The sequence below is a fragment of the Equus przewalskii genome, chromosome 19 (genome assembly GCF_037783145.1).
Source record: "Equus przewalskii isolate Varuska chromosome 19, EquPr2, whole genome shotgun sequence".
NCBI lineage: Eukaryota > Metazoa > Chordata > Mammalia > Perissodactyla > Equidae > Equus > Equus przewalskii.
In genome coordinates, this window is record NC_091849.1 from 18,546,029 (window position 1) to 18,661,217 (window position 115,189).

Below are 115,189 nucleotides of genomic sequence, written 5' to 3' on the forward strand. Positions count from 1 at the left end.
TGGGCATTTGGAATATATATCCGGACCACTAAAATGCGGCTTTGAAAAGTCTTAGACATCTTCTGCTAATCATAAGCAGTAATTTATAGGGGATGTATACGTAAGAATGGAATTACTGGGTCATAGGGTATATGAATGTTTAGTATTACTAGATACTGGCAAAAAGTTTCCAAAGTTTCCATCTCACCAGCAATGCATGAGAGTTCTTGTTGTTTCACCTTCCCAACAACACTTCGTTGTCGTTTTGTTTTTGTTTTTGTTTTCTGCTGGTCTGGTTGGCACCTTTTTCCTTTCTAAATACAACAGTTTGAGAGAGAAGCCCTCACTGGACTTTCTGAACCTCTTACAATCCATAATCACTGACCCTTTCTCAAAGTCATCAAAACTTCCTCTCTCTTGTCAGCGTGCACTACTAGAGAGCCCCTTAATTTAGGACTTACTGAAGTGATAAACTACATTAGTTCTAAAGGAGCTATTACACTTTAAGAAATCTGGAGAAAAGTCCAGAGAAAAGAGATTAAATTTATCAAAGATCCAGTAGACCTATAACGAAGATGAGAGAACAAAGCAGTTCTGCATTATGTGTAAATCAAATAAATAAACACGAGATTCTGTATTTAAAAATCAGATCTTATTAATGTATCTGAGAAAGTTAATTACAAAGAAAAATAAATCTGAGAAAAGTGGTGTGGGAATATGGGAATTAAATAAAGGAAAAGCCTACTTTTCCTTATTTTTTGTCCCTTCCCACACACACTCATACACACACACATACACACACATTATTTCACTCACCACCTTCAGCACTAATTAGTGAGTGACTTCTTTCCCTTGAAATGCTGACAAGTTCCAGCTGAATACATTTAAAAACATTGAAAATTATTTCAACATGAGTTAATGTTTTTCCAAAAACGTATTGCTCTTATACCTGAGTCCCACATATACAGAGCTGTACCCAAAATGGACATTTTCTTTACAAGGTTCCTGTTGAACGGGGCTCCATATGAAGATCTCCAATATGTTTTCTGAACAACTCTTTTGTTTTCTATTTAGAAAACTGACAAGAACAATAAATTTTTACATAAAGGGATAGAAACTTGATAGCGTCAATGGATACTTCTTACTCTTTGATGAAGCATTTGCTTTGCAGGCTTTCAAAATCAGGACAATGACTTTCCTCACCTAGATCTATCTAGACATCAGATTTAACAAAAAATTCAATTTATTCTTTATTTTGGAGGTTACTAATTATTGCGTATTTCCTCTCTCTGGCAAGATCCTACAATGTGTAGTTTAGATCAACAGTTACCTGGGAGATGGAATATCATGAATTGATTGCTCTTCTGACATGAACTCATTTATAAACACAACTAAGAGATTTTAGGTGGTATTAATAGGAAATGGGCCTGTGGTTCATAATTATATTTATCTGGGGGAGCTTCTAAAAATATAGATGTCCTAAAAATTCTGATTAAATAGTACTGGAGTCTCATTTATTTTTAAAAATTACCCTAGTCATTCTGAAACCTAGACAATGTTAAAAACCAATGAAATAAAGAGAAAGAGGAAGAAGAAAAATGGAAAAACCAAATGCGAAAAGAGCAATCTCTTAAGTTTGAGACTTCTTAAGGGTTATTTGGAGTTAGTATTTCAAATTTATGGTGTGATATGCTCATAATACTCCTCTCACCTTCTCCCTTCCCCCTCCCAGACACTATAATAAAGAAATATGATCATGAGTTTGTCAGTCCAAACCATATTCCTGTTTACAAGGGCTATATTTCAGTTGAGCTCATTTTCCCCTTTTCCACAATACATAGGGCTTTATTTCTGAGGGATTATTAAACGCATTCCACTATGTTCTGGTTTATGATATCTTTGTTCTACATACCCTCATTATATCCAAACATTTGTGCTTTTTCAAATACGAAAGATCTGAGGGAGCAAATTGATCAAATGTTAGTTTTGTAAACCCCACAATCATTTTGATATACCTTTTTCTTTGAAGAAAAATGTTATCGTGTGCTCTATTAAAAATGGACAGTTCACAAAAGAAGCAAACAAAAATTGAGATAAAAACCTGTGTATTTTAGCAGTCTTGAAGACTATCAAAATTTTGCTGGGATAATATGTACTGTTACCAAGTGAAGTGAAACCAGAATCCAAGTTGTACTTTATTAAAAACAACTGAGTCTTGGTGACTCCCCTAGACACACACTGACCAGGTTCCAACCCAGACTGGAAGCAACGGGTTTGTCCAGTCCTACCCAAACTCACCCCAGCACACCCACTCTAAAAGAGACAGACATTTCCAACACTAAAGATATAGTAATGAGACAAAATAAGACAGTAAATTCAAGCCATAGAATAATTCACTAATTTTGCATTTTACCTTTTCAAGCAATAAATATGAATATTCTGTCATCTAGACAAAATAGCACGGTTTCTGCTAAACTAGTACAAGCTAAAAATAGGATCATTCTAAAAGACTATAAAGAACAAAGCATCAAACAACTGCTATATAATCAAACTGAATTTTATGATCAGTTCTATAAAAATAATAATCTTCTGAATTCTAAATGGCAGACACTATGAAAAATAAGAGAAGACAAGAAACTCATTGATAACAAATCATTAAGAGGCAATATGCTTTTCTTGAATAATAGCAAAATGTTGTTTCCTTCTCACTAAAAACAACAAAACTATTAGCTAGAGCATTATTTGAATGGCCTATTAAAGCCAAGGAACTAATAAAAAACATGAGGTTATTATCTTCAATGATTAAAAATCGCCACCCATTATAAATATATCCAATAATCTGAAATTGCTTAAAAGGAAATCGGATATACACATCATTTCCCTAGGATGAAAGCTGATTTCTTTTCCTTTACTGCCAAAGTACTTCTCTTTCATAAGTATCTCTCTCTTTTTTTCTACAAATAAAGAAATAAACGCAAACGTTTGGAAATACTTACAAACCAGTGCAATGATATCCAGTCATCATAGTAAATAATGCCAGGTTTAAAGAAACAAGACATTTAAGTTTTCCAGGTAAAGTCATTCTCATCCCTTCCCTTTGTTCTACACATTAAATATATCAAAGCTAAGTCATTATAAGTGAAATAAGGTAAAAGAAAATAAATTCAAGATAAAAATCTGATTCTCAGAATTAAATACAGACTTGGTTTTCCCTGGTCAGGTAAGAGTGCTAAAACTAAGTGCATTGTTCTGCTTGTGGTCAGCAAATTGGGAAAAGTTTACATTTTTCAGCTACATTTAAGATTCTTAAGGGCCCTCTTTACAATACTTGAAAGCAAACTTGTCATGGCTCCTTACACTCCTAAGTGGAAAGAATAGTAATATGTTTAGAAAATAGAGTCTTCAAATTATTATAAAGTGTTTTTTGTCATCATAAGTGTGACTGAACCAGCGGCTAAAAGCCAGTGAATTTCTCTATACCATATAATACAAATTCGAGTCTTAATATAGGCTTTTCACTTTGTGACTATTCCTCTAAAAACAAAAAAGTTTGTATGAGAGTATGGCAGAACTGAATGTAAAAAAATCTTTTAGGTGCAGAAGTATAATATATATTTTAAATATTTAAATATATAACTGAACTTGCAAAAAAAAATTGATGGATATCCCTAAAGGCTGAAGACATCTAGAAATCTTGAATCCAGAGTTAACCAAGCGTGGAAATCAGCAATAGCCTTAGGATCACCTGCCAAACCATGATGTCATATAGCTCCATTCTTTCAAGCAAGGCAGAAGACCAAGACTACAGTTGATTCCAGAGTAGACGCTACATTAGATCCGCTTGGGAACAGATAGCAAAGAGTAAACTAGGAGAAAAAAACCCCACGGAGGAAGATGGTGTCAAAATTTGCCTATCAGTTTCTTGACATAGGATAGAGGGGGCAAAGTCCTGATTAAGATTTCATAATCATAAACCAGTGGTCATGTAGCATTTGGGCTAGAATTCATACTATCTGTATGACTCTCAAAAACTCTAAGCTAAGAGTCGTTTTTAAATGTTCTTAATTAGTCATGACTCCAGGAACCTGGCATAAACAAAGGTAAATCCCCATTTAGAGGAAGCCAAGCCTACTAATCAAAAGTCAAATTCCCACAATTAAAAAGAAAATACACACTGTATCAGCCATGCACTAGAACTTGGAAAAAAAAGAAACAACAAATCAGACCCAAAAAAGCTACAGACATCAGAATTATCAGATACAGAATAGAAAGTAAATTAATTATATTTAACATGTTGAAATATAGGAGGGTACTGGAATTATTTAAAAATAGAGTATCCAAATGAAGTGCATTGAAAAATAACCATATAGATCTTATAGAGATGAAATATATAATAATTGAAATTAAAAATTTAATAAACCTGGGGGCCGGCCCAGTGGCGCAGTGGTTAAGTTCGCATGTTCTGCTTCAGCTGCACGGGTTCACCAGTTCGGATCCCAGATGCGGACATGGCACCGCTTGGCACGCCATGCTGTCGGTAGGCATCCCACGTATAAAGTAGAGGAAGATGGCATGGATGTTAGCTCAGGGCCAGTCTTCCTCAGCAAAAGAAAGAGGAGGATTGGCAGCAGTTAGCTCAGGGCTAATCTTCCTAAAAAAAAAAAAGAAAAAACCCAAAATTTAATAAACTAGTTAAACAGCCAGAGAGACAAAGCTGAGAGAAAAAATCAACGCACTGGGAGATAAACTTGGAGAAATTATGCAGAATAAGGCCCTGAAGAATAAAGAGAAAGAAAATATGAAAGAGAGAATAAAAGAAATAGTTGATGAAAAGAGATCATCTAATATTCATTGACTGACATACAAGAAATAAATAACAGGAAGAATGGGAAAGAGACAATATCCAAAGAAATATTAACTAAAGCTTGCTTTAGAATTAAGAAAAAATGCAAACTCAGATTTCCAATATATCCAAACTGAATAAATAAATAGAAACCAATCCCTGGACATATTGCAAAAATCTTCAGAGCATAAAAGACAAAAGAAGATCTTAAAAGAAGCCTGAAGTTAAAGGCAAATTAACAAAAATGAAAATTAGACAGACAGCTGATTATTCAACAGTAATAACAAAGCCAGAAAAGAGCAAAATAATACCAAAAAGCACTAAGGAAAAATAATTGTCAAACTAGAATTTTATATACAGTAAAATTACAATTTAAGAACATGGGCAAAGTAAAGGCATCAAACAGACTTTGACTATGTACTATTAATAGAGGCTCACTAAAGACATAACCTACAGGATTTCATTCAGGAAAAATTAAATGAGCAATAAAGAAATTTTGAGAGACAAGAAAGGTGAGAAACTCGAAAAGAGAAAAGAAAGAGGTAAATATGGGTTAACGTTACAAAAAGATATTGAATATATAAAACTATAATACTTATTTTTGTGGGTTTGTAAAAAAGCCACTGGAAAATAATAGCAAATAAGACAGTAGAAAAGAACACTTGGGAATTCAAGTATTCTAAGATCACTACACTGTTGGGTGAGAGATTAACTTAAGATGATCAAGTTAAGCACTAAAATCAAAAGAAATATCAGAGTGAAAATGGAATAAATAGAGGATACAAAATAACATATTTGAAATAAATCCAAATGTATTATTAATCACAGCAAATTCAAATGGACCAAACTCCATGTTCAAAGTCAAGGTGTTTCAGATTGGAATTTTAAAAATCTAGATATATGTAATTTACATTTTACTACATAAAATATAAAACTGATTGGGCTATGTTGATGTCAGAAACTACATACTTTAAGGCAAAAATTATTCTAGAGATACAGAGAGCACAATAGTAGAAACGGTTCAATTCACCAAGAGATATAATAATTTAATTTGAATGTACTCAAAATATATTTTAACAATATACAAAATGAAAATTGAGAATATAATGGTAAATTAACAAATCTGTCATCATAATAAGAGATATTAAAACAACTTCCTCATTAATAAAAAAGTGAAGAATTAAAATAGACAACAAAGTAGTAGCCTCAATATTATGAATTATATAAAATTATTCCTAATAATTGGAAAAGACACATTTTCTTAAACCGCATGTGGATCATTTGTAAAAATATAAAATATTCTTTTATGAAAATATAATAATCAACAATTATTAAAATCAATAGTGACAGAAAACTTGTTTAAAAGCTCGTATCCTTAGAAAATTAAAATATCCTTCTATGTGCCTCAGGAATGCTAGTAAAATGATACTTAGAGAAAAAATTAATGCATCCAATGTCTATATTACAAGCAAGGAAGGACTGAAAAGTACTGAACTAAGAAGATAAGTTAAGTTTTAAAAAAAGAATGGACCCAAAGTATATGTAACAAAGTAACAAAAATAAAAGCAGAAATTAATGAAATGGAAGAAAATACAGTAAAGGATCATAGACACAAGCTGACCTCTTAGAAAATATCAATTAAATTGACAAGCTTTTGGCAAGCTTGATTACTAAAAGACAGTATAAACAATAAGGAATAAACAATAAACAATATGGAATATAACAATACAGAATAAAAAATATGGAAATAAACAATATGGAAATGAAAAGGGTATATAACTACAGGTGCTGCAAACATTAAAAAATAGTAAAAGAATATTATCAACCTTATCCTACCAAAAAGTTGAAATAGATTCTTAGGAAAAAATATTTAGCTTAGGAAAAAAATCAATGCACAGACACAAAAATAACCTTGCCAAATGGACTCAAGAAGAAACAGACTACTTGAATAATTTTAAAACCATTAAAGAAATTTAATCAGTAGCTTAAAATATGCTCACAAATAAAACCCCAGCCCCAAGCAAGTTCTATCCATTATTCAAGGACACTATTCATTATATAAGCAAACATAAAAGGAAGGAACACTCTTCAACTCATTTTATGAGGTTAGTACAATTTTGATACAAAACCAGGAAAGAAAAGTATAAAAAAGGAAAATCATAGGCCAATCTCACTCTTGAATACTGATACCCAATATTCCTTAATAAAATGTTAACAAAACAAATCCATCAATTAAAAAATACCAATTTTGGGGGGGCTGGCCTAGTGGCATAGTGGTTGGGTTTATGTGCTCCACTTCAGCAGCCTGGGGTTTACAGGTTCGGATCCCAGGCATGGATCTAGCACTGCTGGTCAGGCCACACTTTCGTGGTATCCCACATAAAATAGAGGAGGATTGGCACAGATATTAGCTTGGTGACAATCCTCCTCAGGGAAAAAGAGGGTGATTAGCAATGGATGTTAGCTCAGGGCTAATCTTCCTCCCCCCCCCAAAAAAACAAAACAATTTTACACCAAAAGCACAGGCAAAAAAGTAAAAAGAAACAAACTGGACTACATCAAAATGTAAAACTTCTTCATCAAAGAACACAACAGAATGAAAAGCCATCCTAGAGAGTGGGAAAAAATATTTACAATATCTGATAAGAGATTAATATACAAAAGAATATACAAAGAACTCCTACAACTCAACAACAATAACAAAACAAATAATCTGATTAAAAAATGAGCAAAAAAGTTGAATAGACATATCTTCAAAGAGACTGCAGAAAAAGCAGTTGACAAAGTTCAACATCCATTTATGACAAAAACGCTCAACAAAGCTGGTATAGAGGGAATGTACCTTCACATCATAAAGGCCATTTATAACAAGCCCATGGCTAACATCATACTCAATGGTGGAAAGCTGAAAGCTTTTCCTCCAAGATCAGGAACAAGACAGGATGCCAACTCTCACCACTTTTATTCAACATAATATTAGAAGTCCTAGCCAGAGCAATTAGGCAATAAAAAGATTTAAAAGGCATCCATATTGGAAAGAAATAAGTAAAACTGTCACTATTTGCAGATGACATGATATTATATATAGAAAACCAAAAGACTCCATCAGAAACTGTTAGAGCTAATACATGAATTCAGTAAAGTTTCATGATATGAAATTAATACACAGAAATCTGCCACATTTCTATATAATAACTAAATAATAACAAAGACTAAATAATAACAAAACATCAGAAAGAGAAATTAAGAAAACAATCCCATTTACAATTTCATTGAAAAGAATAAAATACCTAAGAATAAATTTACCAAGGAGGTGAAAGACCTGTATGTTGGAAACTACAAGACTTAATGTAAGAAATTGAACAAGACACCTACAAATGGAAAGATATTCCGTGCACATGGATTGGAAAAATTAACATTGTTAAAATGTCTAAACTACCCAAAACAATCTACAGTTTCAATGCAATCCCGATCAAAATTCCAATGATATATTCACAGAGATAGAACAAACAATCCTACAATTCATATGGAACCACAAAAGATCCCGAATAGCCAAAGCAATCTTAAAAAAAAGAACAAAGCTGGAGACATCAAGCTCCCTGATTTCAAACAATATTATAAAGCTACAGTAATTAAAGCAGTATGGTATTTGCATAAAAACAGACACACATATCAATGGAACAGAATAGAGACCTCAGAAATAAACTCATGTGTATACAGTCAATTTTTCATGACAAAGGAGGCAAAAATATACAACAGGGAAAGGAAAGTCTTTCCAGTGTTGGAAAAACTGGACAGTCACATGCAAAAAAGATTGACACCGGACCACTGTCTTACACCATACACAAAAATTAACTCAAAATGGACTAAAGACTTGAATGTAAGACCTGAAACCATAAAACACCCAGAAGAAAATATAGGCAATAAGCTCCTTGATATAGGTCTTGGCAATGATTTTTTTAATCTGGCACCAAAAGCAAAAGCAAAAATAAACAAGTGGGACCACATCAAACTAAAAAGCTTCTTCACAGCAAAGGACACCATCAATAAAATGAAAAGACAACCTACTGAAAAGGAGAAAATATTTGCAAATCACATGTCTGATAAGGGGCTAATATCCAAAATATGGAAAGCACTCATACAACTCAACAACAAAACAACAATTTGATTAAATCATGGGCAGATGATCTGAATAGACATTTTTCTAAAGACACAGATGGTCAACCAGTATATGAAAAGACACTCAACATCATTAATCCTCAGGAAAATGCAAATAAAACCACAATAAGATATTACCTCTCACCTGTTAGAATGACTATTGTCAAAAAGACAACAAATAACAAGTGGTGGCAAGGATGAATAGAAAACAGAATCCTTGTGCACTGTTGGTGGGAATTTAAATTAGTATAGCCACTATGGAAAACAGCATGGAGGTTCCTCAAAAAATTAAAAATAGAAGCACCACATGATCTAGCAATTCCACTTCTGGGTATTCATCCAAAGAAAGTGAAAATGCTAACTTGAAAAGATATACGCACCCCTACATTCACTGCAGCATTATTTACAACAGTCAAGATATGGAAACAACCTAAGTGTCCATCTATGGTTGAATGGATAAAGAAATTGTGGTATAGACACACAACAGAATATTTTGCAGCTATAAAAAAGAATGAAATCTTGTCATTTGCCACAACATGGATGGACGTTGAGGGCATTATGCCAAGTGAAATAAGTCAGATAAAGATAAATACTATATGATCTCTCTTATACGTGGAATCTAAAAAGAAAGAAAAGCTAATAGAGTCACCGATTTGTCATTGTCAGAGGTGGGGGGGGTGGGGTGGGAGAAATAGGTGAACATTTTTTTTGTTGTTTAAATAAATTTATATTTTAAATAATAGGCAAAGAACTTGAATTGACATATCTTCAGTGAGAATATACAAATGGCCAACAAGCACATGAAAAGATGCTCAACATCACTAATCATTAGATAAGTGCAAATCAAAACTACAATGAAATATTACTTCATACCCTGTAGGATTGCTACTTTCAACAAAACAAAACAACAAATGTTGGCAAGGATGTGAAGAAATAGGTACACTTGTACACTGTTGGCAGGAATGCAAAATGATGCAGCTGCTATGGAAAACAGTTTAAAAATAGAATTACCATACAATCCAGCAATTCCCCTTCTGGATACATACACAAAAGATTTGAAAGCAGGATTTCAGGAGATATTTATACAGCCACATTCATAGCAGCACTATTCACAATAGTGGAGGACAGGAAGCAATCTAAATGTCCATTAAGGAAGGAATGCCTAAACAAAATGTGGCATATACAAACAATGGAATATTATTCGGTCTTAAAAAGGAGGAAAATTTTGATACATGCTACAACATGGATGAACCTTGAGGACATTGTGTTACTTGAAAGAAGTCAGTCACAAAAGACAAATACTATATGATTCCACTTATATAAGGTATTTAGAGTAGTCAAATTCATATGAACAGAAAGTAGAATCATGGTTGCCAAGGGGCTCAGGGGAGAGGAAATTGAGAGTTGTTTAATGGGTATAGAGTTTCAGATTTGCAAGATGAAAAAGTCCTGGAGATCTGTTTCACAACAATGTGAATATATTTAATACTACTTAAGTGTACACATAAAAATGTTTAAGATAGTAAATTTTATGTTATATGTTTTTTTATCACAATAAAAAAGTTTGAAGTACCCATTTTAGTTTATCCCAGGAATGGAAAGTTTGGTTCAACTTTAGAAAATCTATTAATATAATATACCACATTAACAAATTAAAGGAAACAATATGATTATCTCAAAGGATGAAAAAAATGATAAAAATCAATATTTATTCTTGACTGAAAAATGGCCTAACAAATCTTCTTATCAAATAAGAGTTTATCTTCTATACACACACATGCATACACAAAGCTTACAACTAACATCATATTTAATAGTGAAACATTAAAAAGATTCCCTTTGAAATGATCAATAAGGTATATTTGCCTGCTGTCAGTACTTCTATATAACACTATCCTAAAGCTCCTAACTATTACTATAAAAATGGTAGGATGGGGGTAGGGAAGACCTGGAGGGGGAGGAGGAGGGGAAGGAAAGAAGGAAGAGAGGAAGAAAGGAGAAATGCATGGAGGGAGGGAAGGAGAAAAGCAGAATTGAAGAAAAACAAAGGAAAAGTTAAAGGCATAAGGAATGGAAAAATAAAACTATTATTTTTCTCATATGATAGGATGGTCTATATAAAATAACCCAAATGAATCTATAAACTATCAAATTTAGTAAGACAGTTCAGCAAAGTTGTTAGACGTAGTTGTTACACAAAAGTCAATTGCATTCCTGTATAATAGTAACAGAGTATTTAATTGATTTCAAATATACATTTGTTATAGCATCAAATCTTAAGTATCCAAAAGAAAAGTCATCCAAGACCTTTATAGAGAAAATTATCAACTTTTGTTTAAAGACATTAAGGAAGATGCAAACAAATGGAACGATTTATCACATTCGTGGATTAGAAAATTCAGTATTGTAAAATTGTGAGAATATCACTTCTCCCCAAATTGAGCTATAGAGTCAGGGCAATTTCAACCAAAATTTAGAAAAGACTTTATATGGAAGTTAACACGCTAATTCTAAAATGTATATGAAAGAGTAAAGGACCAAGAACAGTCCTGACACTCCTGCAGAAGAGTCAAGTGAGACTTCATCCTCTGCCAAGTATGAAGACTAAAAAGCTTTTTTAGTTAAGATGGTATAGAATTAGGGTATATATAGTCAAATAAACTAGTAGAACACAATTGAGAGCCATGAAACAGATCCAAGTATATACGCACACCAAATATATGATAGTAGTGACACCACACACCAACAGGAAAGCAAAGACTACTTAATAAACAATGCTGGGATAACCAGTTGCCTCCACAGGAAAAATAAAATGGAACAGGATCTCTTCCTCACACCTTATAAAAAAGCAATTACAAACTGATTGAGGGCTCAAGACATTTTTAAAAAGCATGTGATAATGTCTTTTGGGTATAAAGAAAGATTTCTTAAAACAAAACACAAGATGCAAAACCATAAAGAAAATAATTGATCGGTCATTTAAAGCTAACAACTCTTGTTTATCAAAAAATCTAAAAGAGGACGAAAATTCCAGCCACAAAGAAGGATTATACGCAAGGCATTTAATCATCAGAAGATTAGCATGAGAAAGTTCCTTGTAATTAATTTTTAAAAACAGAAGTGTAGTAAATTATATGGAAGAGAAGACAAACACACGAATGGACAGTAAACATAACAAAAATGATCAACCTCATTAATAATTAAGGAGAGGAAAATAAAACCCAAAATACGGTAAAGTTTTACCACTCTCAGGTTGACAAAAATTAAAATTCTGCAAATGCAGTGTGTTAGGAAGGATATAGAGCAACAGGAAATCTTATACACTGTGGTAGGAGTATACACTTTTTGGAAAACAATTTTGGCATTAGCTTGCAAAGTTGAAAAGCTATATACCCTTCGATTAGCAATGCTAATGTGCAAATGTGGAATCAGTTTAGGAGTTACTATTTTGTTAATAAAAATTACAGACTATACAGAATAGATATTAATAATGTATCACAGAAGGAAGATGCCCTAGAGATAATCTGGCACCTTTGCACCAGTAAACAAGCATAATAATGATCATAGCAGCATTATTTATAATTGCAAAAATAAATGGAAACAACCCAAATGTCCACCAGCAGGAGAACTGGAACAGAAAATGGATAAACAATGGAATAAATGAATTCAAGTTTTGCTGTTCTTATATAATGGAGTATCTCTGTTTCAGAGGTTTCTGCTCTGGTTAATTCTCTCTTTTCCTCTGGAGAATAAAGTCTGTTCTTTCTGGATATCTGCCCTTTACACTGTATTTATATATAATTGACCTATTTGATTCAAACTGTGGTTTTATTTCAGAACTAGAAAATACCCTAGAGCCCTATTTATTCTATCATTTTCCACTTTCTCTCATCTGATTTCCCACTTCCATTCTCTGGCCTCACAATACAGAGACACAGACACAAACACACACACACACACACGTTTCTTGTCACACTCTTCACTTGACTTCCAAAAAAATTTAAGTCTCTTAAAATACCTGCAGAAATGTCCACTGCCTCTCTGTGATAATAGTTTAATGCCCTTAAAACACTAACTCTATATTTAGGACCAAGAAAATGATTTCTCAACACTTGAACAAGAGCAGAGGATGATTAAGATACAAATTTTATATGCTAGTTTATTTTATTTCTAATTATATTCTTAGTAAATGATGTTAATATTTAATAGGAATGACTTTGCCACTCAGTGCTTTGCCCAGTAAAAACCAGAGCCCTTAGCATTTTATTGGCACTAAAGCAGTCAGCTGTGACACAGGATAATGACAAGGGTAAAGAAATTCTACTCTGTCCCTAAATTAAATGTCTCCTCAATGACTTGAATGCCCAGGTAGAAATAGCAATTGCTCAAAGAAATTGGCTCCTTTACAGTGAAAAACAGTCAACGTAGCATTTTCCACAAATCCAAGGAGACTGTAAATTATGTAGAAGAGATCACAATAATTGTTAAAGGTGTTGACAATATTATCATAATAGAGTCACCTGTTTAAACCAATGCTGACCCTCTTGCATGTCTATGTATTACGTGGTTTAAGTAAATCAAAGCAAATGCTGTACATGTAATCCAGAAAGAACCATAAAGATCATCCACCCACACATTGTCAATGAGGAAGGGTAAAATGACTGACTTAATCAAGTATATTTCAACAGAATTGCCCTCCAACCTCAACACCCAACGTCACAAAACTAGTTACTGGTGAAGCTCTCTTGTCTCCTAGAACAGTGTTCTCCAGCGTGTTATGATGCATATTGAACAAAAGAGCAATTTTAGGTGTTCATTTATTTTACAAAATGATTTACATATGATTTTGTTGTTGTTGTTGTTGTTTTGTTTTGCTGAAGAAGATTCACCCTGAGCTAACATCCGCTGCCAATCCTCCTCTTTTCTTGCTTGAGGAAGATTAGCCCTGACTACATCTGTGCCAATCCTCCTCTATTTTTTGTATGTGGGACATCTCCACAGTGTGGCTGGTGAGTGGAGCAGGTCTGCATCCGGGATCTGAACCCGCAAACCCAGGCTGCCAAAGCGGAGCACACAGAACTTTAACCACTTGGCCACAGGGCTGGGCCTTACATATGATTTCTTGAGCTATATCTTTTCTTAATGCATATAAAAATATGACTTGAGAAAGATCTGTCCTGTAACTCAAGCTTGCCAACTATCACAACATGAGTCCACAGTCAAGTGGTTAACACAATATATGACTTTATACAGAAGATATATTTTCATCTACATATTTTAGAAGCATGTGAACAGAGCTTAACTTAATGTCAAGCTACTTAATGAGACATCATCATCATCAAAATCATTTGTTTTCATATGTCTATTTCTGTGTGGTTGTATACCAGGCATTACAAAAAGTCAGAATTAAAATGTTTCTCCCTCATAGGATATGCAATTTAAAATGAAATGGGAAATGCACATATTGAAGACACTAAGCTCAAAGACAGACACGAAACATAAGCACACAAGTATGTTCAATCACATTAAATGGTTAGATGAATGAGAGGAAGTTTTAAGATTTCATTTTAAAACAGTTAAGGTTTCATGAAAATCTCTACTTCTCTGTCTTGAAGGCTTATTTCAGGAGCTGGGTTTGAAGAGGGGTCTTCATAATGAAGGTAAAGGAGCCTGTGGAGGGTTTCAGAGAAACAGAACTCTCCAGAAGAGATCAAAGCATAGGATAACTGATAAAAGGGGCATCATTACCAAGAGGGCCACGGGGCAGATACAGTGCAGTGGACCTCAATGTATCTACCACCATCCCCCGAGAACACATTCATCGGACTAGCAGGGCCAAATTGTGTGTTTCTAATGCTCATCCATACTCAGGAAAACTGCTTACTTTGAGTTCCTCAATAGGTCAAGCCAACAATCTTTCAAAACCTATATTAGAGAAATATTTAAATTTAAGTATAGTTCCTCAATCTTACTTAATTTCTAGGGTGGATGGTTCAATCGGTAGCTATTGTTTTTCTCTAAGCTATTTTTGCAGAAAGGAAACTATCACATTACGTTCTCTCAAAATTACACCGTTCTGTGATTCTTTTAGATTAGTGGTTCTCCAAGCGTAGTCCTGGGAAAAGGGCAACAGCATCGCCTGGTAACATGTGAGAAAGGGAAATTCTCAGGCTCCACCCCAGACCTACTCAATCAGATACTTTGAGGGTGAAGCCCAGCCATTTGCGTTTTAACAAGATCCTCGGGTGATTCTGCTGCACACTCAAGTTGAAGACCACTGCTTTGTAGCTGTCAGATAACAGCACATATATGCTTGCCCTGGTCCCACTGTCAGAACAGGCATTTCAGTTCACCTGCAGAAATACCACAAGATAGAAAAATGGTTTCGTAGCTTAATCTTAACATTGAAAATGGCATATTTATGTTAGTCAATAAATACTCCAAAAATGGGATAATATTGTTAAATACTACTGTACTCCTAAACTTTCAGCGTTGTAGGCATTGTAGATTGTAGTGTTTTACAAAATATTTGCCAATATATTGTCAATGAAGCTAGTAGATTTAATAAGCTCCCAAGGGTCTTCATTCTCTCCTGGGTCACACAGTGATGAGGACCCTAATAGGCTGAGATCTCACAGCATCTCATGTAAGAGCTCTCCTTTCTGTGTGTGACAGGTGGGAGGATGGCCCCAGGAGGAAGGTCTGGAAAAGTCTTCTGGAACGTCTAAGAGTGAAATAAGTTGTTGTTGTTTTTAAAAAGGAGGCCTGAGATCTCTTTCTTGCTCATCAGTAGGCCTTGAAGGTGGTGTTGCCCCACCGTCCCACCCCACCCCGGGCAGATCTGGGACGCCTCCAACGCACCTGGCCCTGTTTGCAATATCAGAGTCTGGAAACTAACGGTTTTATAGTGAGAAAATGTCATTCCCCTGAAGTCTTAGTCCGATACCCCATCAGTCGTGATTAAAAGCACACAACTCTTTTTGAAATAATCTTAGCCGAATCGAAAAGAAAATTAACTTCTTTAACAAGCAAACTAAAGATATTTTTATGTACGTTATGCCAATCCGCCCCCCCCACCCCCCCCCCCGGCCAAGTCTCTAGAAAATTCTCTAACTGCGTTAGCCTCAGCCCCGTTCTCATCGTCCTCAGTAATGAAGACCTTCGGGCCTATCACGAGCACCAATTAGCGCACACCAAACTTAACGATGAAAAGGGGGGAAAACCCACTACTTCGGCAGCGGTCATTTGGGGGGAAAAAAAAACATTGATAATAATGTACAACTCCCTCCAAAATTAGCCTACACCGTCATATAAATTGGTTTCCTTTGTGATCTAAAATTGACTTGCAGTTCACTAGTTAGAAAATAGTTGCTGAAAAGCCGGGGCCTCCGAGCTTTCGGATCCTGCCCGCCTTTCATCATGTAAACAAACGCATCAGATTTAAAGCTTTCCCATAATTGTTATGCTAACCTTGGAGCGAAACCTCTCCATTTGCATTTGAAGGAGCTAAATATTAGGCAGGAAAGAAAGTGCTCTTTTTGAAAGCCTGAGAAAATGTCCCCGCTCGAGGCTGCCCCGCCATCTGGGCCGCGGGCTGGGCGCGCTGCTCCCGCCCCCCTCTCCTTGGCAGAGGCGCCGCCGGGAGGAAGGGGCGCCTCGAGGGCCGTAATCTGGCTGGAGAAGAATGCAGAAATGCCTCCGAAGCCTGAATGAGCGGGGCTTCCTCACTGGGGCGGGGGAGGCCTGGGGACGTGGGAGAGAGGCGTGCCTGGTGACAGACCGCGCGTCCGGAGGTCCTCTCCCTTTTCCCAGAGCGCATTCCAAAGGCCTACTAGCAACTTACAAGGACAACGGGAGCCAGGTTCCCGGTGCAGAGAAGAGTCCACGCGGCATGGTCAGGGACTCGTGTGCAGGAGTGTGGGTGTATACCTGTGCTTGGAAGGAGAAACTCATATTTCATAAGTGCTCTTGATCTCATTGAGCATCTAGAGACAGCCAGTCCAGTCAAGGCTGATATTGTCAGCATACTTATGCACATTAATCTTGGAGTAATTAAAAATAAAAACATTGGACCGTGGGGCTTTTTTAAAGAGAGGGACGATCCAACTTGCCATCAGCCTATTCTGGGGGAATAAAGAAAAGCCATGCATCCCTGTACCTTTTAATACAACCTGAACACAAAGCATGTCTACAGTCAGTCACAGGGAAGTCGCTCCTGGGAGATTATCTAGGGCATCATACACCAGGAGAATAGAGCTGGAGGGGATAAGATGCTGCTAGGTTTGAAGAATATAATTATTTTCTTTCACCTCTTCTCATTTTAATCTCATTTCTAATATAATTCAAAGGTGGTTTGATTTTTTAATGATTTTACTGTTGTCAGAATTAGCATTTTTTCACTAGTCCTAGGAGACGTTCCAGAGGAGAACGGTATTTTTATTTTCCTTTTCTCCCCCCTACGGTTTGACAAAGGTTTCTCATGCATCGCTGGACTGTGTTACAAAGTTAGGGGATTTTTCCCTCTCTCAAAGGAAGATCACTGAGGCTGCAAGTAACCCTGGTAGCTGCTAGGAGATGGAATTCTTTAGGCTAGAACTGCATGTTGCACAAATAACTGGAGAAAAGAGGAATGCAGAAGAGCACTCAGGTCCTCCACAGGGGCAAAAAGGATGCAACAGTGACCTAAGAGGAAGTTTATTGGTTTTCCTAGTCAGAAACGAAATATCAGTGTTTGACAAGTCTCTAAAATGCACCAGTTGCTGTTTACTCTATTTATTTCATAATATTAAATGGCTACACTGGTTTTTTTTTTCTTTTTTGTTTTGTTTTTTTAAGAGTCAGGATCTTGGCCTCAGATAGACCTAGGTTCCAGTTCTTGCTTCTCAGACTTGCTACCTTGGTGGCCCTAATCTAGTTGCTTTAGCCTACTAAATCCCAGTGTTCTCATCTGTAAAATGGGTGTTTTGTACCCATCTCAGAGGGCTATCAGGATTGAACAGGCACAGTGTGTGGCTCGTAGGAAGCACTCTGTGAACCACAGTTCTTATTATGTACATTATCATCATCTTTGTCATTGTCTTTTCTCTGAGGGCTCTAAAAAGAATCTTTAAAAATATATATTAAACGAAGCAAATAAAGGGGGCATTCAACAATATTTATTTCTTGCCAGGTTCTGTTCTAGGTGCTAGAGTTAAACAGATAAAAGACAGCAAAATTCCTTGCTCTCATGGAGTTTATGTTCTGGTCAAGGAGATAAACATAAATCAGAAAAGTATTAAATATGGTCATTGCAGAAAGCAATACATTCCATAAAGAAAATAAACCAGGGAACTGAGAGGGCGAGTGATTGGCATAGGGGCTAGCGGAGGACGAAAGGGCTGTTTAGGATGAGACAGGCTGGGCACCTTGCAAAGGAAATGACAATGATAGGGTCAGCCAGGCAAAAGCACCCTGGAGAAACAAGCAGGACCAGATCTGGTAGGGTCAGGAGCTTCAAATTCTCAGAGCAAGAGATCATGAGAAAGTTTCAAGTGAGGGAATGACATGATCTAATTTATTATTTAGAAAGGTCACTCTGGCTCCTACGTGGAGAGTAAACAATGGGGAGTGGTGGAGGAGGAGAGGGTAAAAGTGGTCCTCAGCCTGGTTGCTCATGGGAGCTTTCACAAAGCCAAGCTCCACCTGCGCCTGTGCACATGCAGTAGAGCCCAGGCGTTGTTTTCTGTTATTTTGTTTTTTTGTGTTTAACTCCCAGGTGATTCTAATCTATAAAGGAGAAAAACACTAGTTTAGAAACGGTCTCAATTGTCAGAGTGAGAGATGATGTGATGGAAATGGCAATGCTAAGAGGTGGGCGTAGTCAGGATATATCTTAGAGGTAGAAACAAATCAACCTGCTAGTGGATTGGAAGTGGCAGAGGTGGGAAGGGTGGGGGTGGGGAGAGGAAAACAGAAGTTGGGAAGGACCCCTAGTTTGGGACAAGTATAGACGGTGATTCCATTTACTAAGATGGCAAAAGCAAAGGCAAAGCAACTGATGGTGGCAACCAGAGAGCTGAAGACTGGAAATCAAGAATACTGTCCATGTTATATATGAGATGCTTATTGGACATACAATCACGTTAGAATAATCTGATTATTCAGTGGAGGCATCTAGCAAGCAGTTGATTTGAGAGACAGGAAGACAGAACTCTAAATGTCTTCTGTACAAACAATGCCCAATAGAACTTTCGCTGAAGACTGAAATGTTCTATATCTGCACCAGCCAGTGCAGTAGCCACCACCCACATGTGAATATTAAGCACTTGAAATAGGGCTGGGCCAGCATGACTAGGGAGCAGAACTTTCATTTCATTTTATTTTATTAGTTTAAATTTGAATAGCCATAGGTGGCAAGGTATCTTGTTTATTGTCCGTCTGTCTCTTACTAGAAAATAGGCTGTATTAGCGTGGAGATTTATGGCTGTTTTGTTCAACACTGTATCCCTTTCTATCTAGAACATAGTAGCCTAACACATATTAGACACCCAATAAGTACTTATTGAATGACTGAATACTTACTGAATGACCAAATCAACATATCGATAATATATGCTCACCCACGTCACCCAGAAAGACCATAGGCAAAGGATAGAAAAGGCTCCAAGAGAGAGCCCTGGGCCACTTCAACATGTAGAGCTGTACTGTCCACATGTGGCTATTGAGCTCTTGAAATATGCTAGTCCAAAATGAGATGTCCTATAAGTGTAAAATACCCACCAGAATGTGAAGACTAAGTATATATATTAAAAAATTTAAAATATCTCAATAATTATACTGATTACCTATTGAAATAACATTTTGTATATATTGGGTTAATTAAAGTATTAAGATTATTTTCACCTGTTTCTTTTTACATTTTTTAACGTAGAAATTAAATAGTAGGAAATTTAAAATCATGTGTGGCGCAGGCTATATTTCTATTAGACACATTGGTCTAAAGATTCGGAAGAAGAAAAGCCAGCAGGGAATACTGTCCAGTGAGTAGGAGAAAATATCAGGCAAGTGTGGTGCATGGAAAATTAGAAAAATAATTGTTTCAAGTAGGAGGCAACATTTAACTAGATCATATGAGTAAAAGGAAGATGGAGAATTGACCAAAGGATTTGGCAAAATGGAGATCACTGTCCACCTTGACAAGGAAGGCTTCAGTGAAATGTGTGGACAGAAGTCCCGTTGAAGAGGGCTGAAGTCAGAATGAAAAATGAGAAAGTTGAGACAACCAATATAGACAAGCCTCTCAAAGATTTTTGTAATGAGAAATCAAGTGGCTTGCTGGCCACAGAGAGAAAACAAAAAAACTTTTTAAGATGCGAGATTTTTCAAAGAATGTTTGATAACTGAAAGAAATGATCCAAGAGACATAGCCACAAACTGGAAAATTTGGACTAAATACAAAGAATATAGAAACATAGCATTTTAAATCTGAAAGGACCCTTGAAGTTCATCTTAGACACTTTGCATTTACAGATAAGAACTGGGAAGTCCAAACAGCTGAAGGACATGACAGTGTCACACAGCAGAGCTGAAACCAGAACCAGAAACATGGTCTATGAATGACTTGCTTAAGCTTATTTCTGCAGAGACAAGCATGCCCAAATCCTAATATATTTGACCTAAAACACTTTTCTCCCTGGTAAAACAGAATGCTTATGCAATTGCTAGTGATCCATTAAGAGCTAACATAATCAAAATAATGACATCCATTGAATACTATGTGCTACATTCCTTGTGTTCTACATATATTAATACTAAAGCATATAATAATCCCATGATGTAGATAGGTATTACATAAGTTTTATAAATTAGGGAAATGAGATTTCAAGAGTTTTAGCTATTCATACATAGATCTACTTGGATTGAAGTTTCATAGTCTTCAATATATCACATGGCCTCACAATCGTAATTCTTTTACCCGGAAACCATCCCTCAATGGGGCAAAATACCCAAATTTGCCAATTGTTTTAAGCGAGAATTAATATCCAAATTAATAAAATAATGCCCACGTGTAAGTCAAGTATTGTTTCTCCAAAGTATTTATCACTACGTGTCCAAGGTCTAAACTTAAACAGAAATTTTAACTACGACAATCTTACAATTCTGAGCAAAATCAGTGGCGCAATCATAGTGGCGTTTTCCTTTCAGTTTCCTGGAATCAAGCACATCAGTTTCCCCCCAAAAAATCTCATCAGATGTGAATTGTCTTATGTGCCACTGGCATAGAATGACAGAGTGTCTCCATTGGAATAGCTTCAATAATTCTAAGTGCATTGGATAATATTTATGAAGAGATTCATGTTCAAGGATGAAAAGCCCTCTGCACTTCAGACCTAGAAAGTTCATACCTGTGACCATCTACAACTTCCCCGTGGTAGAATAAAAATCAAGTCTGTGTAATAACTGTTTCCACGTACAAAATTCAAATTAACTTTAATGCTCAGAGAATGGTAGAACTGAGAGGTTTTGGTAAATTTTATTTTCTGCTTAACCTGAGGTCAACAAAACAAATACTTTATATTCCAACCCCACTGAAAATTTTCTTTAAACGCCTAGCTCTTCTTTCCTTAATGTGTATGAAATTGAACATAATTTGCTCTTTTTTTAATGATTCAGTATTTTTCAATGCCTCAGGGTATCATGTTCAGTAACATTTCACAATACCTATTTAGGACTTTGGGTATAGAAATAGAGAATAAACAAAATTTTACAAAGTTCATTTCCATGAACTTCATAGGAACATGTTTATTTATGATTTGCCTCTTTTTGCTAAAGTTTGGGTAGAATAAAACTTCAAGAAATGAGGTTATCTATTAACTCAAATATTAGCACCCTGTTTTTGTCTTTTGTACAAGATAATACAATACTGCTAACTCATAAAAAATGCAGTATTTTAATGAGTTTTGTTATTGTTGTTGTAACATTGCTGATGGGCGTGTGATGACCTTGCCATATCCCTCACTTACAGATTGTCATGAACAATGATACATGTCCATAAGATGATTAGTCTGGGGTAAGTCAGTATGTGTGCACAAGGAAGCAAACTCACATATAAGTGGATTGAGATAAATAACCTGGTCTCACAGAGAAAAGATACATATCATACGTGAGTCCCTTCACATACCTCTTTTCTGTTCTGCATCCATATCAATAACTATCCTTCTCCAAGTCCAAGGCTAATCTTTATATTACACCTTCTCTGTACTTTTTTCTCTTCCTTAGCATACATACTTGCTCAGATCACACCAGTTATAAAATTTCCTTACCCCTACTCTATTCTACCTCTTACCATTCTTTTGCCTACCAAGCTTCTGAAAAAAAAAGTAGCTTGCATCCACTGTCTGATTCCTCCCAATTATTCATCTTGAGGACTTTCCATCTGATTTTTCTTAGTTTCCCAGGGGTCTCTGACACAGTTAAATCCTTCCACCTGGAAACTCCCTTCCTCAAATTACTGCTTTACCTTTTCCTCTCTTCTCTCCTCCTCCTACTCTGACCACTTCTTGGTGTCTCTCACTAGTTCTTCTCCTTATGCCCCCTGAAGATTAGTGTTCCATCTTCAGCTCTGTCATCATCTTCCTCCATTTCATCTGTCACTTATTTCATCCATTTCCCAAACCGTAACCGCCACTGATACACTGATAACTCAGAAGTTCAGTATCTTTCCTGAGCTCCAGATGTATAGCTCTAGCAGCCTCCTGGGCAACTCCATCTGGATGTTCTGGAAGTTACCTAAAATTTAATACATCCAAAAGCAGACTCATTAGCCAAGATTTTCCTTTATCAATTAATGGGAGCAACCAGTTTCCTAGGTACTCAAGTCAGTTCTGTTGAATCTCACTTTTCCTTCAACCATTCAATTTATTTTAGCTTAAGCACCTACAGCAAACTTGTGCATTCCTCAAATCTTGAGTGCAATCTCAGTTTAGATTCACAACCTTCCCATCTTGTTTTCCTCTTTCCAGTTTTTCATTGCTCCTATCCATCCTGCACACTGTTCACAGAAACATCTTTCCAAAAAATATGAACAATTATTGCTTCTCCTTTGTGGACTACCTCCTTCACCCTTGGGGACCACCTCCCCCACCTCTACCCATGGAATAAAGTCCAGAGTATTTTTCAGAGCATGTCATGTCCTTCACATTTGGCTTTAATTGGTCACTGTCCCCCCCAAGCCTTTGCACACATTTCTACCCACCACTACCTTTTTCTTTCTGCTCAACACACTCCTGACTGTCTCATCCACCTAGAACTCCTACTCAATGTTCAAGACACCTTGTTACATTGAATTATAATTACAATCATGCATTGCTTCATGATGGGGATACATTCTGAGAAATGAGTCATTAGGTGATTTCATTGTTATGTGAACACCATAGAGTGTACTGAAGGGGAACAAGATTTGTCCCCCCAAAATGCATCTCTTTAACATGAATATTATTTTAGACTGGTTATTTTTAAGAAATAAAAGACTCAAAGTTTTTTTGTTACCTCCCTCTTAACTGCCTAAAAGAATCCTGATTAAAAAAATCTGTCTCAGGAAACAAGCTATCGTCTTAGCATAACATGAACTAAGTGATAGTCAGGGAGGAACCTACAAAAGCCTATTTGTTGGGCCTGTTTGTTGGGCTTCTGTTTCTGTGTGGCCAAACACTTGTTTTCCAAGCACTTGTCACTTTCCAGCTACCTGTGAATTGCCTTCCTTCCCTTTGAAGTCCCCACCCTCAACATATTCTTTTGTCTTTAGTGGAGAATGGTATTCAAGGTGAGTATTTCAGCCATTTTGGTGGGTTACTCGATTTTCCTGAGTTTCTCCCATGTGTACGGGTTATTAAACTTTTATTTGTTTTTTTCCTGTTAATCTGTCTTAGGTCAATTTGATTTTTAGACTGCTCAGAAGAACCTAGAGTAAAGAAAAATTTCTTCCTATCCTACAGTACTTACACAAACCTAGATAATATAGCCCATTACACACCTAGGCAATGTGGTACTAATCTTATGGGACCACTGTCATATATGCGGTCTATCATTGACCGAAACATCATTATGTGGTGTGTGACTATATTAATTTACATAACTTCCACTACATTGTGTTGCAACTACTAAATGACATGAGCAGCTTAATGGTAGGGTTCATGGTGTTTTCACCATTGTATCTACACCATCTAGCATAGTACTTATACTTATTAGGAGCACAACAAATACATTAGAATTGAATGGCTTAGTGGTTAACTCTGTCTAAATGAGATAACAAGTCTGGTGCAATGAGCTGATCTTCTTTGTCTACCCCTGTTGACAGGTACCCTCCTAGACACGAGGGACAGGGGATTTCTGATTTCAGACCCGTGGTAAGTCTTCTTCATTTGTGAGGAAAGGAATAGCCCCCTATTTTCTCACCTCTTCCCAAGAGAAAAAATTGCATTATACAACTGTGGGGCCGACATGCTTTTTAAGAGCATACTTTGTTGATCTGTTTAAGTCTTCCTTGTCTCTCCTGTTGTTTTCTCTGAGCCTGCCTGCCCTTTTTCAAAAGTGAAAACATCACAAAGCATTTCTGTAATAATATGGTGTATATTATCACATTAGCTACAGTTATAATAAAAGTAGCTACATAATCAGATTATACCTTGCCTCAAAGCTAGAGAAATAATGATGCTTTATCAGGAAATTTTTATAACCAAATGGAAATTCACTAATGCAATAGGAAGTTATCAAACATAATATAATTCATGAGTCCCAAACTGCTAGTGTCTTGTAAGTGAAGGGAAAAAAATCCATTTTATTGTAATGAAACTCTTCATAGAGACATGCTTATTATTTTTGTAAAACTGCTCAGCATATGTTCTTTTTCTCCTTGTATAATCATTTCCTGTTTTGTTTGATTTTTGTGTTTACTTGGATGCTTTTCGTGAGAAGTCTGTTTGAATATCAAAAGAAAAGAAAAGTGATCAGTGATCAGGGGGTTAAGTAAACAGAAGAAATTATCCCAATTTTTAAAATACGCACTTATTCTTTCAAACTTCTGAGAGAGTTTCAAAAAGGCTTCCATAAATATAATGCACACAATAAAATATCAGTGTGCCCATGCATTGTGGAAGTTGATAAGCTTTCTACTCATGTGCACAAACTAACGAGCAGGAAAATATATAGCATGCCAAATAGCCAGTGTTCATTCAAACTTTTACCTCCATTTCCATCTAAAAACAATGAGCAAATAAGCAAAATTTAGGTAGTTGCAGTTTTTGCCTTTACTAAACAATCGTTTCATGTCAGTCATATCAAATTCAAAGAAAAAATTAAATGGCTTTCCTGCTTCGTAATAAATTAAATTCTTGCTAGAATTCAAAGGAAAGATGAAGAATTTATTTTCCTTTCTCTAAAAATTTTTCCCTTAGTCCAGGACTGGGGAAAGGGTGACTAAGTAAAAGGATGTGACAGAAATGTAGTTCAAAGACATATTCCCTATGTTATCCTTATGTATGTATGTATGTGTGTGTATACATATGTTAATAGATAGTGTTTATCTATTAGCCATATAGATGAAGATATATATATATGTTTATATACAAATATATAGATACACAAATATGTATATAATAGATAACTGGTGAGCTCTCATTCTGGAAGCCTTGAAAAGGATGTTTGTTTAAGTTATCTCTTCAATGGCCTACTCTACTGAGGTATAGCTACTGCTCTTTCTAACCTGAAATTCCAACTATTTGGGGCCAGCCCCGCGGCCAAATGGTTAAGTTCACGAGCTCCGCTTCGGTGGCCCAGGGTTTCGCCAGTTGGAATCCTGGGCGAGGACATGGCACCGATCATCAGACCAAGCTGAGGCGGTGTGCCACATGCCACAACTAGAAGGACCCACAACTAAAAATACACAACTATGTTCCAGGGGGCTTTGGGAGAAAAAGGAAAAGTAAAATCTTTAAAAAATAAAAAAAAATTCCAAGTACTTGGGAATACACAATGATTAGATAGTAATTGTGAGCCATGAAAATGCACTAAAGGTAGACTGGAAAGAAATACTCATTTTGACCACTTGGACATATTTGATATTTTGTCATTTTGATCAAGGTTTCCTGTCCAGTTTTGTTTCTAACCAAAATATTCCTATGATTCAGGTTCAGGATCAGATTTTCACTTGGGGGCTACAGCCACATGTATCACTACCTTCGCTCCTCTTCCTTGGATGACACATTCTCCCCTCCAACACCTAAATGTAGCATGAAGAGGATGTGATCTGGTAATGATACAACCAGATACAATTACTTATAATTTTTAAGATCTTGCCTTTCAAATATAGTATAAACTCATTTTTAGTATATTTTTCTACATAACAGGATAGAGATTGGTGGGAGTGTTTGGAGGATATAGGGAGAAAAGGAGCCAATTTGGGATGGGGACAGGTGGTGTTAATTCAAAATTACATATCTAGGAAAAAGATCATCTTGGTCTACAGTTTGAGGACAAAGCTAAAAGAGTAAACAAACTCTGCAGGAAGTGTCTTTGTATATGCAGAATCAAAATAGAAAACCAGTTTCTGTCCTTCAGAACAATCCCTTCATCCTAGTAGGTGGGAAATAATCAAAGTTCCATAAAGTGTCCAATGTCCCAATGGTGTTCTGGCTGCTCAGCTTCTTCTCCTTTCCCACTAGCAACTGTTGCCTCAGTCTCTTAAGTGTATTTCTGTCCAGATTTGGACTCCCTGTCCTCCTTTACCTACACATTTGGTGATCTTTTTCTCAGAGCCCTGTGACCCTGTGGAGGAGAAGAGTCATGTGACAGCTCATGCAAGTGACATTATGTTCTCATTCAAATGACACTGTACTCAGATATCAAGATTTGATGAAGAATAGAGATTTGTATTGAATCACTCCTCCTTTAATAATATTGGCTTTTTGTATCTCAACCTCAGAGTTTTGAAATTCTTGTATGAGTAAAAGAAACTTGAAAATCATAAAACTCTTAGAAGAAAACATAGGGAGTAAGCTCTTTGACATCAGTCTTAGCAAGGATTCCTTTTGGATTTGACACCAAAATCAAAGGCAATAAAAGCAAAAATAAACAAGTGAGACTACATCAAGCTGAAAAGCTTTTGCACAGCAAAAGAAACCATCAACAAAATGAAAATGCAACCTACCGAATAGAAGAAAACATTTGTAAATCATATACCTGATAAAGGGTTAGTATCCAAAATATATGAAGAACTTATACAACTCAATAGCAAAAAAAAAAAAAAAAAAAAATTCTTTTAAAAAAATGAGCTGAGGATCTGAATAAACATTTTTTCAAAGAAGACACTCAAATGGCCAACAGGGACATGAAAAGGTGCTCAACTTTACTAATCATCAGGGAAATGCAAATCAAAACCACAATGAGTATATCACCTCACATCTGTTAGAATGGTTGCCACCGAAAGACAAAAGATAACAAGGGTTAGTGAGGATGTGGATAAAAGGGAACTCTTGTGCATTGTTGGTGGGAATTGGTGCAGCCACTGTGGAAAACAGTATAGAGGTTCCTCCAAAAACTAAAACTAAAAATTCCATATGATCCAGCAGTGCTTCTTCTGGGAACATACCCAAAGGAAATGAAATCACTATCTCAGAGAAATATGCATTTCCATGATCATTGCTGCATTATTTACAATAGTCAAGACATGGAAACAATGTAAATGTCCCTCGACAGATGAACGGATAAAGAAGGTCGCATATATACACAATGGAGTATTATTCAGCCATAAAAAAGAAGGAATTCCGCCATTTGTGACATGGATGGAGCTTGAGGGCTTTATGCTAGGTGAAATAAATCAGACAGAGAAAGACAGATACTGTATGATCTCACTTATATGTGGAATCTAAAAAAAGACAAATTTTTAGAAACAGAATAGATTGGAAGTTGCCAGAGGTGGGGCAGGGGAGTTAGGGTATGGGGGAAATGAGTGAAGCTATGAAAAGGTACAAACTTCTAGTTATAAGATAAGTCTGGGAATGTAATGTACAGCCTAGTGACTATAATTAACACTTGAGTATATTTGATAATTGCTGAAAGAGTAGATCTTAAAAGTTCTCATCACAAGGAAAAAATTTTTAAGTATGTGAAGTGATGGATGTTAACCAAACTTATTGTGGTAATCATTTCACAATATATACATGTATCAAATCATTATGTTTTACAGCTTAAACCAACGCAATGTTATGTCAGTTATATCTTAACAAAATTGGAATAAAATGATTGCAGGCAGACAAGTCACAAAGGCATAGAATTCCTTTTTCCTGCCTTTCTGTATTTTGCGCAGTGTAAATTTCTTTAGTGCAGAAGTCATTCTTTGAGAATTGCTGTCTGGTTATGAATAGCCCAGAGATTCAGAGTACAGGCTCTGCAATCGTAATGCTTCAGTTTGGTACCTGGCTCGTAGATTTTCAAAGGGGAAGATCTCGGATATTTTATTTAAACTCTGTACACTTTAGTTTCTTCACCTGGAAAAGAGGGATAGTAATAGTAATAGCCATATGGGCTTATTATGAATATTAAATGAGTTAATATGTGTGATGTGCTTGGTACAGAGCAGGGCAAATAAGTAGTCAATGTTGATTATTATAAGAAATTAATGTGCTGCTAGTTAATAATGATTACTATTGTCAGTTAACAATTATTATTACAAATAAATATATCGTTAAATATATTTTGTTTAAATTTTAGTATTATTGCTAAAATATCTAGCAGTCTTTGTGTTATTTCAGCTGTCACAAAGGATGCATCTTGCATAGTCATTCTAAGGAAACAAAAAGATCAATAACTACCAGACATAAGCCTAAGGATGACAAACAGCTTCACAGAATCACATATTGCTATAATGATTTTCCATCATTTCTTCTGTGTCTGCTACGTTGTAAAAATCTTGTCAATGGACACATGTCATATCTGGACCCAAAATTCCCCTCGTCATCCAGGATCTTTAATCACTGTGGTTTATAACAGGCACAGGTTTCTGGGATTGAGGAAACACTAGCACTTAGCTTTTTAAAACTGAAAGTATATTTCTCTACTCCCAAAGAGAAGTGGGTGCTAGTGTAGCAGGAAGACCACGCTCTGAAGCAAGCATATGCATAGGCTTCCCCTAGGAGAAGACAAGTTGGCTGTGAGAATGGGAGGATAGAACATAGGTAAGAAGTGTCAGAGAGTCATCAGCTCTCAGCATGACCTGTCGTTGGGAGATGAGGCTATAGTAGGGGAGAGATTGGAGGGGATCTTATGCATAACTTGGAGTAGGCAAAAAGGATGATGTTATTAGACATTAGACACTTCAGCTTTACAGATTCTACAGTTGAGACACGCTATGATGAGAAATTAGACAGATAAGGGCATTCATTGGGTAGTTAAGCTCGTTCTAAAAAGTGACAAAATACGGACAGTTAGTACTTGGATCTTGGCCTCAAATTTGGGGCACTTTGCCCTGCAGGTCCTCTGAGTTGCCTTTAGGGTGCTCTCTTCTTCCCTAGATGACCGGGGAAGCAAATGTCTGTACAACAGTTTTAATCATACACCACTGATCATTCTGAGAAGATTCCTAACCAGAGACTGAGAATAAGTTTTGTTTCTATTTAAAGATGGTGAGAGTGATTACTGAATCATAATTCTGGGAAATTCCGCTTGGCATCAAATGCTCTATTGATGTTAAACAGATTTTTCCTTTCTTACCTGAAAAAAAATGCCAAGAGGTACTCATGGCATCAATTGAGAGTTCTCCTTTTCTTCATCATTCTGACTACTTTAAAGATATACTCAAAAATCATCCTCATGTCCACAGTGTCAGATCATAGCAGGCTCCATACCTTTACATGGCCCTTCTACTGTAATTTTAATTGAGGACAACTTATTCCTCATTCCCCATCCCACACTTTCTGCTCACTAAGTGAACTCTACAACTAGGACTCCATTCTTGTTTGTTTATGCTTCATGTGAAAATTTGGAAATATGTTGATTACTTTGCAAGAGACTTTGGCAGATTTACTTCCATTGGTTCCCATGAGTTTTGAGAATGAGCCCTCCTAAACCCTAAAGCAGGGTTCCCTGTTTTCTGAGACCAGTCCTGAGACTGTCCCAAGTCCTAGCAAATGTATGAAGTCTCCAGATTCTTATCTACTCTCTTGAATGGTGTTAGGGGACTGTGCTTTTAGGAAGTGTTTGGAGAATGTTTAATGGTGGATGGTGAGTCCGGAGCTAGACTCGTGTGAGCAAGCTTGAGCCTAGCTTGTCTTAAGGTCTTTCTTGCAAACAATGCAGTAGTCAGTGCCATTGAGTGAGTGTGTTTTGTTTTCCTCACTACTAATGCTTATTTGCCATTTTCAAAGAGTTCTCACTGCCATGGCTAATTTTTCTTCCATGTCTTGCTTCGCTGGTGCCAAGTGTGTTGATGTCCTCAGTGAAAACTAGATTGTCAAATCTAGAGTATCTGTGGAGTCCGAAAGGGTAGAAGTCATGGTATAGTCAAACAAATCCCCACAGCGACCATCTACTTTTAACTAAGAAAGGAAGACTGCCATTGCACAGTTGGGGATCACTAGAAGTCACCACCATTCTTTGACTCAACAAACATTTATTGAGTATCTCCTATGATTGAGACACTGTGGGAGATATAGATATAACATCATTTATTTTTGAGAAAAATATAATCTTTATTAAATGACTATCATGTACTATATTTTACATACATCATTCTAACTAATATTTACAACAGCATTTTGAGCTTGCAGATATTGTTTGACAAAAGAAGAAACTGAGGCTCAAAGAATTTAAGTAACCTGCTCAAGATCCTATAGTTGGGAAGCAGTAGAGACAGAACTGTCTGACTCCATGATATAAAGTCATCTTAATGTGGATGAAAAGACAGTTACTTGAATAACTAGAAATAGAGACAACATATGATAAGTGTAACAAAAAGAGAAAAAAGAAAAATGTCAAAAGATTTTAGAGGAAAGAGATAAGAACCTGATCCCAGAAAAAAATGAGCCCCTTCCTACCCACTGGTTGGCATAGAGCAGAAACATCTTAGAAATACGTTGGAATACAATGTTGCATTTACTTAGGTCAAAAGTTTGTGGGGGGGGGGGGGCTGGCCCTGTGGTGCAGTGGTTAAGTGCGCACATTCCGCTTCAGCAACCTGGGGTTCACCAATTCGGATCCTGGGTGTGGACCTGCACACTGCTTGTCACGCCATGTTGTGGCAGGCATCCCACATATAAAGTAGAGGAGGATGAGCACGGATGTTAGCGCTGGGCAGGTCTTCCTCAGCAAAAAGAGGAGGATGGACAGCTGATGTTAGCTCAGGGCTAATCTTCCTTAAGGAAATTTTTTGTTGTTGTTCTTTGGGGATAAGATTGTTCCCATTCTTTTGCATGGATGCTGTCACACATTGGTGTATCAGTTCTCAAAATGCCCTGGTCAGGAGACTGGCTGGGTCTTAGTGGGGTCAGGCCAATAAGGGCTCTTCTTATCCCTGGATGGTTTTCTGTGGTCAGGAGTTAATCCCATTTTCCCCTTCTGGAAAACAGATATTTACAAATCTCATTTTCCATCCCAGATGAAGCAATTATTGGTTACCAGGTACCAAACAATCTGCTGGCTGTGTGAAAAAAATATGTAAACTACAATATGTATTGAAATAAAATCATTTTTCCACATTCAGTAGTGAACTTTAATTACCTTGCATCTTTTAGTACCTAGTTCTCATGTCTGAACCCAAATAATATAGCAATGAAAACATATTTTATATGGTACATCACAGTACAATACAGGACATCTGTTCCCCTAGTCCCTCTGAGATAAGCAGGAATTATTTTCCCCATATTAGAGATGAGAATAATGGTCAAGAGAAAGTATATTTCCAAGGTTCAAGCAAAGTATCTTTCCAGGATTACAGAGCTAGTGAGTGCAAAGCTAGAAATGTAGCCCAGATCACCGAGTTGCAAGTTGCATGCTCTTTCTATACCTGACGTGGTTTCACAGTATGTAGGAAATGGACTCTTTATTCTTCATCATCAATGGTTACACTCTAAGAAGGTGATTTCCTTTGCCACCCTTGCCCTCAGCAAAAGTCACATTAATTCACATGTATCTCAGCATTTCTTCCTCTAATATGGAAGTCTTGCATTTTACACAACTGTATCTGTATTACCGAATTTCCATTATTATAACTTCTTCTTATTTTCTAGAATCTGTTATTCTAAATTTGTTATCTTCACACTTTGCCTTTTTCCTCTGTCTACACTAGATAACCATACACAGGACACGAATGAATGAAAGAATTGGATGCACATCTAGACATAGAAATGGGTTATTATTTCAGTAATAACCTTAGAAAGCTGATAAAAAATCACTTAAGCAAAGCTTAGTTCATTTTGATAAAACAGAAAATAAGTGATAAGTTTTCCAAACAAACCTCTGAAATATTAGTATCACCGCAGTTCCTGGGAGAAGCAAATAGGCAGGTAAAGAAGATGTATATATATTTGCATCTGCAAATAAGGACAACCTGATACAGAAAATCTCATAGTTTTAAAAGATTTCCTTTATATGACCAGTTTTTAAGCAAAAATTATATTTATCTAAGGTGTGCAACATGATAATTTGATATACATAGTGAAATAGTCAAGCTAATTAGTATATTTTCTCCTGACACAGTTACCATTTTTTGTGTGTGATGAGAATATCTGAAATCTACTCTGTTAGCAAATTTTTGGTGTTCAACACAGTATTATTAACTATGGTCATCATCCTTTACGTTAGATCTCTAGACTTATTCATGCTATATAACTTCAACTTTATACCCTTTGACCAACATCTCCCCTTTTCCCACACCTCCTTGTCCCTAGTAACCACTATTCTACTATCTTCTTATATTTTTATCTGTATATGTACAAATATATATTATATATATATTCATTCTACATATAAGTGAGATGGCATAGTTTTTTCTTTTCTTTCTGTGTCTGGCTTCTATTATCTAGCATAATGTCCTCCAGGTCCATCCATGTCATTGTAAATGGCAGGATCTCCTTCTTTTTTAAGGCTGAAATGTATTCCATTGTATATATCTCTATACACACTGTGATTCCTTTGTGCACTCATTTGTCGACAGACCCTTAGGTTTTTCTATATCATTTCTAATGTGAATAATGCTGCAATGAACACGGAAATGCAGATATCTCTTCAAGGTACTGATTTCATTTCCTTTAGGTATATTCTCAGAAGAGGGACTGCGGGACCATATGGTAATTCCATTTTTTAGTTTTTTGAAGAACTTCTGTATGGCTTTCCATAATGGCTGTGTGAATTTACATTTCTACCAATAGTGTACAAGGGTTCCATTTTCTCCACATCATTGTCAACATTTTTTCTTTTTCTGATGATAGCCATCCTAAGAGGTATGAAATGATATCTCATTGTGGTTTTTATTTTCATTTCCCTGGTGATTAGTGATGTTGAGCACATTTTCATTACCTATTGGCCATCTATATGTCTTCTTTGGAAAAATGTCTATTCAGATCTTCTGCCCATTTTTTAATCAGAGTGTTTGGTTTTTGGTTTTCGAGTTGTAGGAATTCTTTATGTATTTTAGATATTAAGCCCCTATCAGATACATGGTTTACAAATATTTTCTCCCAGTCTGTAGGTTGCCTTTTCATTTTGTTGGCTGTTTCCTTTGCTATGCAGAAGATTTTTAGTTTGGTGTAGTCCCACTTGTTTATTTTTGCTGTTGTTGCCTGAGTTTTTGTTGTCACATCCAAAAATCATTGCCAAGGCCAATGTCAAGGAGTCTTTTCCCTCCGTTTTCTTCTAGGAGTTTTATGGTTTCAGGTCGTATGTTTAAGTCTTTAATCCATTTTCAGTTGATTCTGTGTACAGTAAAACATAAGGGGTCAATTTCATTCTTTTGCCTGTGGATATCCAGTTTTCCTAACAAAATTTATTGAAGAGACTATCCTTTCCCCTATGTATATTTTTGGTGCCCTTATCAAAACTTAGTTGATCATAATCTTGGGTTTATTTCTGGGCTCTCTATTCTGTTCTACTGATCTGTGTCTGTCTTTATGCCACTACCATACTGTTTTTATTACTATAGCTTTGTAATATAATTTGAAATCAGGAAGTATGATACCTCCAGGTTTATTCTTTTTGATCAAGATAGTTTTGGCTATTCATGTTTTTCAGTGGTTCCATACAAATTTTAGAATTGTTTTTCTACTTCTATGAAAAATGCAATTGGAATTTTGATAGGGATTGTGTTGAATCTGTACATTGTTTTAAATAGCATGGACAGTTTAACAATATTAATTCTTCTAATTCATGAATGTAAGATATCTTTCCATTTACTTATGTCTCCTTTAATTTCTTTCATCAATGTTCTATAGTTTTTAGTGTACAAATATTTTACTCCTTGGTTAAATTTATTCCTAAGTATTTTATTTGTTTTGATGCTATCATATGTGGGACTGTTTTCTGAATTTCCTTCTCAGATAGATTGCTGTTAGTGTAAATAAATTCAACTGATTTTTGTATGTTGATTTTGTATCAAGCAGCTTTATTGAATTTTTAAATTAGTTCTAACAATTTTTTTGTGTAGAGTCTTTAGGTGTTTTTACATACAGGATCACATCGTCTGCAAACAGAGACAATCGGACTTCTTCCTTTATGATTTGGATGTCCTTTATTTCTTTTTCTTGTCTGATTGCTCTTGCTAGTACTTCTAGTACTATGTTGAATAGAAGTAGTAAGAGTGGGCAACCTTGCCTTGTACTAGATCTTTTCCCCCATAGATTGTGATGTTAGCCTTGGGCTTTTCAAAAGTGGCTTTTTTCCTGTTGAGGAAATTTTCTTTTATACTTATTTGTTGACAGTTTTCTTCATGAATTTATATTGAATCCAGTCTAATGCTTTTTCTGCATCTATTGAGATGATCATGTGTTTTTTATCTTTCATTCTGCTGTGACTAGTTTTTAAATTTCTTATTTTTTTATTCACAGAACTCAGTAGCACAAAAACCATTAAACTACATTCACAAACATTGTATAGTCAAAAATAATTATGAAAACTTAATCCTATTTAAAAGATAGACATTTCTCCATGTGAATACATTCATACTGTGAACATGGGAATTTTATGGAAGGTCTCTCACCCCACCCCTACCAAACCAAGCTTTGGGAAAGCGTTTATGTTCTTAAGATATTGGGCATTGTATCTTCACTTCTCTTGATGATATGTATTGGGTTTAATAATGTGTTACCAGGCCATGAGCTTATCAGTTGGAAAATAGTCTGAGAGGCCTGTAAAATGGCCAAGTTTATGCAAAGGTACAGAAAAGAGAAATAGAATTAAGGGGAAAAAAGAAAAGTGGCTTTCCAATCCCTTTCTTCAGCTACAAGATTCTGCAAGAGCCAATAGAACTCTGCTCTCAGAATGTTAGCAGATTCAGAATGGAAAGAGAAGTCAAGATTGTAATAATAAGATATATAAACCCCATATTTGGCACTTTCTACTTGTCAGGAGCTGTGCAATCTCTTTATCTACAAACAGTAAATAACATAAAACTCAATTTGTGAAGGCATATCTGAGGCACAATGATATTTCATGGAAATGAGGTGTGGACAGAATTCCCCCTGAATGCAGTTCACTAGTGCCTTCCAAAAGAGTGACCTCTGATAAGACATTTAGCACCTGGGAAATACAAAATACAGTATGAATGTATTGGACTGTTCAAACCCCTCCAACATTTCACAGCTTAATAATTAATGATCTGACGATTTACTCTAGGAGTTTGTGACTTGTCATTCTTCTTATTGTCTTGTCATGGTAAAAAAAAATGGAAAATCTAAAACTGAATATGTAAAAGTAACATTTTTTTCCTTTAATTCGTGGGAAAAGACTTCAAAAAAATTTTTTTTTGTTTTAAGAAACTAACTAAAAATAAATTATCAAGAAGACTCAAAATTGGATGCAGCTTTCTAACTTCTATACCTCAGTATACTTATCTGTAAAATAGGATTAACAATGTTGCACTATACCTGCAGAAGAATATAAATTTAATAGGCTTCTTAAACTTCTGCTTTGTAATCCTCAGAGGAAAAGGCACTATGTAAATACGAAGTAACCTTATCTTTGTGCTTCATTGTCTGAGCTAACACTAACTGTAGAAAAGTTTTGTCAAATAACATAAAATGAATATTGGAAGAAAACTGCAGTTTGATTTTGTTGTTTTACCATTTATATTGGCAAGTGAGGATCAATAAGCGTGAAGGAGAAATAGATGGCAAACACTCTGATTCTATTATGTCACCAAAATTCCAACCTAGAAATAATATCTAACAATAACATAGCACAGTTCCTGGTTCCGCCAATTTCTAAAATAAAAACTAACTCAGATTGATAAGGCCAGTGAAAATAAAGTAACACTTTTTTTTTAAAAAAAGGCTCAAACTTACTTCTAAAAATCATAATGCAATCCTGATAATTGGCCAGTAGCATCATTTTTCGCTACTTAATAACACATCATTAGCAGGAGTAGAAAGGTCGAGAATGTCATATTAATATTGTTTCCGCTTTTGTGAAACAGTCAAATGATTCCCATGTAAGGATAGCTTACTCTGTAACTCAGATGCATGGTCGTAAAGCAAATTAGGATGGTTTCGTGACTGGTCCAAAATATTGGGCAGAACAGGAACGATGCCCACATCTCATGACTACCTAGCTAACGTTTCATTCCTTGCACATTTATTTTGAACACGCCTCTAGTCTCTCAGCTCAAGCATAAGTATCTGAGCTTTTGCAAGCTGATCTGCAAAAACTAATTGGAAGCTCATCCCAATACACTAAAACAGCTAATCCATTGTGTTGTTACAGTGCTGTACAATTTTTAATGCTTTACAAACTTTCTCTCATTCACCTCCTTCAAAGCAGGAAAGTATCTTATTTATCTCTATTTTCCCTGTGCTGATGCAGTGCCAGGAATGCTGCAAACATTAAAAAAAAAAAAAAAAAAAAAAAGCAGTTATTATTGTTATTTAGTTAGGACCTTAATTCATTTATCTTTTATAAACCAGATTTTACCTCAGGTTTGAGTAACAAGTTTTCTAGCTCAATTTATGTCTTTTTTAGGCATTTTTTTCCATCTGCAGCTTATCCATAGCTCCATAATTTTCTTAGCAGCTTCAAAAGTTGTCCAAACCCTTGCAGCTTTTTTCTCCACTGGGGCTTTAGTAACCCAAGAAAGGGTATTTAACCCTGTGACTGCTTTCTACTAACTCACCAGAATTTAGACAAAATTTTCCAGTGCTCCTGATTGTTCACCGAGCACCCACGATGTTTTCATTTCCAGAGCCAGAAGTAGGGAAAATAGAATGATAATGGTCATTTACAGGATGCATTTCCCAGTAGGATATCTTCAGGATTTTCCTTCTATAATTAGGACATTTTCCTTTACTTAACCACTCCTCTCTTAGTTCCTTGCCCGCTGAAGCCAAAGATCCTATTGTTCATATATTGCATTGAATCTTTAAGGTTTTTTTATGGATTACTAGTACCTCAGGGGCCCTTAATAATGACTCTTACCATCCTCTAGCTTAAAATCACACTCCTGAGTCTAAGGAAGGAAGAACAAGTAAAACGATTGTTGAAAGTGTGTTCTTACTGTCATCATGAAGAATTTATTAAAGACTGCTGTGTGAAACTGTGCTAAGAAGTATTTTAAGATTATATAAAAACTATAGATGACAAACATGACCAAAGACTAGATTGTCCTCAGGGGTTCAGGACAATGCAAGACCACTGGATCAGTGGCCAGGAGATCTGATTTTAAGGGTAAGTAACAAATTCTCTAAGCCTAGTTTTCTCATCTGTGTACCTCCTGGGGCTAGTGTGGAGAGCTGAGATAATGCAGGTGACGTTAATTTATAAATGGTATAACGTACTCATGCAAGACTTTTAGACCTTCTCATCCATACATGTTTACTTTGAAAAAGAGAGAAATAGGGAGAAATCAAATACAAAAGGGAAGTAGAGAAATGTTATAGTATACCAACAAATCTCTGCAAGATTTCCTCTGACCTAGTTCTTTAGCAATATATTCTACTGTCTAACAAAAATTTCTTTCAGGAAATTTCTAATCTCTGACCTAAAGTCCTCATCGTGAAATTATGTCCCAAACCTCATAACCAATTTGTTTTGACCACTAAATAAGCTACTTCATGGTCCCTACAATAAGGCCCAAATTTTATTATAACCCTAATTAATACTTGCAAAGATGGATAGACATTAGCTTGGTATGTGATGACCAAGGATTGCAACCCTTAATTGGTAATTTGGCCATACTCAGTAGTATTTGTTGCCCTCTGTCATCCAAATTACTTTGCTCAAACACTGTCATCCCATCTGGCTTTCATGGCTATAGAGTCAGAGCAAGACAGCCTAATGCTTTTTTGGTGACTAGCTCTAGTTCAAGGGTCAGCATGTCCCCAGGACGTGGAGGGTCTCAGATCTACTGCAAAGGCATCACCATATACTTTATAAGAGAAATTGTGATTACAGACTACTTAAATGTGAAGTTCATTTTCTCAGGAATGGGGGTGTAGCAGGAGGCACCTAGGTTTTCTAAAGCAAGTTCACAAGCCTTAATGCTTTGGCCATATGAGCAATCTGTCTTTTGACTTGTTTTTTTTTTTTCTTGAAGGTGTTCTGGAAAGCAGAGCATGTGGGAGCATAATAAAAATGAGTCATTTGGGGGTGGAGGACCCCCCACTAGGGGACTGGCATTTAGAGATAAATAGATTGTGAGAAGGTTACTGAAATTGCATTTTCACTGGCCAAGTTCTTTTTCAGTGGAGTAGCACCGTAAAATAAAACGCAATACAATGACTATGAAGGATTGTTTGTAGGGATAAATAGGACAGGAGACAGACTCGCATGTGCTGTGTTTTTCCCATTGCTGATTAATAAAAGATGCAATTATCTAATAAAAAATGTACTGTTAATTGCTACCAGTTAAGTACTACTACTCTTATACTATTAAGTACTGTTAGTACTGAAGAGATTTATTTCACCTTCCGCTGCTTGGAAATTTGACATCATTCCTGGCTTCTACCTCACCCCCCAATTATAATCCACTGGAAATGGGAAAGCGACAAGAGCCATTTAATGTGTCACAACACAGAGTGAGGACAAGTGCTAGAAGTGGAGGCTTTTCAAACAGAGTGGAGGAAATAGTGCAGCATGATGATTACAGATTTTTTTTCCTTCCTTCTCCCTCTTTTTCTATATGGATTTATTTTGTTTTTGTTTTTGTTTTCTCATTTTATGTCCAAAGTGTTACTCCTAAAGGGTGTGTTCTTTCAGGTTTATGGGTCTGACTAACGGAATTGCTCTAAATAACATTTTGATCTTGCAAGGTCACCCAGAGTGCTATACCTTTCCTTTAATGATTCAGGTCTGGACCAGGCATTTCCCAGAATTGAGATGGTAATGAAGTCATTAGTTTCTTCCTACTTGAAGCCCTGGCTAGAAAGCAGAATTCTATGGGCAAAGTCTGAGTGGGCTTTTTTCATAAATCTCACACCCAGCTGAGCTGTAACACCTGTTACATTTTCCCAGGAGCTTGAGCCCTAAGACCATTTCCAATCTATTTGCTCTTCTTCTTCCACAGTACACTGACAAAGGCAGGGGTCCCTGTTTTCTAAGGCACTGCTAATTGAAAATCTCTGGCTGGTGCAAATGTGAACTCAAACCCACAAGAGTCCCAAATAAGGCCCCAATGATTATTTCCTCCTCTTTTTAAAAATAGCTTTTATAATGCAGGTTATACAAGATTAATTTGTTTGAGGGAAAAATAGTCATTGAACCTCTTGCCCCCAGTAAACTTTTACTTTCCATGCAGTTTTAAAAAAAAGAAAGAAAGAAAGGAGAGAGGGGTAAATAATAAAACCCAGAGATCAGCTAACCCTACAAGCCCTGTGTTTGTGAGAATTGGAAGGTGGGGGTAGGGTAGAATTAAAGTGTATGTGCTTTTACTGCATGCTTTAAAAATCTTCTTTACTTACTAATTTTGAATGCGAGAATTGAGAACAAAGTTGAGTCAGATGATTGAGCAAATGCAAATTGATTACAATGGCAATAAGTTTAAAAAACTATTTCCAAAAACTGAATAATTAGAACAGGAGAAAATTTTCCTGTAGGATCCTTGAAAGTAAAAAGAAAATGCATTTATCTATAGAAAAGATGGGCATTTCTGGCCCTACTAACAGTCTGTGGGAAAAATCCTGAAAAATGAGGACAGGCTTAGGAGATCTAGCTTCAAGTCTCAGATAGCATTTGACAGAAGATGAAATATTAGGAATAAAGTCGACATGAACACATTCACGGTTATATACTCCTCCGGAAGTCAGAACACCCTAAGGATTTGAGTCTTACAGGGAAAACTGTTGGGGACCATAGCCCAGAAGTCATAAGACAGCCAGTAATCGGGCTGTTCCCTGTGGCCCCACCAACTGCATTCTTCAACCAAATCCACTAAAGAAATGAATAGACTTTGAATTCTGTACTGTGCTTCATTGGTGTTTTGTGGTTTTATTGGTCTGAGGTTTTGTTGTTTTTAAGTGTATTGCTTGTGGTCTTGTCATTGTTTGAGGTGGGTACCATTTTGCCTCATTCTTAAGGCACATTCTCATTAACTATATTCCTCCTAGTGTAAGCCTATTACAAGCTTTCAGTTTCAGTAGGAGGGCCATCATTTCATTGCAAGAGGAAAAGATAATGTTTTTAAGTAAATGTTTAATGAACTGTATTCCTACAGCATAAGTCGTTTTAGTTCTACTGTGAAATCTGTATGTCATTCTAAATCCAATCTTGAGAAGATATGAGACACTCAGAATCTTCAGAGAACAGCTATTTAAATAGTTCCTAAACCATATATGAATCCATTAAAAATTTATTTGGATGCCTATTTACTGAAAAGGAAAGAAGTTCACAATATATCACTGAGTGAAAAGTTTTCAAGTTGACCCATATGTAAATTGCCATTTTTTTGGTAGGTCAAAAATGGTCAAATATCTGCAATTTCATATTCCAACTTAAACACTATGCCAGATAATATAAATATTATGATCTGATTTTGTTGTTTTTTAATATATACTCTGAAAAGATAATCTTCAATTATCCCTTGAAGGGGGATTATGGATAGCCTTTAATTTCATTTCTTATTTCTTCTTATATTTTTTACTTTTTCTGGAATAATCTCTGGCTCTCCCTAGAGCTCTAGCCTGAAGCTGAAATACTTGAGAAAATGTTAGCCATTCTCTTTTGGCTGCTGTCAATCTTCATCCCAATTGTCAGTCTTCTTGTGCTATTCATGGGGTGGGGGTGGAGGAGTCCCATTTATATTTCACCAATTATGACTTCATCTACATAAACTATAGAGTCAAACAATTTAGTAATTTAAGAATCAGATTGGATTAGTGAACAAATTTATAATTGACCTTGAATTTTTTTTCCACTCAAATCTACTATAAAAACAATATGTCACAATTCTATTCCGAGAATTTTATGTTCCCATCCATTGTACTGAAAATTAAAGATATGCTCCCACACAGGAAAAGTAGAGCAAAACAAAGATTCTTAATAGAATGAATCTAAATTTCTAGAAAAAATATAGTTAAGATGGTGGTCTGTTATTTATTAAGAAAGACCAGTCACACTGATTCTGTCAGGCATACCTTCTTCTGATTTCTAGAAGCTTGGGTTAATTCTACATTCCTCCATCTCCTTTCCAGCAGCCACTCCTTTTGACTCCCTGCTGGTCAAAGGAGTGAATTTCTGACTCTGCATTGATCATTGCCAATTCTTACTCTTCCTCCCTTCTTCTTCCTCTTTCTTCCTTTATTTAGTTATTGATGTCCGAGAGAATTGGACTTTACTACCCTGTTTCACCAATAGGTTCTGCTGTCTATTGCAATATTTTCTGTCTGATATTAGTGCCTTACTTGATCAATTTTCTATTTTGTATGTGTTAGTGATACATATTAGTATTCACAATCTTCCTAAGAGCTCAAATTTTATTTTAAAAGGAACTATTAAATTATTTAGGTTGGTAACACTGATCTATATTTTAACTAGGGAAAGCTGAGCAAAAGTAATTTTAAACACCACACCCTTAAGGAAGGCAGCATGAAGTGGTAGAAAGAAAACTGCCAGAAAGTTAAGGTTATAGCTCAGTTCTATGACTAACTCTGTGACTTTGAGCATGTCACAACCTTTTTGGGCGTTAAGTCATAATCTATAAGATAAAAGATTTTCAAGAGACAGAACATTGATCCCTCTATTTGTACTTTTTATTTGTCTCTCAATCCATCAATACATAAATCCTCTTTGAATTTCTACGTGGTTCTGATGACACATGAATTTTCTACAATGACCAACAGCCAAGAGTCATTGATCCAGCAGTCCTGTGATTCCCACAGCTCAGGGACTCAGCTAGATCTTCAGTTGCAAAGGCATAGAGATTTCCCTTTTATTTTCTTACTATTTCTTCATGACTCTTCTGTTGTTCAAGGCACAGGGAAAACTGCTCCTAACAGATACCTTTGTGGGTACAGGTAACCTTGCTAAATAAACTCCTCCTGAGAAGCACTTGATAGATTTGAGTTTCATTGTGTCCATTGATGTGTTGTACCATATTCAGGAATTTCCCAGACTCTCATTCTTCTCTAAATTCCTACCCAAATTGCACCCCAGTGGAATAGGAATGGAAATTGACTAACAATGTTGTCCGGAATGGAATGGAAATCAAATAAGAATGTTGTCCAGAATCAAATGGTAAAATTTTCTCAGCTTCAGGTAATAAAAGTAAAAAGGCAGGATGATCTTTGAGTCCTTCTGGAGAAAAATTAAAACGTTCTTTATTAGTTGCTACAGTGCCCCAGGAAGGCATTCCCTCCCTTTTCTTTAAATAAGAGCTTCCCCTTTCCTACACAGCCCTTTTAATACAAGTGAAAAATTCCAAATTCCTCATTTGTTTAGCTTGAAAATCCCCTGCACATTCCCACAAACTACTTCCTTTTCTCTCTTTTTAGTAAGACTCCCCTCTCTCTCTTTAATGAAGAGAAGTTCAGAGGGTTTTTCCCATGAATAGATGGCAGGCACCTGGGAGTTATGAATTTTAAAGTGATCATTTTCTTTCAGCCATGCTGGACAATGGGCATCTCCTTTTGACTCACTTTCACAGCTTTGAGAGGCTCTCAGATCAGCCACATTCCAATCGGACTGGAGTCAGATCAGAGCTGTGCTGGACCGCATCAAGGTCTCGCACAGAAAGACAGGGAGCAGATGGCCGGCACCAAGCTCTCCTCCCCCTTTCAGCGCGCAAAGGCAGGCAATGTGGGAAAGCGTTCGCCCGGCATTGCCTATTGATCCCTGAATAGAACCACCGCATGCCACCAGCCTGTAGGTATGAACCTCTGTTAACAGATGGTGAGATCATTATGAGCAATTAATTCCTTTAATGTATCAGTGGGAACATGTTGGAAAGGGTGATGCAAGCACTGAGTGAATAGTGAACTTCTCACTCCTAGGGGAGCGAGTAGGAGCTACCTTGGGGGGTGGCTGGGAATATCTTCCCAAGCTGCAGCCTTATGGCTTGGGACAGGAGCTGGGAAACGACTGCACAGAACTGAGGCGTGGTTTTCATTAACTAGTTGTGAATCTTTCCCTTCCTTCATGATTAATGCCAGATTTGTCTTTAGGTCATTTTTATAAGCAAAAAACATCCAAAAGTATAGAGACAAACAAAAACAATATTTGTCAGTAAGTCCGAGATGCATGGGGAATTACTTCATGGAAATCAACAAAGTATCAAGTCATGGGTCACTTTTGCTAAACATAACTATAGCTGTGACAGCTCCAAATTTAAAATAAATATTTCTTTTGACAAAGGTAAAGAAGTAGTAAAACTATGCACATCCCAGTGTTTGAGTCTGCAAACTGAGTGTTTGGATACATTATAAACGGTTAGATTTAAAAGAGAGCATTTTTTAAAATGAATTTACATATATAGTGGATTTGAGCGGATGACACGTAGCAAATTAGTAAGTGTAAGACGGAATAATTGAAAAATTTCAGTAACAACATGAAAATGACTGTTAGTGGCCAACTGGGAAAAATTGGCACCCTCTTATTCAGATATTGCTCTGATTAATGGTTGGTGCAATAATGGCATCTTTACATGTTTTCTTACTTTTAAAAAATAATATTTGGTATTTGGGGTGTTTTTCTTTCACCAGAAAAAGAAAACTCTTAGGACATCGCGCAGATCATTGGGTAGCCTTTAGATTTTTAGAAGATAGAAAATACAGGAACAGGAAATACTGGCAACTATTCACTTAATTCATATTTAAATGACACTTTTTGCTTGTAATTAAGACACTCAAGTAGTGTCTCAGTTCATGAAATTTACATAACTGTACAATAGCTTGCCTAAATGAACAGCAAATGGCAGTTAACCTTGAAGTGTATTATCTTAATTGAATAAATCTGGCTTTAATTCAATAAATTAAAAACATAGAAATATCGCAAAAGACTTTTAAAAACAGACTTGCTGTCCCCCATAAATACAGCATGGTACTGTTTATAGTTGTGTTGGAATGCTCGGACATTTTCCGGTATGATTTTAGAACTCTAAAAGCATTCTGGTACACATTCGCTGTTTTTCCATCATTGTTTCCAAAGAAAATCAATGTCACTTTCTGGAAGTCATTGATAAGAATATCTGAACACTGAATCAAAATACATAAGCATACCTATTCGAGATGGTTCCTCATCTGGGCTCCCAATTCCTGCATCACCATGGGAAATTTGGCCTTCCCTTTCTTCCAATTTTGTGTCTCCAATTGTATATCACTGAGTGTCCTATGACATAGAGAAAAGACTAAGTAGAAGAAAATAGATTTCTTACATAGGAAAGAGTCATTCCCACTACTTTTCTATTTAAATCAGATTCACATGGAGTGCAAATCTCTTCAGCATAAGGGAACTGACAAAAGATGCTGAATTCTCCCCTTTCAAAGTTTGTTGCATTAATCAGCACAATCATGTTTCAGTGATTATATAGTTAAAGAGAAGAAATCATGCAATATGTTTTTATTTGCATGAAATAAGTTAATGAGGCACCACCTGTGCCTTGTATCAGTTTACTGGGGGAAAAAGCCAGTGAACACAGGTGTTCTAAGAGCATCGTAGTAGATTTTACCCGTTAATTTAAAAACTCTAAAATCTAAAATCATTTATCAGATTCCAGCAGTGTTTATTGCTAAGGAATAACTCATACACACACAGACATAAATAAAAATCATTGTGAAGAAATTCCTGGTTTCTTGGCTAGCAAGGAAAAAAACGCTGTAATTCATTCTTGCCTAGTTCTCACAGTGTTCACTATTGTACCATCTGCAATATACAATGTACATGCTCAGCCATAACCCGTACGGCTGGAAAAGAAGCATTCACACTGTGAATTACCATTTTTCCCAGCATCTAGCTCTAGTCAAAGACAGCACAATAATAAACTAGAAGCTCCTTTGTCTGTTAAACATTGTTCTTCATTACTACATGAAAAGCAAATTGTCTTTGTATAGAGGAAGAGTGGCACATACAGCCATGGGAGTGGGGGGAAGGGATTTGCCTCTCTCGCTGACCACCTCACAGACACAGAGGCCACTCATCTATCTTTCCCCACTGGCCCACCCAACTACGCCTTCCAAATCATTTCATCTACAGGCACGTTGGGAAGAGATGCCTTGTTCAGTTGAGTGAGATGCTTGATTAGAGATTCACAGGATGCTTTTACACTGAATATCCTGAAGCTTACATCCACAGATCTCTTTCTTTAAAATCATTTCAGAGTGTCCCTTTTTAATGTTTGGGGGAAGTGAAGTCTATCAGAGATTTTTTTTCGTGCCGCTAAATACACTTAGCAAGTTATTGAGGGTTCTTTGGGCTCTTAAAAGCCAAATGAAAAGCAAACAAGCAAGCAAACAAACAAACAAAACATTTTAAGCAGCAGATATGTGTGTGTGTATATATATAACATATATAGTAAATATATAGCTATTACACAGTAACAGTTACCTTGAAAGTTAAGAAAATGTACAGATTAGACCAGAACTACTCAAATAAGAAAAGAGTCCTTGTAATGCAATTCAGTTACTTAAAAGAAATTAATGATTTTCTGAGGTTGTTTTTCTTTTGGATATGATAAATTCCAACAAATCTTGCAACACAATAAGCTTGCTTGCGAAAACTTTACTGAATTAAAAGATGCTAACTATTCCTCATATGGAGGCCAATAGCCAAGCTAAAGTCCTTATCTCAAATCTCCAAGAAAATTGACTCAGTGACATCTGATATGACTCTCAACAGATCATTTCCATAGTGTGTTGTTAGAGAGGTCCACCAGGAGAGGTTGAAGGTATCTGTTAGACATGAAGTGGGTAGCCAAAATCACGTCTCTTAACTCAACTCTACTAGATAGAGACTGGCTGGACAAAATAAATTGCCTGAATATCAGTCCAAAAGTAGTTCAATTTATGTATTCACTGTTTTAAAATAGTTGAGATTTCATCAGAGACTGGGAAAAATCACTGTGGGGAGAATGTCTAAAGATCAACTCTGGACATAAAACAGCTGTTTCTATATTGTTGGGTTTTGCAGTATGATTTTGTTTGTGATTGCCAGTTTTACTCGCTTGCATATAGGAATAACACCTGGCTCACTGAGTTGTCATGAGGCTTTAAGGAACTCACATCACAAAATAACTGTAGTAGTTTTCTCTATATAGTGGATTCTCAATAAATGCCAGTTGTCTTTTCAGATGTAGATTAACATTTGATTTTAATTTAGGGAAAAACATACTTAATAGCCAAGAAGTATATTCACATTTTTTCTCTTCTTAGGAGAGACACAACTCTGGTCTATTTTTAATAAGCAATACTTGAAATGGCAAGTAGAGAAATCGTAAAATATTTGTGAAAATAATTCTGACAATCCTTCTCAACATGAAATTCTATTATTCTAGAACATTTTCAGGTATCCAAAGTTCATATACTCAACCCAGAAATCAAGTCTGTTCCCCTAGAACTTGGAACTATATTCTATCTAAAGAGAAGTCTGCCTATGTATTTTTACCATGTATCACATGACTTAGGGCTAGTTTTGACTTAGGCAGGCTCATGCTGTGTAAACAAGACACTGACATCACCGGGAGAGAGAGAGGAATAAACTCAGTCCATGCCCATGAGAAAGTGGTAAAAATATATGAGTCACATCAGAAACATCTGTCTTCAATCCCAAGTTAAGGACTTCCCAGGCTAAGGGGCAATTTGTAAATCACATGATCTGTTCTCCAATTCAAACTATGTGCTCATTTGTCTTAATTCTACTAATATGTAAACGGATAACTAATAGTTTCTCTTTTTTAACAATACTGCTTTTACTTGAGAATTTGCATGCTGGTTTCCAAATTGTTACAACAAATATATTTTTTCTTTTAATTTTCAGCTTGAATGCTCCCTTCTTAATTTAGAACGACAACATTTGTTCCTAAACTCATAAAACAAAGTGTTTACTAATAGTCCCTATAGTTCTGCCTTTTCTCACTTTCAGGGAAAACATGTTGAACTTCCTGACTGTAGCTCCTCACATTAAGACCCTTCCTTTCCAATATCTTCTCTTTCCCTCTCCAAGGGGCCCTTTCTCTACCATTTCAAACATATACAGGTCACCTCAGCCCAGAGCAGTCAGTCTCAACTGGGGGCGATTTTGCCTCCAGGGGACATTTAGCAATGTCCAGAGACAATTTTGGTTATCACAACTGGGTGGAGGGAATGAGACCGGCATCTAGTAGGTAGAGGCCAAGGATGCTGTTGAACATCACAATGCATAGAGCAGTCCCTTTGCCAGCCCACAACAAAGAATTATCTGGTCCCAAATGTCCATAGAACCGAGATTGAGAAGCTCTGGTCTAGAGGGGAAAAAAACCAAAAACTTACTTCATATCATTTTGTGTTATCTACTCCTGGAGCCACCCTTCCCTTCATTGCTAAATTTTTTCAAAGCATCTCCCCTGTATCCATTTCCTATTACTCTTTTACTTGCTAATCATCTGCAATATATTTTCCTTCTAAACAAGCCACTGTAACTGTTCTCTTCACAGTCACTAACTTCCTTTATTGTCAAATCTAATAACTTCCTTTATCGTCAAATCTAATAATCCAATGAACCCTTTCCTGTCCACTTCACTTTGACATCTCTGTTGCATAGTTGACTACTTTCTCCTTATAACTCTCTCATCCCGTGGTACCATTAACATCATGCTCTTCAAGTCTTTACCATCATCATCATCACCATCAACCACCACAACTGCCAGCGTCTCAGACCTCATTTCATTCTATTCTCCACTTAAATATTCCCCCATCAGAGAGGTATCCCTGTCTGCCCTACCCTGAGTAGCACCGTCTGATCTTTTTACCCCCTTAGCTTGCTTTATTTTTTTCATAGCATTCATTACTGCCTGACATTATATTATATATTTATTTTGAATTTGTTTCTTGTCTCTCCTCTTCCTCCAGAATATAAGCTTTAAGATGGAGCAGGGGCAGTGTGTGTTCATTCACGTCTATGTGATTAGCACCTGGCACTCAGCTACACGTGCTTATTTGTAGAATGAATGATGAACGAAAGAATAGATGAGTGAATAAATGACTGACAATGAATGAATGAGGGGAAAAGACCTATGAAGTGCCTTCTACCTGCCAGCACTGTGCTTAGCTCACTGTTCGATATTGGTAGTATCTGCTTACCTAAAAGTCTATCTTTCTTTGTCTCCTTAAACATTGCCCTATGCTGATACTTCTATTTCCATGATCATTTCTCTGTCTCCTTTGAGGCCTCCTCTGGCTGCTTGGCTATTACCAAGACTCCCTCCTAGGTGGCATGCGATCCCCTTGACGGCATGTTTCAGTAGCCCACTTGAGTACCTCTGATAGGATTCTGTGTGTCACAGCCCACATCTTTAGAACCAGCTATACCATGGGTCATTCTGGCAGACCAAACATGTTCTAGGTCAATGCTATTGATGGTGAATGTTTCAACAAGGTATAACACTTGCAAAGGTCTTGAGGCAGGAAGGAACCTTGAACATTTGGGGAAGTGAAGAAAGGACTGTGTGGCTAGAGTGAAGAGATTGAAAAGTGCAACAATGATAAAATATACTTGTGAAGAAATTTTCATTGGAGGCCCCTTATGTACCTATAATTGTCCAAGACACGGGGACAAAGAAATGAAAGATGAACTGAGGTCCCCTTCATCACTAAAGTTCTGTGATTTAGTAATCACTAGCACTGTGTCTAAATGGTGCTTCTGTTTGTGTCCCTATCAAACATCTTCATTTCACCTTGCAAATCCCCCTCTCCCCTTACTCTTTTTTGAGGTTCTCCATGGTCAATTCCACTGTTCTTGTTTACTTGAGGAAACAAGTTGTCAGTTATTGTTTTTCCAAATAGTAATCTATATTTAAGATTAATCAGAACAAGAAAATTTATTCCAAAGTTCTAAGAATCGCATGAAACTTAAATTATATATAAAAGAGAAAAGCGTAAATTTTGGAAGCAGCCATATAACTAAAAGAGCTGTCATTTACCTTTCCCACTTTTATACAATTATGTTTTCTTCTTCAAAGTTTTTTCCTTCTACTGATTCATTTTTCTTCTGACCAGTCTCTTTGTCTTTAAAGAAAACCCTCAATGGTGGGCAACCACTGAAAGCAAACACACGTAATGTGAGTTACTGAGAGGGATTTGAAAGAAAAGTAATTTCTGACGGAGAACACCAGCCGAGACAAAGACGAAGAATCAAGTGTATGTCCGTATGTGTGCACGTGTATGTGCCTGCCCGTGCCAGTGTTTATGCATAATCCTAGAATCTGAGGTTCAGGGGTATTCTTAGATATCATTTACTTTTTACATTTTCAAATAGACATGAACCCAACAAGTACTAAATAAATGAAAGATGACTTCTATTATAAAGATGAGATCATTATATAGATTATTTTAAAAACCTTTCGAGAAAAATAAGCAGATATTGTAAAGAAGAGTGAGTTGAAGTACTCTGGAAACAGTAAACCATTAGACAATCATAATATATTCCTGTTATTAATAAATAATTGCTTGTATTTTTATTTGGCTTTGCATATTTAGATACACTATGCAATTTAGATAGGATTGTTGGGAGCTGCTTTAAATATGAGTGGGAAGTAAATTCTAGAAAGAAACTAGAAGAAAAAAACTGCTTTTCTCTTTCTGAACTTGTTCTAGCAAGTTTTTATTTGGAATTTTTGTTTTAAATCATTATTTCTAATCATCTTCTATATTAATATATTTGGACATTGAGATATAGATTTAATATTCTATGTAGAAAGATTCTTGTATCTGTTATACTATAGAACGAATTTAACTGATTCGTGAATTAGCCAGCTGGCAACCATGGGTGTTTCTATTACCGGGGTGTATTTTAGCACATTTTAAACTAGGAGGGATAAAAGAGGTACTCGAGACCACTTGGAATCATTAATATTAACAGCATACACTTAGATAAAGGAAATTTGATATTAATTTTCAGAGAAAATAATCAAAATCTTGCAATGTTTTCTGGCGGAGATGCAATAGGTAGAACCCAGAACCTTGGTTATTCAACTAGCTCATGTACTGGGCAGTTAAGACCGATCCTTATAGAAATTGCTTGGTTTGCAAAATTGTCAAGGGACTAAATGACTTAATCAGCCTTTCCCATTTTTATCTGCAGTCAATCTAAGCTTATTATTATCAAACCACTCAAGTGATGGCCTCTGATTGAACGGAACATTCCACTGGGAATAACGTGAGTAGCCTTCCCTCCTGGGAGGGGGATATTCACAGACATTGCAATGTTCTTTTGTCACCTTCAACCTCTATAGGTAGAAACTTAAAAGCCATTTCGAACATTATCTCATTATCCCTTCACTTTTGAACTAGGGGTTGATTACCCTTAATTTACAAGAGGAGACTGTATTGAGAAGTGACCCGATTTCTCTAACGTTAGGTACAAAGCCCTCTGTTTGGGGCTAAGAAGAGAATTCAAACCTTCAGGTCGTAATTTAGCCTCTGCTTTAGCATTTACATAGCATAACATTACAACTAGGACCCTATCCACCTTTGAAAATTACAAGATATTATTGACAAACAAAAATCCTTTTGTGCACATTTAAAATCCTATTTCTTAAGTTAACAGTGGCTATTTTTGAAAGAGAAATAAATTCAGACATTCAAATACAGTGGTTTTACTTATTTATTTTTCTAGTTAGAAACCTGCTCTGTTTAGTAAGAGCCAAAATGAGTACATTTCTCAAAGAGACAAACTAAGGTAACCCTGATTGCTTTGTTGACTTTGCTAAAGGCAATGGCCCAAAGCATTAGTAATTAAAACCCATTTGAAATTAATTTAATTTCAAGAGCTCCACAAACCCATAAAATCAGACACATGCATATTAACAGCTACAGATGCATTTTTGAAACCAATGTTTTCAAAGTGAAAAGATAGACAACAGAAGGAGGAGAGTACAAGAGAAAGAAAAGGGAAAAGGGAGAGAGAGAAAACAGAAAGCACCCAGTAATAGCCTGAGAAGCTTGCCTTTTGAGCTCCAGCCCTGTGTTTCAAAGACAAGATTGCTTCACTTACAAAGTTTCAAGTTGCTAAAGCATCATTCTCTTTCTCTGCAGAATGGAGCCAAACTGGACCAAGACATTTGAAAATATTTCTCTGGGCAAATATTAAATTTGTACACATTTCTCAAAACAGATCAAAGCTTCTATTAACTACATCTTAACTTCACAGAAATTAAGCAACTACCTTCTGCAGTAAAGTGTTACCCAAGCCTTACCTTGATGGAAGCTTCAACTGTGGCTCCCCAACTTTAAGACATAAGCTTTTAGAAGATCAAATGTTGGTGTTTGGGGGAAGTGGTAAATATATCTACTACTGCACTGGTCCAACTCTTATTTAAAAGGGAAAGTGTGGAGACTGACTTGTCCCGATGTGGAAAAGAATGTCATCTACAGTAAATTGCAAGTGTAGGGGTTTGAGTGTAAGAGCTAGAGGTGGGGTAGGGGCGTAGAAGAACAAAGGACATGAAGATGAAAGTAGGTCTCCTTTCTCCACCTACCCCTTGCCTTTGCAAGGACATCAATTAAGAGTATAGGAGGACATCAATTAAGTATACAGTGACGACAATGATAATGATGAAAAAAAATTAGGGCCAGACATTATACTGTACTCTCCTATACTCCTATACTCTTCTAATCAAGTGAATGACCCAGAACTGAAAATAAAACTGCCTGAAAAAGGGTAAGCTATTTATAGAACCCTATTTTTGAAAGAGATTTTAGAAATGACCCGATCCTACCTCTAAATGCATGCAGTAAATGCAGCTATACCTCCTTGACAGTGATGTTCATTACCTTTCACCAGCTCACTGGCAGTTGAGGTACACAAGACTATTGTTGGCACACACTAATTCTTCGAAAGTTCTTCTAAGTCTTGATTCTTGAGCAACATAGGATACAATATCATGCTCCACCATCTGCAAGCAGTAGCATGGTGGTGAGACCTGGAGCTCTGGGGTCAGACAGCATGGGTTCAGGCCCAGGGCTAACAGGGATAGCTGTGTGGATACAGGTAGGTTATCAATCTCTCTAAGCTTTAATTTCCTTACCTTTAAAATGCAATAATAAATATTTCCCACCTCATAAGCTTTTTGTAAAGAATATTGAAATAATACACTTAGGACAATGCCTAGCTTATAATAAATGCTTGAATAAGTTAACTATTATCATGGTGATAAAGGCATGGACTTTGGAGTCAGACATTCAAATCCTAGCTCCATGGTTAAGTAGTTGTCCTTGGGCTAATGAATTTTTCTGAGCTTTGGTTTCCTCCCCTCTTACATGTCTACCTAACGGGGATTTTGTAATGATTGAATAAAAAAGAAGTTAAAGTATTTAATATAACGTCCGGCCCTAATTTTTTCATCATTATCATTGTCATCACTGTATACTTAATTGATGTCCTCCTTAAAACATGGGGCTAGGAATTAACAAAACATTCCCAACGTAGTCAGACAGAAGCAGCACAAAGGATAGTGTGAAGACTGCCTCCCTCCACCTAAACATTTACTAATGCAGTCGAATGTTGTATTTTCCCTTTTTCTTTCAGCCTCGTAGAAGTAAGTGTATGGGGCTGGCCAGGTGGCACAACGGTTAAGTTCACACAGTCTGCTTCGGTGGCCCACGGTTCGCCAGTTTGGATCCTGGGTGTGGACCTATGCACTGCTTGTCAAGCAAAACTGTGGCAGGTGTCCCACATATAAAGTAGAGGAAGATGGACACAGATGTTAGCTCAGGGCCAGTCTTCCTCAGCAAAAAAAAAGAAAAAAAAGAAAAGAAAAGAGGAGGATTGGCAGTAGATGTTAGCTCAGAGCTAATCTTCCTCAAAAAAATAAAGAAAGAAAGAAAGAAATAAGAGTATGCAAGAGAAAACACATGCTCACAGACCCATTGGTTCTACCCCACTCATTGAGAGTAAGTCAATAAAAACAATCTATATCAAATAAAAATGTTACCAGTTAAGGCAAGTCATGTGACAGTTCTCTTTAGAGAAAGATGTACGTATTCTTAACTCATTTATCTACCCTATTAATTGTTCTACAAACACTTGTCAAGTGCCTACAGACTGCATCTGATAGAGCCCTGCCACCCTGGGTCTCAGCAGAATCTGGGATCCTAAGACCTGCTCAGTTAAATCCTATTTCTCTTAGGTGGTCTTAAAATGGCCACTACGTGATTCATTCTACATAATCATTCATGTTGCCCAGAAAAGTAAAATGATCTATGTCTTCAAAATCCAGAAGTCAAATTGAAAGGATAGATTACTTCCACCAAGATGGCAAGACATAAAGGGAGACTACACTCCTTGTCCCAACATAACTGACCAGTGTACACATCATTGGGACCTTTTGGTCATCTATCCAGTAAAGGCACTACACTAAATAATCTAAAAAATCCCTTCTAGCTGTCTAGTTCTAAAATTTTATAATTGCATTGTTCTATCATTAAGAATTTCCTGTGGCACAAACAATCCAAGGCTACATATGTCACCAGGACAATATCTCTTGCATCAGTCAGAGAAAGAACCCTCAGTGAAGGTTCTTTTTTAACTCTCAAATAGTCAAGAGGAAATTCCTAATGTCCCAAGATATTTGGGACCACACTCAAAAAAATTCTTGCCGCCCACACTGTTGCTTTTCTCACCAGCTATCTCCCCTACCCACTCTTATTTCTTCCAACTTACAAAAACCCATTTTGTTCACATATTTAATCATCATGTGCTTCAAAGGAAGCCAGGCCCCTACTGGTCCCAGAGGTTAAATGTTCATCCACTTGACGTAGTCATCATTATTCTAATCCCTTTGCCAGTGATTGGTTTAGGAATGGGCAAGTGATTGCAATTCTGGACAATTGGATATGAGACATGTAATATGAGGGGAAGTCTACTAAGTGGCTTCTGTAAAATGTTTCTTTGCTGTTAAAAAGGCACATGTGAGAGGACGCTTTCTTTTTCCTACCCCCTTACTCAACTGTTACAGATGCCTGGAGCTTCTGCAGCCATTTTGTGACCACAGGAGGATAAATTTGAGTATAAAAGTAAGCACGCTTATTAAGCAGAGCAGAAAAATGGAAAATGCCCAGGCCCTTCTTGACATTGCTGAGTTGCTGACTTAGCCAACCCTGAAACCACTTACCAAGAGTCTACTTGTTATCTGAGATTAAAAAAAAAAAGAATCCTTGTTTAAGGCTGTGCTTCTCAAACTATAATGTGTATACACAGCCTGTGTATCTTGTTAAAAGGCAGATTCTGATTCCGAAGGAAATTTCAGCTGGGGCTGTGGATATCGCAATTCCGACAAGCTCCTAGATGATGGTGATGCTGCCAGTTCTAAGCCTAAACTTTGAGTAAGAAGAGTTTAAGTCATTTTAGGTAGATTTCCTGTTATTAGTAGCAGAAATCATCCTAAATGATACAATCCTCAATCTAGCATTCTCTCTCATCACCTCTTACCTGTGTTGATGAAATCTAATTGAGGACTTGAAAATTTTAACACTAATTTCAGTTGATGTTAACCTGCAGTTCATGCTTTGACTCGATTCCACACATTTCAATACTCATCGTCACCTTCTGATTCTTTTCCTCCTTAAATAAGGCATTCATGGGCCCCAGCACCCAGGGTGTGACAAAGGCGCCTGTGAATGCCGGTGCGTTAGCCCTGCTCCACTGTGGAGAGCTTGCCAGCGCACCTGGCCTAAAGGTGAAACAGCTGCATGCACATTGGTTCCTTCCCTGCCATCTCCAGCTCTAAAGAGAAATGCTTGAGCGCTTTTGCAAATCAAAACCTTTTCATCCTGAATTTGGTGATTCACCCTGAATGGCGTCTTCTTGGAAAGTCTGTAATGCACTATTGTGTAAGATGGGTAAAATTGGCCTGTCTCATTGACAACGCTCTTCTTCTCATGGCTCAGGCTGGGCTGGGGGAGGTGAAAGAGTCAAAATAAAGAGAGTTCTTTACAAACGGCCTCCCTTCCCAGTGGGTACAGCCATGCCAGTGTACCTGCGTAGGCTGGCCTGTCTGCACCGCTGCTGTTGATATTACTGCCCCCTTTGTTCATTACATAGCCTCTGGATGAGAATTAGGTTTCATCAGGTATGAAGATGGTGCTTGTTTTTAACAAGGCAAATTTACAAAGCTTCCATACTAAAAAAAAAAAGAACTGTGGGGGAGGCAGACATTCAAAGGCCATGCCAAATTTGCTTTTCCCCAAAGCAGAGAAAGACAAAGGAAATCTCAAGCATACCTCCCAGACACAAAGACACATGTGTTTACCCTCCAAATTCAAGTAAGTGAACTCAGCTCATTATCCCAAGGGCTGGTCACTAATTCTATCCAGTTGAAAAACATACCTACAGTCCCATTCAAATAGTGAATTATTATCGTTGTATTTAGGGTCAACTAACATTTCTTTTAGTGCCAGACAACTCTACGCTATAAACCTTCATGTATATTATCTTATTTAATATTTTCAACAACTCTTTTGGGTAGATATTTGACTTAGTAAGAGAAAAGTCCAGAATCTGAAGTGTGCATATTGAGCCCAAGAGAATTTTACAAGAGGAAAAGGCAAAACTTCTTTGGGAAACTAGGTTAAATAGTGCTAGATCAATTTTAGAAAATCAATACTCTTTTTCCACACAGTTGAAACAGACCTCTCCTTGGCTCCTGCCTCGGTAGTACAGTTGTTGTCTTTGTAGACAGAAGGACTGATGGCCAGAAACTTTCCCTAGATTTACAACCCACAACTGTACTGCTGGGACAAGACTGTCTAGGTCAGAGCTTATAAGTAGCCACCCAGAAGCCAAGTCCAGCCCATGGTCATCTTTTGTGTGGCTCTCAACCTTATTCATTTGGATTCATTGCTGGTATTTTGAAATGTAGGAATTTCACATAAAAATCTGGATTTTTGAATTCTCCAAAGTCAGAAGATCTATCTACACTGGGTCATGGGATGATAACTCTTGATTGCTGAGTAGCAGGAGCCCATTTATGCAGGGAAGGTGGTCTCCAGCTGACAGAATGAAGCTCTCCCTGCTGTCTCTCCAACATGAGGGCTAGGGTCACTATCAAATATATATCCCTCTACACCAAGTTTCTTCAACCTCAGAACTACTAGCACTTTGAGTCCGGTAATTCTTGGTTATGGGGGGCTGTTGTATACATTGTAGGATGTTTAGCAGCATCCCTGGGCTCTACTCACTAGATGCCAGTAGTACCCTACACCCTAGTTAGGACAAGCCAAAATGTCTCTAGATATTGCTCAATGTCCTCTGGGGGGTCAAATGTCCCCTGGTTGAGTACCACTGCTTTACATACACCCAGCCTGCTTCACTCATTTAAGATACTAGCCAAGCCCCCATCCGCATTACAGTCTGGATCTCCTACTGCCTCCAAATAGTCCTTCATACCACGAATGATGAAAAGTCTACAAATACACACTGATTTCCTTCAACTTGAGGCTTTGTGCTCCCTCTAAAATGAGTGTCAGTCTGGGTGAGGAAGTATACTAAGTATCAGTCATTTATATCTTGAAGTTTCCAGATCCTTTCTTAAGGGCAAATTTTCACAGGGAAGAGGAAAGGAGACGATGAAACCACTGTGTCCTGAGGGAAGGTTGATACGAAAAAGTGATTTCAAGAAGGAGAGGGAACAGAGAAAGAGTAATAAATGGGATACATCATTTTTTTAAATGCCAGCCCAGCAGGCACCCACCTGAAACAAAGCTTTATGAGGATCACCTGTGCTTACACTGAACTTTGCTTTGGATGAGTAGAAGAATAGATTTACACAAGTCCACCCTCCTCCTGCCTTGCTTAATGATGCACCTCATCATATTCTGATGAAATCTGGATGCAATCATATTCTTGTTTTAACTAGTTGTTCTGGCAAGGGGTCTTTCTCCAGAACTCAATTTCTCATGTTGGCAGCATAGCTAAGAAAAACATACCCATTTGCCAGCTCCCCTCGTTGTCCGCCCTAATTAGAGGGGATGTTGCTGTTCCTTTCAAAACAGCTGTGGAGAGCAAAGGGATGCTGTAGGGAGACTGACCCTCTGCAGGGGCAATTGCTCCGTGTCCTCTTAGCAGGATATCAAGATCTGGGGAAGGCCTTTGCACAACAGAATCTGAGGAGAGTCATTGGGGGAATTTTGGGATTAGACAAACCCAGCTTTACAAATTGTTTATAACTGAGCAACCATAAGAACCTCATACACCAAAACTTATGAAATGTGGCTAAAGCAGTACCCAAAGGAAATGTGTAGACTTAAAAGAATATGCTAGAGATCAAGAAGATTGAAAATTAATAAGCTCAAAATGCTAGAAACAATTAAAAAATCATTTTTTAAAAGTAGAAGGAACAGGCCCAGCCAGCCTAGTCATGCAGTGGTTAAGTTCGCACACTCCGCTTCATCAGCCTGGGGTTCCTTGGTTTGGATCCTGGGCATGGACCTACACACCACTCATCAAGCCACATTGTGGTGGCATCCCACATAGAAGAACAGAAAGGATTTACAACTAGGACGTACAAATATATACTGGGGGACTTTGGGGAGAAGAAGAGAAAAAAAGAAAAATTTGGCAACAGATGTTAGCTTAGGGCCAATCTTTAAAAAAAGAAAAAACATAAGAATCAATAAAATAGATCATCATATTATCACATTTTGATGATATGGTAAAGAAATAGAGGTAAAGAAAAAGATCAAAGTCATAAATAAATAACATTAGGTATGAAAAGGGGCATGTAAGTACAGTTATGGATGAGATTTTTAAAATTCTAAGGTATGAGAGACCCTCTCTGTTCTGTGCCAGGCAAACCCTACCTGATACATTTTGCTTATTTCTTTATGAAAAAGACAAATAATTCTGCCATAAGACTCTGCGTATCTCTATTGTACCACTTATCACAGTGTGTAGTTTTTCATTTGTCTCACCCATTGGCCCCAGAACTCTTTCAAGGAAGGGACTGTATCTCAGTTATTTCTGTACCCTAGCTCTAGGCATGCCCGGCAAATAGTTGGTGCACAATAAATATCTGATAAGTGAATGCATTCAGAGAAGAGTAACAGGATGATGAAAGGGCTGAAAATTTTGTGATGAGGAATGCATGAAGGAAACAGGGATATCTGATCTTCAGAAAAGATGATTACAGAACACACCATAGCCGCCTTCAAAAGTGTGAAGGGTTGCCACAGGGAAGAAGGATTGATTTTCCTGTTTAGATCCATTGAATGGAACTTAGACCGATAGGCACAATGGAGACAAATAAGATTCAAGTGGCAAAGAGCCAACTGGATTATTTGACTTATAAAATGCCTTCCCAAAAGTTTCTATTTAGCTTATTTAAAGGTAAGAAGTGTGTCTCACTTCTTTTAAATTCATGATAAATCTCCCTGTCTTTCTTCCCATTTTCACCACCACCACCTCACCATCAAATCACCTGTAGACGGTACAGGACTCTAATACAAGGATGGTCCAGAACTCTTTCTGGCCAGTTTCGGGTTATAACCGTGAACATACTTCTTCCCGTATCTCCATCAGATTTCCAATTTCAAAAACAAACCTCGTCAGGTTTGTATTAATCCTGATTCTAGCAACACTAAATATTCCACTGAGCTTCCTGCCAGACGCTGCTAGTATCAGCATTTTGTTCTTCACTTCAAGTTGCAGTTTAAAATCAATCAGGCTTTTTCCCAAATATCATGGCCACCTGTTAAAATCCCCTTTTCCTCTATGCCCAGCATGAACGTATTTCTCCAAAATTTTGAATTAATGACTTTTCTTCATCAACTTCACTAGGTGCAGAGATTAGACTGATTATTTAACCTGATCGCAGCTCACCAGCTATCTGCAAAGGTTTTATTCTTCATGCAAACAAACTCTTGATATGCCACCTAAAGTTATATTTTCTGTGAATACCACTTTTAGGCAAGAAATGCAATTACTAAAATTGCATCTGATATTTGTAATTACTTAGGTCTATACCTGCAGTGAAATGGTTTCACACTAGAGGAAATGCAAATTACTTTAAATCCAAGTGGAGGAGTATTCTCAGAGGTGTTTATTGAAAATCCTACAGCACAACAAACCTAGCAGCTTAGAGAATTAGTAAGAGCTAGAGAGTTGAAAATTTTTATCTGCTCAAATTCAAGATATTTCTGTGTGTTTGCCTATATTCATATATACTGTACATATATATGAATATGTAATACACACTCATTATCTGGAACAATCATGGCTAGGCCCTGCAGCACATTCTTCCAATTGTTTTCCTGGAATATCAATTTTGCTGGCACATCCATTTCTTCCCTCCCCAACCTGGCTCCTCACAATGCTAAGCCTTCTGGGAAAACAGGAAATATGCAACGAATGCGTCTGTCAACCCTCTTAGTTTTTTATTGACAGCCCAAAATCACTAGAACAAAAGTTAGTTATAGGAACTTATATCTAATAAACCAACTCAACAAGCGGCAAATAAAAGCTGAAATTCTCCTCTGTCTTCAAACTCCCAACTATGTATTGATTGAAGATATAACAGGTCTTCTTGCATTGACTTTTCCTTACATATGTTCCTTGATGCAGAGCCCTCTTATCCACCCCAGGGTCTCCTAGTGAACATCACATACATTCCTTACAGAAATTACAGGCAAGCCCATGGCATGTCCCAATCTTTGTGCTTAGTTCTTGGAATTATTTGGAAAGATGCCGTTCACTCTTCGTAGTCTTAATGAAGGGAAAAGTGGGAGAAGACATGTTTTTGCTTCTGACGGATGCTATATTTTTCTTTTGTGGGTATAGTAATGTTCTTTATCTTTTTCTTATTTCTAAGTCTTTAATCTGTAAAGAATCTTCTGATTTCCCTTGGAATTTGTGTTTCTAAGCATTCCACTGGACACAAACACTCTTTCCCAGAGTATTTCCTGTGTCATGTGACTGTTTTACGAATAACACTCGGACATAGTGTGAGATAGGTAGATTTACTGATAGGGAAATAATAAATGGGGAGAAAAAAGATGATAGATAGGTATCATGTACCCCTCCCCCATATTTAAGCCTTCAAAAGCTTAAGATTCCCTAAAAATTTGCCTCACAGAGAAGAGAAAAATAAAATATTTATAAGTGGTCTGCACTTTCATCAGGAAGTGACTGTAGTGTACATTGCTATTTTTTTTCAGCTGTCCAACATCTGAATCCCCTTTCTAGAAATGAGACAGCTTTTGCTATATGAATCTTTAAGGGAGGCAGAGCCCATCTTCTCCTACACAAAAAGGCCATTTGTCTGCTACCTCCAGAAAACTTGCTGCCATTCATGGACACATGACCTTGTCTCAGCCAATCAATGCTACCACCCAAGACACTGTACCTGTCAGCTATGATGGAAAGATGCAGGGATGGTGGAGAATGCACGTTGCCAATAATGGTGGTTCCCATGACTACTGTGGCAACGAAGGCAGTGCCAGCTGGGGCTTGTGCTTTTCAACAGGGGTAGCGGCATTGTCCTCACCAGGACACTTCATTTAATGCAGCCCAATACCAAGCACAGCTATCCAGCCTTCATAAAAATTCTATGAGACAAGAAATATCCTTTTCTTTTTATTTTCTGGTATTTCTTTTTCTTTACTATAAAGATTTGTCAGTGCAATGTATGTGCAGAGTTTAAAAGTTACATAGAAGTAAAAGATTTATGAAGAAAAACAACTATGCCCTGTTTGCTTTCTCAGTCCCTCCCACCCCCCAGCCATGCTCTCTAGAGGCATCACTTTTAACTTCTTTATCTAGTTCTTCTGGAGTTTATCTCCATGTTCCTCAATAATATGTACACCTTACTAGTCCTTGAGTTATCAGTGTGAGATATCATTTATTGACTTCCTTTTATGCTAGATGAGCAGTGAGCTCCTCCGCTCTACTTGCCCTCACCCAATCCTCCAAATACAGTCATGAAACAATTTTATTTAACACAACCTAGAGTGCTCACATTATAAGCTCATAGAAAGGGCCATATAGTACATTCTGATGATTTCTTTCTCCTACACCATAAATTTTTGTCACACATTTTGAGAGTTGCATAGTTTTCTACATACCAATCATTGATATTTTTTCAAATTCTTCATCGTATAGGAATTTCAGTGGCCTTTTTCCAAATGCATTATCATATCAAATACTTTCCTCATGCCCCCCTATTTTTCTGGGGAATCTGATGTTTATCTAGCTGTTCTTTTTCCAGTTGGAAGCTTTCCTCTAATGTTAGCAGGTCCTTTGCTGTCTGTTCATTGAGTGAGGGTCTAAAACTAATGGGAAATCCATTCTGCATGGAAGGGCCCGTATCCTCACAGGTTTCTCTCTAGAAAGCATAGGCAGAAATTCCACTCTTTATTGGTGAACTCTTAAGTCCATGGAAATTTTTTTCTGGGGCTGTTCAATGTCTCCAGAGTAGAATTCCCCCGTCTCCCTTATTAGGATATAAACCTCGCCACTGAAATTACCCAATGTTTATTTCATAGCTTGTACTTGCACATATATTTCGTTCATACCAAAACAATGAAAATGCTGCACAAAAAAATAAATAAATAAAAATGGTTTTCATTTCACTTCTTGATATGCACATAATCTACCTAAGTCTCTATCTGCAGCTTACTGACGAGTAAGTTAGGACCAAAAAGAAAAGGAACTATGGGTTTCCCTGTCTTTCCCTTTCCTTCTATGCCATCATTTTCATTGTAGGTGGTTTGGCTAACATAGGACAGAAACAGGGGTAAGAAAGGACATGATAGGGTTCTTGTGGTCACATTTCTTAGAATGCAATTGTTCTTTTCCTGCATTGAAAATTATGACTTGAACAGAAAGCATGGTCCCTTGGGGTTGTCAGTGCCAACCTTGTGCTAACGTTATGTCTTGCTAAACTACCACACATCTGGGTCCACTGAAATTCTGTGCTCACAGGGCATCACAAACACTATACTCAAACGGGGCAGCAAGGAACAGTGGATATGCACATTATGCATATCTCCTTGGCTCGTATTCATGCTCTATCATTCCATCGAATTTCACTGACAAAAGTTCTACGGTAAAATTATTAAGGATTTCAAGATGGCAGCAACAGAGCATTATGTCAACTACAGGACTCCTCTAAGCACTGGGCCTCGTGCCTGTGAAGCTAGCCTTGTGTACTGTGCATTGCTATGCAGACATATTCTTTTCATTCAAAACTCTATTTCTAACTCATTGACTCACCCTTACCTATGATGGTACCTGCTTTCTCTGAGTCTACAGCCTCTCCCATTCAGTTTCCTCACAGAATAAATCTGTTCTATTCTATGTTTTTGAACTACACCTTGAACATAAAATAGATCCACAAGGCATGGGGGAACCAGATCCAGGACTGATAAGGGTCTCAGCGGGACAAACGTGAATAGAAAGTTGGTTAAGTTCCTACAGCCTGGGTGGGGCAAAAGAGGGGGTATGGAAGCGGGGAGAAGAGGGTATAAAATACCAGACCAGTTAATCACCATTAGGGCTTGGAAAAGTCATCTGTTATTGACATATCAGTTTCTTTATTTAACTGAAGATTATTACTTCCATTAAATAACATTTCGCACCTTTAAAATGTCTTTGTTAAGTCTGACATTGTGAACATTTATGATTTCCCCAAAGGGTTTTTGTTGCTGTAATGGGAAATAATGGATTCTAAAGTCTACAGACATGGCATGGTCCTGGTACTACCCAAGTGTAGCTGTGGATAAATTATCTAACCTCGCTGAGCTTTGCTTTTCTCCTCTGAAAACAATGGAGGTAACAACACCCAATCTCAGATCATGGTTGTAAAGATAAAATCAAAGTTGAAATTATATAACATACTGCCTATCACTTGTTGCATGCACAATGAATATTAGTTCCCTACCTTGCTTTTGATATTATAAAAATCTCTTATAAGGATATTTAATTGAATCAAATATTAGATTGAGAATGAAAAGGGCCAACACAGATTTTTTTATCCTCCACGGACAAGGACATAATAGATGATACATAAACATACAATTTTCCTTATTACACTAATGGCTTTGCATTTATATGTGGGGTTAAATGATAATGCATAACTGGCTTTCATTTACACATTGTATACATGTAAATTTGATTGGATTTGAGCAATTAGAAGTGATTTACTTGGGCTTTTTTTTTTTAAAGATTTTATTTTTTCCTTTTTCTCCCCAAAGCCCCCCAGTACATAGTTGTATATTCTTTGTTGTGGGTCCTTCTAGTTGTGGCATGTGGGACGCCGCCTCAGCGTGGTTTGATGAGCAGTGCCATGTCCGCGCCCAGGATTTGAACCAACGAAATACTGGGTGGCCTGCAGCGGAGCACGCGAACCCAACCACTCGGCCACAGGGCCAGCCCTTATTTGGGGTTTTTTTATGAGCTCATTTTTAAATTTGTCTCTATTGATTCTAATTGTTTATTCCTAGCAATCAATAGCCATACATTTTATTATTTTAAGGTATGCTCCAGGTGTCCTCAAAGTGTTTCTTTTGACACTACTATTTGCAGTTATCCCATTTCAAGTCACCAAACAATGGCTATCACGGGGCCATGTTGTAGTCCATTCATGACTCATGTCCACATTGGGTACCTGCAGGCATGTCTTCAGTGCTGGTATGCTGGGTGCATTCCAGATCCTTCCTTTCAGCAACTGTGTTTTGCTTTTCTTAACATTTATAATAATGGTTGTCAGGGAAGCTAAAGAAATTAATCAAGAACCTATATGTGTCTATGTGACTGGTTCAAAGTTTAGAGTCAAGTAGAGGACTGAAGCCCACAGTGGTCAGACTTTCAGTTTGATCCGAAGAATAAATCCCTGTAGAATTGTCAAGAAGATACAATGCATATTCAGTACAATGTAAATGATAAGGAAGGGAACAACACAAACTTAAACCATACGTGATTAACTGCCAGGTATTTGATAGTGAAAATAAGGAACATCAGAAGATGATCACTCTGGGTTGTGGAGCTTCGAGGAGAAGGTGAGGATTTGTGTAGATGAAGACGACGTGGGAAAGCCATCACACAGTCAGGAGACTATCCGTGTCATCTCATAGGAAAAAAGCCTTAATGATTCTCAAAGTTAGGAGGAATTATGTAATATGTACTCCTTATGCACAGTGAATTTTGGTTTTGTGCCTTGCTTTTGGTATTACAAAAATGTCTTATGAGAAATGATGGCTTAAAGTGCAAGGAGTAAGTGGGATGGAAATACTTGACTCTCACTAGAAAACATGAGAAAGTTCATTCTGCTCTTGTCTACCCCCATCTACTCTGCAGGAAAATAAATGCCCTTGGTACTGCTAAGCTTCTTCAAAGGAATTTGTGAAAGGGAGAGGAAAACTTTCCAGATGTTCCAGAGCTTCAGAAAGCAGTATGGAAATGTATATCATGCCTTGCCAGGGAAACAGGACATAAAATAAAATCTGAAGGATCTCCAGGAAAGATTCCAACCAGGATGACCCAGGAAACCATAATGCAAATCAGAATCTCTGTTTTTAACTTTTGGCAACAGGGATAGTCCAGAGTTTGCCAGTGATTGCCTGTGAAATCATCACCATCTTTCTTGGCTTCAAGATGGGCCTTAATAGTAGACTGATCCATTATGAGTTTGAGAGTGTTGGGAATGTTTCTCCTACCACTTGTAACAGCAGTTCTATCACTGGAAATTCCTGACTTTGGATTTAGATGTGTCTTTATCTGCAAGAGCCCACAACAAAACTTTAACGCTATTTAGAGGGCTATCTAATGTTAGGATCAGCTAACATTCAGAGGAGATTGCCCTCCCTGGTTCTTTAACTAAAAAGGTAAATGAAAACAAGTCTCACTTGACTGAGAACCAAAAGAACAAAAAACTCAAAAGGGAACAAGGGGGGATGATCAAGATAATGATGCATCTCTTTCTTAGCAGTATTTTCTAGAGATGACTGTCCGTGGAGCTCCTCTTAAAAAAATTAAAATTAGACTTGCTTCCCTTCCAGCAGTTAGGCTTACTTGCAGGTATTTCCTGCAGATATATTGCTCAACAATGATTCTATTTCACTAACAAACTATCCAATAGTCGTGTTCTTACCACTCACTTCACAGTTGAAATAACTGAGCCACAAAGAAACACCTGCCTAAAATTGCATGAATTATCAGACTCAGGAACCACTGCAAAATTCCCACTCCACTGAGCGAGAATATCTCTAGAGTCCGGGAAGAATATCAGGATAACTTTCCGGTTCTGTTACTAGCCCTTGCTTTTCAACTCACTTTCTCAGCACACTGGTTGGCAGAGAAATATGGCTCCTATTGTGTGTGTGCATAGAATAGTACAGGAAGTAGTCTTTTTTCCTTAGTGATAAACAAAAATAAACATGCCTACATCAATGCAAAGTAACTGCACAAATTATTGTTTTCACTCTTTGGATTTGCCCTTAGAAACTAGCATCTCCTGACAGCAGTTGGATGATTTTCTTCTTTTTTAATGGACTGGCACAGACGGTCTTGTATTTGACTCACTGGACTGACAGTATTTTCTTTGGTTGAGGACCAAATAGAAAACTATGCTTGGTTTCTGAGACACAGGAGCTCTCTTTTGAGACGGAATCAGACACCAAGGGACATACTAGTGTTCTCAGGCAAACTTAAGTCAGATAAGCCTTTTCTTAAATCCTCAATTTTAGCCAAAAATAAACTTCTCTCAGGTTTAAGTCAGCATGAAATGTATGATGTACCTCTTCCTTCCAGCATCCCCTATGTTGATGATGTAAAAGGAAAAAGACTAAATGTGTAGCTGCCTCTTAGAGGATATTCATGAAAATAAGGAGAAGAATAGCAGATGGCACATATAGAGAAAGTTGAGGGAATTAGGATTCTTACATCAGAAAAAAAAATCAGTGTAAACGGGTAATTAATTCTTAGGTTCCTCACATATGGAAAACAATGACGACAACCACCACCACTACCTTCTTATGATTAGAAAAAAAAAATACCAGTGGGCATACAGGGCAAAGAGTATTTTAGTGTCTCGGGAAGCAGCTCAGAGCAGCATGGGAAGGCAATATGGAGGTCCTGGATAACAGGCCCATGGTCTAGAATGGGAGGGTTGTTAGCTCTGGGTAGGTCTTCCCTCCTCCAAAGTAAAAAGAGCCAATGTGGTGAGTTAATCTTTGAGCATGTAAGGGATAAATAGCAAGATGCCATCTGATTTTCTATAGCAAGGGCAGAACACAAATTACTACACCTGAATTACTGCCACTATAACAAAATTATACGATGAGGGAAGTGTAAATAGAAGTTAAATCAGGACTCATCTTATCTCTCTTTCAACCAAGGTGCCAATATATTAGGTATCAGATACCCTAAAGAATAAGAAACAGATCCCCACATGCAGAGTTTACAAAAGAAATTTCTGAGAATTGGTTCTGTAACTCCTCAACCCTCTCACTTATTTTGAAAATATAAAAGGGTGGACATAGGAGAGAGAGAGAGAAATAGTGAAGTGACTGTATGGAGACAGTAGTTGCCATGCCTTGAGTCTCCCCACCCAACAAGGGGTGGAGGGGAAGAGAAAGCCTCCTCTGTCATCTCAGTGTAGACAGGAGGCTTTCTCGTGACCATGTGAAGATCTGGAAATGGATTTCCAGTCAGAAGACACAAAGAACTGGTTCCCGCCTCACCTCTGAGAAAGCTGAAACACTCCAAGGAGGCAGGATTGAGGGTGATACTGGGATTGTCCTGCATTCTCTAGTAAGGGATATGTAAATTATCCCTGTGGAGCAGGTGTGAGCTAAAAGGGTTTGCAGTGGGTGCTGAACACTGGAATGGAGTGTGGAGGGGCCCAAGGAGCAAGATGCTGAAGATTAAATCCATCAAAACCACATCCCAACTTCTATTTGGCTATGAAGATTAAAAGAGAGAAATCTTGGCTCTAAAAACTAAAACACAATTGAAGGATTTAAGTAAGACAAAAAAAGAAGGAAATACATTGATGATTCTTAGATTTGTTCAGAGCAAAGCATGATGAGGAAAAATCAGTTATAAACTTTAATGTAAGGTGCTATACTACTGATAGAAAGAGAAAGTAAGAGTTTTGAGGCAAAACCAGCTGTCAGACAGGTAGAAAATATGATATAGCTCTTGAGAAAAGAGAATGCTCCTGGAACAGATGGGCGCACCTCTGAGCTTTATAAAGCATTAACTAGCTGTTTAAATAAGTCCTTAGCAGATGTTTTCAATGTAATTTTGGAGGTGAAATGGAAAAAACAAAGTCCAAGGCACAAGGGGAATTGATATCACAAATAAGAGACATTCTTGAATTCAGAGTGCAAGTTATTGTTAAAAATCTTTCTTTTTTTAAGACTTGCCAGGGTATTTGTAAAATTGGAGCACATTGCCAAAATCTGCAATTAAAATAATGTATATTGCAGTATTAGCCTTTAAAAGGAGTAAAGAGACATGTTTAAAGAAAAGGATAGTTTACTGCGGAAGCTGCATGGTATGTATATTTATTCATCTGAGACTGAAAAGACAAGCAAACATCTAATCTGCATTGGTCTACGTAAGAGGTTTGTTTTGTAATAGTGCCCTGATTGTAATGAAGAAATTCATTAGGACGGAGGTAAATCAGAAAGGCAGAAGGGAAAAGATGCTTATAGGTTTGTGTTGTGTGTACTGATGCTCAATACTAGGTTAAAAATATATAAAAAGGAAAGAGTTCGGCGTATGCACAGAAAATACAGGGCAGTGAGTTCTCTTGTAAGATGGTGACTCACATATATACATACCTAAGTAGACCAGCAAACGTTTATCAGGGGCCTCCAGGTGCCAGGGAGTGGACTAGGTGATGCAGAGGGGAGATTAATAACACCCTGTCCCTACCCTCAAGGAGCTGATTTTCCTTGACGGCTGTCCTCACTACCGGTAACTATTGTTAACTGACTTGACTTAGAAGTGCTTCTCGCACCCACACCTTTAGCTACCAACCTGTAGGGATGGTGGAGGGGAGACTAAAGGTGGGGAGCTAGAGAGATGAAGTGGAGGCATTTAGGAAAACTCAGACTCCACATAAGAGAGAGGTTGGAATTGAAAATGTGTAAGACCATCACTGCTCTGGGAGGAAGACCCATACATCTAAAGATTTGGCTCACTCACTTCAATACTGTGATTCATGTCATCATTGAAGGTGGAAGGAGAGGACAGATGGAGAAAGGGGAGGGAAGGCAGCATCTATGCCTGTAAAATCTAGGAATATGTTTTGAGAAATAATGAGGAGCGATCCAAGGGTAAAAGACATAGAAATGTAAGGAGGAAAGAAAGAATTAACCTATTTAAATTGACATTTTTGCCAGAATTCACATCATTCAAGGGATCATTAAATCTGGCATAGTAATTTAAATCATGAGTTTTTGCCCCTAAATAACCCTGGATTAAAGCTGACGCTTTGCCATTCACTAGATGTGTAACTTCTGAGTTTCACTTTCCTCATCTGCAAAATAGGAATAAAAACAGCATTCACAAAGTGCTGCTATAGGATTAAATCAGACAATGCACACAAAGTACATTTATCACAGTGCATGGGACTTACAAGAACTCGACAGATGTTTTCTGTTATTATTATTACCATTACCGGGCCTGCTTACATTGATGGAATTTTTTCACTTTATTGTCTAGATCTGACTGCCCTTCTGACCTCTCAGGGCGTTTTGTTTGCATGACTCTGCATAATTTATCATCAACGCACTCAACAAGTAGTTACTGAGCATCTATTCTGTGGCCGACACTGTTCTAGAGATACAATAGGGGGTCTACTTCCTACCTTCATGGAGCTCAAAGTTTGGGAGACGAGTTACTCCGGAAATATGATGTTATTGGCAACATTCTTGCCATCAGAAAATTTCAGAAGAATCCTTCCAAGACTCACAGTGAGTCAAACAACTTACAAAATACATAAGAAAATCTTCCCTATAAGAAAACTAGAAGGGAAGAAAATGAACCTGAAAAACATGAGCCTGAAACAGGATGGAATATTTCTCTGACACTGGATCTTCTGCATTAATTCAATTCTGATGACCACAAGCCTTGCTCTTCCACACTCGATTTCTCTGATGGTTCTGTTCCTCTGTACCTTCACTGTCACTATTCTAGTTCCTCTCTCATCACCTCTAGCAGGTACTACTCCTATAGACAGAATCCTTAGTGAGCTTCTGACCTCTGAGCTCAGTCCCCTCTAATCATTCCTCCAACCTCTCCTGACAACATCTTTTAAAGTATTTCCAATCATCTCATTCCCCAGTTTAAAACTTTGTAACACTTCACCCTGCCCACAGGGTAAAAGCCAACGGCATTCCATGGCAAACAAAACTGACTATAAACCAGACTCTTCTTATAGTGAGCCTTGCCATTTCGTCTGCCAAAATGTTTATGTTACAATTACTTAAAGATTTCAAAAGGACCTATTATCTCTCACCTTTCTGTTTGTCCACATGCTGGCCCCTCTGCCCAGAATATCCTGTACCCTTCTGTAGGGCTCTTCTAGCATTATCATGGCTCCTCAGAACTTGATTTTAGAAATCTTGATGGTTTGTCACATTTTCTGTGTGCCTTTGTGTTCATCTCTCCACTGGACTACAAGCTCTTTGAGAGTAAGTTTAACGTCTTATATTTTGGTACCCCCACATTTGTAATATTGCTTAACTCAAAATAGATGCTCAATGAAAATTATCTATATTTTTTTCCACATGCATTATCTTATTTGATATTCAAAGCAACCGTGCCTTTTAGAAACTATGTGACATTGGTAGAGCTGGTTTGGGACCTTTATCCCACGGTCAAATGATAAAACCAAAATTAAGAAATATTCAGAAGTGACAGTCCAGAGTCATGTAAACAGAAATAGTACAAGTTGTTACTTAAATTCTTGCATTGTCTTCACATTCTCTCTTCTTTCTTCTAGTACTCATGCCCTCTGAGTATAAGGATGTGAAGCAAGAGAAATTGATTGAATAATAAAAGTAGATAATATAGCAAGAAAGCAGAAGAAGGGATTTTCAAATGTAACCCGATAAATAAATCTAGATCATGACTCTCCATTTGTTATTCACCTCTCAAAAAATTTACTCCCAAAGAAGAATTTTTGACAGTGTTTCCCATCCTCAAATCAAACAAAAAATCTTTCATAATTTATGATCTACTTACTATATAAAACCTTTATTCTTTTGCTATTTGTAGTCCTCAACTTTAAATTTCCAAAATGTCATCAAGTATTAAATTTAGTTATATAATAAACCTACATTCTGGGTAGGACATTGCCTATAAAGACTCATGGTTGGTGATGCCTTGGTGATCCAAACAGGAAAACAATATTGCTTCAAGCCACATCAGCTCTCAATGGTGTCACTGGTCATGGGTAGAGAGGCGAATTCATGAGCAGCATTGTGGGAGTTAATGAATGGCTGGCCAGATGGTGCCTGTCAGAAGGTGTTGACTCTTTAGACAACTGAGACTGTTTCCTGGGAGAAAATGAGAGGTACAGCAGAAACGAACTGCATCTCAATCACCCAGAAGCAGGCAGACTCCCTGCTAATGAAAATAATCACAGGCAGGCATATTTTTCCTTTTTTGATTTTGTTTGTGTGTTTTACATGGTAGACATGGAGGAGGGTCTAGCTGAAATATGCTATTCATATTAAGTTATGCTATGGAGTAAATATGAAAAGCTACGTATAAACTGCATATTAGTATTCTTAATTAGGGAATAACACATAGACCAAGGAAAAACTCTGTGAAATAATGGTAAAATATCCCGGAATTCATAAGGACATTTTAATTACTATAGCATGAACTGCTTGGAAAGAAACAAAAGTTGAAATACAATGATCTGCAGGTCTTCTTGGAAGACACTCAAGCTGGTGAAGCCTACTCAGGATGTGCTGGCACTTTTGACTTTCTGACATAACACATAACACGCTGAAATAAGCCACTTCTACTAATTTGACCATTTTGATTTGTTGCTGTAATCAACTGGTGATGTTTTCCTATCACGTGCTTACGGACATCTTTGATGAGTAAACTCTGCCACTTAGTGCTAACCTTTTAGCAGATACAATCAACAGAAAACTTCATTGCCTTTTTGTTGTTACCAGAAAACAGGAGCTGAACATATCTCTGCCTGTTGTGTTACTGTTAGGTATCGCAGAAACAGCCTAAATAAATGCTGTCACCAAGCTAGGCAGTTAGATCTAAGTGAAGAAGTCAGCAGATTAGACAGTCCACTTCCTGTCAGCTATGTGACCTTACACAAGCTGCTTAATCTCTCCTTGACTCAGTTTCCTTAATCCGAACAGCCTTCTAAAATTTCAGAGATGTATCTAGAAATTTGTTACCTAACAAAGGAAACAATGACTATATGAGTACAATATTGGGATACTGAATATCTTATTATCATTTTTTGCTACTAGAGTCAACCCCCTCCACAGGGGTCAATGTAGTGGGTTTTTCCATTACAATTTCCTCTATGCTGTGGATTGAGGATTTCCTGGGAGGAGAGGTTTCTTGCAGAGGGTTTAAACAAAGCAGTCAGTAGAAATAGGTGCAGTTCTGTATTCCTAGCACTGACCAAAATATGTCATTTCTTTCTCTTTCAAATGTGATTTTTTTTATTATTTATTGGTTGTGAGATGTGCGTCAGATTACATACATATACACATTTCTCATTACACGGGGTTAGGCATTCATTCAGCCTGCATCTCCTCCTGCATGAAAGATTGAAGTAACTATCAAGATGTGGAAGCAGTTGTTTTGGTTAGGATAACAATGGTGTATTTTTATTTCCAATAGATTTAATAATGAAATATAATGAATAACAGAATGAGAAAAATTTTGACAATTTATTTATGTGTATTCTAAAAGGAAAGGAAGACAAAGAGAATATGAACTCAGAAGAGAATGTTAAAAATGTTCAGCACATCATGGCAAACATGATTAGCATGACTCAGAATACAGAGGTGATGTCGACATTGTTTACAACCTGGAATATGACATGCAGTGACCATCATTTAACCATGGACTTGAAAAATCATATCTATCACAGAAAAGTCTCCAGCTTTTAAAACTTGCCTAAATTTCAACTCAAGACATTCAATCATGAGGGAACTATCCTTAATGTTAATTCTGAGAGATTAGAATTCTTGACCTGTGAACGGTACTATTAATATTAAAAGACAACACTATTTCTACATATTTGTCTCTTGTCATTCCTGTCTTAATGCCATCCTTTTATCTGTCTCACAGCATCATTAGTGAGAGTCACAGACAGCATTAAGACTCACATATACTCAGCACTTCTGATTATTTTCATGTTGAGAGTAATGTATGCATAATTGCAAATCAGTTGGCCTCCTAACTCTAACCCATTAGATTTGTCACCTATCCATTAGTACCATTTACAGAACTAGAAGTGCTTCACTCACAAACACTTGCAGACCACCTATGTCTAGTTATTTAGCAATGCTTAGTTGTACACTGCACGTGAGATGACCATCACAAACATAGATAGTATTCCATGAAACTGTAAGATATACAAGTGTCAAATAAAAGTTAATTTTAACATGGCTTTCCTCCCTAAGGACCCATGATTTTCACATTTCAAGTTCAAAACTAGGATTAGCTCCATTCTGAATCCTAGTTTCCCATTGTGGAAACAGCCTTTCTCCATTGGGCTGAGAATTGAGACAATGCTCTGGATAATGCAGGACAAAATCCATTTTTTGCTTCACATATTTGTGCCAAATAGCATTTTTGCCTCAGTTCTCTTTTTCACTCTGATTTGCAGACCCAAGTAAAGAAAAATTGAATACTGATAGATGATGAGGTCAACCAGGGTATCATTGGGCAAGGCTGTAAGAATACACTCAAATTAGCTAAGTGATAGAATTTCCACGTATATCATTCACCAAGGCTCACCGCCAAGCAATTTAAAAACTGGAATTTCTGGGCTTCTGCCTCACTGGGGTAGAACCACTTATTCTTAGGTAAAGTAAATGTTTAACTTCTGAGTCCCAGTGACCTAGAGCCCCTGTCACTCAGGGCTATCCTCATCCTCACCCCAAAAATTATTTTCAAACTTCCTAAGAATTCTTAAAACTCCTTTCACATGGGGCAAAATTTTTCATTTCAAAATGATGTACCTGTACTTAGTTTTACCTTAAGGTCTGGATATCTTATACGGGGCACCATCTCCTTTAGTAAAATGCAAAGCCAGTAAAATTTAGCCCTGGAAGGACAACCTCCTAGAGAGGCAAGAGTGTTATCTCTTTGGGATTCTCTCCTTTTGGTTACCATAGTCTTCCCCATGCTGACCCCCAGGAATGCCATACTCTCCCTTTAGTATCCTGGGTCATATATGACTAAAACTTCTTTTCTTAGTGTCTCTTAGCATAGCTGATACTGAGTGGAACCCTCACATGTTTATTCTATATTAACATACAATGGCGGCAGGAGTAGGGGAAATTCAGAAAGCAAGAAAGGGAAGGAAGAAAGGAAACTGAACACTCTATGACTCTATGTCCAGGAGCTTTGCAAGTCAAGGAGCTATTGCATTTAATCTTCTTTCAATCATATCAGGAAGATTTTATTATTCACACTTTATAAGTGACACAAGACTCAGAGAGATTTAGTAACTTGCCCAAGATTAACTGTTGGTAAATGACAGGAGTACATGACCTTACAGAGTTCACCTGTCTCACATCCAGAGCTTGGTCATTTAGAGCACCAAAAATACCTACAACTTCTCTGTTAAGTCGCTTGGGCTTCCTAACTCCCCACGCCAAATCCATCTCTGTAGGGAGCATGCCCACACCTTATAAAGGGAACCACCTCTCTAATATCTGATTAACTTCATGGGTAAGGCCAAGAGAAACATCTTGTAGCCCACCTGGATTCAACTCTCTGGCTTCTGGCTGTCCAGCCTGAGATACCCCTATCAAGGTGACTGGTTCTCATTCAAATCCAGTAGGTCCTTGATCTTTACAAACAGACCACAAAACAATAGTACCTTATAACCATATAAAGCTCCAAGTATCTTCCACATGAGCTACATATAAGCCTAGCGATATTGTTTCCCCTATAGACAATAGGATCACATTCTCTTCTGAGGAAGGTACTAGGTACGTAAAGGAGAAGGAATGAAGTGGAAACCATTGTAAGCACACAGGCTAAAGAAAGAGCAAGAGGTAATGCAAACCAGTCCCTTTCCCCTTTCTCTGTTAAGATCCTCTGAAGGCTCAACACAGACTTTTCCTCCTCGTGGAGCTTTTTCTGATGTCTCTGTGGAGTTCAAATGTACCCTTTTTCTAATCTCATAACTTTTTGTTTATACCTTTATTATTGCCCTAAAATTATGCTGTCTCCTGGAATAATTAGTTGTTTATGGTCTTCCACCCTAAGTAAAGTGAAAGCATATGAGCAAGGACTGTGTCTTATCTCACTCAGTTCTTGAAGTACATTAGGGCCAGTAACAGTAGTAATAGTATTAACAGTAATGGCCACTATTTATTGAGTACTTACCTTTCAGTGCCCCATCCATACAACCCTTGAGATAAGGAACATTAGTCCTTTTTTTGTATAGATGTAGAAACCAAAGTTTTAAACAGTTAAAAAACTCCCCCAGAGTCACACAACCAATATATGGCTTCAGTCCCAGATCTACTAATTCCCAGAGGAAGTGGTTTTTTTGTAGTGACCACTAAATAAGTGTTTACAGAAAGAATAAGGATAGGAAATCTTCACCTGATTCCCAATTTTGCTCTGTAAATGATCAAAAGTAAATCAAACAGGCAGAAGAGGTTTTTTGCTGTTGTTTTTACTATCCAATATGGCCTTGCCTAAGCAAGCCCAATTTCACAGGCTGTATTTCCAAAATGCATCAGTAGCTCGAACATAAAAATGTACGTATATTAAGAACATAAAAATAAAGATAAGGATATAAAAATAGGTGAAGGTGGTCCGAAGGAATAAGCTTCCAGTTGTAAGATAAGTCAGTCCTGGGAATGAAATGTACAACGAGGTGACTATGGTTAACAATACTGTACTGTATATTTGAAAGTTGCTAAGAGAACAGATCTTAAAACTTCTTATCACAGGGGCTGGCCCTGTGGCACAGGGCACACTCTGGTCCGGTGGCCCGGGTTTCACCAGTTCGGATTCCCGGCTCAGACCTACACACTGCTTATCAAACTGTGCTGTGGCAGACATCCCACATATAAAGTAGAGGAAGAGGGGCACACATGTTAGCTCAGGGCTAATCTCCCCCCCCAAAAACATTTTTTCAAATAACCTCATCACACACACACAAAAATTGAGACTATGTGGTGATAGATGTTAACTAAACCTATTGTAGTAATCATTTCACAATATATATGTATATCAAATCACTGTGCTGTACACCTAAATTTAATACAATGTTATATGTCAATTATATCTCAATAAAAAAGAATAAGTATGTATCTGAAGATATTTTCCTCTCTCAGCAAGCCAGATGACTCACTGCGTCTCTATGATGGTCAGTCTCTGTCAACTTCTGTAGATTCTTGGTAGATATCCAAATCCTGTGGGAAGGGATAAAACAAATCAGAGAATTTTCTGAGATCTATATTAGTATGTATCAAGCAATGTGAATTGTTAGTCATTTTAAATAGAATGAAAAGTCTGTAAGAGAACTAAGTAGTCTTCAGGTTATTTTCTGTGGGGAAAAAAAATAATTCTTCATTCCTCGATTAATCAAGCTTCATGGTATTGCGCACAAAATCTGCTTGCCAGAGGTCACTGCTGTGAATATTAAATGACTTTTGCTTAAGAATATTTAGATTTATCCTAGCTTTTGGATACAAAGACTGCTCCTGCTCCACTGAGGCAAACACAGCATATACCTGGGGATAATGTTAATCAGACATGAAAGACGAACAATGAGGGTTATGAAATTACCTTTACTGATGGTGGAGAAATCAGAAACAAAGAAAGAAAAATAAAGATAAGAAAGTCACACAAACATACATAGGCACATGCTTAGGAAAGAAGAATAGGAAAAGAGATGTTATGTTCCCTATGTTGTCCAAGGTAGTTCGTATCCTATAATCACCAAAATGATGGGCTAACAACAACCACTATTAATCTCAATCAATGTTCTAAGGTTAAAGAATGTTCTTTGCTCATTTGGTTAATCGACTAATCAAATTAGTTTCCTCTAAAAACCTATCTTGGGTTATTAATTATTAACTGTTAGGCTATTGTGGGAAAAAACAAGGAAATACTAAAGAGTGTTCTTTCCCTCAAGCTTTTCACAGTCTCCTTCATTGCACACTAACTGAATGTTAAACCTGGGCCAGACACTGTTCCCATGTCTCTCTGTCCCACTAGACTAAGAAACCCTTGAGTGTAGGAACAGATAATCAAGTAAGAAAACCATTATGATGCAGCATGATCAGCACTAATCAGAAGGATGGCCTTTGGGAAGGCTTCCCAGAAGAGATATTGACTGAGACGATCTTGACTAATGAGTAAATACTACGTATTTGAGCCAACATGGCCATGAGACAGTATGCCACTTTTAGAAAACAATAAGAGAATCCACGTGGTAGAATAGCAGGGTCTCTAAGGAAGTGGAATTTGAGATAGCTGGAAAGGAGGGCAGGGACTGTAAAGGGTCTCAGATGCTGAGATCTGGAACTTGGACTTCGTCTCATCAGTGACGGAGAAATACTAAGAAAAAAATGCATTCACATAAAAATGTAACCAACAGCATAGGGAGTAATCATGAAGAATGAATGATTAAGAGTTAAAAGTTCAGAGGACCTGCCTTGAAGGCTGAATAACAGATATGTGAGGATCACTTGTGGCAAACACAACAACCGTTCCTAACTCTCCTTTCTCTTGCTGGCCTCCCACTATAAAGACGAAAATCAGGATCCTGGCTTTCTAACCTCTTTTAGAGCTGGGGTTGGCCATATGACCAGGGGCCATGTGATCTTGATCAGGCCAACGAGCTTAAGAGAATGTCTGCTGGGGCTTCTCACATAGACAAATATGAACAAATTGTGCTAGCTACTTAACTTAAAGATTTTTCTGCCCTAATTACAGAAAAGACTCACCAAGTAAACTTCCTCTCACTCCAGTACCTCTCCCTGTTTCCTGCCTTTGAAATAACCTTGTGAATCTTGACACTGCAATAGCCAATTTAAGATGATGGCAAAAGGCTCAGGGCACTGTTTCCTAAACTGAGATCTCATCAAATAAACCATTCCTGCTTGAAGTGTCTCTCCTAGTGAACAGACCATCACTAACCATCAAATTACCACAATTTATTTCCTCAGGTAAGTAAACAAAACTCCATTTTGGTGCATCATCAGGTTCACTGGAGTAAGAAAAAACAAAAAGCTAAAAGGCAGGTTCATGGAGACTAGAGTGAAGTCCTGTATGGCCTTCACATTTTGTCCAGGTGGTCATGCAATATCATTTAATGGAACCAGCACTGGACAGAAAGCCTGATTCTGATATTTGCTCTTCTTTAATTAGATGAGCAGGTTAGATTAACTACAAAATGAGGACACCAACCAGAAGTCAGGACCTGGAACCATATTCATTCCCTGGGGTTGAAGACACGTTGGGTACAAAGATGCCCATGGATAAGGGCGCAAGAGAAGTCTAGGTAAACTGCTGTGTTCTTCTCCTGCTGTATTTTATGTCTCACTTTCCGTATGATGGTGTTCTACTTCTGGATCATAGAGCTCCCAGGATCCATCTCTTTACTAATCAGGGATAATAGGGATTATTAGCAAGGTGGGACTCAGGGACCAGGAGCTAACCAGAAATCTATTGCCTTAACTGGGTTCCAGGTCAGAGTGACACTAACAGCAAGCATAACTTTTAGATTTGTTAAATATAAAGTACTGGAACCCTGCCTTTCTAAAGTTGAGACTGGTCCCAAAGAGAGGAAGGCTGCTCGCCTCCTGCTGGGGGACAGGCAGTGAAGCTGTGCAGAAAGGATGACTACTCATCAGGAGAGGAGGCAGGATCTCATAGGTCTGTTTCCATTTGGTAAAATAAAGACCTTGAATCTCTGAGTTTACTCACCCCGATTGTCCTTCAACTGTTCTAAGATCCAATGCAGAGATTTACCAAAAAGTAGAGCTACATAAAGTAGGGATTTTTCTATACTCAAATTTTAATGAGGGACCCTTAGAAATAGCCTTAACCTCCCCTCCCCCTAAAATGGATTCCAATGTGTTTCAGACTCCTGGGGAGATATTGAATAAGGCAGAACTTAATTAAAAACAAAAACTATTACCTAATTAGCTCTAGACCAGTTCATTTTATACACTATCTAAAAAGAGCCATAAGCGCTGTGCTAATAATAGTGAGTAACGAAGTTATACTAAAATAATATCACCCCAAATTTGTAAATTCATTTTGCCATACCCTGCTTGTATTGTTACATGCTTTATTGTTTACTTTTTGTATGATTGCTAACTGTTACGTGGTTCTCTGCTGGGGTTTTCAATCCCTTAATGCATCTCTTAGAGATTCTTAGTTTCACAGCTTCTGAAATGACAACAGAACTAAAACAGAAGGAAATACAGTATCAAACCCCTGCTGGTGCGATTCTATATAGCTTCCTCAGAATGGAAACATTGTGTCTATCCATTTGCATATCAACTCCAACCTGTGCAAGAATATCAATTGCTTTCCATAGCTGTCCCCGTCTTTGTTTTTCTGAAAGTAAGGCCTGCCAATGGCGCATGCTCACGAGCTGATATCCTCTCTCCCACACACACAGAGGAATTGTACTAATCATTGAACTTCAATCTGCCTGGGAAACAGGTATTTTTTGATTAGAAGATTTGAGAGCAGGTGTAAAGTTTTCTATTAATAAAAGAAATGACAAATCAATACAAGATTTTACTTAGAACTAATGTATTTTTAATAAGTTTATTTTGACAAGTATGTAGTACGCTATCATCACTGATTCTGATTAATACATTGATCACCAAATGAGATGCTAGAATGTGGAATGCATTAGCTCCGGTATCCTATTTCAAGGGCTTGAATTTCGATAATCAGAATATAATAATTGAAGTACTTTGTAATTGTCAATGTCTGACCCACAAATATGATATATGCCTGAAAATATGCATTCTAAACAGAGCACAGGCTAAAATCCCAATAAATTGGTAACTTCTATCTGCTGGAAAAGAATCCAACAAAAGAGAAGCACTAAAGAAGATGGATTTAAAAAGGAATCTAAGTTCTGTAACAATGACACTGCAATGAGGAACAAAGGGTTCAGTTTAGAGAGGACTGTGCCCACAACTGTGCCATGAAGTCCAGGACATTGTAACACTGTCCTACTTACTCAAGGCTGATAATGAGTGCTACGGGTATGTCGGAGTTGTGGCTACAAGAATTGCAGCTCTTTCTACATCGTGCACAAGAAAGAATCCTTTGACTTCCGGTTGCAGCAATGATTAGCAGAATCTGGATCCTGAGTCTGCTCAAAAAGATCCAGCCTATTTTTAATGTGACACACCAGGATACTGATTGCCTATGCCCTGACATCCTCCATTGTTTTCAGGATCTAGGACGGAGCATCAAAAGTGTATTTACATTTCTAAGGTTATAAGAATTATCTGAAATACTCTAGGACCTCTAAGTTAACGAGCCTCTTTATTTGTACAAACACTGTAGGGCTGCATTGGACAGAAATGCTAAAGGAATAGAGGACAAGCTTGAAAGAGATGTGTCACACCTCCATCCCACCCCTACTCTATGCTATCAATATATGCTACATATTGAGAGCTCCTCATATATTCTGGATAAAAATCCTTTTTTGACAAAATTTAAAAAACTGATTCTAAAATTCATATAGAAATACAAAGGACCCAGAATAGCCAAAACAACTTTGAAAAACAACAAAGTTAGAGGACTAATATGGCCTGATATTAAGACTTCTTAAAAAGCTACAGTAATCAAGAAGGTGTGCTATAGTGTCAAGATAGAAAATTAAATCAATGGATGGAAGAATGAATCCAGAAATAGACCCACACGTATATTGCCAATTGTTTTGGGTTTTTGTTTTTGTTTTTGTTTTTTTACAAATATGCCATGGCAATTCAATGGGGAAGTGAAAAGCTTTTCAGTAACTGGTACAAGATAAAACTGGCTATCCGTAAGCAAAAAAGTGAAACTCACACTTGACTCACAGCACACGCAGAAATTAACTTAAAAAATGGATGATATATCCAAATATAAAACCTAAAATTATCCAACTTCTGGAAAAAAAATGTAGAAAATCTTACCTACCTTGGGTTAGGCAAATTTTTTTAACTAGGACCCAAAAATAAAAAATTGATTGAATGCACTTCGAGTTAAAAACATTTGGAAAATTTTGCAATTCAAAAGGTACTGTTAAGAAAATGAAAAAGTAGGCTACAGATTGGGGGAAAATATTTGTAAAACATATATCTGGTAAGGGACTTGTATGCAGACTATATTAAAACCTCTTACAACTCCATAAGAAAAGCAAACAATCCAATAAAAAGGGCAAAAGATTTTAAAGAAGACCTAAGGATGACAAATAAGCACACAAAAATTTTTCAACATCATTAGTCATTAGAAAAATACTCATCACAACCACTAGATACCCACAAGAATGGCTAAAATTAAAAAAATATATATGAAAACACAAAATGCCAAGTGTTGGTGAAGATGTGGACCAACTTGCCCCTTATTCATTGCTTGTGGGAATGCGAAAGAAAACTGCCACTTTGGAGGATAAATTGGCAGTTCTTTATCAAGTTAAATATGCACATACCATATGGCCCAGTAATTCCACTCCTAAGTACTTATCCAAGAGAAATGAAAATATGTGTCCCTACAAAGATTTGTACTCAAGTTCAAAGTTGCTTTTTTCATAATATTAATAATTGCCAAAAACTGGAAAGAACTCAAGTACCATATGATCTGATGAAGGGATAAACTAACAGTGATATATCCATACAATGAAATTTTATTACCTCAGCAAGAAAGCGGAATGAGTACAGATACATGAAACAACAGAGATGTTCTCGAGGGCCTTATGTTAAGTGAAAGAGGACAGACACAAAAGATAGGATTCCATTTATGTAAAATTCTAGAAAAGTCAGACTAAAGTGATAAAAAGCAGATCAGAGTTGCCAGAGGTCAGGAGGCAGGAGACAGGGGATGGCCTGCAGAGAGGCACAAGGCAACTTTTAGGGGGAACAGCAATGTTCTACATCATGATCCTGGTGGTAGTTACAGGGCTGTGCACATTTGTCAAAATTCGCCAAATATATACTTAAAACTGAATTTTATTGTATATAAATTATAATGCAATAAAGCTGACAAAAAAAAAGGAGGCTCCAGTCAGTCCTTTGTGTATCATATTGGACAAGCTGGTGCCTCCACATCGCCACAGTTCACACTCAGGAAACTCTTTCCAGAAGCTTTATTTTAAAACTGGTGACATTAACAAAGCAGCATATCTGCCCAACACAGAAAAAGTCACCTCTCAATATACCAGACTAAAAGTCTTCTTTTACAAAACCTCTTGTTTCTTTCTATTGGAATCTGGATAAGGTAAAATTCTTCCTTGAGTTGAGATGTTAAGGCTATACCACATATATAGTTTGGTGACAAAAAGATGAGTTATTTTGTAAGAGTGATTGCGGCGATACTGGTCCCAATTCTAGGAAAACTGATTGAATTGCATGGTTGCTAGGCCTCCTCAAAACAGGGATCTGGACTGCTATCAAAAAACAAATCACTCTGGGGGCTGGCCCCGTGGCCGAGTGGTTAAGTTCGCGCGCCCCGCTGCAGGCGGCCCAGTGTTTCGTTAGTTCGAATCCTGGGCGCGGACATGGCGCTGCTCATCAGACCACGCTGAGGCGGCGTCCCACATGCCACAACTAGAAGAACCCACAACGAAGAATACACAACTATGTACCGGGGGGCTTTGGGGAGAAAAAGGAAAAAATAAAATCTTTAAAAAAAAAAAAAAACAAATCACTCTGAAGAAGATGGCGCCGAAAGTGAAGAAGGAAGCCCCTGCCCCTCCCAAAGCCGAAGCCAAAGCAAAGGCTTTGAAGGCCAAGAAAGCTGTGCTAAAAGGCGTCCAGAGCCACAAAAAAAGAAGATCCGTACGTCACCCACCTTCCGAGGGCCCAAGACACTGCAGCTCCGAAGGCAACCCAAGTATCCTCGGAAGAGCGCCCCGCGGAGAAACAAGCTTGACCACTATGCCATCATCAAGTTCCCCTTGACCACTGAATCAGCCATGAAGAAGATAGAAGACAACAACACACTTGTGTTCATTGTGGATGTCAAGGCCAACAAGCATCAGATCAAACAGGCTGTAAAGAAGCTCTATGACATTGATGTGGCCAAGGTCAACATCCTGATCAGGCCTGATGGAGAGAAGAAGGCATATGTTCGACTGGCTCCTGACTATGATGCTTTGGATGTTGCCAACAAAATTGGGATCATCTAAACTGAGTCCAGCTGGCTAATTCTAAATACAAGTTTTTTTTCACTATAAAAAAAAAAAAAACCAAAACAAATCACTCTGGTACTTTATTTGTAAGTATCCCTGAAGACTATATTTTCAGGGATCATTTCTGTAGTTTGTTATCTGTAATTTATTATAGTAAACAAATTGATCAGTGCAATTTTGTCAAAAAGTTATGGACATATGCAAATAAAATGAAAGAAGAGCAAGTGAAAGTTTGAAGCATGTAGCAAAGTGAACTCATTTTCTATCCATGGATTTTTTTTTTTTTTTTTGAGGAAGATTAGCCCTGAGCTAACATCTGCTGCCAATCCTCCTCTTTTTGCTGAGGAAGACTGGCTCTGAGTTAACATCTGCACCCATCTTCCTCTACTTTATATGTGGGACGCCTACCACAGCATGGCTTGCCAAGCTGTGCCATGTCCGCACCCGGGATCTGAACCAGTGAACCATGGGCTGCCAAAGCAGAACATGCAAACTTAACCGCTGAGCCACCAGGCTGGCCGCTATCCATGGATTTTTAATCTATGATGGGTCAGGTGTCTATAGATATCAGAAAATGAAATGTGAGTATAGTCTGTTGGCCGGCAAGTCTAAAATTGAGGACTCTGTATCTGCAAATATGTGCTGTAGTCAGTTATGACTATACAAAATTGAATAACAGATGGCAAGTACAATAAGGGAAAGTATTTTTAAAGAGTACAAAATGATGTGTACGTACCTTAATGATTTTTTTTAATATGCACAGGAAGTCAAAAGACATACACAAAAATCTTGACAGTGATTGTCCATGAAAGGGTTGTTGATTTTTTAAAATTCCTTTCTATAATTTCCAATTTTTTATGAGAATGTACTACCTTCATAATATTTGCTTTAATTAAACAGAAAGGAATGCAAATAACATTTACAAACTACCTTTCCAGGGAAGGCCTTGCTAGCAAATTTATCATGATAGGTAATTTGTTCCATTCTACTAACTCTACCGGTTTAGTTCATGTTTTTCTTACTATTGAAGAACTTTCCAAAAGTGTTTCCTCACCTTGCAAGAATGGTCTGACCCCCAATTAGCTAAGCTTCTACAAAATGCAAGTCATTTGAGCAAGACGACAATGGCTGAGAATACTACCTGGGCAGGTAATTCAACAGCTTCATATCAGTAGTGCTCAAGAATGGAAACCTTTTCGTCTTAAACGGCTTCTTCAAATGCTACATTCAGTTTGACACAAAGATAGCTCCCTACGACAACAAGCTTATTAGTGTATTTTTAATATGAGTTAAAGGTACAAAACCATAGAAGTCATTTTCTTGAAAGTAATTGCAGAACAAGACATTATCTGTTATCAAAGTATATGCAATGTGTTGAGAAACTTACATAGAAAACTGATGCTGTGGGAAATTTCAAGTACATTTCATACTGACAAGCCAAAATATGAGAAAAATGCCTAGTGCGTGTTTTGGGGAATGTTCATGCAAGATAACAGACTTTGAATATAAACAAGTACCTAGAAAACATTTTTGAATGACTTAAAAGGATATTTATTCTTTTTAAAATGTATAGACTTGTGAAGCAACTACCAGAAAATACCTGAGAAGGTGTAGTTACTGAGCTATGCATTTCTCCAAAGACACTCTACTTTACTTTACTGACAAAAATACACACAATAAGAAAAGTCAAATTTTTTTTGCAATGAAAAATATACCGTACAGGATCTAACTCAATTGCAGAACATTGGCATTCATTTGAACCACTTCCTGAAAGATGAGTAATTCTTTTATCAAGGAGATAATAATGTCTAATATTTGGTGAATTCTCAGTCTACACCAATCACTGTTCTAAGAATTAATGTTTTGCATTAATTCATAGAATTCTTATACTCGGAAATAATATTTTCATCTGACTTTGTCGGAAATTATTAAATTGTATGATTGGCTCCTGTTGACCACCTTTCCCTAAATCCATATCAAAAATATTTAAATTACGTGACAATGTGGACACTTTTTTTTTTTTTTAAGATTTTATTTTTCCTTTTTCTCCCAAAGCCCTCCGGTACATAGCTGAGTATTTTCTTTTTTTAGTTGTGGGTCCTTCTAGTTGTGGCACATGGGACACTGCCTCAGCATGGCCTGATGAGAGGTGCCATGTCCAGGACCAGGTTTCTAACTGGCAAAACCCTGGGCCGCCGAAGCAAAGCACACGAACTTAACCACTCAGCCACGGGGCTGGCCTCTGGACACTCTTTTAATGTTTCTCTCGTGGAGCAGATTAACTCTTTCAGAGAAAGTTACCATTAATACCAGGGGAAATGCTCTTATCAAACATTCCTTGATACTATTCAATTCCTACCTGACATTTTTCTGACTGATCATTGCTCTACATTATACAGCACATTTTGTCAAATTATTTATAATTCTCTATTGTTTGCATTACTTATTCTATCCATTTATTGTCATATACTCATGTCTGTCTAGAAAATGTCCCATTTGAATGTAATGTTTCCTCTAAAGCTAAAAGATCCTGGAAGATAAAGGCCAATTTTAATTTATCTTTATATTCCTGGGGACCAGAAGAGTGCTAGGTACACTGTAGGTAGCTCAGTTGCTTTGAGCCGAAGTCCATTAGGCACTAACGCTCAAAAAGAATTCTTCTCCCCTTATGAGACAGTCTGATAACCTTGGGAGACTCTCAGGTGTGAGGCAATATTAAAGTGCAAGGCTGCCTGCACAGGTAATTAATACAAGGGAAGCAGGACTCAGCTCGTTCCCGGGGAAAGTTCAATAGTGGCATCTTTAGCAGGGCAAAACCGGTTTCCAAGTGCAGTATTAAATGACCTTCCTTCCTGCTCTGGCTGAAAGTAAATGGAATTAAGAAGTGTCAAACATGCACACTTCTATGTGGCATGCTCAGGCCCTGCTCTGGCTCATTACCAAGTAGATAACTTCAGACACCTCTGTCTACCATGCCCAGCCTCATTTTCCCCTTCTATAATTTTCAAATAACCTCCAAGGTTTTAATGAGGAAATATAAATAAAGCACTTCGTCTTCTCGTAAGCACTCGATCAGTGACACCTATTATTACCTCTCAGTAGCCCATTGGTAGAGCAAAGCAAAGTGGATGTTTCGTTTAACAACAGACTGTTCAGAAGATGGTTCTGTTAACGAAAGAAACCGAGGGCCTCTCCCGAGCTGAGAAATGATGGAATCAAAGGCAATGATGGCTGGATTACTTCCACCTGGTGAATCTGTAGGGCACCCCTGCCAAAGCCTTACTACTAGAAAAACAGCTTCTCCCTGCCCAGCAGTAAGGGAGTCACTTTTTCCAAGCTGATGAGCATCCTGCAGGCTCCTCTTCTAGCAACTTCAGGTAGACATGAGCCCCACAGGTACCAGCCCAGGTTCAGCTTCAGCTGTGGTGACCTTAAGCCTTCTTTCAAAAGCCTGATGTTTGTAGAGTAGGGGATCCCCTCTGGGCTCCTTGTGAAGCCATAAATTGCTGAGGAGTTGGAGTAGGGATGGGTATTCCAGGGAGAGGGGCTGTGTAAAGGCTGGGAGGTGACGGCCGCAGTGTATAACGAATAGGATGGATGTGGCCCAAGCTTTCTAGCTTTCATGGCTGAATAGTGGCATCACTCAACTCTCTGAGCTTCAGTTTCCTCAGCTAGACACATTTACTGTCATAACATTTGCCTTGCCTACCTCAAAATGTTATTTGATAATCAGATGAACAAAAAATATATTTTATAGATATAAGTGCTCATTATTTCCTCAAGATACTACTTGAGAAATATTCAATATTGTATCTCTCAGGCTCCTTAGGGGTCTTGGACAAGTCATTGGACTCGGCTTGTCTGAGAAATGGGAATAACAACCCCATCTCACCAGATTAGTGCAAGACATGAAAATACAAATACGCTCACAGACTTCTGCAAACTCCAAGGTCAGCAAAAAATGTACATTACTTAATTAAACGTTTCTCCCAAGAAAACACCTTCCAATATTCTGAGGCATATTGAAAGAGCCAGAAATCTTTCTGTTGCAATATAGAAAAACAGAATCAGTGCTGCTGTCTCTCTCCCTGGCCCCTCCTGGCTGCATCTTTGGTTCTTTCTTTCCGTACTCCCACACATTTTTCCTTTAATTTAGTTGGAGTGTTGAATCCAAAGTTTTGCCATTCCTTGCTCCCTCTTTTTTCTTTAGGCTGTCCTTTTCCTAACAGATTCTCCACACCCTATCCGACACCATACCTTAGGAATTAGAAAGACAAAACAGTCCTCCAGGGGACCAAGATTTGTGCCCAGCTTGCCTCAGCCCCACTCACTTACAGGTCTGCTCTGGATGTGTTTCCTCAGAGGTGGCTGAGGTGTCATTAAGTTCCTGGTTCCCTTGGAGATTAGAGTTACAAGGTTCACATGGGGTGCATTCAGCTCACATCTTCTTTCAATCTCTGTAAAAATTAAAATGCAGCAGGTATTGTTCCTGCAAATCTCTATGCGAAAACGTTCTGCCTGTGCTGACCGAAGAAATCAGGTCCATTAGAGCTCCTACTGCTCATTCTTCCTTCCAAGAAAAGAGGACTCATTAATATTAGGCTGCTGTAGACAGCAAGCAAATTGTTTTTAAATGTATTCTCTTTGGCTTTTAAATCTCTTAGGCTTCTGATTATGAGTGAATTAATATGGTCTTTGACAACAGAAGAGTGAAAACAAGCCACTGAGAAAATGAGCAGATGAAGATTTGAATAGAACCAAATATTCCAAACCTTATTAGAAAATGCTGGTCCATGCCACTCTATTTCTCCCCATATCCAATGTCTCATATTTTCTTCCCAACAATAATACCAAAATGAAAAAGAGTCATTTAAAAGATGCTTAGACATATAGTATCACATAGGGTATGAATATTAAAACATCTATTTATATCTAATCAAATCCCCATTGCCTTATGGGGAGGCAGCATAGCATACCTCTTAAGATCTTAGTCTGACAGATCTGGGTTTGAATCTTGACTCTGCTCCTCAGTGTCTAGTGACCTTGGTTAAAGTCTTTTAATACTTTTGAGATAGTAGTGTTTGATTAGAGGCATATAATGGCGATAATTTGAGTCATGGTCAACAGTGGACTGCGTATGTGACGGTGGTCCCATGAGATTAGTACCGTATAGCCTAGGTGGGCAGTAGGCTACACCATCTTGGCTTGTGTAAGTGCACTCTGTAATGTTCACACAATGACTTTATCACCTAACAACACATTTTTCAGAATGAATCCCCATCGTTAAGCGATGCATGACTATAATTCATTTGCTATCTCATTCCAGGGACTGCCTAGCACCAATTCAGAGAACTTGTCCTTAATGCTGTTCTGGAACCATTTCTAGGACCAAAATTTGTATCAGTCAGTGTTCAACCAGAGAAGAAGAACCAGTAGGAGACAGATGATAAATAGGTAGGAGATAGATAGATAGATAGATAGAGAAGTAGATAGATAGATAGATATTACATAAAATTGATTTACAATTTTGAAGGCTAAGTCAGTCAGAAATCCACAGGCTAGACAGTCAGGAACGACTAACTGGAGTATGTGAGCCAGGTGGACTCTGAGGTGGGCTTTCCTTAGTATTTCCACCCTCCCTCTAGATTCCACCAGCTCTTTTACAGTCTCCACACTGGGTTGCCCATCCTCCTCTGATGGACCTAGTCCTGCTGCCCAGGAGCATGCAACCTCCTTGGACGCCTAACGTGACTAAACGGCATGGGGTTGGTTAGGATCCAGGGCAGAGCCTCGGGTGCATAGGCAGAATGAAACTCCATAGGCACAGGCCAAAGCTGTCATTCACAGACAGACGGAATTTCTTCTCTCAGTGAAGGAAACCTCAGCCCTGATTTTAAGGCCTTCCATCTGATTCAGTCAGGCCCACCCAGATTATCCACATAATCTCCCTTACTTAAGGTCAAGTGGTTAGCGTGACTAATAACGTATGCAAAATACCTTCACAACAAGAGCTGGATTAGTGTTTGGATCACTAGTCTAGTATAGGAGGGACTGTAGTCTAATAAAGTTGACACGTGAAAACATTATCACAAATATTTCAAAAATCCAATCCCTAGGGATAAACCTGAAAAAAAAGTTGTAAGATCTCTGCATTGAAAACTACAAATTACTAGGAGAGATATGTTAAAAGATGTAAATAAATGGAGGATTATCCCATGTTCATAAATTGAAGGCTCAATATTGTAAAGCTTACAATCCTCCCCCAATTTAATAGATGAATACAATCTTAATTAAATCCCTAGCAGATTTTTATATATATGTTGAAATTGACAAATGAATTCTAACACTCATATGGAAGTGCCAAAAATCACCACAATGATCCTGAACACCAAGAAAGCTGGATAATTTACACTTCAGATATCAAGACTTCTCTAAAGCTGTATTAATTAAGACAGTATAGATTAGCATAAAGACAGAGTAGTAGATCAAGAGAACAGAATCGAGTCCAGAAACTGAAACAAACATATGAGGTCATCTGATTTATGACAAAGGGGCCACTTGCTGCAATGCAGTGGGGGAAATGACGGAATTTTGTACAAATGGTTCTGGGTCAATTGGATAGCCAAGGAAAAAAGTAAGTCTTTATTCTTACCTCATATCATATGCACACAAAAATCTGTCCCAAAGGGACTATAGATCTAAATGTGAAAGGTAAAACAATAAAGCTTTTAGAAGAAAATATATGAGAAAATCTTTATGACCTTGGAGTAGGCAAAAATTTCATAAATAGGACACAATAAGCACTAACTATAAAGGAATGTATATATACTTTTAAAATTTATATATACATATTAAACTTAAGAATTTCTGTTCATCAAAGGGCACCATTAAGAAAAGAATAAAGTACAGAAATAGACCCACATGGATATAGTCAATTGATTTTGGCAAATATGCCAAGATAATTCAATGAGAAAAGGAAAATGTTTTCAATAAATAGGACTGAAATCACTGAATCGCCATATGGAAAAACAAAAAGATCCTTGACTCCTACCGCACATCTTATTTAAAAAAAAACAAAACTCAGGATGTATCTTAGACCTAAATGTAAAAGCAAAAAGTAAGAGCTGATAACATTCTAGTTCTTGATCTGAATGCTAGTTACAGGGTTGTGTGTGCTTTGTGGAAATTTTTCAAGCTATGTACTACACTTTTCTGTATGTATACTATGCTTCTATAAAAAATACTATATATATGTGTGTGTGGTTAGATAGATAGATAGAGAGAGAGATGGATGGATAGATTTTATTTTTATTCTTATTTCAAACCCTAACCCATGTAACCTTAGTATGAGCTGTCTCTAATCCAGACCCTAGCTCCCCCAGGCTAGAATTAATCTCCCCTGCCTTTAACTTTAGTAGTATTTATTTGTGTCATAGTGCATTTGGAAGCTATAAAAAAAAAAAATACCACAGACTGGGTGGCTTATAAACAACAGAAACTTATTTCTCATGGTTCTAGAAGACAGAAGTCCAAGGTCAGGGTGCTAGCATGGGAAGGTTTGGGTGAGGGCCCTCTTCTGAACTGCAGGCTGCTGATTTCTTGCTGTGACCTCACATGGTAGAACGGGTAAGGGAGCCCTCTGGGACTCTTTTTCAAGGGCCTTAATTCCATTCATGAGGGCTCTACCCTTATGGCCTCATCACCTCCTGTAGGCCCTACCTCCTAATAATTATCACCTTGGGAATTAGTTTTCAATGTATGAATTTGGGGGGGAAACAAAGAACGTATAACAATCTGTACAGTCCTTTATGGTACATCCTAGTTTCTTCCCTGCAGTAATGTTACCAGGTACAGATTTTATTCTGCTACTAGACTGTAACTATATCCATCAAAGAGTCTAACCATGTTTTGGCTGCAGCAAGTGCTCAGCAATTACATGTTGAGGGAGTAAATGAAATTTTGGTTTAGTTCTAATACAAGCCTAATTGAGAAAGATTCTGTATTGTGCCTGTGTTGAGAAAGATTCTGAGGTTACCTTCAGTCTCAGCAGGATGGAATGCTATAATCAATAAGTAAGAGAGGATGGACAAGTGTTACACATGCTATATATTTGCCATCCCTTTTCCATGGCCTTCAATTGTTTAATCCCAAAGTGAAAATTGAAATAGTCATTCATTTATTCATTAGTTCTTCCATTGATTCAAGATATATTTATTGAGCACTGACTATGCTAGGCCGTTAAAAGCCAATATGATTAGAGAACTAGCTAAGTGTTCTAGAACATTTACTCATTTACTCATTACTCTCATTTTGAATAAGATATTCTTTTTACAGTTTGTATAATCATTTTAACAGCATTGATTAGTGATACTTCATAGTGCAGGCCTTTGTCAAAAAAATACTAGTGTCCAGGGGGCTGGCCCCATGGCCGAGCGGTTAAGTTCGCGCGCTCCGCTGCAGGCGCTCCAGTGTTTCGTTGGTTCGAATCCTGGGCGCGGACATGACACTGCTCATTAAACCACGCTGAGGCAGCGTCCCACATGCCACAACTAGAAGGACCCACAACGAAGAATATACAACTATGTACCAGGGGGCTTTGGGGAGAAAAAGGAAAAAATAAAATCTTTAAAAAAAAAAAATACTAGTGTCTTTTAAACATGATAATGTTTCATTTATCTTATACAACATTCCTGTTAATTGCAAAAAGATAGATGTTCCTATACCCATTTTACAAATAAGAAACTGAGTCACAATAGAGCCTAATATAGCAAAACAGAGAAGTGAATCTGAGTTTTTCTAACCATAGAATCTTAGATTAAAACAAATGTCCTAGTGATCATTCTAGTTTTTCTACAATAATATTCTGTTTTGGTGACTTCCCAAGAGAAGCCCCTTTCATGACCTTTAGCTCATTCACTGCATGCCTAGACTTTGCTAAGTATGGAAAGGCTGGCATTCAAATGCTAGCAGGGAGTAAATTCAAATAAAATGGAGAAGCTGGCACTAGAATTATAAATGTCTTCTAGAAACGAAAAGTTTAAGTAGTTGTAGTTTCTCCTTTCCTCCCTTTCAAGTTGAGTTTGCTTTTTGATAAAGGTGTCCCACAAGCATACAAATAAAAAGTCATAATGTATATATATATATATCTGCAAATTTTGCTGCCGATCACCCTACGTATCTCCTAAGTCGGAGAAAAGGATTGTGAGCGTGAGTGAGTGTGTATGTGACTGTGTGTGTCCAACACGAAGTAAAGAGAGGAGGAAAACTTATACAGGAATCCTGCAAGAACATAGCTTGGTGGTGCTGTCTCTTTTCTTTGCATAGTAGCCACAGGGCACTAAGAATGGCCAGAGAATAAAGTTTTTGATTCCCTGAAGTCCTCAGTCAGAAGGTATGTTATGTAGATGGAGTAAATCCTAAGGTTTGGGTAATTTACTTTGAAAACCTGATATATTGCACCAGCTTGAGAGTTGGTTACTATTCCCTGAAACTAAATTTATTTTCCTTTTCTAATTCTATTTTCCATGCAACTTTCCATGAAAAGAAATAACAAGAAACTGGGGCCACGCCAGGCTCTCAGGAGTGAATATTTAGATAGGAAAGGCTAGTCCCCAGATCCCTAAGATCAAATGACATCTCTGCTGTAATCTAAATTTGACCAGTTTTGACTTGTGAATTTCAGGATTCTGAATGTTTTCTTAGGTCTTCCTGTCTTTAGATTCACTCCTTTCAATTAAATATCTTTTCCTCCAAATTGAGATTTTAAAAATATTGCCCAATTATTCCCTAGTAAAACATTATCCGCGAAGTGTTTCTTAAAGAACTGGTTAACTCTTAAAATTGCTGCTCTATCAAACATGTGTGAATGTAATTAATTCATTTCCTTGATTTCATAGGTGTGATATCACACGTACAAATTATAACATACGAATCTGCTTCCTCGCACGGAGCACCATGTGTTTAGCACAGCAATCTATTACACCACACACACATTATTCATTAACACTAATGGACATCATGTGCATAAAGCCCCACTCATTAATTGCAAAATTAAACTCCCTTGTGTATAAATAAATCACACCCCCAGCTATAGAAAGGCACTTATTTTTATCTTTAAATTTGTATTTTAGTGCTTGTCTAATAAATGCATTGCACTGTTCTATAATATCTTTTATTGTAGCAAAGGTTTGGCTATGCTGGGAATAAATTCCATGTACTGAAGTCTGTCCACTTTAACCCCAACAGAGTAGTGTTAGAACTATTCTTATCCTTCACTTGGTCACTAACATTCCAGGCCAAAAGACACATGGTTAAAGTGGATAAATGTTTTGCCAGTTGATAGTAAGGCATGTTGGTCGTATTCATAGGGAAAACTTTTGGCTGAATTTTTGGGAAAAAAGGCCTCTTGAACTCACCCTTATCTGGTTCTTTCTCACTGAATTGGAGAGTAAGCTATCATCAGTCTCTGTGGTCTGATTTCCCAAGCTGTAAAATTGGATAATAATAAGACCTATCTTATCAGGATATTGGGAGAATTAAATGAAATAACAGACATGGAATTCTTGCTACAAGACCTGCCACAGCAGGATAGAAGCTAGAAAAGGAAGCTGAGATGATCCAGCAATTAACTGAAAGTCATTTAAACTATGATAATGAGGCCCTACTCTGTGTCAGTCACTCTAAGGGATGCTTTTCTTCTTACCCCAAGCAATCCTCACAGTTCTCATAGACAGTCATCATTATCCCCATTGTATACATAAAGCAATGTTATAGTTTACAGGCGTCTGGCTCAGAGAGGTAGGCAGCTCTCTCCAGGTCCCACAGATTCTGCACAAGGATTCTGTGTGATTAAGCTCTACGCTCTTTCTCTGATCAAAAAAGCTGAAGAACAAATACAGAAGGAAGAGAAGTTTTTTTATCTAGAAAATATCCAAAGATCCATAAATTGCCATGATGTCTTTTTTTGTAGCCTCTCAGACAATTTTTGTAGATAATAGCTTTATAAAACCGTAGAATATCTTCAATAATATCATCAAGTATAGATAGATTTAATGATAGAAACTAGAATATTAAGCATCTTTAGCATCAAATAAATGAGTGTCAGAGTAACTCTGGAACCTTGCAAGCTATCTCAGCTCAACCTTGCCCCGCTTCACACATAGGGGAAAAAGATATCCAGTCAAATTTTTCTATTTGTTTTTCAAAATTTCCTGGTAAAAATGGCAGAATGTCTAATGTAGTAGAAAGGAAGGAAGGAAGGAAGGAAAGAAGGAAAAGAGAGAGGGGGAAAAGAAAAGAAAGAAAGAAGGAAGGAAAGAAAGAAAAAGAAAAAAAGGAAGGAAGAAAGAAAAAGAAAAAGAAAGAAAGAAAAGAAAGAAGGAAGGAAAGAGAAAGAAAGAAACAGAAGGAAGGAAGGAAGGAAGGAAAGAAGGAAGGAAGGTAGGAAGGAAGAAACAAAGAAAGAAAGAAAGAAAAAAAGGAAAGAAGGAAAGAAAGAAAAGAAAAATACAAACTACAAAAGAACAAGGATGCTTTTAGCCGCATTTATACAGAGATTTTTTAAATGTTTACTTGTAACATGATTAGTGTTTGAGAAGATTTATCTGGTATAAAAATAGTTTTAAAGTTGTAAAAAATGTTTTAAATAAATAAGAGGCTCTGAGAACCATCTAGCATTTACAACATTGTTAAGTACTGATTGAAGTGTCATTTTAGTAATGCTTCTAAAATTTCCTGCATAAACTAGTGCCCTTATATGTCTACATAAACAGTTTCTCTATTGCAAACAGTATGTCTTCTTGGCTCTTAACAAAGATGAATACTTCGAACAAGGGATTAGTATTAGCATTTCTTCAAAAAATGGTAAAAATTCATTATGACCCTCTCCTTTAATATATCATTGTGTAATCCACTTTACATTTGAACCCAAGAAAATGGTGTAAGAATTTCCACGGGAAAAAAAGTGCCATTTTATTGTAAGTCAGAGAGATTTTTCTACACATGCACTGCTACCCTTCCTATATGTATAAGTTAATAGAAGATATTTTTAAAAACGTAGTTTTAAAACACATTTATATAAATATATATAGGACATTAATAATATTTTATGTTTTGTCTCAAACTCAATGAAGCCATATTTTTACATTTGTATGTTTTTGCATTTGTTACCACTCAAAATACCTAAGATTCTAAAATGCTGGCATTCGAAACATAACCATTAGGATAGTTGTTACATATTTAATTTCATGCTCCACTCAGCATAAAGCAGTTGTGGGACTACAGACCAAAGCAAATTAAGTAGCTTCTTAGATAATTTCCTGCTTAATTGAAAGCAGGTAGCTTTTTAAAAGTAATAATTGGCTTTGTTCAAATGATTGTAAGGTTATTTCTTTTTTTTAATACATGGTTGTAGGATAACTTTCTACTTAGTCCAAGCACAGTGGGTTGGGAATCTCCTACTGAGTCTAAAGGACATGAATGTGACCTAGTGCTGGCAGCAAATTAATGAGAGCATTCCATGGTGGTGTGTGGATGTGGGGACATGGGGCAAAGTGAGGAAAAAATTTATATATTTATCATATATACTTATATATTTATGTATATATACACATACAGCCAGCTCTGGTGGTCTAGTGGTTAAGATTTGGTGGTCTCAGGGCAGCCTGGGTTCATGTCCCAATCCAGGAACCACAACACCCATCCGTCGGTTGTCATACTGTGATGTCTGTGTGTTGTTGTGATGCTGACAGCTATGCCGCTGGTATTTCAAATACAAGCAGGGTCACCCACGACCGACAGGTTTCAGTGGAGCTTCCAGACTAAGACAGACTAAGGAAGAAGGACCTAGGCATCCACTTCCAAAAAAATCAGCCATGAAAACCCTATGAATAGCAGAATTGTCTGATACAGTGTTGGAAAATGCGAGGATGGCGCAAAAAAGACTGGGCAGGGTTCCACTTTGCTGTGCACAGGGTCTTTAGTAGTCGGAATCAACTCAACAACGGCACTAACAACAAATATTTCCATGCATACATACATACATATATATGTATACAGACAGGTACATATATATTTACTTACCATTAACATGTACAATAGATTGTATTTCATTTCTGTTATTCTGATTTACCCCTAGTGCTGGTCTAATGTTAACAAGTGATCTATTATGAGACTCGTAGCCCCAGTTCATGTCTAACAGACAAGTCTTTCTCATTACAGTGTAAAACTGACCCTCGGCTGTGATATATTCTCTCTCACTTCTGGAGATACAGTCCTAGGAGTGACTGTGAACATGCTAATAAAGAGACATGAAAGGAATTTGGTTTGACACGAACGCCTATATAATGGGTGCACTATGGAGTTCTGCTTTGTCAGAAGTCAATATTCAGATTCTTTTCAAATAAATTAGACCTTCTAAAAAGCTTTTAAATTACAGAAAATTAGAAATGCTTTCTTGTTGCCTAGACTTAACAGAATAACAGAGAAACAGAGAAAGAGAGAAACAGACAGGGAGAGAAGAAAAGCTATTCTCCAGAACCAAAAATTTTAAAACACTACAGGGAAAAAATATATATTGAATTTTTACATTCAATTGCCATAGTGAATCATGCAACTGATAACAGTGAGCATCAGTGCCCTAGAGCTATGGGATAAGTGCTAAGAGATGGACTTTCGGCACTTACTAAAGTTCTAACTTGCCTACAGCCTTTGAGGCCCCTGATTCTATATTCCGTTCTACTTTGGATCACGGCTGTCAGTCAGACTGCGCTTAGAACCACTAGCTATGCAGTTACAATGCATTATATTAGCAAATCATTTTTTTTTCAATACTTGTAGCCAACATGTGGTACTGAATGCTTAGTTTCCCGTTTTTGTGGCATTCTCAAGGACGTTTTTCCAGTCATTTTTAAAAGGTCAAAAGAAAGGAAGGAAGGAAGGAAGGAAGGAAGGACGGAGGGAGGGGAGGTGGAAAGTAGGAAGGAGTAAGGGAGGGAGGGAAAGCAGAAAGAAAGGAGCAGAAGATGAGCCATGAGTGAGTCCGGCACTCATTAGAGATGTTCATCAACTACTCCAGTTTTCCACCTTCATGGCATAAGGTAGAACTGTCCTTCCCAAACTACTTGAAGTGCGGGGTGGTAATGTGACACACTTTGGTCATTGGAAGAAAAGCTCAACTGATGAATATCACTGCCAGGCAGAAGCCTTTCAGAGCTGAAGCAGGATATACCTTGCTTCCTCCCTTCCTTGTGCCACAGCAACAGACAATTCTCCAAATGGTAGAGGCTCCGTCAGCCCTACTCAAACCCAGAAGGAGAAGACACAGGTAACATGTTTAGTCAACTCATGATCGACACTTAGCAGAAGCAAGAAACAAACCTTTGTTTCGATAAGCAACTAAGATTTTACTTCAACATAACCTGCATCCTAACTAATACAGTGAGTGATAGGAGAGAAAGAAGAACTCAACTTTAGCAACAATTCCCATAAAGGTGAAAGGAAGAAATAAAACAAAGTAAAAAGAACAGAGATGTTTGTATTAGAGGATATGAAGTTCTAGAAAGAATATGAAACCAAAAATTCAAATACAGGCAATAAATGGTCTAGACACTAAGGATGATACTAACAGAATTCCATCAGGTACTCCATAAGGTATAAAGATAGTCCTAGGGGGTATTAGTTTTGCAATTGGGGAGGATATTTTACCCCCTCTCTGACATATTGTGGCATTCTTCCAACATTACTTTCCTTAGTGCTCAATATAATTTTTCAGGGATTCTGAAAGGAAAAATCAACAGGAGTTGGTTGTTGCTTGAACGTGTAATAGGGAAGAAAAGTTTTAAAAAATGACGCCTGAGTTTCTGGCTTTAGTATCTGAATTAATGATGGTGCTGTTTAATGAGATAGAGAACACAGATGAGAAGGGAATTTAGACATATTGAGATTGAAAAGCCAGTGACACATCCAAATACAGACATCCAGTGATAATTAGAGACCCAATACATGAGTCTGGAGCTGAAGGGATATATTTGAGCTGAAGACATAGATTTGGAATCTTTTAGCTTTTTCATATTACTTTGAGTTGGACAAGATAATCCAGGGTCAGTACATACTGGAAGAAGAGGGCATGATCTCAAATTACACCAACATTTAAGGAACAGGTAAAGAAAAGGAATCCTCAAAAGAAAATGAGAAAGTAAAGAAAAGTAGGAAGAAATTTACCTAATGAAATTTCCAGTCCCTTAGCTTCTAACTTTTCTCCCAGTCCTTCACTTCCTGCTTACGGTGTTACTTCCCTCCCTATTCCATCACACCACAATCACTGTACCTCTCTTGCACTGTCAATAATCTTTATTATTAACTTACTCCACTACACTACCATACCTTCTGCCTTAAATCAATAAAAAAATATACACATTTCTACTTTTACTATGATATCTTCCATAGAACTATTTTTCTGGCTACACTGAACCTAAGGTTAAGAGGCTTCCAGGGTAAGCCCTCTGACTCAAACACCCAGCCCAAGTACTTAGCTTCTTTCTTCACTATATAAGTGCTGTATGGAGCATGACCAATGGAAGAAATAACTAATATTTAAACATACATTGTGTGTTAGCTATGCACTATGGTGCATCTTTTACATATAGCATATTTACTCTTGACAACACCATGGATTAATTTTTCCTGACTTTAGAAAACCTAAGAACCTTGCCCAAGATCTCATTGTAATGCAGACATTCTGTTTCCAAAAGCCTTGTCCACGCCACCAGCTTCAGCTGCCTTCCAAAGAATAAGGAGGTGCTGTTCCCTCCTTCAAAGTATTTTCACTGTTGAGCAAGAGAAAATCCATTTATGCTACAATTATTCGAAAATGGTTTCAAACCTAACAGAAATAGAAACTGAGACCCCCTTCATAATTTTCAATGTTAAACAGATACACATAGCTCAGTAGTTTTCAACTTTGGTTGTACTTTTTTAGAATCACCAATGATGCTTGTAGAAAACATTGGGTCTGCTATTTCAAGAAAGATGGACTACAAGTACTTTTCCCTATTCCTCCTCTCAAGTACAAACAAACGCTCTGGACATTACATAAAAAATAAACATAAGAAGACTGAAGACAAGGTGAAAAGAAGCAGCCAAACCAGCTAGGAAATTGGCACCTGAGGAACAACATGGCAGTGAATTCTCAGGTTTTCTTTTTGCCTCAAATATCCTCGATGAGGTGCAAGACAAGCCAGCAATCCAGAAATACCAGCAAGCAGACAAAAAAAAAGCCTCAACCAAAGCTTGCTCTGTCCAGACAAAGAAAAAGGACAAGACTAGCCAGACAGAAAATGCTTGGACAAAAACAGCCCTACCCCAGCCAAACATCACAGAAAAAACTGTGGCTCCACCTCCACTCCCACCAGCAAGAACCAAGTGGGAACTTAGACTTCTATCTTTGCTTGGTATCCCAATACACCTCCCTGAGTAGTGTCAGAGAAGGAAAGTAGAAAGCCAGGACTTTCATCCCCACAAGGAGCCTACCCAACCATGCTGTCCATAGAGACTATGTGAGAAGCCTGGAATTCCGCTCCACTCAGAAGTAATGAAGTGCTCTTCATTCTTCAGTGGAGTGGTGTCAGAGAAGGATTAGTGGAGAGTCAGGACTTTCACCACTACTCAGCACTAACGAGGCCACCCCAACTCCACAATGTCAGTGGAGGCCATGTCGGGAGCAGTAATGAAGCTCTCAGTCCCCTTCCGTTCAGGGTGATATCAGCAGAGGTCTAGTGGGGAATCAGAACTCCCATCCCTTTTCTAGAAGTTATGAGGAGCCACTTCCCACCAGGGGTCAACAGAGGTATGGATTTCCGCCCTCACCAGGCAGCAACAAGTCAGCACCTTCCTCCTCCTTCCCCCACCCTGATTCCCCTGCATATCTGTGTCAGGGAGCCTGCTAACAAAGAAGAACTAAGTAAGATCCAGAGTCTCAACATACTACCCAAAATGTCCAAGTTTCAATTGAAAATCATTCTTTATAACAAGAATCAGAAAAATCTCAACTTGAATGAGAAAAGACAATCAACAGACACCAAGACTGAGATGACAAAGATATTAAAATTAGTGATCACAGATTCTGAAGCAGCCATCATAAAAACATTTCAGTGAGCAATTATGAACATGCTTGAAACAAATGAAAAAATAGAAAGCTGCAGCAAAGAAAACAAAGATTTATAAAAGAACCAAAAGGAAATTATAGAACTAGAAAATACAATAACCAAAATAAAAAACTTAATGGATAATCTCAACAGCAGAATGGAGGGGACAAAACAAAGAATCAATGAACTTGAAGATAGTGACAGAAATTACCCAATCTAGAAGATGGAGAGAAAACAGATTTTCAAAAAATGAACTGAGCCTCAGGGACCAGTAGGATAAATAACAAGGCATCTAACATTCATGTCTTTAGAGACTGGGAAGGAGAGGAGAAAGAGAGTGGGGCTGAAAAATAAGGGCTGACAACTTCCGAAATTTGGCAAAAGGCATCCACCAACAGATTCATAAAGCTAAGTGAACAACAAGCGGGATAAACCCAAAGAAATCCACACCAAGGCACATTATAGTCAAACTTCTGAAAACTAAAGGAAAACATAAAATCTTTAAAGTGGCAAGAAAAGGGCAGCACCTTATTTACATGTGAAAAAAACAGCTAGAATGACAGCAGATTTCTTATCAGAATGACAGCCCAAGGAGGCCAGAAGGAAGTGGTATGACATTTTTTGAGTCCTGAAAGAAAAGAACTGTCAACCCAGAATGCTATATCCAGCAAAAATATCCTTCAGGAATGAAGGAGAAATTCAGGCATTCTCAGATGAAGGAAAATTAAGATAATTTGTCACCAGCAGATTTATGCTAAAAGAATGGCTAAAGAGTTCTTCAAATAGAAAGGAAATGATAAAGAAGGAATCTGGGAACATCAGGAAGAAAGAAGAAACAACAGAAGTAATAAAAATATGGGTAAGCGAAATAGATTTCCCTTCTCCTCTTGAGTTTTCTAAATAATGTTTGACTATTCAGGCAAAAATTGTAACATGATCTAATGAGGTTCTAAATGTATGTACAGGAAATACTTAAGAAATTATACTGTAAGTGGAGGAAGGTGAAAGGATATAAAGGGAGGAAAATTTTCAACATTTCACTTGAACTGGTAAACTATTAATACCAGTAGATGGTAATGAGTTATGTATATATACTGCAATACCTAGAGTAACCACTAAAAATGCTATAGAAAGAGAGGCACTCAAAAATGCTATAGATAAACCAATGGAATTTGTAAAAGAAGTGTTCAAGTAGCCCACAGGAAAACAAGAAAAAGAAAACAGAGAAATGAAACAAAGAGAGAACAAACATAAAATAAAAATAAAATGGAAGATTTAATATAAATAATTACATTTAATGTATAAAGTCTAAGTACACCAATTAAGGAAACAAGATTAGCAGAATGGGTAAAAAACAAAACAGATGACCCACCTACATGCTATCTACAAGAAACTCACTTCAAATATACTGATATAGGTAGGTTAAAAGAAAAAGATAAAAAGATAAATCATGCAAGTATTAATAAAAAGAGAGTAGGAATGGCTATATTACCATTATAAGAACTAAACTTCAAAGCAAGGAGAATTATAAGGGACAGAGACGGACATCACATAATACTAAAAGGGTTGATTTACCAAGAAGACACAGCAACTCTAAATGTGTATGCACCAAATAACAGAGGTGGCTATGTGAAGCAAAAGCTTTACAACCGAAAGGAGAAATAGGAAAATTCACAACTATAGTTGGGGACTTCAGCATTCCTCTCTGAACAATTGATTGAACAACTGGAAAGAAAATCAGCAAAGATATAGAAGAATTCAACAACACCATAACCCAATAGTGACTAACTGACACACACAGTGCTCCACTTAACAACAGAAGCATTCTTTTCAAGCAACCACAGAACATACAACAGGATAGATCTTATCCTGGGCCATGTATCATACCTCCAGGAATTTTAAACAATAAGAGAATAATAAGAGAATTCTACATACATGAATTGACAACTTAGATAAAATGAACCAATTCCTCAAAAAGTACAAACTATCCAAACTCACACAATACGAAATAGATAATTTGAATAGCCCTATAACTATTAAAGAAATTGGATGTGTAATTTTGAAACTCCAGAAAAAGAAATCTCCAGGCTCAGACTGTTTCATTGTAAAATTCTACCAAACATTTTAAAAAAGAATGAACACCAATTCTACACATTCTTTTCCCCAAAACAGAAGAGGCAGGAACACTTTCCAATTAATTTTACAAAGCCAATAATATCCTGATACCAAAACCAAAGACACTACAAAATAAAAGAGAAAACTACAGTCTAATATCTCTCATAAATATACATGCAACAATCCTTAACAAAACATTAGAAAATAGATTTTAGCACTATAGCAGCAGAGAATTATATACCTTGACCTACTGGTATTCATTCCTGCACTACACGATGAGTTCAATATTCAAAAATCAATCAATATAATCTACCATATTAACAAGGTAGGGAAGAAAAATCACATAATTCTATCAATTGATGCAGAAAAAGCACTTCACAAAATACTGTAGCTGTTCATGATTAAAAAGAAGAAGAAGAAGAAACTTGGAAAACTAGGAATAAGGGCAACTTCCTCAAATTGATTTTAAAAAATCTTTTTAAAAAAAAAAACAAAATAAACCTATAACTAATATCATACTTAATGATGAAAGACTGCATGCTTTCCCTCTAAGAATCAGGAAGAAAGCAAGGATGTCCCATCTCACCATTGCTATTCAACATAGTACTGGGAGTCCTAGCCAGCAAAATAAAGCAAGAAAAGGAAATAAAATGAACTAAAACTCCTCATTTTCAGAAGACAGGATTCTCTACGTTAAAAAAAAACCCAAAGAATCTTAAAAAAAAAACAAAACCCAAACCAAACAAACAAAAAACCTCCTAGAACAAATAAGTGAGTTCAGGAAGGTCACAGAATACAAGATCAACATATGAAAATCAGCTATATTTCTATATACTATCAGTGAGCACATGTAAACAGAAATTAAAAATACAATATCATTTGCAGTTGCTTAACAAAATGAAACACTTAGGTATAAATCTAACTAAACACGTGCAGAACTTGTATGCCAAAAACTACAAAATTCTAATGAAAAAATCAAACAAGATCTAAATAAGTTGAAAGACATACTGTACTCATAGATTGGGAGACCCACATACTAAAGATGTCAATTCTTCCCAAATTGACATATAGGTTTTTTGTTTTGTTTTGTTCGTTTTGTGTGAGGAAGATTGGCCCTGAGCTAACATCTGTGCCAATCTTCCTCTCTTTTATGTGGGATGCTGCCACACTGTGGCTTGATGAGCAGTGCTAGGTCCACCTCGGGGGATGCAAACCTGACAACCCAGGGTCGTGAAGTAGAGCGCGTGACCTTAACCACTATGTCACCCGCCAGCACACCAAATGGGCATATAGTTTTAGCACAATATCTATCAAAATTCCAGCAAAGTTTATTATAGATATACATAAGATTATTCTAAAATTTGTACAGAGAGGGAATGAACTAGAATAGTTTTTAAAAAAATGTACAAGGGGATAATATAGGAGGAATTACTCTATCCAATTTCAAGGCTTATTACATAGCTACGGTAGTCAAGATTGTGTGGTGTTTATGGAGAGATGGACATATCGATCAATAGAAACAAATAGAGAAGCCAGAAATAGACCCACAAATACTACAAGTGATTTTTGCAAAGGTCAAAAGCAATTCGACTGAGGAAGCATAGTCTTTTCCAACAAAGTGGATACTCATAGGTTTAAAAAATGAACTTGATCTAAACTTTGAAACTTATATAAAAATTAACTTAAAATGGATCAGACTAAAATGTAAAATGGAGAACTATAAAACTTTTAGAAGGAAACATAGGAGAAAATCTTCAGGTTCTAGGACTTGGTGGAGAGTTCTTAGACATAACACCAAAAGCATGATCCACAAAAGAAAAAATTTTTAAATTAGACTTTATTAAAATTAAAAACTTTGCTCTCCAAAAGATCCTTTTTAAGAGGATGAAAAGACCGGGACATAATATTTGCAAACCACATTTCTGATAATGGACTTATATCTAGAATTTATGAAGAACTCTCAAAACTCAACAGTAACAAGACAAGCAATCCAATAAGAAAATGGGTTAAAGACATAAAGAGACATTTCACGAAAGAGGATCTGTGGATGGCAAATAAGGACATGAAAAGATGTTCAGCATCACTAGTCATTCGGAAAATACAAATTAATAATATCACGGTGAGATATCAGTGCACACCTATCAGAACAGTTAAAATTTAAAATAATGACAATACCAAATGTTGGCAAGGATGGGAGAAACTTGTCCTCTCATGAACTGCCGTTGGGAATGTAAAATAGTACAGTATGTTTGGAAAATAGTTCGGCAGTTTCTTAAAAACTAAACATCTACTTAACCATATGACCTAGCAATCACACTCCTAGGTGTTTATCCCAGAAAAATGAAAATCTATGTCCACTAAAAACCTGCACACACATGTTCATAGCAGCTTCATTTGTAATACCCCCCAAAAAGAAAACAACCACAATGTTTTACAACAGGTGAATAATTAAACAAAATGTGGTACTTCGATACAATGGAATTCTATCTCAGTAATAAAAAGAAATAAACTGTTGATACATGCAACAGCTTGGATGGATTTCAGGGCATTATGCTGAGTGAAAAAAGCCAATCTCAGAAGGTCACAGGCGTGTAAGAATCAATTTATATAACATTCTCAAAATGACAAAATAATAGAGATAGAGAATAGACTAGTGGTTGCCAAGGGTTAGGGATGGTTGGGAGCGGGGGATGACTATAAAGAGATTACAGAGGAAGATCTTTGTGGTGTTGGAATAGTTCTGTCTTGATTGTGGTTGTGGTTACAAGAATCTACAGGTGATGAGATGACACAGAATTACAAAAACGCTTTATACCAATGTCAATATCCTGTTTTTCCTATTGTACTCCAGTTATGTAAAATGTAAGCAATGATGGAAACAGTGAAGGGATATATGTGACCTCTCTACTATCTTTGGAACTTCCTATGAATCTATAATTCAAAATTAAAAGTTTGGGGGGAAAAAACCGCCCAGACCACACTCCAGACCAAGAGAATAAAAAACTCTAGGGAAGAAACCTAGCCAACAGTATTTCTTAAAAGTTCGTAAGGTAGTTCTAAAGTGTGGCTGGGGTTCAGAACTATTGGCAGCCAATGCTATTAGTGAAACTACAGGTGAGTGGAACACCTGTGAGTAAGTTTAGTGGAAGAAAGAAAAGGAGAAAACTAAATATGCAAATCTATTTTAGATTTCTTGAGGGTTCCCCCCCACCAATGTTAAAACCTGGCATTTAAGTGAATTCAAATAATGTGGATGGGACAATCAGTCATCCATTATGTTATAGACCATTTTAGACAAAAGCGCCAACCCAGATAGACTGTTCTTTGGATTCTCAAGCATTTGGTATCAATGTTATAATTTTAAAACACTGAGGAGCAATTACAATCACATTTAAATACGAAGCAATTTCAGAAAATTAATGTTTCACTGAGTCCTCATTTTTGATGGGTAACAAAATGAGTTTGAGGGTTTTTTAAATTTTAATTTTTTCAACAAACTGCTGACCACTACCAGCAGTAACCCTGGGAAATGTGAAAAGTAAGTATTCCTATCTTGACTGTGAATTCCAATATATTAGTTATTTTTATTAATGATCATCAACTACTACCTAGTGGTCTCTGCAGATTGAACTGTTTGGGAAGTGTGTTGAAGACACAGAAGCCAAGGGGTATTATGAGCCAATAAACGACGACTTGACCAACTAAATGGCTTGTGTGGTTATTAATCATTCTTTAGCACCATCATCACAATATACTCACTGTGCAACTGTTCAGCTGAACCAGGAGATTAAAAGTTTAGGAAAGCCATTCTCTGCCTTCAAAGGGTTTAAAATCTGTTTGAGGATGGGACCAAATATATAAACAATAAATTAAAAAGCAAAGAAGGATATGCTAAAATCTGGACTAACAGAAAGTAGAAAAGAGCCAAAGTGCTTGTTTTTACTGGAGGTATTTTTGCAAGAGCTGAGAAGGGAGTTTGCATCTTCTGGGCTCATTGATCCTGCAGATGAGCAACTTCAAAAACGCTGATTTATGCTATCCATGGGAGGGTTTCACTTAGTCCTCAGTTGTGGGCTTCCAAAAATGCAGCTGTTTTGAAGCAAGAGGTTTGGCACAAAAGTGAAAATGAAGCAAAAGGAATCACCTCCCACCCAACTCTGGTCAATAGTTACGTCTTCTTTCCTCCCTCATCTTCAGGGCTTAAAGAGTTTTGGATCGGGGTGGGTGAAAGTGGGAGTGGGTTGCACGCCGAACTATTTCCCTAACTCCGAAACCACGAATCTCTTCCATCTCTTCTCTTTCCTCCTCCTCATCCTCTACTCTCTTCTCTCTTCTCTCTCCCTCCTTCCCTCGCGCATTCTCCATTCTAATTTACAGCACAACTTCCTAGATTAGTTTTCTGGTCTGGAAAGATTTATTCATTTGGAAGCATTAAGTTTCTAACTTCAAGTTCCCAACTGTCGTGAAGTCCGATTTAAAAGCAAAATAAGAACCACTACGTTTTAACAGGGGTTAGTGCAAAATCTTTTAAAGAAAGTTGTTTCGTGATTGTGGGAGGTAATCAACACCTACTCAGACATTCTTCTGTAAGACAGCTGAGGTTTATCATTTTCGGTATTATGACAGTGAATTTTTCCTCCTTTGCTTTACGCTTTTTGGCAGGAACCTCGACTCTGCAGGTGTCAGCGCTGCAAGGGCTGAACCCTGATCGCCAGTAGGTCTGCCGAGCCTAGCATGGGCTGTTGCCCGGCAAAACACAGAGCCCAGCGAGACCGCGACCGAGGAAAGGAGTCTGCAAACGCGCTTCAGAAGGAACTGGGACCAGAGCCCTAGAAAACTAGAGCGAGCGCATTTCCCGGCAGGGGAACCCGCAGGAGACTGAAAAAAAAGAGAGAGAAAGAAAGAAAAAAAGAAACCCACCCCCGCGCTCTTAAACCTAGCGCGAGCAAGCGAATGCGCGGGCTGGCTGGGCTGCTCCAGCTGGAAGTCATTGTGCCGGCTGGCGTCTGCGTTGTCAAGGCGACCGCCCGGCCGGCGCCAGCGGAGGGGGGAGGAGGGCTCGGTGAATGGGTGACGTCACGCGGCCGGCGCCAGGCAGTCTGGGCAGCCGAGCCAATGAATCAGCTGTCGGGGGGAGGGAGGCGGCGCGCGGGAGGAGGGTGCAGGAATGCGCCCGGAGCCGCGCGGCCCAGGCCGGCGGGAGGCGCCTCCGCCCCGCCCCGCCCCTCCCTGGGCGGCCGGAGCCTTCCAGGCTCTGCCATCGAGGTCCTCCCTCCTCCTGGCGCCCGGGCTGCAGCTCAGCACCGCAGGCCTTGCTTTCTGCCAGTTAGCCCACGGCCGCGCGCTCTGCAGGGAGGCCCTCGAGCTGAGCATGGTTCAGTAAGAGAGGATTTGTTTTCCGCTTATTGCAACTGTGTCTCTTACTCCTTAAAAAAGGGAAACAAAATAAAATTTGTCCTTGTAGATAAAGTGGACTTTGAAAGTGTTGATGGATTAATTCACTGCGGCCTTACTGTGTGCTCTGCCTTGTGCTGAGTATCACGAAAAAGGAATCAGAGGAAGAGCTCAAAATTGTACAAGGAAGAAAGAAATGTAACGAACTCATGATTCGGGCTTGGAGCCAACTGCATTTTCTTCTACCATTCTATTGTGCTGTACCATACTGTACTTTCAAGAGTGTAGAGGGTAAATGGCTCCAATTTTTCAGTGCTTGTACGTTTTGTTTTTCCTCTGCTCTGTCTTGCTCTCCATTAGACAGTGACCTCCATAAGGCCAAACACTGGGTCATGGTCATTTCAGTATCCCCAGCTTTTAGCACTCAGACACATGGTAAGGATTGTAAATTGTGATGATTGATCTATAATGCAAGGGCAAATGATCTTTGAGTAAAGGCTTGAGGAAAATGAATACCCTTGAATGCCTAAACATCTATTTTGGATGCTTACTTGTCTTTTTGGTGTTGTTCAAGATTGGTGGGGCATTGTTACTGAAACAACTGGAGCGAATGTTACAGATGATGGCGTTAAATCTGCCTTCCCCGCTGCGGTCATTTCCTTCTCTGGTCCTCCCGTTTCTTGATCTGTAAGGGAGACCTGGTGAGATGTTCCCTTAAGACCTCTGAAGTTAGACAAGTCTATCATTGTATTAACCTTTAAAACTAAATTTTGAGTTTACTATTCCTATAATTGTATTTGGTACACATGGCAGTTATTCATTTATTCAACAAACACTTCAGGGTACCTGCCATGTGAATAGTGAGGACTAGAAGTTTTCGTTGAATTATTTTTTTCAAGTTAGAATATAGGTTCCCTGACCTGAAAACCTTTAAAGATGTGCAAATAAGAAATACAACTAGAAAATAAAAGAAGATGCTAATAAACTATTATAGACCAGTGTGTTGAAACGTGTGATACGCATTCAGTCACCTGGCATCTGGTTGAAATGCAGACTCGGGTGAGGGCTGGGATTCTGCTTGTCTAACAAGCGTCGAAGCGATGCTGGTCCAGGAACCACACTTTGCGTAAAGAGGGTCTACACTGTAAAGTACCAAGGAAATCTTAAAGTAAGAATACGATGGATGTAAGTGGTGTGATTTCCTGAAGGCCTCTGGAGGAGGTGAGCGAGAGCCAGGTGCCTGAAGATGTGGTACGCTGAGGGGAATGAAAACACCTGCAGGAGAAGAAACAGCATAAATAACAAAAGCATTGGAGAGAAAGGAGCAAAAAAAAAAAAGTAAGGCAGTGGAGAGAATTTTGTTTGACTTGAATTAAGAAATATTTGGGGGAACTACAAAAGATGAGATTAGCTATTTACTGGTGAGGTGGCTAGTCTGAAATGAATCAGAACTAGAGAATTTGGGATTTTAGAGCAGAAAAGGACCTTAAAAGTTATCAGTCCCAACCAATTTGGAGTAGATGAGGAAACTGAGCGACAAAATGGTTTCATTCGGTGATGGCAGAGCTCAGAGTGGAAGCCAAGCTGAGAAATTTAGACTGCAAACATTCTGTACACAGCAGACTTCATGATATAAGGAAAACCATTTGTTATTGTTGCTCAAGGTAGAAACATGGAGGAAGAATGAAAGCAAGAGAGACAACCGATAGGAAATAATTTAATACTCCCAGCAAGGAGTTTGGGATAAGGTCTGGGCTGGGGGCATAAGGAAAAAAAGGGAAGAGTTTAATCTTAAAATTTTTGTTTTTGTACAAATTATAACGGCTGGGACCAGCTGATTAAGTCTTTTTTTGCAAGAGAATTCCCTCCATCCTTCTCGTATTCCAATACAATGTTTTTCAACCCTGACTCCCCATTAGCATCACCCCAGGAGCTTTTAAAAAAATAGGAGGGCTTGGGCTCCACCTCACATGAATTTAATCAGACTCTCTGGGAGTTGAGCCCTGGCATCAGTATTTTTAAAAGCTCCCCAGGTGATTATAATGTGCAGCCAGTGTTGAGAATCACTAATCTAATATATAGTCACCAGCTCATTTCATAGATTTCGTTTCTGCCCCTGAACATTTCCCCTAGTGCTAACCGTTATACTAGCACTAGATCATTTTTAATACTTGGTGTGTTTTGTGGTGGATTTTGATGGTTTATAGCACATTCTGTAAGCTCAATGTCTTCTATCCTTCATTAACTGTCATGGCTTTGTTGTGAACATATCCTAATATCTCTCATTGGCAAGAAAAGGAAAAGTGATTTGGCACATTATTGGATAGAAAGGATAAACCTGGTTTATGAACCTATAGGGTACCAGTGTGGCAGTGTATTGTCTTGCAGTTTTTTTACTTGATTTTATCTTAGCTTGATAATCTACATTAACAGCCCCTTTAAGATTAGAGCTGATGAAAGAGGTAAGTACTTAAAATAGCTGCTTAGACCCTTAGAACTTTTATTTTCAGTTTTCTCTCAAAAATAATTTTAGTTTTTGCTGAAAAGAAGATCCTGGAAGGGAGAAGTCCTTGTGGTTTTTTCCTTTGTGACTAACTTAACTTTTAAATTTCCATTGCTTCATTCATGCCTCTAAAATTAATTGAGTACCTACTATGTGTTAGGTACTTTTTTGGGTATGAGCATGCCAAGAGAAGAAAAGCAATTTTTTCTGTCTTCAAAGAGGAAAAGATAAGCACAGTTAATTTCAAGTATTGCATTTATTTAGTTTAAACATTTAAAAGGTACTTGGCTTTTCCACACTATCTTACAGCTGCATTCTGTGAGTATTTTTTTAAAATTCAATTCATTCCTTTAGTTTAAAAAACAAAACTAATGCATTTATTGTTCAAAAACCAAATAGAATATTCTCCTTCTCCTTCTTGTCCCACATCTGCCTAATTTCCCACTCACACCCCACACAAGTCACTAATATTAATTTCTTGGGTACCCTTCCAGAGTATTTTTATGAATATACAAACAAATAGAAATAATAGAAATATATTATTATTTTTCCCCATTTTTACGCTGTTCTCTATATTTTTTAATTTAAAAATATTGGGGAATTCTTTCTCTATCAGCCACATTCTTTTTCATTTTGTTCTTCCTCCATAACATTCTGTTGTCTGAAAGTACTGTAATTTATTTATCTTACACCTATTGATACTGACCTAGGTTGTTTCCAATCTTTTATTACAAACCTGCATAAATAACTCTCTATCTGTGTCACTTTACATATGTGTGAGTTTATTTGGAGGATAAATTCCTACAAGTGAAATTACTGGGCCTTTAAAGAGTGTAACATTTGTAACTATTCCTTTAAGATAAATTCCTGGGCATGGGATTGCTAGGTTGAAAGATATAAATATTTTTAAGTTTTTGATATTTCCTGACAAACTACCATGTAGACAGTTTAAACTGATTCATTTTCTCATTTGCATAGTATAAAAGTACCCATTTCTCTGACACCTTGCCAGCACTGGAAACTATGCTTTTTCTTTTATAAATCTTTGTTTATCTGATAGACAAAGAATGGTGTGTGTGTATGTGTGTGTGTGTGTACATATATATGATTTTAACATGCATTTCTCTAACTTTAAACTTGGTGCCATAAGTTTATTAGCCATTGCATGATCAGGGACTTGTTTGTTCATTTTGTTTATCTAGCTTTGAAGAATTTTTATTTGCAATAAATGGCTTATATTTATTAATATAAATAATAATGGCTTATATTTATTAAACCTTTACCTTGTCCCAAGTGCTGTGCCAAGCATTTTTAATTGGCCCTATATATTGTAAATATTTTACACTATGTGTTTTTGGTATGTGCCTTTAAGCCTTACTTAAACAGTATTTCCACTTAATGACCTATATAGGCTTTAAAAATTATGTGATAAAATAAATCAATATTTTATATTTTTTGTTTTTCTGCTTTAACACATAAAAAAGTCTGTGTCACCTTGAAATCACATTAGCATTCATCTTTACTTTTTTCTAGTTCCTGTAGAATTTTAAATAATTTTTAAAATCCAAATCAATCATATATACATATGTAAATATGAATATTTACAGACAGTTATCTACCTACAATGTAATTATCTGTTCTGTTTTAAAGAAACATTTGTATTCTTTTTAAAAAAATTATTTTTAAAAATATAGATAATGTGGGGCCAGCCCAGTGGTGCAGTAGTTAAGTTCACGTGCTCCACTTTGGTGGCCTGGGGTTCGCAGGTTGGGATCCAGACGCAGACCTACATCCCACTTGTCAAGCCATGCTCTGGAGACATCCCACATACAAAATAGAGGAAGACTGGCAAAGATGTGAGCTCAGGGACAATCTTCCTCAAGCAAAAATAGGAAGACTGGCAACAGACGTTAGCTCATGGCCAATCTTCCTCACTGAAAGAAATATAGAGAGAGAGAGAGAGAGAGAGAGAGATAATGAAAAAAGGTGGGGGGAGGGGAGACTAAGATTATCCACAATCCCACCAAGCTGAGATGATCCCTATTAATATTTAGAGCAAATCCAGATGGTTTTCTATACATAAATATATACATATACATATTTTTTCTTACAAAAATGCCATCACACTATGCACATGTTTTGCAACCTGCTTTTCCCCCCTTTAGTCACATAGAATTAGTATCTTTCTGTGTCAGTAATGCCACATCCTCATCATTGGTCATCAACTCTGTGAACAATAACTCTGTAATGAGATCATTTCACCTCCAAGAGAAGGAAGCCTGGGCAGAAGCATGCCAGGAAAAAACCTCACCTGCATGTTTGACGTTCATCTGGTCAGAATTTCCTAAGGCAGTTTAATTCTATTGTTTCTCAAAGACTAACTGCCAGCAACAAAAAGGCTAACATAGTGGTCAATCATTAACCTGCCCCAACAAGAGAGACATCTCCGAAAGAAAACAAAAATCACTTTCTTGCTGGTTCAAAATATTCTTCTAGACTTGTTTTCTTCAGTTTGCTTTCTCTCCTCTTTCGCACACTCATTCTCTTCCCCTTATCTAGGCTACATGCATGTCTCCCTTCAGGTAATTTTAAATTATGCCCCTTATTTATTTCTTAACAAAAATAATGACATGATTTGCTCTCTTAGAGATCCGACCTTGGGTTTGTTCTAGCTGCAACACCAGTATAGACCATTCCATCAATTATGAATGTATTCATGTGTGTAGAGGCAATAGGAGGCCAGTGGTAATGTTACCTCATTCTGGAGACTTACTCTTATAAATAAATAATGAGATGTTTCTGTGAAATGCCTTTAGCAAAGGTAGGAAAAAATATTACTTCTCAAAAGACTGAACATTTTAAAGATTAGAAACTGATACCAAAGTTTCCTTGATAGGATGTAAACCATTTATATGAAAAAAAAAAAAAAAAGAAAAGAAAAAGAAAGAAATGAACTGGAAACTATAATGATAAGTTGGGTGGCCAAGGTTCTCTAGGCAAGTGTAGACTAAAATTGATTCTTGGTTTTGCATGGAAATTTATCTCTTTACTTCCTAATATCTCCTACGTTGTACATGAAAAATAAATCACTACACTTAAAAATTTTAGGTAAAGATACTTATGATACAATGCTACATTCCTACCTATTAAACATAATATTGAAAAGTTGTAGTAAGTAATTTCAATGAGAGTGATAAAACCCAGTGGTAGGTATGATAGATTTTTATTATTAAACCTCATCTTTTCTCCTGTTTTAACTAATTCATATTTAGCTTGTGTATTAAGCTGGATATTCAAGTCTAGGTACCAAATCAAATAGCTTTATGAAGTATAGTGAGTGCTAGCTTCCTGAGATGACCTGTTCTGTACTGTGTATTCTAGTCCTATTTCTAGCAAAGTAGAAAATGCTTTGTGGTTGCCACTAGAGGGCAAATAGCCTCCTGGACTTCTCTTTGACCAAAGAGCATCTTTGTCCAGGCAGCCAAGGTTTTAAGGTCTCACATAACCTAATCTTAAATCTTGCATTGCCAACTCCTCCTAGTCAACCCATAAGCTCAGCAAGCTCAGAACTTTTTAAGTCAAGATGTAAATGTGTTCTTTTACCATTTTACCAAATGGCCCCATTTGGGATGAAAGGTCTCTTCCCCGAGTATACTAACTCCCTACCTTCTTATCTTAATCCTTCCTGATCTAGATCTTAAATCCCACGGTTCTGCCAGAGATGCGACCTAACCCCCCAGCATTCAACAGCATTCTTAGACCTTAAAGTGACATAAAAGGCACTTTCCAATCTGACTGATTTCTGCTTACCTTTCCAATCTAACCTCATACCACTCCCTCATATTCCCACAATGTTGCACCAGTACAGAATTCCTGGCCATTCCCTAAACATACCACATCATTTCATACCCCCGTGTTTTCTCTCAGGCTATTACTTATATCTCAGCTGCTGGCACTGCCCACCACACATTATTGAAGATACAGCTCAGATATTGCCTATGAGAAGCCTTATAGTCTCTGCCAATCCCATTCTTACCCCCTTCCTTTTCCTAAGCAATAGACTTAGTATCACCTTCCTCTACGTTCCTCAAGTATCTTGTACACACCTCTGTTAACAATGCTAACTCTGTTATTGTGATTATATCCAGCAGAATATGAACATTCAATCTATTTTGAAATGCAAACTCAACTGTTTTGTGTTTTCTTTACTGCATTAGAAATTGTGAGGAGTTCCAGAAAAATGGTGGAATGCAAACAGCTCCCCTTCTCTCCAGGAAACAGAGACCAGGTGACTGTGGTTTTTGAAGACTAAGCTCTCTCTGCCTTTGCGTAAGGAGGTACAAGATTTCTGCTGATAAAAATTTGGATTTCACTGCTCACTAAAAGAAGTGATGAGAACTTTAGGCCTAAAGAAATATTTGGAATCTGGAGAGACTGAGGCAGACTGGAAAAGTTTTGGAGAGGCCCAAACATCACTGCCCAGAGTCAAGAAAGTGATCTGAAATACAGCTGCGGCCAGAGATGCCCCGTGAGTGGGCTGAGAGAAGAGCCTTACGAGGGACGCTAATGAAGCACTCAGGAACCGTATTGAATAAACTCTGCACAGGCCTCACCAAGGGATTATCTAGTTGAGTGGGAGTCCTGCCTCAACTAAACAA

At 37.5% G+C, this 115,189-nt stretch overlaps 1 long non-coding RNA gene and 1 pseudogene across 1 annotated transcript; one reads left to right on the forward strand and one right to left on the reverse strand.

The window, feature by feature from the left end:
- Nucleotides 1-42,371: 42,371 nt before the first annotated feature.
- Nucleotides 42,372-107,650, reverse strand: LOC139077271 (uncharacterized). The gene is made up of 5 exons (XR_011529635.1): nucleotides 107,555-107,650; nucleotides 87,714-87,835; nucleotides 76,362-76,422; nucleotides 44,857-44,965; nucleotides 42,372-42,937 (listed from the first exon to the last, which is right to left on the reverse strand). It is a non-coding gene; the product is annotated as an uncharacterized lncRNA (long non-coding RNA).
- On the forward strand, nucleotides 82,906-83,445 carry LOC103556102 (large ribosomal subunit protein uL23 pseudogene; annotated as a pseudogene).
- Nucleotides 107,651-115,189: the final 7,539 nt, after the last annotated feature.